Raw genomic sequence first — 134,177 nt, forward strand, 5'->3', positions numbered from 1 at the left:
TAGCTGCATTGCCGCAAAAACGCCACCAAGGCACTCATTAAATTGGTGGCGGTTAATTTCTAACGGCTCAATGTATTTTGAAAGGTAGCTGCATTCCCCCAAAAATGCAACCGGTGTGCATCATTAAATTGGTAGACGTTCATTTCGAACGGCAGGATGTATTTCCAATGGTAGCTGCATTGCCGCAAGAACGCCACCGGAGGGCACTCATTGAATTGGCGGCCGTTCATTTCCAACGGCTCATTGTATTTCGAATGGTAGTTGCATTGCTGCAAAAACGCCACCAGAGACACTCATTAAATCGAATGCCGTTCATTTACAACGGCTCGATGTATTTCCAATGGTAGCTGCATTGCCGCAAAAACGCCATCGGAGGGCACTCATTAAATCGGCGGCTGTTCATTTTCAACGGCTCATTGTATTTCCAATGGTAGCTGCGTTGCCACAAAAAACGCCACCGGAGACACTCATTAAATCGAATGCCGTTCATTTACAACGGCTCATTGTATTTCCAATGGTAGCTGCATTGCCCCGAAAACGCCACCGGAGGGCACTCATCAAATCGGCGGCTGTTCATTTCGAACGGCTTGACGTATTTCCAATGGTAGCTTCATTGCCCCAAAAACGCTACCGGAGGGCAATCATTAAATCGGCGGCGGTTCATTTCGAACGGCTGGATGTATTTCCAATGGTTGCTGCATTTCCGCAAAAAACGCCACCGGAGGGCACTTATTAAATCAGTGGCTGTTCATTTCAAACGGCTGGATGTAATTCCAATGGTAGCTGCATTGCCGCAAATACGCCACCGAGGACACTCAAATAATCGGCAGCCGTTCATTTCCAACGGCACAAAGTATTTCCAATGGTAGTTGCATTGCCCGAAAAACGCCACCGGAGAGCACTTATTAAATCGGCAGCCGTTCATTTCAAACGGCTGGATGTATTTCCGATGGTAGCTCCATTGCCGCAAAAACTTCACCGGAGACACTCATTAAATCGGCTGCCGTTCATTTCCAACGGCTGGATGTATTTCCAATGGTAGCTGCATTTCCGCAAAAAACCCACAGGAGGGTACTTATTAAATCGGTGGCTGTTCATTTCAAACGGCTCGATGTATTTCCGATGGTACCTGCATTGCCGCAAATACGCCACCCAGGGCACTCATTTAATCGGCGGCCGTTCATTTCCAACGGCACGAAGTATTTCCAATGGTAGCTCCATTGCCGCAAAAACGCCACGGAGGGCACTCATTTAAATTGGCGGCCGTTCATTTCGAATGTTTGGATGTATTTCCAATGGTAGCTGCATTGCCCTAAAAACGCCACCGGAGGGTTCTTAATAAATCAGTGGCTGTTCATTTCAAAGGGCTCAATGTATTTCCGATGGTAGCTGCATTGCCGCAAATACGCCACCCAGGGCACTCATTAAATCAGCTGCCGTTCATTTACAACGGCTCGATGTATTTCCAATGGTAGCTGCATTGCCGCAAAAACGCCATCGGAGGGCACTCATTAAATCAAATGCCGTTCATTTCCAACGGCTCGATGTATTTCCATTGGTAGCAGCATTGCCGCAATAACGCCACCGGAGGGCACTCATTAAATCGGCGGCCGTTCATTTCCAACGGCTGGATGTATTTCCAATGGTAGCTGCATTGCCGCAAGAACGCCACCGGAGGGCACTCATTAAATCGGCGGCTGTTCATTTCGAACAGCTTGACGTATTTCCAATGGGAGCTTCATTGCCCCAAAAACGCCACCGGAGGGCACTCATTAAATCGGCGGCGGTTAATTTCGAACGGCTCGATGTATTTCCAATGGCAGCTGCATTGCAGCAAAAACGCCACCGGAGGGAACTGATTAAATCGACGGCCGTTCATTTCCAACGGCTCATTGTATTTCCAATGGTAGCTGCATTGCCGCAAAAACGCCACTGGAGACACTCATTAAATCGGCTGCCGTTCGTTTCCAACGGCTGGATGTATTTCCAATGGTAGCTGCATTGCCGTAAAAACGCCACCGAGGGCACTCATTTAATCGGCGGTCATTCATTTCCAACTTCACGAAGTTTTTCAAATGGTGGTTGCATTGCCCCAAAAACGCCACCGGAGGGCACTCATTAAATTGGCGGCCATTCATTTCCAACGGCTCATTGTATTTCCAATGGTAGCTGCATTAACACAAAAACGCCACCGGAGACACTCATTCAATCGGCTGCCGTTCATTTCCAACGGCTGGATGTATTTCCAATGGTAGCTGCATTGCCGCTAAAACGCCACCGGAGGGCACTCATTTAATTGGCGGCCGTTCATTTCTAACGGCTCGATGTATTTCCATTGGTAGCTGCATTGCCGCAATAACGCCACCGGAGGGCACTCATTAAATCGGCGGCTGTTCATTTCGAACGGCTGGATGTATTTCCAATGGTAGCTGCATTGCCGCAAGAACGCCACCGGAGGGCACTCATTAAATCGGCAGCCGTTCATTTCCAACGGCTCATTGTATTTCCAATGGTAGCTGCATTGCTGCAAAAACGCCACCGGAGACACTCATTAAATCGGCTGCCATTCATTTCCAACGGCACGATGTATTTCCAATGGTAGCTGCATTGCCGCAAAAAGCGACCGGAGGGCACTCATTAAATCGGCGGCTGTTAATTTCCAACAGCTCGATGTATTTCCAATGGTAGCTGCATTGCCCAAAAAGGCCACCGGAGGGCATTCATTAAATCGGCGGCCGTTCATTTCGAATGATTGGATGCATGTCCAACGGTAGCTGCATTGCCGCAAAAACGCCACCAAGGCACTCATTAAATTGGTGGCGGTTCATTTCTAACGGCTCAATGTATTTTGAAAGTTAGCTGCATTCCCCCAAAAATGCAACCGGTGTGCATCATTAAATTGGTAGACGTTCATTTCGAACGGCAGGATGTATTTCCAATGGTAGCTGCATTGCCGCAAGAACGCCACCGGAGGGCACTCATTGAATTGGCGGCCGTTCATTTCCAACGGCTCATTGTATTTCGAATGGTAGTTGCATTGCTGCAAAAACGCCACCGGAGACACTCATTAAATCGGCTGCCGTTCATTTACAACGGCTCGATGTATTTCCAATGGTAGCTGCATTGCCGCAAAAACGCCATCGGATGGCACTCATTAAATCGAATGCCGTTCATTTACAACGGCTCGATGTATTTTCATTGGTAGCTGCATTGCCGCAAGAACGCCACCGGAGGGCACTCATTAAATCGGCGGCTGTTCATTTTCAACGGCTCATTGTATTTCCAATGGTAGCTGCATTGCCACAAAAAACGCCACCGGAGACACTCATTTAATCGTTTGCCGTTCATTTCCAACGGCTGGATGTATTTCCAATGGTAGCTGCATTGCCCCGAAAACGCCACCGGAGGGCACTCATCAAATCGGCGGCTGTTCATTTCGAACAGCTTGACGTATTTCCAATGGGAGCTTCATTGCCCCAAAAACGCCACCGGAGGGCACTCATTAAATCAGCGGCGGTTAATTTCGAACGGCTCGATGTATTTCCAATGGTAGCTGCATTGCCCCAAAACGCCACTGGAGGGAACTCATTAAAATCGGCGGGCGTTCATTTCTAACGGCTCGATGTATTTCCAATGGCAGCTGCATTGCCCCAAAACGCCACTGGAGGGAACTCATTAAAATCGGCGGGCGTTCATTTCCAACGGCTGGATGTATTTCCAATGGTAGCTGCATTGCCCCGAAAACGCCACCGGAGGGCACTCATCAAATCGGCGGCTGTTCATTTCGAACAGCTTGACGTATTTCCAATGGGAGCTTCATTGCCCCAAAAACGCCACCGGAGGGCACTCATTAAATCAGCGGCGGTTAATTTCGAACGGCTCGATGTATTTCCAATGGTAGCTGCATTGCCCCAAAACGCCACTGGAGGGAACTCATTAAAATCGGCGGGCGTTCATTTCTAACGGCTCGATGTATTTCCAATGGCAGCTGCATTGCAGCAAAAACGCCACCGGAGGGAACTGATTAAATCGACGGCCGTTCATTTCCAACGGCTCATTGTATTTCCAATGGTAGCTGCATTGCCGCAAAAACGCCACTGGAGACACTCATTAAATCGGCTGCCGTTCGTTTCCAACGGCTGGATGTATTTCCAATGGTAGCTGCATTGCCGTAAAAACGCCACCGAGGGCACTCATTTAATCGGCGGTCATTCATTTCCAACTTCACGAAGTTTTTCAAATGGTGGTTGCATTGCCCCAAAAACGCCACCGGAGGGCACTCATTAAATTGGCGGCCATTCATTTCCAACAGCTCATTGTATTTCCAATGGTAGCTGCATTAACACAAAAACGCCACCGGAAACACTCATTCAATCGGCTGCCGTTCATTTCCAACGGCTGGATGTATTTCCAATGGTAGCTGCATTGCCGCTAAAACGCCACCGGAGGGCACTCATTTAATTGGCGGCCGTTCATTTCTAACGGCTCGATGTATTTCCAATGGTAGCTGCATTGCCGTAAAAACGCCACCGAGGGCACTCATTTAATCGGCGGTCATTCATTTCCAACTTCACGAAGTTTTTCAAATGGTGGTTGCATTGCCCCAAAAACGCCACCGGAGGGCACTCATTAAATTGGCGGCCATTCATTTCCAACGGCTCATTGTATTTCCAATGGTAGCTGCATTGCCGCAAGAACGCCACCGGAGGGCACTCATTAAATCGGCGGCTGTTCATTTCGAACAGCTTGACGTATTTCCAATGGGAGCTTCATTGCCCCAAAAACGCCACCGGAGGGCACTCATTAAATCGGCGGCGGTTAATTTCGAACGGCTCGATGTATTTCCAATGGTAGCTGCATTGCCCCAAAACGCCACTGGAGAGAACTCATTAAATTGGCGGGCGTTCATTTCTAACGGCTCGATGTATTTCCAATGGCAGCTGCATTGCAGCAAAAACGCCACCGGAGGGAACTGATTAAATCGACGGCCGTTCATTTCCAACGGCTCATTGTATTTCCAATGGTAGCTGCATTGCCGCAAAAAGCGACCGGAGGGCACTCATTAAATCGGCGGCTGTTAATTTCCAACAGCTCGATGTATTTCCAATGGTAGCTGCATTGCCCAAAAAGGCCACCGGAGGGCATTCATTAAATCGGCGGCCGTTCATTTCGAATGATTGGATGCATGTCCAACGGTAGCTGCATTGCCGCAAAAACGCCACCAAGGCACTCATTAAATTGGTGGCGGTTCATTTCTAACGGCTCAATGTATTTTGAAAGTTAGCTGCATTCCCCCAAAAATGCAACCGGTGTGCATCATTAAATTGGTAGACGTTCATTTCGAACGGCAGGATGTATTTCCAATGGTAGCTGCATTGCCGCAAGAACGCCACCGGAGGGCACTCATTGAATTGGCGGCCGTTCATTTCCAACGGCTCATTGTATTTCGAATGGTAGTTGCATTGCTGCAAAAACGCCACCGGAGACACTCATTAAATCGGCTGCCGTTCATTTACAACGGCTCGATGTATTTCCAATGGTAGCTGCATTGCCGCAAAAACGCCATCGGATGGCACTCATTAAATCGAATGCCGTTCATTTACAACGGCTCGATGTATTTTCATTGGTAGCTGCATTGCCGCAAGAACGCCACCGGAGGGCACTCATTAAATCGGCGGCTGTTCATTTTCAACGGCTCATTGTATTTCCAATGGTAGCTGCATTGCCACAAAAAACGCCACCGGAGACACTCATTTAATCGTTTGCCGTTCATTTCCAACGGCTGGATGTATTTCCAATGGTAGCTGCATTGCCCCGAAAACGCCACCGGAGGGCACTCATCAAATCGGCGGCTGTTCATTTCGAACAGCTTGACGTATTTCCAATGGGAGCTTCATTGCCCCAAAAACGCCACCGGAGGGCACTCATTAAATCAGCGGCGGTTAATTTCGAACGGCTCGATGTATTTCCAATGGTAGCTGCATTGCCCCAAAACGCCACTGGAGGGAACTCATTAAAATCGGCGGGCGTTCATTTCTAACGGCTCGATGTATTTCCAATGGCAGCTGCATTGCCCCAAAACGCCACTGGAGGGAACTCATTAAAATCGGCGGGCGTTCATTTCCAACGGCTGGATGTATTTCCAATGGTAGCTGCATTGCCCCGAAAACGCCACCGGAGGGCACTCATCAAATCGGCGGCTGTTCATTTCGAACAGCTTGACGTATTTCCAATGGGAGCTTCATTGCCCCAAAAACGCCACCGGAGGGCACTCATTAAATCAGCGGCGGTTAATTTCGAACGGCTCGATGTATTTCCAATGGTAGCTGCATTGCCCCAAAACGCCACTGGAGGGAACTCATTAAAATCGGCGGGCGTTCATTTCTAACGGCTCGATGTATTTCCAATGGCAGCTGCATTGCAGCAAAAACGCCACCGGAGGGAACTGATTAAATCGACGGCCGTTCATTTCCAACGGCTCATTGTATTTCCAATGGTAGCTGCATTGCCGCAAAAACGCCACTGGAGACACTCATTAAATCGGCTGCCGTTCGTTTCCAACGGCTGGATGTATTTCCAATGGTAGCTGCATTGCCGTAAAAACGCCACCGAGGGCACTCATTTAATCGGCGGTCATTCATTTCCAACTTCACGAAGTTTTTCAAATGGTGGTTGCATTGCCCCAAAAACGCCACCGGAGGGCACTCATTAAATTGGCGGCCATTCATTTCCAACGGCTCATTGTATTTCCAATGGTAGCTGCATTAACACAAAAACGCCACCGGAAACACTCATTCAATCGGCTGCCGTTCATTTCCAACGGCTGGATGTATTTCCAATGGTAGCTGCATTGCCGCTAAAACGCCACCGGAGGGCACTCATTTAATTGGCGGCCGTTCATTTCTAACGGCTCGATGTATTTCCAATGGTAGCTGCATTGCCGTAAAAACGCCACCGAGGGCACTCATTTAATCGGCGGTCATTCATTTCCAACTTCACGAAGTTTTTCAAATGGTGGTTGCATTGCCCCAAAAACGCCACCGGAGGGCACTCATTAAATTGGCGGCCATTCATTTCCAACGGCTCATTGTATTTCCAATGGTAGCTGCATTGCCGCAAGAACGCCACCGGAGGGCACTCATTAAATCGGCGGCTGTTCATTTCGAACAGCTTGACGTATTTCCAATGGGAGCTTCATTGCCCCAAAAACGCCACCGGAGGGCACTCATTAAATCGGCGGCGGTTAATTTCGAACGGCTCGATGTATTTCCAATGGTAGCTGCATTGCCCCAAAACGCCACTGGAGAGAACTCATTAAATTGGCGGGCGTTCATTTCTAACGGCTCGATGTATTTCCAATGGCAGCTGCATTGCAGCAAAAACGCCACCGGAGGGAACTGATTAAATCGACGGCCGTTCATTTCCAACGGCTCATTGTATTTCCAATGGTAGCTGCATTGCCGCAAAAACGCCACTGGAGACACTCATTAAATCGGCTGCCGTTGGTTTCCAACGGCTGGATGTATTTCCAATGGTAGCTGCATTGCCATGAAAACGCCACCGAGGGCACTCATTTAATCGGCGGTCATTCATTTCCAACTTCACGAAGTTTTTCAAATGGTGGTTGCATTGCCGCAAAAACGCCACCGGAGGGCACTCATTAAATTGGCGGCCATTCATTTCCAACGACTCATTGTATTTCCAATGGTAGCTGCATTAACACAAAAACGACACCGGAGACACTCATTCAATCGGCTGCCGTTCATTTCCAACGGCTGGATGTATTTCCAATGGTAGCTGCATTGCCGCTAAAACGCCACCGGAGGGCACTCATTTAATTGGCGGCCGTTCATTTCTAACGGCTCAATGTATTTTTAAAGGTACATGCATTGCCCCAAAAACGCAACCGGAGTGCACTCATTAAATCGGTGGGTGTTCATTTCGAACGGCTGGATGTATTCCAATGGAAGCTGCATTGCCGCAAGAACACCACCGGAGGGCACTCAGTAAATTGGCGGCCGTTCATTTCCAAAGGCTAAATGTATTTTTAAAGGTAGCTAGATTGCCCCAAAAACGCAACCGAAGTGCACTCATTAAATCGGTGAGCGTTAATTTCGAACGGCTGCATGTATTTCCAATGGTAGATGCATTGCCGCAAGAACGCCACCGGAGGGCACTCATTGAATCGGCGGCCGTTCATTTCCAACGGCTGGATGTATTTCCAATAGTCGCTGCATTGTCGCAAGAACGCCACCGGAGGGCACTCATTAAATCGGCGACTGTTAATTTCCAACGGCTCGATGTATTTCCAATAGTAGCTGCATTGCCGCAAAAACGCCACCGGAGGGTACTCATTAAATCGGCGGCCGTTCATTTCGAATGGTTGGATGTATGTCCAATGGTAGCTGCATTGCCGCAAGAACGCCACTGAAGGGCACTCATTAAATTGGCGGCCGTTCATTTCTAACGGCTCAATGTATTTTTAAAGGTAGCTGCATTCCCCCGAAAATGCAACCGGTGTGCACTCATTAAATTGGCAGGCGATCATTTCGAATGGCTGGATGTATTTCCAATGGTAGCTGCATTGCTGCAAAAATGCCACTGGAGTGCACAACTTTAAATCGGCAGCCGTTCATTTCCAACGGCTGGATGTATTTCCACTGGTAGTTGCATTGCCGCAAAAACGCCACCGGAGGGCACTCATTTAATCGGCGGCCGTTAATTTCTAACTGCTCGATGTATTTCCAATAGTAGCTGCATTGCCGCAAAAACGCCACCGGAGGGAACTCATTAAATCGGCGGCCGTTCATTTCGAATGGTTGGATGTATGTCCAATGGTAGCTGCATTGCCGCAAGAACGCCACTGAAGGGCACTCATTAAATCGGCGGCAGTTCATTTCGAACGGCTTGACGTATTTCCAATGGTAGCTACATTGCCTCAAAAATGCGCCTGGAGGGCACTAATTAAATCGGCGGGCCTTCAATTTGAACGGCTGTATGTATGGCCAATGGTAGATGCAATGGCGCAAAAAGCGACCGGAGGGCATTCATTAAATCGGCGGCCGTTCATTTCCAACGGCTGGACTTATTTCCAATGGTAGCTGCATTGGCGCAAGAACGCCACCGGAGGGCACCCATTAAATCGGCGGCTGTTCATTTCGAACAGCTTGACGTATTTCCAATAGTAGCTTCATTGCCCCAAAAACGCTACCGGAGGGCACTCAAACGGCGGAATGTATTTCCAATGGTAGCTGCATTGCCGCAAAAACGCCACGGGAGACACTCATTAAATCGGCTGCCGTTCATTTCCAACGGCTCGATGTATTTCCAATGGTAGCTGCATTGCCGCAAAAACGCCATCGGAGGGCACTCATTAAATCGAATGCCGTTCATTTCCAACGGCTCCATGTATTTCCATTGGTAGCTGCATTGCCGCAAGAACGCCACCGGAGGGCACTCATTAAATCGGCGTCTGTTCATTTCGAACTGCTTGATGTATTTCCAATGGTAGCTTCAGTGCCCCAAAAACGCTACCAGAGGACACTCATTAAATCGGCGGCGGTTCATTTCGAACGGCTGGATGTATTTCCAATGGTAGCTGCATTGCCGCAAAAACGCCACTGGAGAAACTCATTAAATCGGCTGCCGTTCATTTCCAACGGCTTATTGTATTTCCAATGGCAGCTGCATTGCCGCAAAAACGCCACCGGAGGCACTCATTAAATCGGCTGCCGTTCATTTCCAACAGCTGGATGTATTTCCAATGGTAGCTGCATTGCCCCAAAAACGCCACCGGAGGGCACTCATCAAATCGGCGGCTGTTCATTTCGAACAGCTTGACGTATTTCCAATGGTAGCTTCATTGCCCCAAAAACGCTACCGGAGGGCACTCATTTAATTGGCGGCCGTTCATTTCCAACGGCTGGACTTATTTCCAATGGTAGCTGCATTGGCGCAAGAACGCCACCGGAGGGCACCCATTAAATCGGCGGCTGTTCATTTCGAACAGCTTGACGTATTTCCAATAGTAGCTTCATTGCCCCAAAAACGCTACCGGAGGGCACTCAAACGGCGGAATGTATTTCCATTGGTAGCTGCATTGCCGCAAAAACGCCACGGGAGACACTCATTAAATCGGCTGCCGTTCATTTCCAACGGCTCGATGTATTTCCAATGGTAGCTGCATTGCCGCAAAAACGCCATCGGAGGGCACTCATTAAATCGAATGCCGTTCATTTCCAACGGCTCCATGTATTTCCATTGGTAGCTGCATTGCCGCAAGAACGCCACCGGAGGGCACTCATTAAATCGGCGTCTGTTCATTTCGAACTGCTTGATGTATTTCCAATGGTAGCTTCAGTGCCCCAAAAACGCTACCAGAGGACACTCATTAAATCGGCGGCGGTTCATTTCGAACGGCTGGATGTATTTCCAATGGTAGCTGCATTGCCGCAAAAACGCCACTGGAGAAACTCATTAAATCGGCTGCCGTTCATTTCCAACGGCTTATTGTATTTCCAATGGCAGCTGCATTGCCGCAAAAACGCCACCGGAGGCACTCATTAAATCGGCTGCCGTTCATTTCCAACAGCTGGATGTATTTCCAATGGTAGCTGCATTGCCCCAAAAACGCCACCGGAGGGCACTCATCAAATCGGCGGCTGTTCATTTCGAACAGCTTGACGTATTTCCAATGGTAGCTTCATTGCCCCAAAAACGCTACCGGAGGGCACTCATTTAATTGGCGGCCGTTCATTTCTAACGGCTCAATGTATTTTTAAAGGTAGCTGCATTGCCCCAAAAACACAACCGGAGTGCACTCATTAAATCGGTGGGTGTTCATTTCGAACGGCTGTATGTATGGCCAATGGTAGATGCAATGGCGCAAAAAGCGACCGGAGGGCATTCATTAAATCGGCGGCCGTTCATTTCCAACGGCTGGACTTATTTCCAATGGTAGCTGCATTGGCGCAAGAACGCCACCGGAGGGCACCCATTAAATCGGCGGCTGTTCATTTCGAACAGCTTGACGTATTTCCAATAGTAGCTTCATTGCCCCAAAAACGCTACCGGAGGGCACTCAAACGGCGGATTGTATTTCCAATGGTAGCTGCATTGCCGCAAAAACGCCACGGGAGACACTCATTAAATCGGCTGCCGTTCATTTCCAACGGCTCGATGTATTTCCAATGGTAGCTGCATTGCCGCAAAAACGCCATCGGAGGGCACTCATTAAATCGAATGCCGTTCATTTCCAACGGCTCCATGTATTTCCATTGGTAGCTGCATTGCCGCAAGAACGCCACCGGAGGGCACTCATTAAATCGGCGTCTGTTCATTTCGAACTGCTTGATGTATTTCCAATGGTAGCTTCAGTGCCCCAAAAACGCTACCAGAGGACACTCATTAAATCGGCGGCGGTTCATTTCGAACGGCTGGATGTATTTCCAATGGTAGCTGCATTGCCGCAAAAACGCCACTGGAGAAACTCATTAAATCGGCTGCCGTTCATTTCCAACGGCTTATTGTATTTCCAATGGCAGCTGCATTGCCGCAAAAACGCCACCGGAGGCACTCATTAAATCGGCTGCCGTTCATTTCCAACGGCTGGACGTATTTCCAATGGTAGCTTCATTGCCCCAAAAACGCTACCGGAGGGAACTCATTAAATCGGCGGTGGTTCATTTCGAACGGCTGGATGTATTTCCAATGGTAGCTGCATTTCTGCAAAAACGCCACCGGAGGGCATTTATTAAATCAGTGGCTGTTCATTTCCTACGGCACAAACTATTTCCAATGGTAGTTGCATTTGCCCCAAAAATGCCACCAGAGGGCACTTATTAAATCAGCAGCCGTTCATTTCCAACGGCTGGATGTATTTCCAATGGTAGCTGCATTGCCGCAAAAACGCCAGCGGACACACTCATTAAATTGGCTGCCGTTCATTTCCAACGGCTGGATGTATTTCCAATGGTAGCTGCATTGCCCCAAAAACGCCACCGGAGGGCACTCATTAAATCGGCGGCCGTTCATTTCCAACGGCTTGATGTATTCCCAATGGTAGCTGCATTGCCGCAAAAAACCCACAGGAGGGTACTTATTAAATTGGTGGCTGTTCATTTCAGACGGCTCGATGTTTTTCCGATGGTAGCTGCATTGCCGCAAATATGCCAACCAGGGCTTTCATTTAATCGGCAGCCGTTCATTTCCAACGGCACGAAGTATTTCCAATGGTAGCTCAATTGCCGCAAAAACGCCACGGAGGGCACTCATTTAAATTGGCGGCCATTCATTTCGAATGTTTGGATGTATTTCCAATGGTAGCTGCATTGCCGCCAAAAGCGACCGGAGGGCACTTATTAAATCGGCAGCTGTAAATTTCCAAAAGCTCGATGTATTTCCAATGGTAGCTGCATTGCCGCAAGAAGGCCACCAAAGGGCACTCATTAAATTGGCAGGCGTTCATTTCGAATGGCTGGATGTATTTCCAATGGTAGTTGCATTTCCGCAAAAATGCCACTGGAGGGCACAACTTTAAATCGGCAGCCGTTCATTTCCAACGGCTGGATGTATTTCAGATGGTAGTTGCATTGCCACAAAAACGCCACCGGAGGGCACTCATTAAATCGGCGGCCGTTAATTTCCAACGGCTCGATGTATTTCCAATGGTAGCTGCATTGCCGCACTAACACCATCGGAGGGCACTCATTAAATCAGCGGCAGTTCATTTCGAACGGCTTTTCGTATTTCCAATGGTAACTGCATTGCCTCAAAAACGCGCCTGGAGGGCACTAATTAAATCGGCGGGCCTTCATTTTGAACGGCTGGATGTATGGCCAATGGTAGCTGCATTGCCGCAAAAACGCCACCGGAGGGCAGTCATTCAATCGGCGGCCGTTCATTTTCAACGGCTCGATGTATTTCCAAGAATAGCTGCATCGCCCCAAAAATGCCACTGGAGGGCTCTTATTAAGTCGGGAGCCGTTCATTTCCAACGGCTGGATGTATTTCCAATGGTAGCTGCAATGCCGCAAAAAGCGACCGGAGGGCACTCATTAAATCGGCGGCCGTTCATTTCCAACGGCTGGACTTATTTCCAATGGTAGCTGCATTGCCTCAAGAACGCCACCGGAGGGCACCCATTAAATCGGCGGCTGTTATTTCCAAACGGCGGGATGTATTTCCAATGGTAGCTGCATTGCCGCAAAAACGCCACCGGTGACACTCATTTAATCGGCTGCCGTTCATTTCCAACGGCTCGATGTATTTCCAATGGTAACTGCATTGCCGCAAAAACGCCACTGGAGGGCACTTATTATATCGATGGCTGTTCATTTCAAGCGGCTGGGTTTATTTCCAATGGTAGCTGCATTGCCGCAAATAAGCCACCGTAGACACTCATTAAATCGGCTGCCATTCATTTCCAAACGGCTCATTTTATTTCCAATGGTAGCTGCATTGCTGCAAAAACGCCACCGGAGACACTCATTAAATCGGCAGCCGTTAATTTCCAACGGCTCGATGTATTTCCAATGGTAGCTGCATTGCCGCACTAACACCATCGGAGGGCACTCATTAAATCAGCGGCAGTTCATTTCGAACGGCTTTTCGTATTTCCAATGGTAACTGCATTGCCTCAAAAACGCGCCTGGAGGGCACTAATTAAATCGGCGGGCCTTCATTTTGAACGGCTGGATGTATGGCCAATGGTAGCTGCATTGCCGCAAAAACGCCACCGGAGGGCAGTCATTAAATCGGCGGCCGTTCATTTTCAACGGCTCGATGTATTTCCAAGAATAGCTGCATCGCCCCAAAAACGCCACTGGAGGGCTCTTATTAAGTCGGGAGCCGTTCATTTCCAACGGCTGGATGTATTTCCAATGGTAGCTGCAATGCCGCAAAAAGCGACCGGAGGGCACTCATTAAATCGGCGGCCGTTCATTTCCAACGGCTGGACTTATTTCCAATGGTAGCTGCATTGCCTCAAGAACGCCACCGGAGGGCACCCATTAAATCGGCGGCTGTTAATTTCAAACGGCGGGATGTATTTCCAATGGTAGCTGCATTGCCGCAAAAACGCCACCGGTGACACTCATTTAATCGGCTGCCGTTCATTTCCAACGGCTCGATGTATTTCCAATGGTAGCTGCATTGCCGCAAAAACGCCAATGGAGGGCACTTATTATATCGATGGCTGTTCATTTCAAGCGGCTGGGTTTATTTCCAATGGTAGCTGCATTGCCGCAAATAAGCCACCGTAGACACTCATTAAATCGGCTGCCATTCATTTCCAAACGGCTCATTTTATTTCCAATAGTAGCTGCATTGCTGCAAAAACGCCACCGGAGACACTCATTAAATCGGCAGCCGTTCATTTCTAACGGCTGGATGTATTTCCAATGGTAGCTGCATTGCCCCAAAAACGCCACCGGAGGGCACTCATTAAATTGGCAGCCATTCATTTCCAACGGCTTATTACATTTCCAATGGTAGCTGCTTTGCTGCAAAAACGCCACCAGAGACACTCATTAAAACGGCTGCCATTCATTTCCAACGGCTCGATGTAGTTCCAATGGTAGCTGCATTGCCGCAAAAAGTGACCGGAGGGCACTCATTAAATCGGCGACTGTTAATTTCCAACGGCTCAATGTATTTTTAAAGGTAGCTGCATTCCCCCGAAAATGCAACCGGTGTGCACTCATTAAATTGGCAGGCGATCATTTCGAATGGCTGGATGTATTTCCAATGGTAGCTGCATTGCTGCAAAAATGCCACTGGAGTGCACAACTTTAAATCGGCAGCCGTTCATTTCCAAAGGCTGGATGTATTTCCACTGGTAGTTGCATTGCCGCAAAAACGCCACCGGAGGGCACTCATTTAATCGGCGGCCGTTAATTTCTAACAGCTCGATGTATTTCCAATAGTAGCTGCATTGCCGCAAAAACGCCACCGGAGGGAACTCATTAAATCGGCGGCCGTTCATTTCGAATGGTTGGATGTATGTCCAATGGTAGCTGCATTGCCGCAAGAACGCCACTGAAGGGCACTCATTAAATCGGCGGCAGTTCATTTCGAACGGCTTGACGTATTTCCAATGGTAGCTACATTGCCTCAAGAACGCGCCTGGAGGGCACTAATTAAATCGGCGGGCCTTCAATTTGAACGGCTGTATGTATGGCCAATGGTAGATGCAATGGCGCAAAAAGCGACCGGACGACATTCATTAAATCGGCGGCCGTTCATTTCCAACGGCTGGACTTATTTCCAATGGTAGCTGCATTGGCGCAAGAACGCCACCGGAGGGCACCCATTAAATCGGCGGCTGTTCATTTCGAACAGCTTGACGTATTTCCAATAGTAGCTTCATTGCCCCAAAAACGCTACCGGAGGGCACTCAAACGGCGGAATGTATTTCCAATGGTAGCTGCATTGCCGCAAAAACTCCACGGGAGACACTCATTAAATCGGCTGCCGTTCATTTCCAACGGCTCGATGTATTTCCAATGGTAGCTGCATTGCCAAAAAAACGCCACCGGAGACACTCATTAAATCGGCTGTCGTTCATTTCCAACGGCTCGATGTATTTCCAATGGTAGCTGCATTGCCGCAAAAACGCCATCGGAGGGTACTCATTAAATCGAATGCCGTTCATTTCCAACGGCTCCATGTATTTCCATTGGTAGCTGCATTGCCGCAAGAACGCCACCGGAGGGCACTCATTAAATCGGCGTCTGTTCATTTCGAACTGCTTGATGTATTTCCAATGGTAGCTTCAGTGCCCCAAAAACGCTACCAGAGGACACTCATTAAATCGGCGGCGGTTCATTTCGAACGGCTGGATGTATTTCCAATGGTAGCTGCATTGCCGCAAAAACGCCACTGGAGAAACTCATTAAATCGGCTGCCGTTCATTTCCAACGGCTTATTGTATTTCCAATGGCAGCTGCATTGCCGCAAAAACGCCACCGGAGGCACTCATTAAATCGGCTGCCGTTCATTTCCAACGGCTGGATGTATTTCCAATGGTAGCTGCATTGCCCCAAAAACGCCACCGGAGGGCACTCATCAAATCGGCGGCTGTTCATTTCGAACAGCTTGACGTATTTCCAATGGTAGCTTCATTGCCCCAAAAACGCTACCGGAGGGCACTCATTAAATCGGCGGCGGTTCATTTCGAATGGCTGGATGTATTTCCAATGGTAGCTGCGTTTCCGCAAAAACCTCACCGGAAGGCATTTATTAAATCTGGCTGTTCATTTCAAACGGCTGGATGTATTTCCAATGGTAGCTGCATTGCCGCAAATACGCCACGGAGGACACTCATTTAATCGGCGGCCGTTCATTTCCAACGGCACAAACTATTTGAGACTGGGAGGTCGCTGGTTCGCGCCTCGGCCGAGACATACCTAATTGGTATAATGGCGGCGCCATCTGTTGGCTGCGGCTGCATCGACTCGCTACAACGGGTCAGGTGTATCGACATTTCGTTCTGTGTACATTGTTACAAAGAATGACAATACGAAGGAAATTATTATTATTATTATTATTTCCAATGGTAGTTGCATTGCCCCTAAAACGCCACTGGAGGGCACTCATTAAATCGGCAGCCGTTCATTTCCAACGGCTGGATGTATTTCCAATGGTAGCTGCATTGCCGCAAGAATGCCACCGGAGTGCACTCATTAAATCGGCGGCTGTTCATTTTGAACAGCTTGACGTATTTCCAATGGTAGTTTCATTGCCCCAAAATCGCCACCGGAGACACTCATTAAATCGGCTGTCGTTCGTTTCCAACAGCTCTATGTATTTCCAATGGCAGCTGCATTGCAGCAAAAACGCCACCGGAGGGAACTGATTAAATCGGCGGCCGTTCATTTCCAACGGCTCATTGTATTTCCAATGGTAGCTGCATTGCCGCAAAATTGCCACCGGAGACACTCATTAAATTGGCAGCCATCCATTTCCAACGGCTTATTGTATTTCCATTGGTAGCTGCATTGCTGCAAAAACGCCACCAGAGACACTAATTAAAACGGCTGCCATTCATTTCCAATGGCTCAATGTATTTCCAATGGTAGCTGCATTGCTGCAAAAAGCGACCAGAGAGCACTCATTAAATCGGCGGCTGTTAACTTCCAACGGCTCGATGTATTTCCAATAGTAGCTGCATTGCCGCAAGAAGGCCACTGAAGGGCACTCATTAAATTGGCGGCCGTTCATTTCTAACGGCTCAATGTATTTTTAAAGGTAGCTGCATTCCCCCAAAAATGCAACCATTGTGCACTCATTAAATTGGCAGGCGTTCATTTCGAATGGCTGGATGTATTTCCAATGGTAGCTGCATTGCCGCACAAACACCATCGGAGGGCACTCATTAAATCGGCGGCAGTTCATTTCGAACGGCTTGACGTATTTCCAATGGTAGCTGCATTGCCTCAAAAACGTGCCTGGAGGGCACCAATTAAATGGGCGGGCATTCATTTTGAACGGCTGGATGTATGGCCAATGGTAGCTGCAATGGCGAAAAAAGCGACCAGAGGGCACTCATTAAATCGGCGGCCGTTGATTTACAACGGCTGGACTTATTTCCAATGCTAGCTGCATTGCCGCAAGAACGCCACCGGAGGGCACCCATCAAATCAGAGGCTGTTCATTTCGAACAGCTTGACGTATTTCCAATGGTAGCTTCATTGCCCCAAAAACGCTACCGGAGGGCACTCATTAAATCGTCTGTCGTTCATTTCCAACGGCTCGATGTATTTCCAATGGTAGCTGCATTGCCGCAAAAACGTCATCGGAGGGCACTCAATAAATCGAATGCTGTTCATATCCAACGGCTGGATGTATTTCCATTGGTGGCTGCATTGCCGCAAGAACGCCACCGGAGGGCCCTCATTAAATAGGCGGCTGTTCATTTCGAACTGCTTGTTGTATTTCCAATGGTAGCTTCAGTGCCCCAAAAACGCTACCGGAGGACACTCATTAAATCGGCTGCCGTTCAATTCCAACGGCTGGATGTATTTCCAATGGTAGCTGCATTGCCCCTAAAACGCCACCGGAGGGCACTCATCAAATCGGCGGCTGATTATTTCGAACAGCCTGACGTATTTCCAATGGTAGCTTCATTGCCCCAAAAACGCTACCGGAGGGCACTCATTAAATCGGCGGCGGTTCATTTCAAACGGCTGGATGTATTTCCAATGGTAGCTGCATTTCTGCAAAAACGCCACCGGAGGGCATTTATTAAATCAGTGGCTGTTCATTTCAAACGGCTGGATGTATTTCCAATGGTAGCTGCATTGCCGCAAATACGCCACCGAGGACACTCATTTAATCGGCGGCCGTTCATTTCCAACGGCACAAACTATTTCCAATGGTAGTTGCATTGCCCCAAAAATGCCACCGGAGGGCACTCATTAAATCGGCGGCCGTTCATTTCCAACGGCTGGATGTATTTCCAATGGTAGCTGCATTGCCGCAAGAATGCCACCGGAGGGCACTCATTAAATCAACGACTGTTCATTTTGAACAGCTTGACGTATTTCCAATGGTAGCTTCATTGCCCCAAAAACGCCACCGGACGGCACTCATTAATTCGGCGGCGGTTAATTTCGAACGGCTCGATGTATATCTAATGGTAGCTGCATTGCCCCAAAACGCCACTGGAGGAAACTCATTAAATCGGCGGGCGTTCATTTCCAACAGCTCGATGTATTTCCAATGGCAGCTGCATTGCAGCAAAAACGCCACCGGAGACACTCATTAAATCGGCTGCCGTTCGTTTCCAACGGCTGGATGTATTTCCAATGGTAGCTGCATTGCCGTAAAAACGCCACAGAGGGCACTCATTTAATCGGTGGCCATTCATTTCCAACGGCACGAAGTTATTTAAATAGTGGTTGCATTGCCCCAAAAACGCCACCGGAGGGCACTCATTAAATTGGCGGCCGTTCATTTCCAACGGCTCATTGTATTTCCAATGGTAGCTGCATTGCCACAAAAACGCCACCGGAGACACTCATTCAATCGGCTGCCGTTCATTTCCAACGGCTGGATGTATTTCCAATGGAAGATGAATTGCCGCTAAAACGCCACCGGAGGGCACTCATTTAATTGGTGGCCGTTCATTTCTAACGGCTCAATGTATTTCCAATGGTAGCTGCATTGCCGTAAAAACGCCACCGAGGGCACTCATTTAATCGGTGGCCATTCATTTCCAACGGCACGAAGTTTTTCAAATGGTGGTTGCATTGCCCCAAAAACGCCACCGGAGAGCACTAATTAAATCGGCGGCCGTTCCTTTTGAATGGCTGGATGTATTTCCAATGGTAGCTGCTTTGCCGCAAAATTGCCACCGGAGACACTCATTAAATCGGCTGCCGTTCGTTTCCAACGGCTGGATGTATTTCCAATGGTAGCTGCATTGCCGTAAAAACGCCACCGAGGGCACTCATTAAATTGGCGGCCATTCATTTGCAACTTCTCATTGTATTTCCAATGGTAGCTGCATTGCCACAAAAACGCCACCGGAGACATTCATTCAATCGGCTGCCGTTCATTTCCAACGGCTGGATGTATTTCAAATGGAAGCTGAATTGCAGCTACAACGCCACCGGAGGGCACTCATTTAATTGGAGGCCGTTCATTTCTAACGGCTCAATGTATTTTTAAAGGTAGCTGCATTGCCCCAAAAACGCAACCGGAGTGCACTCATTAAATCGGTGGGTGTTCATTTCGAACGGCTGGATGTATTTCCAATGGAAGCTGCATTGCCGCAAGAACACCACCGGAGGGCACTCATTAAATGGGCGGCCGTTCATTTCCAACAGCTAAATGTATTTTTAAAGGTAGCTGGATTGCCCCAAAAACGCAACCGGAGTGCACTCATTAAATCGGTGGGTGTTAATTTCGAACAGCTGCATGTATTTCCAATGGTACATGCATTGCCGCAAGAACGCCACCGGAGGGCACTCATTAAATTGGCGGCCGTTCATTTCCAATGGCTCCTCATTGTATTTCCAATAGTAGCTGCATTGCTGCAAAAACGCCACCAGAGACACTCATTTAATCGGCTGCCGTTCAATTCCAGCGGCTGGATGTATTTCCAATGGTAGCTGCATTGGGCACTCATCAAATCGGCGGCTGTTCATTTCGAACAGCTTGACGTATTTCCAATGGTAGCTTCATTGCCCCAAAAACGCTACCGGAGGGAACTCATTAAATCGGCGGTGGTTCATTTCGAACGGCTGGATGTATTTCCAATGGTAGCTGCATTTCCGCAAAAACGCCACCGGAGGGCATTTATTAAATCAGTGGCTGTTCATTTCCAACGGCACAAACTATTTCCAATGGTATTTGCATTGCCCCAAAAATGCCACCAGAGGGCACTTATTAAATCAGCAGCCGTTCATTTCCAACGGCTGGATGTATTTCCAATGGTAGCTGCATTGCCGCAAAAACGCCAGCGGACACACTCATTAAATTGGCTGCCGTTCATTTCCAACGGCTGGATGTATTTCCAATGGTAGCTGCATTGCCCTAAAAACGCCAGCGGAGGGCACTCATTAAATCGGCGGCCGTTCATTTCCAACGGCTTGATGTATTCCCAATGGTAGCTGCATTGCCGCAAAAAACCCACAGGAGGGTATTTATTAAATTGGTGGCTGTTCATTTCAAACGGCTCGATGTTTTTCCGATGGTAGCTGCATTGCCGCAAATATGCCACCCAGGGCTTTCATTTAATCGGCAGCCGTTCATTTCCAACGGCACGAAGTATTTCCAATGGTAGCTCAATTGCCGCAAAAACGCCACGGAGGGCACCCATTAAATCGGCGGCTGTTAATTTCAAACGGCGGGATATATTTCCAATGGTAGCTGCATTGCCGCAAAAACGCCACCGGTGACACTCATTTAATCGGCTGCCGTTCATTTCCAACGGCTCGATGTATTTCCAATGGTAGCTGCATTGCTCCAAAAACGCCACTGGAGGGAACTCATTAAATCTGCGGCCGCTCATTTCCAACGGCTTGATGTATTTCCAATGGTAGCTGCATTGCCGCAAAAACGCCACTGGAGGGCACTTATTATATCGATGGCTGTTCATTTCAAGCGGCTGGGTTTATTTCCAATGGTAGCTGCATTGCCGCAAATACGCCACCGTAGACACTCATTAAATCGGCTGCCATTCATTTCCAAACGGCTCATTTTATTTCCAATGGTAGCTGCATTGCTGCAAAAACGCCACCGGAGACACTCATTAAATCGGCAGCCGTTCATTTCTAACGGCTGGATGTATTTCCAATGGTAGCTGCATTGCCCCAAAAACGCCACCGGAGGGCACTCATTAAATTGGTGGCCATTCATTTCCAACGGCTCGATGTATTTCTAATGGTAGCTGCATTGCCGCACAAACGCCACCGGAGTGCACTCATTCAATCGGCAGCAGTTCATTTCGAACGGCTTGACATATTTCCAATGGTAGTTACATTGCCTCAAAAACGCGTCCGGAGAGCACTAATTAAAACGGCGGGCCTTCATTTTGAACGGCTGGATGTATAGCCAATGGTAGCTGTATTGCCGCAAAAATTGCCACGGGAGGGTAGTTATTAAATCGGCGGCCTTTCATTTCCAACGGCTCGATGTATTTCCAATGCTAGCTGCATTGGCCCAAAATTGCCACAGGAGGGCTCTCATTAAGTCGGCAGCCGTTTATTTCCAACGGCTGGATGTATTTCCAATGGTAGCTGCATTGCTGCAAAAAACGCCACCGGAGGGCATTTATTAAATCAGCGACCGTTCATTTCGAATGGCTGGATATATTCCGAACAGTAGCTGCATTGCCGCAAAAATGCCACTGGAGGGCACACCTTTAGATCGGCGGCCGTTCATTTCCAACGGCTGGATGAATTTCCAATGGTAGTTGCATACCCACAAGAACGCCATCGGAGAGCACTCATTAAATCGGCGATTGTTCATTTCGAAGGGCGAGATGTATTTCCAATTGTAGCTGCATTGCCGTAAAAACGCCACCGGAGGACACTTATTAAATTGGCGGCCGTTCATTTAGAATGGTTGGATGTATTTCCAATGGTAGTTGCATTGCCGCAAAAACGCCACTGGAGCAAACACCTTTAAATCGGTCACCGTTCATTTCGAATGGCTGGATGAATTTCCAATGGTAGCAACATTGTTCTACATTACTCCCCAAGCCTGCCTGCAAATGAAATGAGTCACAACACCTGGTAATATTTCTTACCTGGCGTTAATGTTTTAACTCCGGGAAAACTAACATCAAATTCGACAAACAAAATGAAATTAGGTCCAAACAGGTTTCTCCCATTACATGTGGTCCGTTACTTCCCAAGCCTGCCTGAGAATGAAATGAGTCGCCACTCCTGGTAATCTTTCTTACCTGGCGTTAATGTCTTTTAACTCCGGCAATACTAACATCAAATTTGACAGAAACAAAATGAAAATAAGTCCAAACCAGTTTTTACCTTTACATGTATTACGTTACTCGCCAAGCCTGCCTGCAAATTAAATGAGTCACAACACCTGGTAAACTTTCTCACCTGGCGTTGATGTCTTTCAACTACGGCAAAACTAACATAAAATTTGACAGAAACAAAATGAAAATAAGTCCAAACAGGTATTTACCATTACATCTATTACGTTACTCCCCAAACCTTCCTTGCAAATAAAATGAGTCACAACACCTGGTAATATTTCTCACCTTGCATTAATCAACTCCGGCAAAACTAACATAAAATTCGACAGAAACAAAATGAAAATAAGTCCAAACAGGTTTTTACCGTTACATGTAGTCCGTTACTCCCCAAGCCCTCCTGCAAATTAAATGAGTCACCACACCTGGTAATCTTTCTTTCCTGGCGTTAATGTCTTTTAACTCTGGCAAAACTAACATCAAATATGACAGAAACAAAATGAAAATGAGTCCAAACCGGGATTTGCCGTTACATGTATTACATTACTCCCCAAGCCTGCCTGGTAATAGAATGAGTCACAAGACCTTGTAATCTTTCTTACCTGGCGTTAATGTCTTTCAACTCCGGCAAAACTAACATAAAATTTGACAGAAACAAAATGAAAATGAGTCCAAACAGGTTTTTACCGTGACATGTATTACGTTACTCCCCAAGCCCTTCAGCAAATGGAATGAGTCACAACACCTGGTAATCTTTCTCACCTGGCGTTGATGTCTTTCAACTCCGGCAAAACTAACATAAAATTCAACAGAAACAAAATGAAAATAGGTCCAAACAGGTTTTTACCGTTACATGTATTACGTTACTCCCCAAGCCTGCCTGCAAATGAAATGAGTCACCACACCTGGTAATCTTTCTTACCTGGCGTTAACGTCTTTTAAATCCGGCAAAACTAACATCAAATTTGACAGGAACAAAATGAAAATAAGCCCAAACCAGTATTTTCTGTTACATGTATTACAGTACTCCCCAAGCCTGCCTGCGAATGAAATGAGTCACAACACCTTGTAATCTTTCTTACCTGGCGTTAATGTCTTTCAACTCCGGCATAACTAACATAAAATTTGACAGAAACAAAATGAAAATGAGTCCAAACAGGTTTTTACCATGACATGTATTACGTTACTCCCCAAGCCCTTCAGCAAATGGAATGAGTCACAACACCTGGTAATCTTTCTCACCTGGCGTTGATGTCTTACAACTCCGGCAAAACTAACATAAAATTCAACAGAAACAAAATGAAAATAAGTCCAAACAGGTTTTTACCGTTACATGTATTACGTTACTCCCCAAGCCTGCCTGCAAATGAAATGAGCCACCACACCTGGTAATCTTTCTTACCTGGCGTTAACGTCTTTTGAATCCGGCAAAACTAACATCAAATTTGACAGGAACAAAATGAAAATAAGCCCAAACCAGTATTTTCCGTTACATGTATTACAGTACTCCCCAAGCCTGCCTGCGAATGAAATGAGTCACAACACCTTGTAATCTTTCTTACCTGGCGTTAATGTCTTTCAACTCCGGCAAAACTAACATAAAATTTGACAGAAACAAAATGAAAATGAGTCCAAACAGGTTTTTACTGTGACATGTATTACGTTACTCCCCAAGCCCTTCAGCAAATGGAATGAGTCACAACACCTGGTAATCTTTCTTACCTGGCATTAATGTCTTTTAACTCCGGCAAAACTAACATAAAATTTGACAGAAACAAAATGAAAATAAGTCCAAACCGGTATTTACCGTTACATGTATTTCGTTACTTCCCAAGCCTGCCTGCTAATGAAATGAGTCACAACACCTGGTAATCTTTCTCACCTGGCGTTGATGTCTTTCAACTCCGGCAAAACTAACATAAAATTTGACAGAAACAAAATGAAAATGAGTCCTAACAGGTTTTTACCGTTACATGTATTATGTTACTCCCCAAGCCTGCCTGCAAATGAAATGAGTCACAACACCTGGTAATCTTTCTCACCTGGCGTTGAGGTCTTTCAACTCCGGCAAAACTAACATAAAATTCGACAGAAACAAAATGAAAATAAGTCCAAACCAGTATTTTCCGTTACATGTATTACGTTACTCCCCAAGCCTGCCTGCAAATGAAATGAGTCACAACACCTGGTAATCTTTCTTACCTGGCGTTAATGTCTTTTAACTCCGGCAAAACTAACATCAAATTTGACAGAAACAAAATGAAAATAAGTCCAAACCGGTATTTACCGTTACATGTATTACGTTACACCCCAAGCCTGCCTGCAGATGAAATTAGTCACAACACCTGGTAATCTTTCTTACCTGGCATTAATGTCTTTTAACTCCAGCAAAACTAACATCACATTTTACAGAAACAAAATGAAAATATGTCCAAACCAGTATTTACCATTCCATGTATTACGTTACTCCCCAAGCCTGCCTGCAAATGAAATGAGTCACAACACCTGGTAATCTTTCTCACCTGGCGTTGAGGTCTTTCAACTCCGGCAAAACTAACATAAAATTCGACAGAAACAAAATGAAAATAAGTCCAAACAGGTATTTACCGTTACATGTATTACCTTACTTCCCAAGCCTTCCTTGCAAATGAAATGAGTCACAACACCTGGTAATATTTCTTACCTGGCGTTAATGTCTTTTGAATCTGGCAAAACTAACATCAAATTTTACAGGAACAAAATGAAAATAAGTCCAAACCAGTATTTTCCGTTACATGTATTACAGTACTCCCCAAGCCTGCCTGCGAATGAAATGAGTCACAACACCTTGTAATCTTTCTTACCTGGCGTTAATGTCTTTCAACTCCGGCAAAACTAACATAAAATTTGACAGAAACAAAATGAAAATGAGTCCTAACAGGGTTTTACCGTTACATGTATTATGTTACTCCCCAAGCCTGCCTGCAAATGAAATGAGTCATCACACCTGGTAATCTTTCTTACCTGGCGTTAATGTCTTTTAACTCCGGCAAAACTAACATCAAATTTGACAGAAACAAAATGAAAATAAGTCCAAACCGGTATTTACTGTTACATGTATTTCGTTACTTCCCAAGCCTGCCTGCTAATGAAATGAGTCACAACACCTGGTAATCTTTCTCACCTGGCGTTGATGTCTTTCAACTCTGGCAAAACTAACATAACATTTGACAGAAACAAAATTAAAATAATTTCAAACAGGTATTTATCGTTACATGTATTACGTTACTCCCCAAGCCTTCCTTGCAAATGAAATGAGTCACAACACCTGGTAATATTTCTCACATGGCGTTAATCAACTACTGCAAAACTAACATAAAATTTGACAGAAACAAAATGAAAATAAGTCCAAACAGGTATTTACCGTTACATGTAGTCCGTTACTCCCCAAGCCCTCCTGCAAATTAAATGAGTCACCACACCTGGTAATCTTTCTTTCCTCCCGTTAATGTCTTTTAACTCCGGCAAAACTAACATTAAATTTGACAGAAACAAAATGAAAATGAGTCCAAACCGGTATTTACCGTTACATGTATTACGTTACTCCCCAAGCCTGCCTGCAAACGAAATGAATTACAACACCTTGTAATCTTTCTTACCTGGCGTTAATGTATTTCAACTCCGGCAAAACTATCATAAAATTTGACAGAAACAAAATGAAAATGAGTCTCAACAGGTTTTTACCGTTACATGTATTACGTTACTCCCCAAGCCTTCCTTGCAAATGAAATGAGTCACAACACCTGGTAATCTTTCTTACCTGGAGTTAATGTCTTTTAACTAACATCAAATTTGATAAAAACAAAATGAAAATAAGTCCAAACCGGTATTTACCGTTACAAGGAATTACGTTACTCCCCAAGCCTGCCTGCAAATGAAATGAGTCACAACACCTGGTAATCTTTCTCACATGGCGTTAATCAACTCCGGCAAAACTAACATAAAATTCGACAGAAACAAAATGAAAATAAGTCCAAACAGGTTTTTACCGTTACATGTAGTCCGGTACTCCCCAAGCCTGCCTGCAAATTAAATGAGTCACCACACCTGGTAATCTTTCCTACCTGGCGTTAATGTCTTTTAACTCTGGTAAAACTAACATCACATTTGACAGAAACAAAATGAAAATAAGTCCAAACCGGTATTTATCGTTACATGTATTACGTTACTCCCCAATCCTGCCTGCAAATGAAATGAGTCACAACACCTTGTAATCTTTCTTACCTGGCGTTAATGTCTTTTAACTCCGGCAAAACTAACATAAAATTTGACAGAAACAAAATGAAAATGAGTCCAAACCGGTTTTTACCGTTACATGTATTACGTTACTCCCCAAGCCTATCTGCAAATGAAATGAGTCACAACACCTGGTAATCTTTCTTACCTGGCGTTAATGTCTTTTAACTCCGGCAAAACTAACATAAAATTTGACAGAAATAAAATGAAAATAAGTCCCAACAGGTATTTACCGTTACATGTATTATGTTACTCCCCAAGCCTGTTTATATATATATATATATATATATATATATATATATATATATATATATATATATAAATATACCGTAAATTCCTGACTATAGAGCGCACCTGATTATAAGTCGCACCCACCACATTTTAAGAGGAAAACCGATTTTGTACTTACACAAGCCGCACCTGTATACAAGCCGCATGCGAACCCAAACCCGACTTTAAGTCCCGCGATTGAGACTAAATGTCCTTCATTAAAGTACACAGTCCAAAAATCACAGCCAGCAAAATGAACGGAAAATGATACCCGTACTTAAGGTTTGATGCAGACCTGCAGAGTCCGGGTCCTGTCTAAAGTAATCCAAGGAAAAACATGTATATTTCCAAATTTAATTTAATCTTCCTCCTTAGAACTGAAGCCATCATGGGGCGGCAGTGGCTCAGGGGGTAGAGAGCTCACCTTGGGATCAAGAGATCGCAGTTCGAATCCCGGCTCCTCAGTGTTACATGTCGAAGTGTCCTTGGGTAAGACACTGAACCCCTAAAGCCCGCAATAAGCAGGTTAGCGCCTTATATGGCTGCACGGCCACTATTGGGAAAATGTGAAGCACACTGTAAAGTGCTTTTGACTTGAAAAGCGCTGTATAAATGCAGATCATTTCATCAAAGTCGTCTTCCTCGGTGTCGGAAAGAAACTTTGTCATTTAGACGTCGTCCCACGCTCCCTTATTCCAAAACACGCTAGCAACACGCTCGCAACACAGGAAACGGGTCTGGTAAAGTTTACGTGCAGTAGCTCTGTTTCCTTCTTTATCGGACTGCTCGATTGCTTTTAGCTTGAAAGCTGCGTCATGTGCCTTTCTTTTTGCATTTTGCATGATGAGGGTATGTTTACGCTAATTTAATTTGTGCAAAAGCCAAGAAGTTGCAGTCTTCCTCGGGGCATATATTATAACGGTCTAAATCTTTCCTTTTGTACTCGAGCGTCGCTGGCAGCCGTTAGAAAAATTTCATAAATTGGCCGCATCACTGAATAAGCTGCAGGGTTGAAAGTTTGGGAAAAGAGTAGCAGCTTATATTCCGGAATTTACGGTATATATATATATATATATATATATATATATATATATATATATATATATATATTTGGGGACTCCAGCAACTGTTGATATTAGGCTTCATTATTTAAAATAATTGAATAAATGTTATCAATACACAAAAGAGATGTAACACCAGAAGCATCTCTCAAAGAGAATAAAGCACCGCAGTGGATGCGCTTTATAACAGTCAACAGAGTTATGTGCATGACACAAGAACAGGAGCTTTACCAAGGGCGAAGGAGGTGCAAAGGCCGTGTCCCACCCACGGACTTGCTCTGACAACCCAAAAAAATATTTATGTAGTGGTGAGAGCAATTTGAAAAAAAGAAGAAAAAAAATCAATCAAAATAATAACAAAATTAAAAAGAAAGAAAAAGCTGGAAAAAAAACTAAGCAATAGAATAATTAAAAAAGAAGGCAAAAGAAAGGAGCTGAATAAAAACGTGAGAAGAATAGGAAAAAGCAAGAAAAGGTAAAATCTTGGGGAAAAAACATAAGACGGTCAGTTGGATGCTGACTCAATTAATTACTACGATGAGCACTTGAAAGCAGTGACCACCGACTATCCAGCGGAAGCTGTAAGCACTACATTTGGTCAGACCTGCCTTTACCTTGATTGGATTTTTTGATGTTGTCCTTTCTCCATTGGAGCACTTTATGTTCACCCCCCCATTAAAAAGAACTCAGGTTGTGTCCGCACCTGTGTCCTTTTGATGGCCACTCAGAGGTCGAGGGGCTACATAATACTCCTGGATATTTGAATGCATGGAGGGCGGGGTATGGTTGCAATGACTTTAAAGACACCCATCAATTCATGCTTCACAACAAGTTAGCTGGAGGGTCATTGTGTCGACCAGTCTGTTTACTCACCCTACAAGGGCATTGACTTTAATCCATGCAATTGTAAGTGCTACTTGTTGGGGTAATAGCACAGGAAGGTTATCAAGCTGAACAACATCAAACAGCACTACTCTCTTAATGCAACTGCATAACTTGGATAATGTTTTTAGCAAACTGTGATGTCCTCAAAAGTTGCACTGATGTTTTTTATTCTCATAAGTGCTTCATTTTGGGGTTGTCTCAGCTTTGCATGATCCTACGGGTGGGTTTTTTCGATTAAAGACAATCTTAAACCTTGTGTTGATGGCTTCTGCAGTTATTGCTATTGTTTATGTCATGTTGACGCACCAGTGCCTTGCCTAAGTGATGAAATCTCGGCTAAGCTTTCTTTTAATGAAGAATTACTCGCTATATGGAGCTGCATAACTTTTTTTTAGCAAACTTTGATGTTCTCAAAAGTTTCACTGATGTTTTGTAATCTCATAAGTGCTTCCTTTTGGGTTTCTCTCAGCTGCAAATGATCCAATGGGTGGGTTTCTCTGATTGACAACGATCAGAAAGAATCGTGTGGATGGCCACTCAATGTTTGAGGTGCTGCATAATACTCCTGGATATTTGTATGCATGGAGGGCGGGGCACGTTTCCCAGATTGATAATAATCTCACATGTTATTTTTGATGCCTTTTTATTTTTGAGGGACTTCAGATTACTCCTGGACATTTGTATACATGAAGGGCGGGGTAAGGTTGCAATGACTTTAAAGACAACCATCAGTTGCTACACAACAAGTTAGCTGGAGGGTCATTGTGTCGACCAGTCTGTTTACTCACCCTTCAAGGGCACTGACTTTAATCCATGCAAGTAACAAGTAAGTGCTACTTGTTGGGGTAATAGCACAGGCATGGAAGGTTATCGAGCCGAACAACATCAAACGGCACTACTGTCTAAATATAACTGCATCACTTGGATAATGTTTTTAGCAAACTGTGATGTCCTCAAAAGTTGCACTGATGTTTTTTTATTCTCATAAATGCTTCATTTTGGGGTTGTCTCAGCTTTGCATGATCCAACGGGTGGGTTTTTCCGATTAAAGACATTCTCAAACCTTGTGTTGATGGCCTCTGCAGTTATTTCTATTGTTTGTGTCATGTTGACGCACCAGTACCTTGCCTAAGTCATGAAATATCGGCTAAGCTGTATTTTAAGGAAGAATTACTCGCTAGATGGTGCTGCATAACTTGTTTTTAGCAAACTGATGTCCTCAAAAGTTGCACTGATGTTTGTAGTAACATAAGTGCAGTTGTCTCAGCTGTGCATGATCCAACGGGTGGTTTTTTTTTCAATTAATAACAATTTCAAAGCTTCGTGTTGATGGCCACTCAACGGTCGAGGGGCTGCATAATACTCCTGGATATTTGAATGCATGGAGGGCAACAGTGCCTTGTCTAAATCATTAAATCTCGGCTAAGCTTTCTTTTAACGACAAATTACTCGCTAGATGGAGCTGCATATCTTGTTTTTAGCAAATTCTGATGTTCTCAAAAGTTGCACTGATGTTTTGTATTCTCATAAGTGCTTTCTTTTGGGCATCAAACAGCAGTTGTAGAGGTTATTTAGCATGGAAATGCTTTAAATGTGTCCTTTTTGTTTTGTTTTATTTCAATTCCATTGGTTCATTTGTCACCAAAATTGCTCTGACAAAAGCACTTGTTTGTATTTTGAGAATAATAAGTGCTTCTTCTAGGGGTAGTTTTGTTGTCTTTGTACAAGGACTGGTCAGAAATGAAAATGTCTTCTTCTGTGACGGGTTTCAATTGACCACTAGTGAAGGTGTTCATCTCACAAGCTTTCCACACACTGCAGGGATTTCCTATGTGTAAGAGCTGATCTCATTTTTGATTACCACAACCCGACTGGAAACACTGACTTAAACTATTGCTGTGGTAATTGCTTTGGTTTAGGTCATATCTACGCACGAGTTCCTTCCGCCATTCATGAGAACTCGGGTAACCTGTCTTTTAAGGAAGAATTACTCGCTAGATGGAGCTGAATAACTTGTTTTTAGCAAACTCTGATGTTCTCAAAAACTGCATTGATGTTTTGTATTCTCATAAGTGCTTCCTTTTTGTTTTTTCTCAGCTGCAAATGATCCAAGGGGTGGGTTTCTCTGATTGACAACAATCACATTGCAATGACTTCAAAGACACCCATCAATTTATGCTACAAAACAAGTTAGCTGGAGGGTCATTGTGTCGACCAGTCTATTTACTCACCCTACAAGGGCACTGATTTTAATACATCAATTGTAAGTGCTACTTGTTGGGGTAATAACACAGGCTTGAGCTATGAACTGAACAACATCAAAAGGCAATACTTTCTAAATGCAACTGCATGACTTGGATAATGTTTTTAGCAAACTGTGATGTCATCAAAAGTTGCACTGATGTTTTGTTTTCTCAATAGTGCTTCTTTTTTAGGGTTATCTCAGCTGTGCATGATCCGACTGGCGGGTTTCTCAAATTGATAACAGTTTCACATTTTCGAGGGACTGCAGAATACTCTTGGACATTTTTGTGCATGGAAGGGGGGGGGGGTAAGGTATCAATGCCTTTAAAGACACCCATCACTTCATGCTAAACAACGAGTAAGCTGGAGGAACATTGTGCAAACCAGTCTTTTTTTTCACCCAACATGAGCACTGAATTGAAATTATGCAATACTAAGTGCTACTTGTTGGGGCAATAGCACAGACATGAGCTATGAGCTGAACAGCATCAAACAGCACTTGTAGAGGTCATTTAGCATGGAAATGCCTTAAATGTGTGCTTTCGGTTTTGTTTTTTTTCAATACCATTGGTTTATTTGTAACCAAAATTGCTCTGACAAAAGCACTCGTTTGTATTTTGAGAATAATAAGTTCTTCTTGTTGGGGTAGTTTTGTTGTCTTTGTACAAGGACTGGTCGGAAATGAAAATGTCTTCTTCTGTGACAGGTTTCAATTGACCACAAGTGAAGGTGTTCATCTCACAAGCTTTCCACACACTGCAGGGATTTCCTATGTGTAAGAGCTGATCTCATTTTTGATTACCACAACCCGACTGGAAGCACTGACTTAAACTATTGCTGTGGTAAGTGCTTTGGTTTAAGTCACTTTTACACACGACTTCCTTCCCCCATTCATGAAAACTCTGCTTTACTGTCTTTTAAGGAAGAACTACTCGCTAGATGCAGTTGCATATTTTGGATGTTTTAAGCAAACTGTGATGTCCTCAAAATATGCACTGATGTTTTGTAGTCTCATAAGTGCTTCTTTTTGGGGCTGTCTCAGCTGTGCATGGTCCAATGGGTTGTTTTTTTTTCAATTAATAACAATCTCAAAGCTTCGTGTTGATGGCCACTCAATGGTCGAGGGGCTGCATAATACTCCTGGATATTTGATTGCATGGAGGGCGAGTAAGGTTGCAATGACTTTAAAGACACTCATCAATTCATGCTACACACTAAGTTAGCTGGAAGGTCATTGTGTCGACCAGTCTGTTTACTCACCCTACAAGGGCACTGACTTTAATCCGTGCAATTGTAAGTGCTACCTGTTGGGGTCATAGCACAGGCATGGAAGGTTATCGAGCCCAACAACATCAAACGGCACTACTCTCTAAATGCAACTGCATAACTTGGATAATGTTTTTAGCAAACTGTGATGTCCTGAAAAGTTGCACTGATGTTTTTTATTCTCATAAGTGCTTCATTTTGGGGTTGTCTCAGCTTTGAATGATCCAACGGGTGGCTGTTTCCGATTAAAGACAATCTCACACCTTGTGTTGATGGCCTCTGCAGTTATTGCTATTGTTTATGTCATGTTGACGCACCAGTGCCTTGTTTTGGGTTTGTCTCAGCTGCAAATGATCCAATGGGTGGGTTTCTCTGATTGACAACAATCAGAAAGAATCGTGTGGATGGCCACTCAATGTTTGAGGGGCTGCATAATACTCCTGGACATTTGTATGCATGGAGGGCGGGGCACGTTTCTCAGATTGATAATAATCTCACATGTTATTGTTGATGGCCTCTTTATTTTTGAGGGACTTCAGATTACTCCTGGACATTTGTATACATGGAGGGCGGGGTAAGGTTGCAATGACTTTAAAGACACCCATCAATTCATTATACACAAAAAGTTAGCTGGAGGGTCATTGTGTCGACCAGTCTGTTTACTCACCCTACAAGGGCACTGACTTTAATACATGCAATTGTAAGTGCTACTTGTTGGGGTAATAACACAGGCTTGAGCTATGAACTGAACAACATCAAACCGCACTACTTTCTAAATGCAACTGCACAACTTGCACAATGTTTTTAGCAAACTGTGATGTCCTCAAAAGTTGCACTGATGTTTTGTTTTCTCAATAGTGCTTCTTTTTAGGGTTGTCTCAGCTGTGCATGATCCGACTGGCAGTTTCTCAAATTGATAACATTCTCACATGTTATTGTTGATGGCCTCTTTATTTTCGAGGGACTGCAGAATACTCCTGGACATTTGTATGCATGGAGGGCGGGGTAAGGTATCAATGCCTTTAAAGACACCCATCACTTTGTGCTAGTCAAGTCAAGTCAAATTTATTTAAATAGCCCTTAATGAAAAAAATGTCTCAAAGGACTGCACAGGATTACAGTTACAAAATTACACAATTACCTGATCTTAAACCAGCATGCGGGCAAGGAAAAACTCAAAAACCTCAGTGTGAGGAGAAAAGAGAAACCTTGAGAAAGGACCTCACATGTGGTAATCCCCCTTCCAGGATTGACCAGGGTGAATTACAATTAGTATTACTGTACACATAATAGTAAACATTAGGTAAGATGTTTAAAATGTCCGGAAAGTGCATGAAATCAACAACGCCCCCAGCCTGCAAACCAGTCCAGAAAGTCTATGACGGCCATGACGCTGCCTCCCGTCTCTGCCAGCTGGTAAATGCAGGGGTTGACATGCTGCATGTCAGACGCCGGTCCGCTGACCCATCCCCAATCATCCTTCTCCTTCGTATCAGCCAGGCAGGCGTCGGAAAAAGACAGGCCAATACAGAATATGAGGTGGGCATCAATCAAATGCTTTGGAATAGAAGTGTGTCTTAAGCCTCGATTTAAAAACTTCCGTTGAGGTTGCAGATCTTATCTCCAGAGGCAGGGCGTTCCATAACACCGGGGCCCGGATGGAGAACGCTCTCGAGCCCGCAGACTTCTTGGCTCTCGGAGTCACAATTAGACCGGCATTTTCCGAGCGCAGACTCCGTGCAGGAACATAGGGGGAAATCAAATCTGAGAGATAAGAGGGTGCAAGCCCATGCAAACATGTATATGTTAATAAGAGAACCTTAAAGTCACATCTTAAGTGGACTGGGAGCCAGTGAGAGTTGGCCAATACAGGAGTAATATGCTCAAACTTTTTGGTCTTAGTCAAAAGTCTACCTGCCGCATTCTGAACAACAAGTTAGGTGGAGGAACATTGTGCAAACCAGTCTGTTTATTCACCCAGCATAGTCACTGACATCTTTCCCAACACATTTCCAATGGTAGCTGCATTGCTGCAAAAACGCCACCGGAGACACTCAGTAAATCGGCTGCCGTTCATTTCCAACGGCTGGATGTATTTCCAATGGTAGCCGCATTGCCCCAAAAACGCCACCGGAGGGCACTCATTAAATCGGCGGCCGTTCATTTCCATCGGCTCGATGTATTTGCAATGGTAGCTGCATTGCCGCCAAAACGCCACCGGAGGGCACTCATTTAATTGGCGGCCGTTCATTTCTAACGGCTCAATGTATTTTTGAAGGTAGCTGCATTGCCCCAAAAACGCAACCGGAGTGCACTCATTAAATCGGTGGGCGTTCATTTCGAACGGCTGGATGTATTTCCAATGGTAGCTGCATTGCCCCAAAAACGCCACCGGAGAACACTCATTAAATTGGCGGCCGTTCATTTCCAACGGCTCGATGTATTTCCAATAGTAGCTGCATTGCCGCAAAAACGCCACCAGAGGGCACTCATTAAATCGGCGGACGTTTATTTCGAATGGCTGGATGTATTTCCAATGGTAGCTGCATTGCCGCGAAAAGCAACGGGAGGGCACTCAATAAATTGGTGGCATTTCATTTCCAACGGCTCGATGTATTTCCAATGGTAGCTGCATTGCCGCAAGAACGCCACCGAAGGGCACTCATTAAATTGGCAGCCGTTCATTTCCAACGGCTTATTGTATTTCCAATGGTAGCTGCATTGCTGCAAAAACGCCACCGGAGACACTCATTAAATCGGCTGCCATTCATTTCCAACGTCTCGATGTATTTCCAATGGTAGCTGCATTGCCGCAAAAAGCGACCGGAGGGCACTCATTAAATCGGCGGCTGTTAATTTCCAACGGCTCGATGTATTTCCAATCGTAGCTGCATTGCCGCAAAAACGCCACCGGAGGGCACTCATTAAATCGGCAGCCGTTCATTTCGAATGGTTGGATGTATGTCCAATGGTAGCTGCATTGCTGCAAAAACGCCACCGGAGACACTCATTAAATCGGCTCCCATTCATTTCCAACGTCTCGATGTATTTCCAATGGTAGCTGCATTGCCGCAAAAAGCGACCGGAGGGCACTCATTAAATCGGCGGCTGTTAATTTCCAACGGCTCGATGTATTTCCAATCGTAGCTGCATTGCCGCAAAAACGCCACCGGAGGGCACTCATTAAATCGGCGGCCGTTCATTTCGAATGGTTGGATGTATGTCCAATGGTAGCTGCATTGCCGCAAAAACGCCACCGAAGGGCACTCATTAAATTGGCGGCAGTTCATTTCTAACGGCTCAATGTATTTTTAAAGGTAGTTGCATTCCCCCAAAAATGCCACCGGTGTGCATCATTAAATTGGCAGGCGTTCATTTCGAACGGCTGGATGTATTTCCAATGGTAGCTGCATTGCCGTAAGAATGCCACCGGAGGGCACTCATCAAATCGGCTGCCGTTCATTTCCAACGGCTCATTGTATTTCCGATGGTAGCTGCATTGCCGCAAATACGCCACCCAGGGCACTCATTAAATCGGCTGCCGTTCATTTAAAACGGCTCGATGTATTTCCGATGCTAGCTGCATTTCCGCAAATACGCCACCCAGGGCACTCATTAAATCGGCTGCCGTTCATTTACAACGGCTCGATGTATTTCCAATGGTAGCTGCATTGCTGCAAAAACGCCATCGGAGGGCACTCATTAAATCAAATGCCGTTCATTTCCAACGGCTCGATGTATTTCCATTGGTAGCTGCATTGCCGCAATAATGCAACCGAAGTGCACTCATTAAATCGGTGGGCGTTAATTTCGAACGGCTGGATGTATTTCCAATGGAAGCTGCATTGCCGCAAGAACACCACTGGAGGGCACTCAGTAAATTGGCGGCAGTTCATTTCCAAAGGCTAAATGTATTTTTAAAGCTAGCTAGATTGCCCCAAAAACGCAACCGAAGTGCACTCATTAAATCGGTGGGCGTTAATTTCGAACGGCTGCATGTATTTCCAGTGGTAGATGCATTGCCGCAAGAACGCCACCGGAGGGCACTCATTAAATTGGCGGCCGTTCTTTTCCAACGGCTGGATGTATTTCCAATGGTAGCTGCATTGCCGCAAGAACGCCACCGGAGGGCACTCATTAAATCGGCGGCTGTTCTTTTCGAACAGCTTGACGAATTTCCAATGGTAGTTTCATTGCCCCAAAAACGCCACCGGAGGGCACTCATTAAATCGGCGGCGGTTAATTTCAAACGGCTCGATGTATTTCCAATGGTAGCTGCATTGCCGCAAGAACGCCACCGGAGGGCACTCATTAAATCGGCGGTCGTTCATTTCCAACGGCTCGATGTAATTCCAACAGTAGCTGCATTGCCGCAAAAACGCCACCGGAGGGCACTCATTAAGTCGGCGGCCGTTCATTTTGAATGGCTGGATGTATTTCAAATGGTAGCTGCATTGCCGCAAGAACGCCACCGGAGGGCACTCATTCAATTGGCGGCCATTCATTTCCAACGGCTTATTACATTTCCAATGGTAGCTGCATTGCTGCAAAAACGCCACCAGAGACACTCATTAAAATGGCTGCCATTCATTTTCAACGGCTCGATGTAGTTCCAATGGTAGCTGCATTGCCGCAAAAAGCGACCGGAGGGCAGTCATTAAATCGGCAGATGTTCATTTCCAACAGCTCGATGTATTTCCAATGGTAGCTGCATTGCCGCAAAAACGCCACCGGAGGGCACTCACTAAATCGGCGGGCGTTCATTTCGAATGGCTGGATGTATATCCAATTGTACCTGCATTGCCGCAAAAACGCCACCGGAGGGCACTCATTAAATCGGCGGCCGTTCATTTCCAACGGCTCGATGTATTTCCAATAGTAGCTGCATTGCCGCAAAAACGCCACCGGAGGGCACTCATTAAATCGGCGGCCGTTCATTTCCAACGGCTCGATGTAATTCCAATAGTAGCTGCATTGCCGCAAAAACGCCAGGGGAGGGCACTCATTAAATCGGCGGCCGTTAGTTTTGAATGGCTGGATGTATTTCAAATGGTAGCTGCATTGCCGCAAAAAACAACCGGAGGGAACTCATTAAATTGGAGGCCGTTTATTTCCAACGGCTCGATGTATTTCCAATGGTAGCTGCATTGCCGCAAGAACGCCACCGGAGGGCACTCTTTAAATTGGCGGGCATATTTTTCGAACGGCTGGATGTATTTCCAATAGTCGCTGCATTGTCGCAAGAACGCCACCGAAGGGCACTCATTAAATTGGCAGACATTCATTTCCAACGGCTTATTACATTTCCAATGGTAGCTGCATTGCTGCAAAAACGCCACCAGAGACATTCATTAAAACGGCTGCCATTCATTTCCAACGGCTCGATGTAGTTCCAATGGTAGCTGCATTGCCGCAAAAAGCCACCGGAGGGCAGTCATTAAATCGGCAGATGTTCATTTCCAACAGCTCGATGTATTTCCAATGGAAGCTGCATTGCCGCAAAAACGCCACCGGAGGGCACTCACTAAATCGGCGGGAGTTCATTTCGAATGGCTGGATGTATATCCAATTGTACCTGCATTGCCGCAAAAACGCCACCGGAGAGCACTCATTAAATCGGCGGCTGTCCATTTCGGATGACTGGATGTATTTCCAATGGTAGCTGCATAGCTGCAAAAACGCCACCGGAGGGCACTCATTAAATCGGCGGGCGTTCATTTCCAACTGCTCGATGTATTTCCAATGGTAGCTGCATTGCTAGAAAAACGCCACCGGAGGGCACTCATTTAATCGGCGGCTGTTCATTTCGAACGGCTGGATGTATTTCCAATGGTAGCTGCATTGCCGCAAAAACAAAACCGGAGGGCACTCATTAAATCGGCGGCCGTTCATTTCGAACGGCTGGATGTATTTCCAATGGTAGCTGCATTGCCGCAAAATACCACTATAGGGAACACATTGAATGGGCAGGTGTTCATTTCGAAAGGTTGGATGTATTTCCAATGGTAGCTGCATTGCCACAAAAACGCCACCGGAGGGCACTCATTAATTCGGCGGCCGTTCATTTCAAATGGCTAGATGTATTTCCAATGGTAGCTGCATATCCGCAAAAACGCCACCGCAGGGAGCTTATTAAATCGGCGGCCGTTCATTTCCAACGGCTCAATGTATTTTTAACGGTGGCTGCATTGCCCCAACAACGCCACCGGAAGGCAATCTTTTAGTCAGCAGCCATTCATTTCGAACGGCTGGATGTATTACCAATGGTAGCTGCATTGCCCCAAAAACGCCACCGGAGGGCACTCATTAAATCGGCAGACGTTCATTTCCAACAGCTCGATGTATTACCAATGGTAGTTGCATTGCCCCAAAAACGCCACCGGAGGGCACTCATTAAATCAGCAGCGATTCATTTCCAACTCCTCGATGTATTTCCAATGGTAGCTGCATTGCCGCAAAAACAAAACCGGAGGGCACTCATTAAATCGGCGGCCGTTCATTTCGAATGGCTGGATGTATTTCCAATGGTAGCTGCATTGCCGCAAAAACGCCACCGGAGGGAACTCACTAAATCGGTGGGCGTTGATTTCGAATGGCTGGATGTATTTCCAATGGTAGCTGCATTGCCGCAAAAACGCCACCGGATGGAACTCACTAAATCGGCGGGCGTTCATTTCCAACGTCTCAATGTATTTTCAATGGTAGCTGCATTGCAGGAAAAAGGCAACCGGGGGGCTCTCATTAAATTGGCGGCCGTTCATTTCCAACGGCTGGATGTATTTCCATTGGTAGCTGCATTGCCGCATAAACGCCACCCGAGGGCACTCATTTAATCGGCGGGCGTTCATTTCGAACGGCTGCATGTATTTCCAATGGTAGCTGCATTGCCGCAAAAACGCCACCGGATGGAACTCACTAAATCGGCGGGCGTTCATTTCCAACGTCTCAATGTATTTTCAATGGTAGCTGCATTGCAGGAAAAAGGCAACCGGGGGGCTCTCATTAAATTGGCGGCCGTTCATTTCCAACGGCTGGATGTATTTCCATTGGTAGCTGCATTGCCGCATAAACGCCACCCGAGGGCACTCATTTAATCGGCGGGCGTTCATTTCGAACGGCTGGATGTATTTCCGATGATAGCTGCATTGACGCAAAAACTCCACCGGGGGGCAGTCATTAAATCGGCGGCCGTTATTTTCCAACTGAGGGGACTCATTAAACTGATGGCTGTTCATTTTGAATTGCTGGATGTATTTCAAACGGTAGCTGCAATGACGCAAAAACGCCACCTGAGGGCACTCATTAAATCGGCTGGCATTCATTTCCAACGGCTGGATGTATATCCAATGGTAGCTGCATTGCCACAAAAACGCCACCGGAGGGCAGTCATTAAATTGGCGGCCATTAATTTCCAACGGCTGGATGAATTTCCAATAGTAGCTGCATTGCCGCAAGAACGCCACCGGGGGGCACTCATTAAATCGGCGGCCGTTCATTTTGAACGGCTTGATGTATTTCCATATGTAGCTGCAATGCCGCAAAAACGCCACCGGAAGGCACTCTTTAAATCGGCGGCTGTTCATTTCCGACGGCTGGATGTATTTCCAATGGTAGCTGTTTTTGGGCAAAAATGCCAACGGATGGCACTCATTAAATGGCGGCCGTTCATTTCCATCGGCTCAATGTATTTTTAATGGTAGTTGCATTGCCCCAACAAAGCTACCGGAGGGCACTCATTAAATCGGCGGCTGTTCATTTCCGACGGCTGGATGTTTTCCAGTGGTAGCTGATTTGGGGCAAAAATGCCAACGGAGGGCAAACATTAAATGGGCGGTTGTTCATTTCCAAAGGCTGGTTGTTATTCCAATGGTAGCTGCATTGCCGCAAAACGCCACCGGAGGACACTCATTGAATTGGCGGTTGTTCATTTCGAACGGCGGGATGTACTTCCAATGGTAACTGCATTGCTGCAAAAACGCCACCTGAGGGAACTCATTAAATGGGCAGGCGTTCATTTCGAAAGATTGGATGTATTTCCAATGGTAGCTGCATTTCCCTAACAATGCCACAGAGGGCACTCATTATATAGGCGGCCATTTATTTCGAATGGCTGGATGTATTTCCAATGGTAGCTGCATTGCCGCAAAAACACCACGAAAAGGTCACTCATTAAATCAGCGGCCGTTCATTTCGAATGGCTAAGTGTATTTCCAATGGTAGCTGCATTGCCGCAAAAACGCCACCGGAGGGAGCTCATTAAATCGGCGGCCGTTCATTTCCAACAGCTCAATGTATTTTCAATGGTAGCTGCATTGCCCCAACAACACCACCGGAAGGCACTCTTTTAGTCGGCAGCCATCCATTTCGAACGGCTGGATGTATTTCCAATGGTAGCTGCATTGCCACAAAAACGCCAACTGAGGGGACTCATTAAATCGGTGGCCGTTCATTTTGAATGGCTGGATGTATTTCCAATGGTAGCTGCATTGCTGCGAAAACGCCACCGGAGGGAGTTCATTAAATCGGCGGCCGTTCATTTCCAACGGCTCTATGTATTTTCAATGGTAGCTGCATTGCCCAAACAACGCCACCAGAGGGCACTCTTTAAGTCAGCTGCCATTCATTTCGAACGGCTGGATGTATTTGCAATGGTTGCTGCATTGCCGCAAAAACGCCACCGGAGGGCACTCATTAAATTGGCGGCCGTTCAATTCCAACGGCTGGATGTATTTCAAATGGTTGCTGCATTTCCGCAAAAACGCCACCGGAGGATCCTCATTAAATCGGCGGCCGTTCATTTCGAACGGCTGGATGTTATTTCAATGGTAGCTGCATTGCCGCAAAACGCCATCGGAGGACACTCATTGAATTGGTGGTTGTTCATTTCGAACGGCGGGATGTACTTCCAATGGTAACTGCATTGCCGCAAAAATGCCACCTGAGGGAACTCATTAAATTGGCAGGCATTCATTTCCAACGGCTGGATGTATTTCCAATGGTAGTTCTATTAGGGCAAAAATGCCAACGGATGGCACTCATTAAATCGGAGCCGTTCATTTCCAACGGCTCAATGTATTTCCAATGGTAGCTGCATTGCCACAACAACGCCAACTAAGGGGACCCATTAAATCGGTGGCCGTTCATTTTGAATGACTGGATGTATTTCCAATGGTAGCTGCATTGCCGCAAAAAAGCCACTGGAGGGAGCTCATTAAATGGCGGCCATTCATTTCCAACGGCTCAATGTATTTTTAATGGTAGCTGCATCGCCCCAACAACGCCACCGGAGGGCACTCATTAATTCGGCTGCTGTTCATTTCCGACGGCTGGATGTATTTCCAATGGTAGCTGCATTGCCCTAACAACGCCACAGAGGTCAATCATGATATAGGCGGCCATTCATTTCGAATGGCTGGATGTATTCCCAATGGTAGCCACATTGCCGCAGAAACGCAACCGGAGGGCACTTATTAAATAAGCAGCCGTTCATTTCCAACGGCTGGATGTATTTTCAATGGTAGCTGCATTGCCCCAAAATACCACTGGAGGGAACACATTAAAAGGGCAGGCGTTCATTTCGAAAGGCTGGATGTTTTTCCAATGGTAGCTGCATTGCCGCAAAAACGCCACCGGAGGGCACTCATTAATTCGGCGGCTGTTCATTTCGAATGGCTAGATGTATTTCTAATGTTAGCTGCATTGCCGCAAAAACGCCACCGGAGGGAGCTCATTAAATCGGTGGCCATTCATTTCCAACGGCTCAATGTATTTTTAATGGTGGCTGCATTGCCCCAACAACGCCACCAGAGGGCACTCTTTAAGTCAGCTGCCATTCATTTCGAACGGCACGATGTAATTGCAATGGTTGCTGCATTGCCGCAAAACGCCACCGGAGGACACTCATTGAATTGGCGGTTGTTCATTTCGAACGGCGGGATGTACTTCCAATGGTAACTGCATTGCTGCAAAAACGCCACCTGAGGGAACTCATTAAATGGGCAGGCGTTCATTTCGAAAGATTGGATGTATTTCCAATGGTAGCTGCATTTCCCTAACAATGCCACAGAGGGCACTCATTATATAGGCGGCCATTTATTTCGAATGGCTGGATGTATTTCCAATGGTAGCTGCATTGCCGCAAAAACACCACGAAAAGGTCACTCATTAAATCAGCGGCCGTTCATTTCGAATGGCTAAGTGTATTTCCAATGGTAGCTGCATTGCCGCAAAAACGCCACCGGAGGGAGCTCATTAAATCGGCGGCCGTTCATTTCCAACAGCTCAATGTATTTTCAATGGTAGCTGCATTGCCCCAACAACACCACCGGAAGGCACTCTTTTAGTCGGCAGCCATCCATTTCGAACGGCTGGATGTATTTCCAATGGTAGCTGCATTGCCACAAAAACGCCAACTGAGGGGACTCATTAAATCGGTGGCCGTTCATTTTGAATGGCTGGATGTATTTCCAATGGTAGCTGCATTGCTGCGAAAACGCCACCGGAGGGAGTTCATTAAATCGGCGGCCGTTCATTTCCAACGGCTCTATGTATTTTCAATGGTAGCTGCATTGCCCAAACAACGCCACCAGAGGGCACTCTTTAAGTCAGCTGCCATTCATTTCGAACGGCTGGATGTATTTGCAATGGTTGCTGCATTGCCGCAAAAACGCCACCGGAGGGCACTCATTAAATTGGCGGCCGTTCAATTCCAACGGCTGGATGTATTTCAAATGGTTGCTGCATTTCCGCAAAAACGCCACCGGAGGATCCTCATTAAATCGGCGGCCGTTCATTTCGAACGGCTGGATGTTATTTCAATGGTAGCTGCATTGCCGCAAAACGCCATCGGAGGACACTCATTGAATTGGTGGTTGTTCATTTCGAACGGCGGGATGTACTTCCAATGGTAACTGCATTGCCGCAAAAATGCCACCTGAGGGAACTCATTAAATTGGCAGGCATTCATTTCCAACGGCTGGATGTATTTCCAATGGTAGTTCTATTTGGGCAAAAATGCCAACGGATGGCACTCATTAAATCGGAGCCGTTCATTTCCAACGGCTCAATGTATTTCCAATGGTAGCTGCATTGCCACAACAACGCCAACTAAGGGGACCCATTAAATCGGTGGCCGTTCATTTTGAATGACTGGATGTATTTCCAATGGTAGCTGCATTGCCGCAAAAAAGCCACTGGAGGGAGCTCATTAAATGGCGGCCATTCATTTCCAACGGCTCAATGTATTTTTAATGGTAGCTGCATCGCCCCAACAACGCCACCGGAGGGCACTCATTAATTCGGCTGCTGTTCATTTCCGACGGCTGGATGTATTTCCAATGGTAGCTGCATTGCCCTAACAACGCCACAGAGGTCAATCATGATATAGGCGGCCATTCATTTCGAATGGCTGGATGTATTCCCAATGGTAGCCACATTGCCGCAGAAACGCAACCGGAGGGCACTTATTAAATAAGCAGCCGTTCATTTCCAACGGCTGGATGTATTTTCAATGGTAGCTGCATTGCCCCAAAATACCACTGGAGGGAACACATTAAAAGGGCAGGCGTTCATTTCGAAAGGCTGGATGTTTTTCCAATGGTAGCTGCATTGCCGCAAAAACGCCACCGGAGGGCACTCATTAATTCGGCGGCTGTTCATTTCGAATGGCTAGATGTATTTCTAATGTTAGCTGCATTGCCGCAAAAACGCCACCGGAGGGAGCTCATTAAATCGGTGGCCATTCATTTCCAACGGCTCAATGTATTTTTAATGGTGGCTGCATTGCCCCAACAACGCCACCAGAGGGCACTCTTTAAGTCAGCTGCCATTCATTTCGAACGGCACGATGTAATTGCAATGGTTGCTGCATTGCCGCAAAAACGCCACCGGAGGGCACTCATTAAATTGGCGGCCGTTTAATTCCAACGGCTGGATGTATTTCAAATGGTTGCTGCATTTCCGCAAAAACGCCACCCGAGGGTACTCATTAAATTGGCGGCCGTTCATTTCGAACGGCTTGATATATTACCAATGGTAGCTGCATTGCCGAAAAACGCCACCGTAGGACACTCAAAAAATTGGCGGTGTTTCATTTCGAACGGCGGGATGTACTTCCAATGGACGCTGCATTGCTGCAAAAACGCCACCTGAGGGCGCTCATTAAATTGGCAGGCATTCATTTCCAACGGCTGGATGTATTTCCGATGATAGCTGCATTGCCGCAAAAACTCCACCGGAGGACAGTCATTAAATTGGCGGCCGTTAATTTCGAATGGCTAGATGTATTTCCAATGGTAGCTGCATTGCCGCAAAAACGCCACCGGAGGGAGCTCATTAAATCGGCGGCCGTTCATTTCCAATGGCTCATTGTATTTTCAATGGTAGCTGCATTGCCCCAACAACACCACCGGAAGGCACTCTTTTAGTCGGCAGCCATCCATTTCGAACGGCTGGATGTATTTCCAATGGTAGCTGCATTGCCACGAAAACGCCAACTGAGGGGACTCATTAAATCGGTGGCCGTTAATTTTGAATGGCTGGATATATTTCCAATGGTAGCTGCATTGCTGCGAAAACGCCACCGGAGGGAGCTCATTAAATCGACGGCCGTTCATTTCCAACGGCTCTATGTATTTTCAATGGTAGCTGCATTGCCCAAACAACACCTCCAGAGGGCACTCTAAGTCAGCTGCCATTCATTGTGAACGGCTGGATGTATTTGCAATGGTTGCTGCATTGCCGCAAAAACGCCACTGGAGGGCACTCATTGAATTGGCGGCCGTTCAATTCCAACGGCTGGATGTATTTCAAATGGTTGCTGCATTTCCACAGAAACGCCACCGGAGGGTACTCATTAAATTGGCGGCCGTTCATTTTGAACGGCTAAAGGTATTACCAATGGTAACTGCATTGCCGCAAAACGCCACCGTAGGACACTCAAAAAATTGGCGGTTGTTCATTTCGAACGGCGGGATGTACTTCCAATGGACGCTGCATTGCCGCAAAAACACCACCTGAGGGCACTCATTAAATTGGCAGGCATTCATATCCAACGGTTGGATGTATTTCCCATGATAGCTGCATTGCCGCAAAAACTCCACCGGAGGACAGTCATTAAATCGGCGGCCGTTAATTTCCAAAGGCTGGATGAATTTCCATAGGTAGCTACATTGCCGCAAAAACGCCACCGGAGGGCACTCATTAAATCGTCGGCCGTTCATCTTGAACGGCTGGATGTTTTTCCAATGGTAGCTGCATTTCCTCAAACACGCCACCGAAGTGAACTCATTAAATCGGCAGCTGTTCATTTCCGACGGCTGGATGTATTTCCAATGGTACCTGCATTGGGGCAAATATGCCAACAGAGGGCACTCATTAAATCGATGGCCGTTAATTTCCAACGGCTCAATGTATTTCCAATGGTAGCTGCATTGCCACAAAAACGCCAACTGAGGGGACTCATTAAACTGGTGGCCGTTCATTTTGAATGGCTGGATGTATTTCCGATGGTAGCTGCATTGCTGCAAAAACGCCACCTGAGGGCACTCATTAAATTGGCGAGCATTCATTTCCAACGGCTGGATGTATATAATAATAATAATAATAATAATAATTTCCTTGTATTGTCATTCTGTGTAACAATGTACACAGAACGAAATGTCGATTGCACCTGACCCGTTGTAGCGAGCCGATGCAGCCGCAGCCAACAGAGGGCGCCGCCGACCACGTTATCCAATGGTAGCTGCATTGCCACAAAAACGCCACCGGAGGAGACTCTTTAAATCGGCGGCTGTTCATTTCCGACGGTTGGATGTATTTCCAATGGTAGCTGTATTGGGGCAAAAATGCCAACGGATGGCACTCAATAAATCGGAACCGTTGATTTTCAACGGCTAAATGTAATTCCAATTGTAGCTGCATTGCCACAAAAACGCCAACTGAGGGGACTCATTAAATCGGTGGCCGTTCAATTCGAATGGCTGGATGTATTTGCAATGGTTGCTGCATTGCCGCAAAAACGCCACCGGAGGGCACTCATAAAAATGGCGGCCGTTTAATTCCAACGGCGGGATTATTTCAAATGGTTGCTGCATTTCCGCAAAAACGCCACCGAAGGGTACTCATTAAATCGGCGGCCGTTCATTTCGAACGGTTTGATATATTACCAATGGTAGCTGCATTGCCGCAAAACGCCACCGTAGGACACTCAAAAAGTTGGCGGTTGTTCATTTCGAACGGCGGGATGTACTTCCAATGGACGCTGCATTGCCGCAAAAACGCCACCTGAGGGCACTCATTAAATTCGCAGGCATTCATTTCCAACGGCTGGATGTATTTACGATGATAGCTGCATTGCCGCAAAAACTCCACCGGAGGACAGTCATTAAATCGGCGGCCGTTAATTTTCAAAGGCTGGATGAATTTCCAAAGGTAGCTACATTGCCGCAAAAACGCCACCAAAAGGTCACTAATTAAATCAGCGGCCGTTCATTTCGAATGGCTAGATGTATTTTCAATGGTAGCTGCATTGCCCCAACAACACCACCGGAAGCCACTCTTTTAGTCGGCAGCCATCCATTTCGAACGGCTGGATGTATTTCCAATGGTAGCTGTATTGGGGCAAAAATGCCAACGGATGGCACTCATTAAATCGGAACCGTTGATTTTCAACGGCTCAATGTAATTCCAATGGTAACTGCATTGCCGCAAAACGCCACCGTAGGACACTCAAAAAATTGGCGGTTGTTCATTTCGAACGGCGGGATGTACTTCCAATGGACGCTGCATTGCCGCAAAAACGCCACCTGAGGGCACTCATTAAATTGGCAGGCATTCATTTCCAACGGCTGGAAGTATTTCCGATGATAGCTGCATTGCCGCAAAAACTCCACCGGAGGACAGTCATTAATTTGGCGGCCGTTAATTTCCAAAGGCTGGATGAATTTCCAAAGGTAGCTACATTGCCGCAAAAACGCCACCGGAGGGCATTCATTAAATCGGCGGCCGTTCATTTTGAACGGCTGGATGTATTTCCAATTGTAGCTGCATTTCCGCAAACACGCCACCAAAGTGCACTCATTAAATCGGCAGCTGTTCATTTCCGACGGCTGGATGTAATTCCAATGGTACCTGTATTGGGGCAAAAATGCCAACAGAGGGCACTCATTAAATCGGTTGCCGTTAATTTCCAACGGCTCAATGTATTTCCAATGGTAGCTGCATTGCCACAAAAACGCAACCGAAGGGCACTCATTAAATCGGCGGCCGTTCATTTTGAACTAATTAAATAAGCAGCCGTTTATTTACAACGGCTGACTGTATTTCCAATGGTAGCTGCATTGCCCCAAAATACCACTGGAGGGAACACATTGAATGGGCAGGCGTTCATTTCCAACGGCTGGATGTATTTCCAATGGTAGCTGCATTGCTGCAAAAACTCCACCGGAGGGCACTCATTGAATTGGGCGCTGTTCATCTCCAAAGGATCGATTTATTTCCAATGGTAGCAGTGTGGCCGCAAAAACGCCACCAGAGGGCACTCATTAAATAGGCGGTTGTTCATTTCAAACGGCGGGATGTACTTCCAAGGGTAGCTGCACTGCCGCAAAAACGCCACCTGAGGGCACTCATTAAATTGGCGGGCGTTCATTTCCAACGGCTGGATGTATTTCCAATGGTAGCTGCATTGCCGCAAAAACGCCACCGGAGGGAGCTCATTAAATCGGCAGCCGTTCATTTCCAACGGTTCAATATATTTCCAATGGTAGCTGCATTGCCCCATCAACGCCAACAGAGGGAACTCTTTAAGTCAGCTGCCATTCATTTCGAAACGGCTGGATGTATTTGCAATGGTAGCTGCATTGCCACAAAAATGCCACCGGAGGGCACTCATTAAATTGGCGGTCGTTCAATTCCAACGGCTGGATGTTTTTCCAATGGTTGCTGCATTTCCGCAAAAACGCCATCAGAGGGCACACATTAAATGGGCGGGCGTTCATTTCGAAAGATTGGATGTATTTCCAATGGTAGCTGCATTGCCCCAACAACACCACAGAGGGCACTGATTATATGGGCGGCCATTCATTTCGAATGGCTGGATGTATTTCCAATGGTAGCTGCATTGCCCCAAAAACGTCACCGGAGGGCACTCATTAAATAAGCAGCCGTTCATTTCCAATGGATGGATGTATTTCCAATGGTAGCCTCATTGCCCCAAAATACCACTGGAGGGAACACATTAAATGGGTAGGCGTTCATTTCGAAAGGCTGGATGTATTTCCAATGGTAGCTGCATTGCCGCAAAAACGCCACCGAAAGGCACTCTTTTAGTCGGCAGCCATTCATTTCGAACGGCTGGATGTATTTCCAATGGTAGCTGCATTGCCACAAAAATGCCAACTGAGGGGACTCTTTAAATCGGCGGCTGTTCATTTCCGACGGTTGGATGTATTTCCAATGGTAGCTGTATTGGGGCAAAAATGCCAACGGATGGCACTCATTAAATCGGAACCGTTGATTTTCAACGGCTCAATGTAATTCCAAATGTAGCTGCATTGCCACAAAAACGCCAACTGAGGGGACTCATTAAATCGGTGGCCGTTCATTTCGAATGGCTGGATGTATTTGCAATGGTTGCTGCATTGCCGCAAAAACGCCACCGGAGGGCACTCATTAAAATGGCGGCCGATTAATTCCAACGGCTGGATGTATTTCAAATGGTTGCTGCATTTCCGCAAAAACGCCACCGGAGGGCACTCATTAAAATGGCGGCCGATTAATTCCAACGGCTGGATGTATTTCAAATGGTAGCTGCATTGCCGCAAAAACACCTCCGGAGGGCACACATTAAATGGGCGGGCGTTCATTTCCGAAGGCTGGATGTATTTCCAATGGTAGCTGCATTGCCGCAAAACGCCACCGTAGGACACTCAAAAAATTGGCGGTTGTTCATTTCGAACGGCGGGATGTACTTCCAATGGACGCTGCATTGCCGCAAAAATGCCACCTGAGGGCACTCATTAAATTCGCAGGCATTCATTTCCAACGGCTGGATGTATTTACGATGATAGCTGCATTGCCGCAAAAACTCCACCGGAGGACAGTCATTAAATCGGCGGCTGTTAATTTTCAAAGGCTGGATGAATTTCCAAAGGTAGCTACATTGCCGCAAAAACGCCACCAAAAGGTCACTCATTAAATCAGCGGCCGTTCATTTCGAATGGCTAGATGTATTTTCAATGGTAGCTGCATTGCCCCAACAACACCACCGGAAGGCACTCTTTTAGTCGGCAGCCATCCATTTCGAACGGCTGGATGTATTTCCAATGGTAGCTGTATTGGGGCAAAAATGCCAACGGATGGCACTCATTAAATCGGAACCGTTGATTTTCAACGGCTCAATGTAATTCCAATGGTAACTGCATTTCCGCAAAACGCCACCGTAGGACACTCAAAAAATTGGCGGTTGTTCATTTCGAACGGCGGGATGTACTTCCAATGGACGCTGCATTGCCGCAAAAACGCCACCTGAGGGCACTCATTAAATTGGCAGGCATTCATTTCCAACGGCTGGATGTATTTCCGATGATAGCTGCATTGCCGCAAAAACTCCACCGGAGGACAGTCATTAAATCGGCGGCCGTTAATTTCCAAAGGCTGGATGAATTTCCAAAGGTAGCTACATTGCCGCAAAAACGCCACCGGAGGGCATTCATTAAATCGGTGGCCGTTCATTTTGAACGGCTGGATGTATTTCCAATGGTAGCTGCATTTCCGCAAACACGCCGCCGAAGTGCACTCATTAAATCGGCAGCTGTTCATTTCCGACGGCTGGATATATTTCCAATGGTACCTGTATTGGGGCAAAAATGCCAACAGAGGGCACTCATTAAATCGGTTGCCGTTAATTTCAAACGGCTCAATGTATTTCCAATGGTAGCTGCATTGCCACAAAAACGCAACCGAAGGGCACTCATTAAATCGGCGGCCGTTCATTTTGAACGGCTTGATGTATTTCCAATGATAGCTGCATTGCCGCAAAAATGCCACTGGAGGAGACTCTTTAAATCGGCGGCTGTTCATTTCCGACGGCTGGATGTATTTCCAATGGTAGCTATATTGGGGCAAAAATGCCAACGGATGGCACTCATTAAATCGAAACCGTTGATTTTCAACGGCTCAATGTAATTCCAATTGTAGCTGCATTGCCACAAAAACGCCAACTGACTGGACTCATTAAATCGGTGGCCGTTCATTTCGAATGGCTGGATGTAATTCCAATGGTAGCTGCATTGCCGCAAACAGGCCACCGGAGGGAGCTCATTAAATGGCGGCCGTTCATTTCCATCGGCTCAATGTATTTTTAATGGTAGCTGCATTGCCCAAACAAAGCCACCGGAGGGCACTCATTTAATCGGCGGCTGTTCATTTCCGATGGCTGGATGTATTTCCAATGGTAGCTGTATTGGGGCAAAAATGCCAACGGAGGGCACTCATTAAATCGGTGGCCGTTACTTTCCAACGGCTCAATGTATTTCCAATGGTAGCTGCATTGCCACAAAAACGCCAACTGAGGGGATTCATTAAATCGGTGGCCGTTCATTTCGAATGGCTGGATGTATTTCCAATGGTAGCTGCATTGACCCAAAAACGCCACCTGAGAGCACTCATTAAATGGGCGGCTGTTCATTTCGAATGGCTGGATGTATTTCCAATGGTAGCTGCATTGCCGCAAAAACGCCACCGGGGGGGTATCATTCAATCGGCTGCCGTTCATTTCCAACGGCTGGATGTATTTCCAATGGTAGCTGCATTGCCCCAAAATACCACTGGAGGGAACACATTGAATGGGCAGGCGTTCATTTCCAACGGCTGGATGTATTTCCAATGGTAGCTGCATTGCCGCAAAAACTGCACCGGAGGGCACTCATTGAATTGGGCGCTGTTCATCTCCAAAGGCTCGATTTATTTCCAATGGTAGCAGTGCGGCCGCAAAAACGCCACCAGAGGGCACTCATTAAATAGGCGGTTGTTCATTTCAAACGGCGGGATGTACTTCCAAGGGTAGCTGCACTGCCGCAAAAACGCCACCTGAGGGCACTCATTAAATTGGCGGGCGTTCATTTCCAACGGCTGGATGTATTTCCAATGGTAGCTGCATTGCCGCAAAAACGCCACCGGAGGGAGCTCATTAAATCGGCGGCCGTTCATTTCGAATGGCTGGATGTATTTCCAATGGTAGCTGCATTGACCCAAAAACGCCACCTGAGAGCACTCATTAAATGGGCAGCTGTTCATTTCGAATGGCTGGATGTATTTCCAATGGTAGCTGCATTGCCGCAAAAACGCCACCGGGGGGGTATCATTCAATCGGCTGCCGTTCATTTCCAACGGCTGGATGTATTTCCAATGGTAGCTGCATTGCCCCAAAATACCACTGGAGGGAACACATTGAATGGGCAGGCGTTCATTTCCAACGGCTGGATGTATTTCCAATGGTAGCTGCATTGCCGCAAAAACTGCACCGGAGGGCACTCATTGAATTGGGCGCTGTTCATCTCCAAAGGCTCGATTTATTTCCAATGGTAGCAGTGTGGCCGCAAAAACGCCACCAGAGGGCACTCATTAAATAGGCGGTTGTTCATTTCAAACGGCGGGATGTACTTCCAAGGGTAGCTGCACTGCCGCAAAAACGCCACCTGAGGGCACTCATTAAATTGGCGGGCGTTCATTTCCAACGGCTGGATGTATTTCCAATGGTAGCTGCATTGCCGCAAAAACGCCACCGGAGGGAGCTCATTAAATCGGCGGCCGTTCATTTCCAACGGCTCAATATATTTCCAATGGTAGCTGCATTGCCCCATCAACGCCAACAGAGGGCACTCTTTAAGTCAGCTGCCATTCATTTCGAAACGGCTGGATGTATTTGCAATGGTAGCTGTATTGCCCCATCAACGCCAACAGAGGGCACTCTTTAAGTCAGCTGCCATTCATTTCGAAACGGCTGGATGTATTTGCAATGGTAGCTGCATTGCCGCAAAAACGCCACCGGAGGGCACTCATTAAATAAGCAGCCGTTCATTTCCAACGGATGGATGTATTTCCAATGGTAGCTGCATTGCCCCAAAATACCACTGGAGGGAACACATTAAATGGGCAGGCGTTCATTTCGAAAGGCTGGATGTATTTCCAATGGTAGCTGCATTGCCGCAAAAACGCCACCGAAAGGCACTCTTTTAGTCGGCAGCCATTCATTTCGAACGGCTGGATGTATTTCCAATGGTAGCTGCATTGCCACAAAAATGCCAACTGAGGGGACTCATTAAATCGGTGGCCGTTCATTTTGAATGGCTGGATGATTTCCAATGGTAGCTGCATTGCTGCGAAAACGCCACCGAAGGGAGTTCATTAAATCGGCGGCCGTTCATTTCCACCGGCTCAATGTATTTTGAATGGTAGCTGCATTGCCCCAACAACGCCACCAGAGGGCACTCTTTAAGTAGCTGCCATTCATTTCGAACGGCTGGATGTATTTGCAATGGTTGCTGCATTGCCGCAAAAACGCCACCGGAGGGCACTCATTAAATTGGCAGCCATTCAATTCTAACGGCTGGATGTATTTAAAATGGTTTCTGCATTTCCGCGAAAACGCCACCGGTGGGTCCTCATTAAATCGGCGGCCGTTAATTTCGAACGGCTGGATGTATTACCAATGGTAGCTGCATTGCCGCAAAAACGCCTCCGGAGGACACACATTAAATGGGCGGGCGTGTATTTCCAATGGCTGGATGCATTTCCAATTGTAGCTGCATTGCCGCAAAATGCCACCGGAGGGCACTCATTAAATTGGGGGTTGTTCATTTCGAACGGCGGGATGTACTTCCAATGTTAGCTGCATTGCCGCAAAAACGCCACCGGAGGACAGTCATTAAATCGGCGGCCGTTAATTTTCAAAGGCTGGATGAATTTCCAAAGGTAGCTACATTGCCGCAAAAACGCCACCAAAAGGTCACTAATTAAATCAGCGGCCGTTCATTTCGAATGGCTAGATGTATTTTCAATGGTAGCTGCATTGCCCCAACAACACCACCGGAAGCCACTCTTTTAGTCGGCAGCCATCCATTTCGAACGGCTGGATGTATTTCCAATGGTAGCTGTATTGGGGCAAAAATGCCAACGGATGGCACTCATTAAATCGGAACCGTTGATTTTCAACGGCTCAATGTAATTCCAATGGTAACTGCATTGCCGCAAAACGCCACCGTAGGACACTCAAAAAATTGGCGGTTGTTCATTTCGAACGGCGGGATGTACTTCCAATGGACGCTGCATTGCCGCAAAAACGCCACCTGAGGGCACTCATTAAATTGGCAGGCATTCATTTCCAACGGCTGGAAGTATTTCCGATGATAGCTGCATTGCCGCAAAAACTCCACCGGAGGACAGTCATTAATTTGGCGGCCGTTAATTTCCAAAGGCTGGATGAATTTCCAAAGGTAGCTACATTGCCGCAAAAACGCCACCGGAGGGCATTCATTAAATCGGCGGCCGTTCATTTTGAACGGCTGGATGTATTTCCAATTGTAGCTGCATTTCCGCAAACACGCCACCAAAGTGCACTCATTAAATCGGCAGCTGTTCATTTCCGACGGCTGGATGTAATTCCAATGGTACCTGTATTGGGGCAAAAATGCCAACAGAGGGCACTCATTAAATCGGTTGCCGTTAATTTCCAACGGCTCAATGTATTTCCAATGGTAGCTGCATTGCCACAAAAACGCAACCGAAGGGCACTCATTAAATCGGCGGCCGTTCATTTTGAACTAATTAAATAAGCAGCCGTTTATTTACAACGGCTGACTGTATTTCCAATGGTAGCTGCATTGCCCCAAAATACCACTGGAAGGAACACATTGAATGGGCAGGCGTTCATTTCCAACGGCTGGATGTATTTCCAATGGTAGCTGCATTGCTGCAAAAACTCCACCGGAGGGCACTCATTGAATTGGGCGCTGTTCATCTCCAAAGGATCGATTTATTTCCAATGGTAGCAGTGTGGCCGCAAAAACGCCACCAGAGGGCACTCATTAAATAGGCGGTTGTTCATTTCAAACGGCGGGATGTACTTCCAACGGTAGCTGCACTGCCGCAAAAACGCCACCTGAGGGCACTCATTAAATTGGCGGGCGTTCATTTCCAACGGCTGGATGTATTTCCAATGGTAGCTGCATTGCCGCAAAAACGCCACCGGAGGGAGCTCATTAAATCGGCAGCCGTTCATTTCCAACGGTTCAATATATTTCCAATGGTAGCTGCATTGCCCCATCAACGCCAACAGAGGGAACTCTTTAAGTCAGCTGCCATTCATTTCGAAACGGCTGGATGTATTTGCAATGGTAGCTGCATTGCCACAAAAATGCCACCGGAGGGCACTCATTAAATTGGCGGTCGTTCAATTCCAACGGCTGGATGTTTTTCCAATGGTTGCTGCATTTCCGCAAAAACGCCATCAGAGGGCACACATTAAATGGGCGGGCGTTCATTTCGAAAGATTGGATGTATTTCCAATGGTAGCTGCATTGCCCCAACAACACCACAGAGGGCACTGATTATATGGGCGGCCATTCATTTCGAATGGCTGGATGTATTTCCAATGGTAGCTGCATTGCCCCAAAAACGTCACCGGAGGGCACTCATTAAATAAGCAGCCGTTCATTTCCAATGGATGGATGTATTTCCAATGGTAGCCTCATTGCCCCAAAATACCACTGGAGGGAACACATTAAATGGGTAGGCGTTCATTTCGAAAGGCTGGATGTATTTCCAATGGTAGCTGCATTGCCGCAAAAACGCCACCGAAAGGCACTCTTTTAGTCGGCAGCCATTCATTTCGAACGGCTGGATGTATTTCCAATGGTAGCTGCATTGCCACAAAAATGCCAACTGAGGGGACTCTTTAAATCGGCGGCTGTTCATTTCCGACGGTTGGATGTATTTCCAATGGTAGCTGTATTGGGGCAAAAATGCCAACGGATGGCACTCATTAAATCGGAACCGTTGATTTTCAACGGCTCAATGTAATTCCAAATGTAGCTGCATTGCCACAAAAACGCCAACTGAGGGGACTCATTAAATCGGTGGCCGTTCATTTCGAATGGCTGGATGTATTTGCAATGGTTGCTGCATTGCCGCAAAAACGCCACCGGAGGGCACTCATTAAAATGGCGGCCGATTAATTCCAACGGCTGGATGTATTTCAAATGGTTGCTGCATTTCCGCAAAAACGCCACCGGAGGGCACTCATTAAAATGGCGGCCGATTAATTCCAACGGCTGGATGTATTTCAAATGGTAGCTGCATTGCCGCAAAAACACCTCCGGAGGGCACACATTAAATGGGCGGGCGTTCATTTCCGAAGGCTGGATGTATTTCCAATGGTAGCTGCATTGCCGCAAAACGCCACCGTAGGACACTCAAAAAATTGGCGGTTGTTCATTTCGAACGGCGGGATGTACTTCCAATGGACGCTGCATTGCCGCAAAAATGCCACCTGAGGGCACTCATTAAATTCGCAGGCATTCATTTCCAACGGCTGGATGTATTTACGATGATAGCTGCATTGCCGCAAAAACTCCACCGGAGGACAGTCATTAAATCGGCGGCTGTTAATTTTCAAAGGCTGGATGAATTTCCAAAGGTAGCTACATTGCCGCAAAAACGCCACCAAAAGGTCACTCATTAAATCAGCGGCCGTTCATTTCGAATGGCTAGATGTATTTTCAATGGTAGCTGCATTGCCCCAACAACACCACCGGAAGGCACTCTTTTAGTCGGCAGCCATCCATTTCGAACGGCTGGATGTATTTCCAATGGTAGCTGTATTGGGGCAAAAATGCCAACGGATGGCACTCATTAAATCGGAACCGTTGATTTTCAACGGCTCAATGTAATTCCAATGGTAACTGCATTTCCGCAAAACGCCACCGTAGGACACTCAAAAAATTGGCGGTTGTTCATTTCGAACGGCGGGATGTACTTCCAATGGACGCTGCATTGCCGCAAAAACGCCACCTGAGGGCACTCATTAAATTGGCAGGCATTCATTTCCAACGGCTGGATGTATTTCCGATGATAGCTGCATTGCCGCAAAAACTCCACCGGAGGACAGTCATTAAATCGGCGGCCGTTAATTTCCAAAGGCTGGATGAATTTCCAAAGGAAGCTACATTGCCGCAAAAACGCCACCGGAGGGCATTCATTAAATCGGTGGCCGTTCATTTTGAACGGCTGGATGTATTTCCAATGGTAGCTGCATTTCCGCAAACACGCCGCCGAAGTGCACTCATTAAATCGGCAGCTGTTCATTTCCGACGGCTGGATATATTTCCAATGGTACCTGTATTGGGGCAAAAATGCCAACAGAGGGCACTCATTAAATCGGTTGCCGTTAATTTCAAACGGCTCAATGTATTTCCAATGGTAGCTGCATTGCCACAAAAACGCAACCGAAGGGCACTCATTAAATCGGCGGCCGTTCATTTTGAACGGCTTGATGTATTTCCAATGATAGCTGCATTGCCGCAAAAATGCCACTGGAGGAGACTCTTTAAATCGGCGGCTGTTCATTTCCGACGGCTGGATGTATTTCCAATGGTAGCTATATTGGGGCAAAAATGCCAACGGATGGCACTCATTAAATCGAAACCGTTGATTTTCAACGGCTCAATGTAATTCCAATTGTAGCTGCATTGCCACAAAAACGCCAACTGACTGGACTCATTAAATCGGTGGCCGTTCATTTCGAATGGCTGGATGTAATTCCAATGGTAGCTGCATTGCCGCAAACAGGCCACCGGAGGGAGCTCATTAAATGGCGGCCGTTCATTTCCATCGGCTCAATGTATTTTTAATGGTAGCTGCATTGCCCAAACAAAGCCACCGGAGGGCACTCATTTAATCGGCGGCTGTTCATTTCCGATGGCTGGATGTATTTCCAATGGTAGCTGTATTGGGGCAAAAATGCCAACGGAGGGCACTCATTAAATCGGTGGCCGTTACTTTCCAACGGCTCAATGTATTTCCAATGGTAGCTGCATTGCCACAAAAACGCCAACTGAGGGGATTCATTAAATCGGTGGCCGTTCATTTCGAATGGCTGGATGTATTTCCAATGGTAGCTGCATTGACCCAAAAACGCCACCTGAGAGCACTCATTAAATGGGCGGCTGTTCATTTCGAATGGCTGGATGTATTTCCAATGGTAGCTGCATTGCCGCAAAAACGCCACCGGGGGGGTATCATTCAATCGGCTGCCGTTCATTTCCAACGGCTGGATGTATTTCCAATGGTAGCTGCATTGCCCCAAAATACCACTGGAGGGAACACATTGAATGGGCAGGCGTTCATTTCCAACGGCTGGATGTATTTCCAATGGTAGCTGCATTGCCGCAAAAACTGCACCGGAGGGCACTCATTGAATTGGGCGCTGTTCATCTCCAAAGGCTCGATTTATTTCCAATGGTAGCAGTGCGGCCGCAAAAACGCCACCAGAGGGCACTCATTAAATAGGCGGTTGTTCATTTCAAACGGCGGGATGTACTTCCAAGGGTAGCTGCACTGCCGCAAAAACGCCACCTGAGGGCACTCATTAAATTGGCGGGCGTTCATTTCCAACGGCTGGATGTATTTCCAATGGTAGCTGCATTGCCGCAAAAACGCCACCGGAGGGAGCTCATTAAATCGGCGGCCGTTCATTTCGAATGGCTGGATGTATTTACAATGGTAGCTGCATTGACCCAAAAACGCCACCTGAGAGCACTCATTAAATGGGCAGCTGTTCATTTCGAATGGCTGGATGTATTTCCAATGGTAGCTGCATTGCCGCAAAAACGCCACCGGGGGGGTATCATTCAATCGGCTGCCGTTCATTTCCAACGGCTGGATGTATTTCCAATGGTAGCTGCATTGCCCCAAAATACCACTGGAGGGAACACATTGAATGGGCAGGCGTTCATTTCCAACGGCTGGATGTATTTCCAATGGTAGCTGCATTGCCGCAAAAACTGCACCGGAGGGCACTCATTGAATTGGGCGCTGTTCATCTCCAAAGGCTCGATTTATTTCCAATGGTAGCAGTGTGGCCGCAAAAACGCCACCAGAGGGCACTCATTAAATAGGCGGTTGTTCATTTCAAACGGCGGGATGTACTTCCAAGGGTAGCTGCACTGCCGCAAAAACGCCACCTGAGGGCACTCATTAAATTGGCGGGCGTTCATTTCCAACGGCTGGATGTATTTCCAATGGTAGCTGCATTGCCGCAAAAACGCCACCGGAGGGAGCTCATTAAATCGGCGGCCGTTCATTTCCAACGGCTCAATATATTTCCAATGGTAGCTGCATTGCCCCATCAACGCCAACAGAGGGCACTCTTTAAGTCAGCTGCCATTCATTTCGAAACGGCTGGATGTATTTGCAATGGTAGCTGTATTGCCCCATCAACGCCAACAGAGGGCACTCTTTAAGTCAGCTGCCATTCATTTCGAAACGGCTGGATGTATTTGCAATGGTAGCTGCATTGCCGCAAAAACGCCACCGGAGGGCACTCATTAAATAAGCAGCCGTTCATTTCCAACGGATGGATGTATTTCCAATGGTAGCTGCATTGCCCCAAAATACCACTGGAGGGAACACATTAAATGGGCAGGCGTTCATTTCGAAAGGCTGGATGTATTTCCAATGGTAGCTGCATTGCCGCAAAAACGCCACCGAAAGGCACTCTTTTAGTCGGCAGCCATTCATTTCGAACGGCTGGATGTATTTCCAATGGTAGCTGCATTGCCACAAAAATGCCAACTGAGGGGACTCATTAAATCGGTGGCCGTTCATTTTGAATGGCTGGATGATTTCCAATGGTAGCTGCATTGCTGCGAAAACGCCACCGAAGGGAGTTCATTAAATCGGCGGCCGTTCATTTCCACCGGCTCAATGTATTTTGAATGGTAGCTGCATTGCCCCAACAACGCCACCAGAGGGCACTCTTTAAGTAGCTGCCATTCATTTCGAACGGCTGGATGTATTTGCAATGGTTGCTGCATTGCCGCAAAAACGCCACCGGAGGGCACTCATTAAATTGGCAGCCATTCAATTCTAACGGCTGGATGTATTTAAAATGGTTTCTGCATTTCCGCGAAAACGCCACCGGTGGGTCCTCATTAAATCGGCGGCCGTTAATTTCGAACGGCTGGATGTATTACCAATGGTAGCTGCATTGCCGCAAAAACGCCTCCGGAGGACACACATTAAATGGGCGGGCGTGTATTTCCAATGGCTGGATGCATTTCCAATTGTAGCTGCATTGCCGCAAAATGCCACCGGAGGGCACTCATTAAATTGGGGGTTGTTCATTTCGAACGGCGGGATGTACTTCCAATGTTAGCTGCATTGCCGCAAAAACGCCACCTGAGGGCACTCATTAAATTGGCGCGCAATAATTTCCAACGGCTGGATGTATTTCCAATGGTAGCTGCATTGCTAAAAACGCCACCGGAGGGCAGTCATTAAATCGGCGGCCGTTAAATTCCAACGGCTGGATATATTTCCAATGGTAGCTACATTACCAGAAAATACGCCACCGGAGGGCACTCATTAAATCGGCGGCTGTTCATTTCCGACGGCTGGATGTATTTCCAATGAAGCTGTATTGGGGCAAAAATGCTAACGGAGGGCACTCATTAAATCGGTGGCTTATAATTTCCAACGGCTCAATGTATTTCCAATGGTAGCTGCATTGCCACAAAAACGCCAACTGAGGGCACTGATTAAATCGGTGGCCGTTCATTTCGAACGGCTGGATGTATGCTAATGGTAGCTGCATTGCCGCAAAAACGCCACCGGAGGGCACTCATTAAATCGGCGGCCGTTCATTTTGAATGGCTGGATGTCTTTCCAATGGTAGCTGCATTGCCGCAAAAACGCCACCGGAGGGAACTCATTGGTGGCCGTTGTTTGCCCAATTCCGACTCCCGTACAGAATCCCACCTCTCGCGTGAACGCACATTCTGCTCCGCTTCCAACAAAAGCGATCGTATTCTATATAAAACGCTTATTAAAACAATAAAGCGAGCTATTCATAACAATGGGGGTTGTCTAGATAACGCGTTTATTTAAACATTAAAGCGTGATCGTATTCTACAAAATGCGTTTGTTCATGCGGATGAAAAAGTCACCAACGTCAATGGACGCTTCCGACAAATGCAATCGTATTCTATATAATACGCTTTTTAAAAAAATAAAGCGAGCTAATTGTAATAATTGGGAGATCCTAGTCTATATAACGCGTGTATTCAAATAATAAAGTGCGATCGTATTCTACAAAATGCGATTGTTATCGTGGATGAAAAATTCACCAACGTCAATGTACGCTATGATTTCCGCAATCACAACTAATTGTACACAAATAGCATTTATTTGATGTACTATAATAGCCTTATGTAATGTCTTTTTTATTGTGAATGAAACCGTGGTTGCATTGGATCCCGCGGTGTAAACAAATGGTTGTTGTTTTTTTCATTTAAAATTGGACTTCCCTGCCTATACTGTTTGCAAAATAAGACACGCTTTAAACCTTATGTTTTGGGGTTTTGGGATCCAACTACAGAGGAATACCTCCACTTTGCGATGTGTTACTGAATAGGTGTTCGACAGATCTAGTTCGTTTTTATTACTACTATTAATAATAATAATAGTAGTATTATGAGAAACGTCTGAAAGTTTTCAAATTCACTGTGCTGACATATTGATGCCACAGAAGGTTACTCTACAAGTTACAAGTCTGTATCTCCAACAGAGTCTATTTTAGCAAGGTAGTCAGATTTTTGCCTGCCCAAATTCCCCCCGCTAACTCCTGAATAAAAACTCCAAATGACCACAAATTCACTGTGATGACTTATTGATGCCACAGGAGGTTGCTCTTGAAAGTACAAGTCTGTATCTCCAACAGAGTCTATTTTAGCAGGGGAGTCAGATTTTGGTGGGTATGATGCCTGCCCATCCCCCCCCCCTGCTAACTCCTGAATTAAAACTCCAAATGACCCCAAATTCACTGTGCTGACTTATTGATGCCACAGAAGGTTACTCTAGAAATTACAAGTCTGTATCTCCAACAGAGTCTATTTTAGCAGGGGAGTCAGATTTTGGTAGGTAAGATGCCTGCCCATCCCCCCCCCTGCTAACTCCTGAATTAAAACTCAAAATGACCCCAAATTCACTGTGCTGACTTATTGATGCCACAGAAGGTTACTCTAGAACAGGGGTCGGGAACCTATGGCTGGCGAGCCATATATGGCTCTTTCTATGAGTATCTGTGGCTCAGAGACCAATTTGATTGCATGCAAAATTTCTCCATCTTGTTCAAAACCGGAGTTGTCTATCCTATTCAGGTACACGTAGACCAAATCAAAACTAAATCCGAAGGTAACACTTCACAGTATATATAGGGCACGTTTTTCACTACAATTTACAGTCAAAGTGTCACACAAAAAAAGGGGGAAAAAAAACTCGTTTTGGCTGTACAACGCTAAAGAATCCTTTATTTAAAAGTTCACAATACAATCTGTGTTCAGTGTTCAGATACTTTATGATGAATCCACAGAACTGTAAATACGCCAAAACACCGGAAGAGAACTTAGTCATTTGATTGGGTGAGTGGGAGGGATGGGTGGAGCTATGCAAAAAGTACAAGCATTCCCTCCCATCTCTCGCCAAAGGTAAGCACATAAGGCTCCCTATTCTCAGAATGTTGTGACGTTTTTACAAAATAAATGCTTGCATCTGGTTTTGAAACCAATATGTATGAAAAAAAAAGGTCAAAAGGAGTTGAACCGATCTTGAGTAATTGCAAGAAAGAGACAAGTTTAAAGTGGTCTGTTTGTTGAATTTGGGACAGGGGCTCTGGCATTATTCTCTTTTCATAATTTTTATCAAATCATCAAAAATAAATGTGCTGAAGACTAAGCTTTTGTCTGGGGCGCCGGTTTAGCAATTTAGTAAATTTGTCTTATAATATATGGTGTGGCTCTTTCCCAAAATAAAATTAATATTTTTTGCTTTTATTGCTCTTTGAGTCAAAAAGGTTCCCGACCCCTGCTCTAGAAGTTACAAGTTTGTATCTCCAACAGAGTCTATTTTAGCAGGGGAGTCAGATTTTTTTGCCTGCCCAAATCCTACCACCAATGCTAACTCCTGACTAAAAACTCCAAATGACCCCAAATTCACTGTGCTTACTTATTTATGCCACAGAAGGTTACTCTTCAAGTCACAAGTCTGTATCTCAAACAGGATCTATTTTAGCAGGGGAGTCAGATTTTGGCAGGTAAAATGCCTGCCCAATTTCCCCCCCCCCATGCTAACTCCTGAATTAAACCTCGGAATGACCCCAAGTGTGGTGTCGTGTAATACACTTCCTTTCCTGCGGTGTCGCTGTATACTAATGTGCAGCCTTGTACTTGTGCTTGAGAACTACCGAGGAAGAAGTTAAGTAGACACTCTATGAATGTACCGTCCGTGCCTGTCCTGAATCTATTACTACAATCCTACTACATAAACAACATATCGGCGACGAAGATGACTTGGATCAGAATCTCACAACCACTTGCTTTGCTTGAAACCCCAGGTGAGCGTACAATGTTGTACATCACGTGGATTTAGATGTTTGAAAATTAGCTGCTAGCATTGACTGCAAACAACATACCGGACAAACGAAAACGTGAACTACTGCTGCACTGTTCAGGCACAGAAGGTCAGAGAATTTTTCTTTCCCTTCCCGACACTGGCACTTCTTACAAATCCGCCTGTGATGCGCCAGAAAACTTTCTTTGTACCGAAGATGAATGTCGTGGCTGAGAGTAGCAAGTTCCGTCAGCGTGCTCAGAGACCGGTGTTGTGCCCTTTTCCGACTCCTATGCAAATTCCTCCCCCCCTCCGATTTTAAATGAAATAAAACAACAACAATTTGTTTACACCACGGGATCCAATGCAACCAGGGTTTCATTCACAATAAAAAAGACAATACATACGGATATTATAGTAAATCAAATAAATATTATTTGTGTACAATTAGTTGTGATTGCAGAAATCATAGCGTACAGTGACGTTGGTGACTTTTCCATCCGCGTTAACAAACGCATTTTGTAAAATACGATCGCGCTTTATTGTTTAAATAAACGCGTTAGGATCTCCCAATTATTATAATTAGCTCTCTTTATTTTTTTAAAGCGTATTATATAGAATACGATCGCTTTTGTCGGAAGCGTACATTGACGTTGGTGACATTTTCATCCGCGTTAAAAAACGCAATTTGTAGAATAAGATCACGCTTTAATGTTTAAATAAACGCGTTATATAGACTAGGATCTCCCAATTATTATAATTAGCTCGCTTTATTGTTTTAATAAGCGTTTTATATAGAATACGATCAGGGGGGGAGGAATTTGCATAGGAGTCGGAAAAGGGCACAACACCGGGCGAGACGACTGGTCAGTTCATTGCTGCATTGAGGGAATTAATTACAAACTGTGACTTGGCACGTTTGCTGATGATATGATTAGGGATCAATTCATTGATCGAGGATCAGAGAACGCTTGCATTGCAGCAAAAACGCCACCGGAGGGCACTCATTAAATCGGCAGCCATTCATTTCCAACGGCTGGATCTATTTCCAATGGTAGCTGGCATGCCGCAAAAACGCCACCAGAAGGCACTCATCAAATTGGGCGCCGTTGATTTCAAGAGGCTCGATGTATTTCGAATGGTAGCTGCATTGCCGCAAAACGCCACCGAAGGGCACTCATTAAATCCGCGGTTGTTCATTTCGAACGGCGGGATGTACTTTCAATGGTAGCTGCATTGTAGCAAAAACGCCACCTGAGGGCACTCATTAAATCAGCGGTTGTTCATTTCCAGCGGCTGGATCTATTTCCAATGGTAGCTGGCATGCCGCAAAAACGCCACCAGAAGGCACTCATCAAATTGGGCGCCGTTGATTTCCAGAGGCTCGATGTATTTCGAATGGTAGCTGCATTGCCGCAAAACGCCACCGAAGGGCACTCATTAAATCCGCGGTTGTTCATTTCGAACGGCGGGATGTACTTTCAATGGTAGCTGCATTGTAGCAAAAACGCCACCTGAGGGCACTCATTAAATCAGCGGTTGTTCATTTCCAGCGGCTGGATGTAATTCCAATGGTAGCTGCATTGCCGCAAAAACGCCACCGGAGGGCACTCATTAAATCGGCGGTTGTTCATTTCGAACGGCGGGATGTACTTCCAATGGTAGCTGCATTGCCGCAAAAACGCCACCTGAGGGCACTCATTAAATTGGCGGGCATTTATTTCCAACGGCTGGATGTATTTCCAATGGTAGCTGCATTGCCGCAAAAACGCCACCGGAGGGCAGTCATTAAATCGGAGGCCGTTAATTTCCAACGGCTGGTTGAATTTCCAATTGTAGCTGCATTGCCGCAAAAACACCACCGGAGGGTACTCATTAAATTGGTGGCCATTCATTTCCAACGGCTGGATCTATTTCCAATGGTAGCTGCATAGCAGCATAAACGCCACCGGAGGGATCTCATTAAATCGGTGGCCATTCATTTCGAATGGCTGGATCTATTTCCAATGGCAGCTGCATTGCCGCAAAAACGTTACCGGAGGGCATTCATTAAATCGGCGGCCGTTCATTTCGAACGGCTGGATCTATTTCCAATGGTAGTTGCATTACCGCAAAGACGCCACCGGAGGGCATACATTACATGGGCGGGCGTTCATTTCGAAAGATTGGATGTATTTCCAATGGTAGCTGCATTGCCCCAAAAATGCCACCGGAGGTACCTCATTATAGAGGCGGCCGTTCATTTCGAATCGCTGGATGTATTTCCAATGGTAGCTGTATTGCCAAAAAACGCCACCGGAGGGCACTCATTAAATAGGCGGCCGTTCATTTCGAAAGCCTGGATGTATTTCCAATGGTAGCTGCATTGCCTCAAAAACGTCACCGGAGGGCACTCATTAAATTGGTGGGTGTTCATTTCCAACAGCTCAATGTAGTTCCAAAGGTAGCTGCATTGCTGCAAAAACGCCACCGGGGGGTCTCATTCAATCGGTTGCTGTTAGTTTCCAACGGCTTGATGTATTTCCAATTGTAGCTGCATTGCAACAAAAACGCCACCGGAGGGAACTCATTAAAACGGCAGCTGTTCATTTCCAACGGCTGGATGTATTTCCAATGGTTGCACAGCATTGCCGCAAAAACTCCACCGGAGGGAACACATTAAATAGGCGGGCGTTCATTTCGAATCGCTGCATGCATTTCCAATGGTAGCTGCATTATCGCAAAAACGCCCCCGAAGGGCACTCATTAAATCGGCGGCCGTTCATTTCGAATGGCTGGATGTATTTCCAATGGTAGCTGCATTGCTGCAAAAATGCCACCGGAGGGCACTCATTAAATCGGCTGCCGTTCATTTCCAACGGATGGATGTATTTCCAATGGTAGCTGCATTGCCGCAAAAATGCCACCGGAGGAAACTGATTAAATTGACGTCCGTTCATTTCGAACGGCTGGATGTATTTCCAATGGTATCTGCATTGCTTCAAAAACGCCAACAGAGGGCACTCATAAAATCGACGGCTGTTTATTTCCAACGGCTGGATGTATTTCCAATGGTCGCTGTATTGCCACAAAACGCCACCGGAGGGCACTCATTAAATCGGCGGTTGTTCATTTCGAACGGCGGGATGTACTTCCAATGGTAGCTGCATTGCCGCAAAAACGCCACCTGAGGGCACTCATTAAATTGGCGGTTGTTCATTTCCAACGGCTGGATGTATTTCCAATGGTAGCTGCATTGCCGCAAAAACACCACCGGGGGCACTAATTAAATCGGCGGCAGTTCATTTTGAATGGCTGGATGTATTTCCAATGGTGGCTGAATTGACGCAAAAACGCCACCTGAGGGCACTCATTAAATCGACGGTTGTTCATTTCCAACGGCTCAATGTGTTTCCAATGGTAGCTGCATTGCCGCAAAAACGCCACCGGAGGGTTATCATTAAATCGGTGGGCATTCATTTCCAAATTCTGAATGTATTTCCAATGTTAACTGCATTGCCGCAAAAACGCCACTGAGGGCATTCATTAAATTGGCTGCCGTTCATTTCCAACGGCTCAATGTATTTCCAATGGTAGCTGCATTGGCGCAAAAATGCCACCGGAGGGGACTCATTAAATCGGCAGCCTTTCATTTCCAAAGGTTAGATATATTTTCAATGGTAGCCTCATTGCAACAAAAACGCCACCGGAGGCACTATTAAATCGGCAGCCGTTCATTTCGAACGGCTGGATGTATTTCCAATGGTAGCTGCATTGCCGCAACAACGCCACCGGGGGCACTCATTAAATCGGCGGCAGTTCATTTTGAATAGCTGGATGTATTTCCAATGGTGGCTAAATTGCCACGAAAACGTCACCGGAGGGCACTCGTTAAATCGGCAGCCGTTCATTTCGAACGGCTGAATGTATTTCCAATGGTAGCTGCATTGCCGCAAAAACACCACCAGAGAGCACTCATTAAATCGGTGGGCGTTCATTTCCAACGGCTCAATGAATTTCCAATGGTAACTGCATTGCCACAAAAATGCCACCAGGGGGCACTCATTCAATTGGCTGCCGTTCATTCCGAACGGCTGGAGGTATTTCAGTTGGTAGCTGCATTGCCGCATAATGCCACCGGAGGGCACTCATTAAATCGGCGGTTGTTCATTTCGAACGGCGGGATGTACTTCCAATAATAATAATAATAATAATAATTTCCTTGTATTGTCATTCTGTGTAACAATGTACACAGAACGAAATGTCGATTGCACCTGACCCGTTGTAGCGAGCCGATGCAGCCGCAGCCAACAGAGGGCGCCGCCGACCACTTTTTAAGTCTTAGGAATGACTTGGCCGGGGCGCGAACCACCGACCTCCCAGTCTCAAAGCGGGCGCCTTACCATCTAGGCTACTGAGCTGGTATAGCTGCATTGCCGCAAAAACGCCACGGGAGGGCACTCATTAAATCGGCGGGCGTTCATTTCAAGCGGCGGGATGTACTTCCAATGGTAGCTGCATTGCCGGAAAAACGCCACCGGAGGGCACTCAATAAATCGGTGGCCGTTAATTTCCAACGGCTCAATGTATTTCCAATGGTAGCTGCATTGCCGCAAAAACGCAAATTGAGGGCACTCATTAAATTGGTGGCCGTTCATTTCGAATGGCTGGATGTATTTCCATGGTAGCTGCATTGCCGCAAAGACACCACCGAGGGCACTCATTAAATAGGCAGGCGTTCATTTCCAACAATTCAATGTATTTCCAATGGTATCTGCATTGCCGCAAAAACGCCACCGGAGGGAACTCATTAAATCGGCGGCCGGTCATTTCCAACGACTCAATGTATTTCCAACGGTAGCTGCATTGCCGCAAAGACGCCACCTGAGGGCACTCATTAAATCGGTCGCCGTTCTTTTCGAACGGCTCAATGTGTTTCCAAACGTAGCTGCATTGCCGCAAAACGCCACCTAAGGGCACTCATTAAATCGGCGGTTGTTCATTTCCAACGGCAGGATGTATTTCCAATGGTAGCTGCATTGCCGCAAAAACGCCAATGGAGGGCAGTCATTAAATCGGCAGCCGTTCATTTCCAACGGCTCAATGTATTTCCAATGGTTGCTGCATTGCCCCAAAAACGCCAACTGAGGGAACTCATTAAATCGGCAGACGTTCATTTCGAATGGCTGGATGTATTTCAGATGGTAGCTACATTGCCGCAAAAACGCCACCTGAGGGAGCTCATAAGTCGGCAGATGTTCATTTCCTACGGCTCAATGTATTTTCAATGGTAGCTGCATTGCCTCAAAAACGCCATCGGAGGGCACTCATTAAATAGGCGGCTGTTCGGTTTCAAACGGCTGGATGTATTTCCAATGGTAGCTGCATTGCTGCAAAAATGCCACCGGAGAGCACTCATTAAATCAGTGGGCGTTCATTTCCAACAGTTCAATGTATTTCCAATGGTAGCTGCATTGCCACAAAAACTTCACCGGGGGGCACTCATTCAATTGGCTGCCGTTCATTTCGAACGGCTGGAGGTATATCAGTTGGTAGCTTCATTGCCGCAAAATGCCACCGGAGGGCACTCATTAAATCGGCGGTTGTTCATTTCGAACGGCGGGATGTACTTCCAATGGTAGCTGCATTGCCGCAAAAACGCCACCTGAGGGCACTCATTAAATTGTCAGTTGTTCATTTCCAGCGGCTGGATGTATTTCCAATGGTAGCTGCATTGCCGCAAAAACGCAACGGAGGGCATTTATTTAATTGGCTGTCATTGATTTCCAACGGCTCAATGTGTTTCCAATGATAGCTGCATTGCCGCAACAAGGCCACCGGGGGGCACTCATTAAATCGGCGGCCGTTCATTTCCAACGGCTCAATGTATTTCCAATGGTAGCTGCATTGCCACAAAAACGCCACCGGAGGGCACTTATTAAATCGGCCGCCCTTCATTTCCAAAGGCTCGATATATTTCCAATGGTAGCTGCATTGCAACAAAAACACCACCGGAGGCACTATTAAATCGGCAGCCGTTCATTTCAAACGGCTGGATGTATTTCCAATGGTAGCTGCATTGCCGCAAAAACGCCAATGGAGGGCAGTCATTAAATCGGCAGCCGTTCATTTCCAACGGCTCAATGTATTTCCAATGGTAGCTGCATTGCCCCAAAAACGCCAACTGAGGGAACTCATTAAATCGGCAGACGTTCATTTCGAATGGCTGGATGTATTTCAGATGGTAGCTACATTGCCGCAAAAACGCCACCTGAGGGAGCTCATAAGTCGGCAGACGTTCATTTCCTACGGGTCAATGTATTTTCAATGGTAGCTGCATTGCCTCAAAAACGCCATCGGAGGGCACTCATTAAATAGGCGGCTGTTCGGTTTCAAACGGCTAGATGCATTTCCAATGGTAGCTGCATTGCTGCAAAAATGCCACCGAGAGCACTCATTAAATCAGTGGGCGTTCATTTCCAACGGTTCAATGTATTTCCAACGGTAGCTGCATTGCCACAAAAACTTCACCGGGGGGCACTCATTCAATTGGCTGCCGTTCATTTCGAACGGCTGGAGGTATATCAGTTGGTAGCTGCATTGCCGCAAAATGTCACCGGAGGGCATTTATTTAATTGGCTGTCATTGATTTCCAACGGCTCAATGTGTTTCCAATGATAGCTGCATTGCCGCAACAAGGCCACCGGGGGGCACTCATTAAATCGGCGGCCGTTCATTTCCAACGGCTCAATGTATTTCCAATGGTAGCTGCATTGCCACAAAAACGCCACCGGAGGGCACTTATTAAATCGGCCGCCTTTGATTTCCAAAGGCTCGATATATATCCAATGGTAGCTGCATTGCAACAAAAACACCACCGGAGGCACTATTAAATCGGCAGCCGTTCATTTCAAACGGCTGGATGTATTTCCAATGGTAGCTGCATTGCTGCAAAAACGCCACCGGGGGCTCTCATTAAATCGGCGGCAGTTCATTTTCAATGGCTGGATGTGTTTCCAATGGTAGCTGCATTGCCTCAAAAACGCCACCGGAGGGTTCTCATTAAATCGGTGGGCATTCATTTCCAAAAGCTGAATGTATTTCCGATGTTAGCTGCATTGCCGCAAAAACGCCACCGAGGGCATCTATTAAATTGGCGGCCGTTCATTTCCAACGGCTCAATGTATTTCCAATGGTAGCTGCATTGCCGCAAAAATGCCACCGGAGGGCACTGATTAAATCGGCCGCCTTTCATTTCCAAAGGTTAGATATATTTCCAATGGTAGCAGCATTGCCCCAACAACGCCACCGGAGGGCACTCTTTAGGTCAGCGGCTATTCATTTCGAGCGGCTGGATGTATTTCCAATGGTAGCTGCATTGCCGCAAAAACACCACCGGAGATTAATCATTAAATCGGCAGCCGTTCATTTCGAACGGCTGAATGTATTTCAAATGGTAGCTGCATTAGCGCAAAAACGCCACCAGAGAGCACTCATTAAATCGGTGGGCGTTCATTTCCAACGGCTCAATGTATTTCCAATGGTAGCTGCATTGCCACAAAAATGCCACCAGGGGGCTCTCATTCAATTGGCTGCCGTTCATTTCGAACGGCTGGAGGTATTTCAGTTGGTAGCTGCATTGCCGCTTAATGCCACCGGAGGGCACTCATTAAATCGGCGGTTGTTCATTTCGAACGGCGGGATGTACTTCCAATGGTAGCTGCATTGCCGCAAAAACGCCACCGGAGGGCACTCATTAAATCGGCGGGCGTTCATTTCAAGCGGCGGGATGTACTTCCAATGGTAGCTGCATTGCCGCAAAAACTTCACCGGAGGGCACTCATTAAATCGGTGGCCGTTAATTTCCAACGGCTCAATGTATTTCCAATGGTAGCTGCATTGCCGCAAAAACGCAAACTGAGGGCACTCATTAAATTGGCGGCCGTTCATTTCGAATGGCTGGATGTATTTCCAATGGTAGCTGCATTGCCGCAAAGACGCCACCTGAGGGCACTCATTAAATCGGTCGCCATTCTTTTCGAACGGCTCAATGTGTTTCCAATGGTAGCTGCATTGCCGCAACAACGCCACCGGGGGGCACTCATTAAATCGGCGGCCGTTTATTTTGAATGGCTGGATGTATTTCCAATGGTGGCTGAATTGCCGCAAAAACGCCACCAGGGGCACTCATTAAATAGGCAGGCGTTCATTTCCAACAATTCAATGTATTTCCAATGGTATCTGCATTGCCGCAAAAACGCCACCGGAGGGAACTCATTAAATCGGCGGCCGGTCATTTTGAATGGCTGGATGTATTTCAGATGGTAGCTACATTGCCGCAAAAACGCCACCTGAGGGAGCTAATAAGTCGGCAGACGTTCATTTCCTACGGCTCAATGTATTTTCAATGGTAGCTGCATCGCCGCAAAAACGCCATCGGAGGGCACTCATTAAATAGGCGGCTGTTCGGTTTCAAACGGCTGGATGTATTTCCAATGGTAGCTGCATTGCTGCAAAAATGCCACCGGAGAGCACTCATTAAATCAGTGGGCGTTCATTTCCAACGGTTCAATGTATTTCCAATGGTAGCTGCATTGCCACAAAAACTTCACCGGGGGGCACTCATTCAATTGGCTGCCGTTCATTTCGAACGGCTGGAGGTATATCAGTTGTTAGCTGCATTGCCGCAAAATGCCACCGGAGGGCACTCTTAAATCGGCGGTTGTTCATTTCGAACGGCGGGATGTACTTCCAATGGTAGCTGCATTGCCGCAAAAACGCCACCTGAGGGCACTCATTAAATTGGCGGTTGTTCATTTCCAACGGCTGGATGTATTTCCAATGGTAGCTGCATTGCCGCAAAAACGCCACCTGAGGGTACTCATTAAATCGACGGTTGTTCATTTCCGACGGCTGGATGTATTTCCAATGGTAGCTGAATTGCCGCAAAAACGCAACCGGAGGGCACTCATTAAATTGGCGGCCGTTCATTTCGAAAGGCTGGATGTATTTCCAATGGTAGCTGCATTGCAGCAAAAACGCAACGGAGGGCATTTATTTAATTGGCTGTCATTGATTTCCAACGGCTCAATGTGTTTCCAATGATAGCTGCATTGCCGCAACAAGGCCACCGGGGGGCACTCATTAAATCGGCGGCCGTTCATTTCCAACGGCTCAATGTATTTCCAATGGTAGCTGCATTGCCGCAAAAACGCCACCTGAGGGCACTCATTAAATTGGCGGTTGTTCATTTCCAACGGCTGGATGTATTTCCAATGGTAGCTGCATTGCCGCAAAAACGCCACCTGAGGGTACTCATTAAATCGACGGTTGTTCATTTCCGACGGCTGGATGTATTTCCAATGGTAGCTGAATTGCCGCAAAAACGCAACCGGAGGGCACTCATTAAATTGGCGGCCGTTCATTCCGAACGGCTGGAGGTATTTCAGTTGGTAGCTGCATTGCCGCATAATGCCACCGGAGGGCACTCATTAAATCGGCGGTTGTTCATTTCGAACGGCGGGATGTACTTCCAACAATAATAATAATAATAATAATTTCCTTGTATTGTCATTCTGTGTAACAATGTACACAGAACGAAATGTCGATTGCACCTGACCCGTTGTAGCGAGCCGATGCAGCCGCAGCCAACAGAGGGCCCCGCCGACCACTTTTTAAGTCTTAGGAATGACTCGGCCGGGGCGCGAACCACCGACCTCCCAGTCTCAAAGCGGGCGCCTTACCATCTAGGCTACTGAGCTGCTATAGCTGCATTGCCGCAAAAACGCCACGGGAGGGCACTCATTAAATCGGCGGGCGTTCATTTCAAGCGGCGGGATGTACTTACAATGGTAGCTGCATTGCCGCAAAAACGCCACCGGAGGGCACTCATTAAATCGGTGGCCGTTAATTTCCAACGGCTCAATGTATTTCCAATGGTAGCTGCATTGCCGCAAAAACGCAAATTGAGGGCACTCATTAAATTGGTGGCCGTTCATTTCGAATGGCTGGATGTATTTCCATGGTAGCTGCATTGCCGCAAAGACACCACCGAGGGCACTCATTAAATAGGCAGGCGTTCATTTCCAACAATTCAATGTATTTCCAATGGTATCTGCATTGCCGCAAAAACGCCACCGGAGGGAACTCATTAAATCGGCGGCCGGTCATTTCCAACGACTCAATGTATTTCCAACGGTAGCTGCATTGCCGCAAAGACGCCACCTGAGGGCACTCATTAAATCGGTCGCCGTTCTTTTCGAACGGCTCAATGTGTTTCCAAACGTAGCTGCATTGCCGCAAAAACGCCACCTAAGGGCACTCATTAAATCGGCGGTTGTTCATTTCCAACGGCAGGATGTATTTCCAATGGTAGCTGCATTGCCGCAAAAACGCCAATGGAGGGCAGTCATTAAATCGGCAGCCGTTCATTTCCAACGGCTCAATGTATTTCCAATGGTTGCTGCATTGCCCCAAAAACGCCAACTGAGGGAACTCATTAAATCGGCAGACGTTCATTTCGAATGGCTGGATGTATTTCAGATGGTAGCTACATTGCCGCAAAAACGCCACCTGAGGGAGCTCATAAGTCGGCAGACGTTCATTTCCTACGGCTCAATGTATTTTCAATGGTAGCTGCATTGCCTCAAAAACGCCATCGGAGGGCACTCATTAAATAGGCGGCTGTTCGGTTTCAAACGGCTGGATGTATTTCCAATGGTAGCTGCATTGCTGCAAAAATGCCACCGGAGAGCACTCATTAAATCAGTGGGCGTTCATTTCCAACAGTTCAATGTATTTCCAATGGTAGCTGCATTGCCACAAAAACTTCACCGGGGGGCACTCATTCAATTGGCTGCCGTTCATTTCGAACGGCTGGAGGTATATCAGTTGGTAGCTTCATTGCCGCAAAATGCCACCGGAGGGCACTCATTAAATCGGCGGTTGTTCATTTCGAACGGCGGGATGTACTTCCAATGGTAGCTGCATTGCCGCAAAAACGCCACCTGAGGGCACTCATTAAATTGTCGGTTGTTCATTTCCAGCGGCTGGATGTATTTCCAATGGTAGCTGCATTGCCGCAAAAACGCAACGGAGGGCATTTATTTAATTGGCTGTCATTGATTTCCAACGGCTCAATGTGTTTCCAATGATAGCTGCATTGCCGCAACAAGGCCACCGGGGGGCACTCATTAAATCGGCGGCCGTTCATTTCCAACGGCTCAATGTATTTCCAATGGTAGCTGCATTGCCACAAAAACGCCACCGGAGGGCACTTATTAAATCGGCCGCCCTTCATTTCCAAAGGCTCGATATATTTCCAATGGTAGCTGCATTGCAACAAAAACACCACCGGAGGCACTATTAAATCGGCAGCCGTTCATTTCAAACGGCGGGATGTACTTCCAATGGTAGCTGCATTGCCGCAAAAACGCCACCGGAGGGCACTCATTAAATCGGCGGGCGTTCATTTCAAGCGGCGGGATGTACTTCCAATGGTAGCTGCATTGCCGCAAAAACTTCACCGGAGGGCACTCATTAAATCGGTGGCCGTTAATTTCCAACGGCTCAATGTATTTCCAATGGTAGCTGCATTGCCGCAAAAACGCAAACTGAGGGCACTCATTAAATTGGCGGCCGTTCATTTCGAATGGCTGGATGTATTTCCAATGGTAGCTGCATTGCCGCAAAGACGCCACCTGAGGGCACTCATTAAATCGGTCGCCATTCTTTTCGAACGGCTCAATGTGTTTCCAATGGTAGCTGCATTGCCGCAACAACGCCACCGGGGGGCACTCATTAAATCGGCGGCCGTTTATTTTGAATGGCTGGATGTATTTCCAATGGTGGCTGAATTGCCGCAAAAACGCCACCAGGGGCACTCATTAAATAGGCAGGCGTTCATTTCCAACAATTCAATGTATTTCCAATGGTATCTGCATTGCCGCAAAAACGCCACCGGAGGGAACTCATTAAATCGGCGGCCGGTCATTTTGAATGGCTGGATGTATTTCAGATGGTAGCTACATTGCCGCAAAAACGCCACCTGAGGGAGCTAATAAGTCGGCAGACGTTCATTTCCTACGGCTCAATGTATTTTCAATGGTAGCTGCATCGCCGCAAAAACGCCATCGGAGGGCACTCATTAAATAGGCGGCTGTTCGGTTTCAAACGGCTGGATGTATTTCCAATGGTAGCTGCATTGCTGCAAAAATGCCACCGGAGAGAACTCATTAAATCAGTGGGCGTTCATTTCCAACGGTTCAATGTATTTCCAATGGTAGCTGCATTGCCACAAAAACTTCACCGGGGGGCACTCATTCAATTGGCTGCCGTTCATTTCGAACGGCTGGAGGTATATCAGTTGTTAGCTGCATTGCCGCAAAATGCCACCGGAGGGCACTCTTAAATCGGCGGTTGTTCATTTCGAACGGCGGGATGTACTTCCAATGGTAGCTGCATTGCCGCAAAAACGCCACCTGAGGGCACTCATTAAATTGGCGGTTGTTCATTTCCAACGGCTGGATGTATTTCCAATGGTAGCTGCATTGCCGCAAAAACGCCACCTGAGGGTACTCATTAAATCGACGGTTGTTCATTTCCGACGGCTGGATGTATTTCCAACGGTAGCTGAATTGCCGCAAAAACGCAACCGGAGGGCACTCATTAAATTGGCGGCCGTTCATTTCGAAAGGCTGGATGTATTTCCAATGGTAGCTGCATTGCAGCAAAAACGCAACGGAGGGCATTTATTTAATTGGCTGTCATTGATTTCCAACGGCTCAATGTGTTTCCAATGATAGCTGCATTGCCGCAACAAGGCCACCGGGGGGCACTCATTAAATCGGCGGCCGTTCATTTCCAACGGCTCAATGTATTTCCAATGGTAGCTGCATTGCCGCAAAAACGCCACCTGAGGGCACTCATTAAATTGGCGGTTGTTCATTTCCAACGGCTGGATGTATTTCCAATGGTAGCTGCATTGCCGCAAAAACGCCACCTGAGGGTACTCATTAAATCGACGGTTGTTCATTTCCGACGGCTGGATGTATTTCCAATGGTAGCTGAATTGCCGCAAAAACGCAACCGGAGGGCACTCATTAAATTGGCGGCCGTTCATTCCGAACGGCTGGAGGTATTTCAGTTGGTAGCTGCATTGCCGCATAATGCCACCGGAGGGCACTCATTAAATCGGCGGTTGTTCATTTCGAACGGCGGGATGTACTTCCAACAATAATAATAATAATAATAATTTCCTTGTATTGTCATTCTGTGTAACAATGTACACAGAACGAAATGTCGATTGCACCTGACCCGTTGTAGCGAGCCGATGCAGCCGCAGCCAACAGAGGGCGCCGCCGACCACTTTTTAAGTCTTAGGAATGACTCGGCCGGGGCGCGAACCACCGACCTCCCAGTCTCAAAGCGGGCGCCTTACCATCTAGGCTACTGAGCTGGTATAGCTGCATTGCCGCAAAAATGCCACGGGAGGGCACTCATTAAATCGGCGGGCGTTCATTTCAAGCGGCGGGATGTACTTCCAATGGTAGCTGCATTGCCGCAAAAACGCCACCGGAGGGCACTCATTAAATCGGTGGCCGTTAATTTCCAACGGCTCAATGTATTTCCAATGGTAGCTGCATTGCCGCAAAAACGCAAATTGAGGGCACTCATTAAATTGGTGGCCGTTCATTTCGAATGGCTGGATGTATTTCCATGGTAGCTGCATTGCCGCAAAGACACCACCGAGGGCACTCATTAAATAGGCAGGCGTTCATTTCCAACAATTCAATGTATTTCCAATGGTAGCTGCATTGCCGCAAAAACGCCACCGGAGGGAACTCATTAAATCGGCGGCCGGTCATTTCCAACGACTCAATGTATTTCCAACGGTAGCTGCATTGCCGCAAAGACGCCACCTGAGGGCACTCATTAAATCGGTCGCCGTTCTTTTCGAACGGCTCAATGTGTTTCCAAACGTAGCTGCATTGCCGCAAAAACGCCACCTAAGGGCACTCATTAAATCGGCGGTTGTTCATTTCCAACGGCAGGATGTATTTCCAATGGTAGCTGCATTGCCGCAAAAACGCCAATGGAGGGCAGTCATTAAATCGGCAGCCGTTCATTTCCAACGGCTCAATGTATTTCCAATGGTTGCTGCATTGCCCCAAAAACGCCAACTGAGGGAACTCATTAAATTGGCGGCCGTTCATTTCGAATGGCTGGATGTATTTCCAATGGTAGCTGCATTGCCGCAAAGACGCCACCTGAGGGCACTCATTAAATCGGTCGCCATTCTTTTCGAACGGCTCAATGTGTTTCCAATGGTAGCTGCATTGCCGCAACAACGCCACCGGGGGGCACTCATTAAATCGGCGGCCGTTTATTTTGAATGGCTGGATGTATTTCCAATGGTGGCTGAATTGCCGCAAAAACGCCACCAGGGGCACTCATTAAATAGGCAGGCGTTCATTTCCAACAATTCAATGTATTTCCAATGGTATCTGCATTGCCGCAAAAACGCCACCGGAGGGAACTCATTAAATCGGCGGCCGGTCATTTTGAATGGCTGGATGTATTTCAGATGGTAGCTACATTGCCGCAAAAACGCCACCTGAGGGAGCTAATAAGTCGGCAGACGTTCATTTCCTACGGCTCAATGTATTTTCAATGGTAGCTGCATCGCCGCAAAAACGCCATCGGAGGGCACTCATTAAATAGGCGGCTGTTCGGTTTCAAACGGCTGGATGTATTTCCAATGGTAGCTGCATTGCTGCAAAAATGCCACCGGAGAGCACTCATTAAATCAGTGGGCGTTCATTTCCAACGGTTCAATGTATTTCCAATGGTAGCTGCATTGCCACAAAAACTTCACCGGGGGGCACTCATTCAATTGGCTGCCGTTCATTTCGAACGGCTGGAGGTATATCAGTTGTTAGCTGCATTGCCGCAAAATGCCACCGGAGGGCACTCTTAAATCGGCGGTTGTTCATTTCGAACGGCGGGATGTACTTCCAATGGTAGCTGCATTGCCGCAAAAACGCCACCTGAGGGCACTCATTAAATTGGCGGTTGTTCATTTCCAACGGCTGGATGTATTTCCAATGGTAGCTGCATTGCCGCAAAAACGCCACCTGAGGGTACTCATTAAATCGACGGTTGTTCATTTCCGACGGCTGGATGTATTTCCAATGGTAGCTGAATTGCCGCAAAAACGCAACCGGAGGGCACTCATTAAATTGGCGGCCGTTCATTTCGAAAGGCTGGATGTATTTCCAATGGTAGCTGCATTGCAGCAAAAACGCAACGGAGGGCATTTATTTAATTGGCTGTCATTGATTTCCAACGGCTCAATGTGTTTCCAATGATAGCTGCATTGCCGCAACAAGGCCACCGGGGGGCACTCATTAAATCGGCGGCCGTTCATTTCCAACGGCTCAATGTATTTCCAATGGTAGCTGCATTGCCGCAAAAACGCCACCTGAGGGCACTCATTAAATTGGCGGTTGTTCATTTCCAACGGCTGGATGTATTTCCAATGGTAGCTGCATTGCCGCAAAAACGCCACCTGAGGGTACTCATTAAATCGACGGTTGTTCATTTCCGACGGCTGGATGTATTTCCAATGGTAGCTGAATTGCCGCAAAAACGCAACCGGAGGGCACTCATTAAATTGGCGGCCGTTCATTCCGAACGGCTGGAGGTATTTCAGTTGGTAGCTGCATTGCCGCATAATGCCACCGGAGGGCACTCATTAAATCGGCGGTTGTTCATTTCGAACGGCGGGATGTACTTCCAACAATAATAATAATAATAATAATTTCCTTGTATTGTCATTCTGTGTAACAATGTACACAGAACGAAATGTCGATTGCACCTGACCCGTTGTAGCGAGCCGATGCAGCCGCAGCCAACAGAGGGCCCCGCCGACCACTTTTTAAGTCTTAGGAATGACTCGGCCGGGGCGCGAACCACCGACCTCCCAGTCTCAAAGCGGGCGCCTTACCATCTAGGCTACTGAGCTGCTATAGCTGCATTGCCGCAAAAACGCCACGGGAGGGCACTCATTAAATCGGCGGGCGTTCATTTCAAGCGGCGGGATGTACTTACAATGGTAGCTGCATTGCCGCAAAAACGCCACCGGAGGGCACTCATTAAATCGGTGGCCGTTAATTTCCAACGGCTCAATGTATTTCCAATGGTAGCTGCATTGCCGCAAAAACGCAAATTGAGGGCACTCATTAAATTGGTGGCCGTTCATTTCGAATGGCTGGATGTATTTCCATGGTAGCTGCATTGCCGCAAAGACACCACCGAGGGCACTCATTAAATAGGCAGGCGTTCATTTCCAACAATTCAATGTATTTCCAATGGTATCTGCAATGCCGCAAAAACGCCACCGGAGGGAACTCATTAAATCGGCGGCCGGTCATTTCCAACGACTCAATGTATTTCCAACGGTAGCTGCATTGCCGCAAAGACGCCACCTGAGGGCACTCATTAAATCGGTCGCCGTTCTTTTCGAACGGCTCAATGTGTTTCCAAACGTAGCTGCATTGCCGCAAAAACGCCACCTAAGGGCACTCATTAAATCGGCGGTTGTTCATTTCCAACGGCAGGATGTATTTCCAATGGTAGCTGCATTGCCGCAAAAACGCCAATGGAGGGCAGTCATTAAATCGGCAGCCGTTCATTTCCAACGGCTCAATGTATTTCCAATGGTTGCTGCATTGCCCCAAAAACGCCAACTGAGGGAACTCATTAAATCGGCAGACGTTCATTTCGAATGGCTGGATGTATTTCAGATGGTAGCTACATTGCCGCAAAAACGCCACCTGAGGGAGCTCATAAGTCGGCAGACGTTCATTTCCTACGGCTCAATGTATTTTCAATGGTAGCTGCATTGCCTCAAAAACGCCATCGGAGGGCACTCATTAAATAGGCGGCTGTTCAGTTTCAAACGGCTGGATGTATTTCCAATGGTAGCTGCATTGCTGCAAAAATGCCACCGGAGAGCACTCATTAAATCAGTGGGCGTTCATTTCCAACAGTTCAATGTATTTCCAATGGTAGCTGCATTGCCACAAAAACTTCACCGGGGGGCACTCATTCAATTGGCTGCCGTTCATTTCGAACGGCTGGAGGTATATCAGTTGGTAGCTTCATTGCCGCAAAATGCCACCGGAGGGCACTCATTAAATCGGCGGTTGTTCATTTCGAACGGCGGGATGTACTTCCAATGGTAGCTGCATTGCCGCAAAAACGCCACCTGAGGGCACTCATTAAATTGTCGGTTGTTCATTTCCAGCGGCTGGATGTATTTCCAATGGTAGCTGCATTGCCGCAAAAACGCAACGGAGGGCATTTATTTAATTGGCTGTCATTGATTTCCAACGGCTCAATGTGTTTCCAATGATAGCTGCATTGCCGCAACAAGGCCACCGGGGGGCACTCATTAAATCGGCGGCCGTTCATTTCCAACGGCTCAATGTATTTCCAATGGTAGCTGCATTGCCACAAAAACGCCACCGGAGGGCACTTATTAAATCGGCCGCCCTTCATTTCCAAAGGCTCGATATATTTCCAATGGTAGCTGCATTGCAACAAAAACACCACCGGAGGCACTATTAAATCGGCAGCCGTTCATTTCAAACGGCTGGATGTATTTCCAAAGGTAGCTGCATTGCCGCAAAAACGCCAATGGAGGGCAGTCATTAAATCGGCAGCCGTTCATTTCCAACGGCTCAATGTATTTCCAATGGTAGCTGCATTGCCCCAAAAACGCCAACTGAGGGAACTCATTAAATCGGCAGACGTTCATTTCGAATGGCTGGATGTATTTCAGATGGTAGCTACATTGCCGCAAAAACGCCACCTGAGGGAGCTCATAAGTCGGCAGACGTTCATTTCCTACGGGTCAATGTATTTTCAATGGTAGCTGCATTCCCTCAAAAACGCCATCGGAGGGCACTCATTAAATAGGCGGCTGTTCGGTTTCAAACGGCTAGATGTATTTCCAATGGTAGCTGCATTGCTGCAAAAATGCCACCGAGAGCACTCATTAAATCAGTGGGCGTTCATTTCCAACGGTTCAATGTATTTCCAATGGTAGCTGCATTGCCACAAAAACTTCACCGGGGGGCACTCATTCAATTGGCTGCCGTTCATTTCGAACGGCTGGAGGTATATCAGTTGGTAGCTGCATTGCCGCAAAATGCCACCGGAGGGCATTTATTTAATTGGCTGTCATTGATTTCCAACGGCTCAATGTGTTTCCAATGATAGCTGCATTGCCGCAACACGGCCACCGGGGGGCACTCATTAATTCGGCGGCCGTTCATTTCCAACGGCTCAATGTATTTCCAATGGTAGCTGCATTGCCACAAAAACGCCACCGGAGGGCACTTATTAAATCGGCCGCCTTTCATTTCCAAAGGCTCGATATATATCCAATGGTAGCTGCATTGCAACAAAAACACCACCGGAGGCACTATTAAATCGGCAGCCGTTCATTTCAAACGGCTGGATGTATTTCCAATGGTAGCTGCATTGCCGCAAAAACGCCACCGGGGGCTCTCATTAAATCGGCGGCAGTTCATTTTCAATGGCTGGATGTGTTTCCAATGGTAGCTGCATTGCCTCAAAAACGCCACCGGAGGGTTCTCATTAAATCGGTGGGCATTCATTTCCAAAAGCTGAATGTATTTCCGATGTTAGCTGCATTGCCGCAAAAACGCCACCGAGGGCATCTATTAAATTGGCGGCCGTTCATTTCCAACGGCTCAATGTATTTCCAATGGTAGCTGCATTGCCGCAAAAATGCCACCGGAGGGCACTGATTAAATCGGCCGCCTTTCATTTCCAAAGGTTAGATATATTTCCAATGGTAGCAGCATTGCCCCAACAACGCCACCGGAGGGCACTCTTTAGGTCAGCGGCTATTCATTTCGAGCGGCTGGATGTATTTCCAATGGTAGCTGCATTGCCGCAAAAACACCACCGGAGATTAATCATTAAATCGGCAGCCGTTCATTTCGAACGGCTGAATGTATTTCAAATGGTAGCTGCATTAGCGCAAAAACGCCACCAGAGAGCACTCATTAAATCGGTGGGCGTTCATTTCCAACGGCTCAATGTATTTCCAATGGTAGCTGCATTGCCACAAAAATGCCACCAGGGGGCTCTCATTCAATTGGCTGCCGTTCATTTCGAACGGCTGGAGGTATTTCAGTTGGTAGCTGCATTGCCGCTTAATGCCACCGGAGGGCATTCATTAAATCGGCGGTTGTTCATTTCGAACGGCGGGATGTACTTCCAATGGTAGCTGCATTGCCGCAAAAACGCCACCGGAGGGCACTCATTAAATCGGCGGGCGTTCATTTCAAGCGGCGGGATGTACTTCCAATGGTAGCTGCATTGCCGCAAAAACTTCACCGGAGGGCACTCATTAAATCGGTGGCCGTTAATTTCCAACGGCTCAATGTATTTCCAATGGTAGCTGCATTGCCGCAAAAACGCAAACTGAGGGCACTCATTAAATTGGCGGCCGTTCATTTCGAATGGCTGGATGTATTTCCAATGGTAGCTGCATTGCCGCAAAGACGCCACCTGAGGGCACTCATTAAATCGGTCGCCATTCTTTTCGAACGGCTCAATGTGTTTCCAATGGTAGCTGCATTGCCGCAACAACGCCACCGGGGGGCACTCATTAAATCGGCGGCCGTTTATTTTGAATGGCTGGATGTATTTCCAATGGTGGCTGAATTGCCGCAAAAACGCCACCAGGGGCACTCATTAAATAGGCAGGCGTTCATTTCCAACAATTCAATGTATTTCCAATGGTATCTGCATTGCCGCAAAAACGCCACCGGAGGGAACTCATTAAATCGGCGGCCGGTCATTTTGAATGGCTGGATGTATTTCAGATGGTAGCTACATTGCCGCAAAAACGCCACCTGAGGGAGCTAATAAGTCGGCAGACGTTCATTTCCTACGGCTCAATGTATTTTCAATGGTAGCTGCATCGCCGCAAAAACGCCATCGGAGGGCACTCATTAAATAGGCGGCTGTTCGGTTTCAAACGGCTGGATGTATTTCCAATGGTAGCTGCATTGCTGCAAAAATGCCACCGGAGAGAACTCATTAAATCAGTGGGCGTTCATTTCCAACGGTTCAATGTATTTCCAATGGTAGCTGCATTGCCACAAAAACTTCACCGGGGGGCACTCATTCAATTGGCTGCCGTTCATTTCGAACGGCTGGAGGTATATCAGTTGTTAGCTGCATTGCCGCAAAATGCCACCGGAGGGCACTCTTAAATCGGCGGTTGTTCATTTCGAACGGCGGGATGTACTTCCAATGGTAGCTGCATTGCCGCAAAAACGCCACCTGAGGGCACTCATTAAATTGGCGGTTGTTCATTTCCAACGGCTGGATGTATTTCCAATGGTAGCTGCATTGCCGCAAAAACGCCACCTGAGGGTACTCATTAAATCGACGGTTGTTCATTTCCGACGGCTGGATGTATTTCCAACGGTAGCTGAATTGCCGCAAAAACGCAACCGGAGGGCACTCATTAAATTGGCGGCCGTTCATTTCGAAAGGCTGGATGTATTTCCAATGGTAGCTGCATTGCAGCAAAAACGCAACGGAGGGCATTTATTTAATTGGCTGTCATTGATTTCCAACGGCTCAATGTGTTTCCAATGATAGCTGCATTGCCGCAACAAGGCCACCGGGGGGCACTCATTAAATCGGCGGCCGTTCATTTCCAACGGCTCAATGTATTTCCAATGGTAGCTGCATTGCCGCAAAAACGCCACCTGAGGGCACTCATTAAATTGGCGGTTGTTCATTTCCAACGGCTGGATGTATTTCCAATGGTAGCTGCATTGCCGCAAAAACGCCACCTGAGGGTACTCATTAAATCGACGGTTGTTCATTTCCGACGGCTGGATGTATTTCCAATGGTAGCTGAATTGCCGCAAAAACGCAACCGGAGGGCACTCATTAAATTGGCGGCCGTTCATTCCGAACGGCTGGAGGTATTTCAGTTGGTAGCTGCATTGCCGCATAATGCCACCGGAGGGCACTCATTAAATCGGCGGTTGTTCATTTCGAACGGCGGGATGTACTTCCAACAATAATAATAATAATAATAATTTCCTTGTATTGTCATTCTGTGTAACAATGTACACAGAACGAAATGTCGATTGCACCTGACCCGTTGTAGCGAGCAGATGCAGCCGCAGCCAACAGAGGGCGCCGCCGACCACTTTTTAAGTCTTAGGAATGACTCGGCCGGGGCGCGAACCACCGACCTCCCAGTCTCAAAGCGGGCGCCTTACCATCTAGGCTACTGAGCTGGTATAGCTGCATTGCCGCAAAAATGCCACGGGAGGGCACTCATTAAATCGGCGGGCGTTCATTTCAAGCGGCGGGATGTACTTCCAATGGTAGCTGCATTGCCACAAAAACGCCACCGGAGGGCACTCATTAAATCGGTGGCCGTTAATTTCCAACGGCTCAATGTATTTCCAATGGTAGCTGCATTGCCGCAAAAACGCAAATTGAGGGCACTCATTAAATTGGTGGCCGTTCATTTCGAATGGCTGGATGTATTTCCATGGTAGCTGCATTGCCGCAAAGACACCACCGAGGGCACTCATTAAATAGGCAGGCGTTCATTTCCAACAATTCAATGTATTTCCAATGGTATCTGCATTGCCGCAAAAACGCCACCGGAGGGAACTCATTAAATCGGCGGCCGGTCATTTCCAACGACTCAATGTATTTCCAACGGTAGCTGCATTGCCGCAAAGACGCCACCTGAGGGCACTCATTAAATCGGTCGCCGTTCTTTTCGAACGGCTCAATGTGTTTCCAAACGTAGCTGCATTGCCGCAAAAACGCCACCTAAGGGCACTCATTAAATCGGCGGTTGTTCATTTCCAACGGCAGGATGTATTTCCAATGGTAGCTGCATTGCCGCAAAAACGCCAATGGAGGGCAGTCATTAAATCGGCAGCCGTTCATTTCCAACGGCTCAATGTATTTCCAATGGTTGCTGCATTGCCCCAAAAACGCCAACTGAGGGAACTCATTAAATCGGCAGACGTTCATTTCGAATGGCTGGATGTATTTCAGATGGTAGCTACATTGCCGCAAAAACGCCACCTGAGGGAGCTCATAAGTCGGCAGACGTTCATTTCCTACGGCTCAATGTATTTTCAATGGTAGCTGCATTGCCTCAAAAACGCCATCGGAGGGCACTCATTAAATAGGCGGCTGTTCGGTTTCAAACGGCTGGATGTATTTCCAATGGTAGCTGCATTGCTGCAAAAATGCCACCGGAGAGCACTCATTAAATCAGTGGGCGTTCATTTCCAACAGTTCAATGTATTTCCAATGGTAGCTGCATTGCCACAAAAACTTCACCGGGGGGCACTCATTCAATTGGCTGCCGTTCATTTCGAACGGCTGGAGGTATATCAGTTGGTAGCTTCATTGCCGCAAAATGCCACCGGAGGGCACTCATTAAATCGGCGGTTGTTCATTTCGAACGGCGGGATGTACTTCCAATGGTAGCTGCATTGCCGCAAAAACGCCACCTGAGGGCACTCATTAAATTGTCGGTTGTTCATTTCCAGCGGCTGGATGTATTTCCAATGGTAGCTGCATTGCCGCAAAAACGCAATGGAGGGCATTTATTTAATTGGCTGTCATTGATTTCCAACGGCTCAATGTGTTTCCAATGATAGCTGCATTGCCGCAACAAGGCCACCGGGGGGCACTCATTAAATCGGCGGCCGTTCATTTCCAACGGCTCAATGTATTTCCAATGGTAGCTGCATTGCCACAAAAACGCCACCGCAGGGCACTTATTAAATCGGCCGCCCTTCATTTCCAAAGGCTCGATATATTTCCAATGGTAGCTGCATTGCAACAAAAACACCACCGGAGGCACTATTAAATCGGCAGCCGTTCATTTCAAACGGCTGGATGTATTTCCAATGGTAGCTGCATTGCCGCAAAAACGCCAATGGAGGGCAGTCATTAAATCGGCAGCCGTTCATTTCCAACGGCTCAATGTATTTCCAATGGTAGCTGCATTGCCCCAAAAACGCCAACTGAGGGAACTCATTAAATCGGCAGACGTTCATTTCGAATGGCTGGATGTATTTCAGATGGTAGCTACATTGCCGCAAAAACGCCACCTGAGGGAGCTCATAAGTCGGCAGACGTTCATATCCTACGGGTCAATGTATTTTCAATGGTAGCTGCATTGCCTCAAAAACGCCATCGGAGGGCACTCATTAAATAGGCGGCTGTTCGGTTTCAAACGGCTAGATGTATTTCCAATGGTAGCTGCATTGCTGCAAAAATGCCACCGAGAGCACTCATTAAATCAGTGGGCGTTCATTTCCAACGGTTCAATGTATTTCCAATGGTAGCTGCATTGCCACAAAAACTTCACCGGGGGGCACTCATTCAATTGGCTGCCGTTCATTTCGAACGGCTGGAGGTATATCAGTTGGTAGCTGCATTGCCGCAAAATGCCACCGGAGGGCATTTATTTAATTGGCTGTCATTGATTTCCAACGGCTCAATGTGTTTCCAATGATAGCTGCATTGCCGCAACAAGGCCACCGGGGGGCACTCATTAAATCGGCGGCCGTTCATTTCCAACGGCTCAATGTATTTCCAATGGTAGCTGCATTGCCACAAAAATGCCACCGGAGGGCACTTATTAAATCGGCCGCCTTTCATTTCCAAAGGCTCGATATATATCCAATGGTAGCTGCATTGCAACAAAAACACCACCGGAGGCACTATTAAATCGGCAGCCGTTCATTTCAAACGGCTGGATGTATTTCCAATGGTAGCTGCATTGCCGCAAAAACGCCACCGGGGGCTCTCATTAAATCGGCGGCAGTTCATTTTCAATGGCTGGATGTGTTTCCAATGGTAGCTGCATTGCCTCAAAAACGCCACCGGAGGGTTCTCATTAAATCGGTGGGCATTCATTTCCAAAAGCTGAATGTATTTCCGATGTTAGCTGCATTGCCGCAAAAACGCCACCGAGGGCATCTATTAAATTGGCGGCCGTTCATTTCCAACAGCTCAATGTATTTCCAATGGTAGCTGCATTGCCGCAAAAATGCCACCGGAGGGCACTGATTAAATCGGCCGCCTTTCATTTCCAAAGGTTAGATATATTTCCAATGGTAGCAGCATTGCCCCAACAACGCCACCGGAGGGCACTCTTTAGGTCAGCGGCTATTCATTTCGAGCGGCTGGATGTATTTCCAATGGTAGCTGCATTGCCGCAAAAACACCACCGGAGATTAATCATTGAATCGGCAGCCGTTCATTTCGAACGGCTGAATGTATTTCAAATGGTAGCTGCATTAGCGCAAAAACGCCACCAGAGAGCACTCATTAAATCGGTGGGCGTTCATTTCCAACGGCTCAATGTATTTCCAATGGTAGCTGCATTGCCACAAAAATGCCACCAGGGGGCTCTCATTCAATTGGCTGCCGTTCATTTCGAACGGCTGGAGGTATTTCAGTTGGTAGCTGCATTGCCGCTTAATGCCACCGGAGGGCACTCATTAAATCGGCGGTTGTTCATTTCGAACGGCGGGATGTACTTCCAATGGTAGCTGCATTGCCGCAAAAACGCCACCGGAGGGCACTCATTAAATCGGTGGCCGTTAATTTCCAACGGCTCATTGTATTTCCAATGGTAGCTGCATTGCCGCAAAAACGCAAACTGAGGGCACTCATTAAATTGGCGGCCGTTCATTTCGAATGGCTGGATGTATTTCCAATGGTAGCTGCATTGCCGCAAAGACGCCACCTGAGGGCACTCATTAAATCGGTCGCCATTCTTTTCGAACGGCTCAATGTGTTTCCAATGGTAGCTGCATTGCCGCAACAACGCCACCGGGGGGCACTCATTAAATCGGCGGCCGTTTATTTTGAATGGCTGGATGTATTTCCAATGGTGGCTGAATTGCCGCAAAAACGCCACCAGGGGCACTCATTAAATAGGCAGGCGTTCATTTCCAACAATTCAATGTATTTCCAATGGTATCTGCATTGCCGCAAAAACGCCACCGGAGGGAACTCATTAAATCGGCGGCCGGTCATTTTGAATGGCTGGATGTATTTCAGATGGTAGCTACATTGCCGCAAAAACGCCACCTGAGGGAGCTAATAAGTCGGCAGACGTTCATTTCCTACGGCTCAATGTATTTTCAATGGTAGCTGCATCGCCGCAAAAACGCCATCGGAGGGCACTCATTAAATAGGCGGCTGTTCGGTTTCAAACGGCTGGATGTATTTCCAATGGTAGCTGCATTGCTGCAAAAATGCCACCGGAGAGCACTCATTAAATCAGTGGGTGTTCATTTCCAACGGTTCAATGTATTTCCAATGGTAGCTGCATTGCCACAAAAACTTCACCGGGGGGCACTCATTCAATTGGCTGCCGTTCATTTCGAACGGCTGGAGGTATATCAGTTGTTAGCTGCATTGCCGCAAAATGCCACCGGATGGCACTCTTAAATCGGCGGTTGTTCATTTCGAACGGCGGGATGTACTTCCAATGGTAGCTGCATTGCCGCAAAAACGCCACCTGAGGGCACTCATTAAATTGGCGGTTGTTCATTTCCAACGGCTGGATGTATTTCCAATGGTAGCTGCATTGCCGCAAAAACGCCACCTGAGGGTACTCATTAAATCGACGGTTGTTCATTTCCGACGGCTGGATGTATTTCCAATGGTAGCTGAATTGCCGCAAAAACGCAACCGGAGGGCACTCATTAAATTGGCGGCCGTTCATTTCGAAAGGCTGGATGTATTTCCAATGGTAGCTGCATTGCAGCAAAAACGCAACGGAGGGCATTTATTTAATTGGCTGTCATTGATTTCCAACGGCTCAATGTGTTTCCAATGATAGCTGCATTGCCGCAACAAGGCCACCGGGGGGCACTCATTAAATCGGCGGCCGTTCATTTCCAACGGCTCAATGTATTTCCAATGGTAGCTGCATTGCCGCAAAAACGCCACCTGAGGGCACTCATTAAATCGGCCGCCTTTCATTTCCAAAGGCTCGATATATTTTCAATGGTAGCTGCATTGCAACAAAAACACCACCGGAAGCACTATTAAATCGGCAGTCGTTCATTTTAAACGGCTGGATGTATTTCCAATGGTAGCTGCATTGCCGCAAAAACGCCACCGGGGGCACTCATTAAATCGGCGGCAGTTCATTTTGAATGGCTGGATGTGTTTCCAATGGTAGCTGCATTGCCTCAAAAACGCCACCGGAGGGTTCTCATTAAATCGGTGGGCATTCATTTCCAAAAGCTGAATGTATTTCCAATGTTAGCTGCATTGCCGCAAAAACGCCAACGAGGGCATCTATTAAATTGGCGGCCGTTCATTTCCAACGGCTCAATGTATTTCCAATGGTAGCTGCATTGCCGCAAAAATGCCACCGGAGGGCACTGATTAAATCGGCCGCCTTTCATTTCCAAAGGTTAGATATATTTCCAATGGTAGCAGCATTGCCCCAACAACGCCACCGGAGGGCACTCTTTAGGTCAGCGGCTATTCATTTCGAGCGGCTGGATGTATTTCCAATGGTAGCTGCATTGCCGCAAAAACACCACCGGAGATTAATCATTAAATCGGCAGCCGTTCCTTTCGAACGGCTGAATGTATTTCCAATAGTAGCTGCATTAGCGCAAAAACGCCACCAGAGAGCACTCATTAAATCGGTGGGCGTTCATTTCCAACGGCTCAATGTATTTCCAATGGTAGCTGCATTGCCACAAAAATGCCACCAGGGGGCTCTCATTCAATTGGCTGCCGTTCATTTCGAACGGCTGGAGGTATTTCAGTTGGTAGCTGCATTGCCGCTTAATGCCACCGGAGGGCACTCATTAAATCGGCGGTTGTTCATTTCGAACGGCGGGAATTACTTCCAAAGGTAGCTGCATTGCCGCAAAAACGCCACCAGAGAGCACTCATTAAATCGGTGGGCGTTCATTTCCAACGGTTCAATGTATTTCCAATGGTAGCTGCATTGCCCCAAAAACGCCAACTAAGGGGACCCATTAAATCGGTAGACGTTCATTTCGAATGGCTGGATGTATTTCAGATGGTAGCTACATTGCCGCAAAAACGCTACCTGAGGGAGCTCATAAGTCGGCAGACGTTCATTTCCTACGGCTCAATGTATTTTCAATGGCAGCTGCATTGCCGCAAAAACGCCATCGGAGGGCACTCATTAAATAGGCGGCTGTTCGGTTTCAAACGGCTGGATGTATTTCCAATGGTAGCTGCATTGCTGCAAAAATGCCACCGGAGAGCACTCATTAAATGAGTGGGCGTTCATTTCCAACGGTTCAATGTATTTCCAATGGTAGCTGCATTGCCACAAAAACTTCACTGGGGGCACTCATTCAATTGGCTGCCGTTCATTTCGAACGGCTGGAGGTATATCAGTTGGTAGCTGCATTGCCGCAAAATGCCACCGGAGGGCACTCATTAAATCGGCGGTTGTTCATTTCGAACGGCGGGATGTACTTCCAATGGTAGCTGCATTGCCGCAAAAACGCCACCTGAGGGCACTCATTAAATCGGCGGTTGTTCATTTCCAACGGCTGGATGTATTTCCAATGGTAGCTGCATTGCCGCAAAAACGCCACCTGAGGGTACTCATTAAATCGACGGTTGTTCATTTCCGACGGCTGGATGTATTTCCAATGGTAGCTGAATTGCCGCAAAAACGCAACGGAGGGCATTTATTTAATTGGCTGTCATTGATTTCCAACGGCTCAATGTGTTTCCAATGATAGCTGCATTGCCGCAACAAGGCCACCGGGGGGCACTCATTAAATCGGCGGCCGTTCATTTCCAACGGCTCAATGTATTTCCAATGGTAGCTGCATTGCCGCAAAAACGCCACCGGAGGGCACTCATTAAATCGGCCGCCTTTCATTTCCAAAGGCTCGATATATTTCCAATGGTAGCTGCATTGCAACAAAAACACCACCGGAGGCACTATTAAATCGGCAGCCGTTCATTTCAAACGGCTGGATGTATTTCCAATGGTAGCTGCATTGCCGCAAAAACGCCACCGGGGGCACTCATTAAATCGGCGGCAGTTCATTTTGAATGGCTGGATGTGTTTCCAATGGTAGCTGCATTGCCGCAAAAACGCCACCGGAGGGTTCTCATTAAATCGGTGGGCATTCATTTCCAAAAGCTGAATGTATTTCCAATGTTAGCTGCATTGCCGCAAAAACGCCACTGAGGGCATCTATTAAATTGGCGGCCGTTCATTTCCAACGGCTCAATGTATTTCCAATGTTAGCTGCATTGCCGCAAAAACGCCACCGAGGGCATCTATTAAATTCTCGGCCGTTCATTTCCAACGGCTCAATGTATTTCCAATGGTAGCAGCATTGCCCCAACAACGCCACCGGAGGGCACTCTTTAGGTCAGCGGCTATATTCATTTCGAGCGGCTGGATGTATTTCCAATGGTAGCTGCATTAGCGCAAAAACGCCACCAGAGAGCACTCATTAAATCGGTGGGCGTTCATTTCCAACGGCTCAATGTATTTCCAATGGTAGCTGCTTTGCCACAAAAATGCCACCAGGGGGCTCTCATTCAATTGGCTGCCGTTCATTTCGAACGGCTCGAGGTATTTCAGTTGGTAGCTGCATTGCCGCTTAATGCCACCGGAGGGCACTCATTAAATCGGCGGTTGTTCATTTCGAACGGCGTGATGTACTTCCAGTGCTAGCTGCATTGCCGCAAAAACGCCACCGGAGGGCACTCATTAAATCGGCGGGCGTTCATTTCAAGCGGCGGGATGTATTTCCAATGGTAGCTGCATTGCCGCAAAAACTTCACCGGAGGGCACTCATTAAATCGGTCGCCTTTCTTTTCGAACGGCTCAATGTGTTTCCAATGGTAGCTGCATTGCCACAAAAATGCCACCAGGGGGCTCTCATTCAATTGGCTGCCGTTCATTTAAACGGCTGGAGGTATTTCAGTTGGTAGCTGCATTGCCGCTTAATGCCACCGGAGGGCACTCATTAAATCGGCGGTTGTTCATTTCGAACGGCGGGATGTACTTCCAATGGTAGCTGCATTGCCGCAAAAACGCCACCGGAGGGCACTCATTAAATCGGTGGCCGGTAATTTCCAACGGCTCAATGTATTTCCAATGGTAGCTGCATTGCTGCAAAAAACGCAAACTGAGGGCACTCATTAAATTGGCGGCCGTTCATTTCGAATGGCTGGATGTATTTCCAATGGTAGCTGCATTGCCGCAAAGACGCCACCGGGGGACACTCATTAAATCGGCGGCCGTTTATTTTGAATGGCTGGATGTATTTCCAATGGTGGCTGAATTGCCGCAAAAACGCCACTGAGGGCACTCATTAAATAGGCAGGCGTTCATTTCCAACAATTCAATGTATTTCCAATGGTATCTGCATTGCCGCAAAAACGCCACCGGAGGGAACTCATTAAATCGGCGGCCGGTCATTTCCAACGACTCAATGTATTTCCAATGGTAGCTGCATTGCCACAAAAACGCCACCGGGGGGCACTCATTCAATTGGCTGCCGTTCATTTCGAACGGCTGGATGTATTTCAGTTGGTAGCTGCATTGCCGCAAAATGCCACCGGAGGGCACTCATTAAATTGGAGGTTGTTCATTTCCAATGGCTGGATGTATTTCCAATGGTAGCTGCATTGCCGCAAAAACGCCACCAGAGAGCAGTCATTAAATCGGTGGGCGTTCATTTCCAACGGCTCAATGTATTTCCAATGGTAACTGCATTGCCACAAAAATGCCACCAGGGGGCACTCATTCAATTGGCTGCCGTTCATTCCGAACGGCTGGAGGTATTTCAGTTGGTAGCTGCATTGCCGCATAATGCCACCGGAGGGCACTCATTAAATCGGCGGTTGTTCATTTCGAACGGCTGGATGTACTTCCAATCGTAGCTGCATTGCCGCAAAAACGCCACCGGAGGGCACTCATTAAATCGGCGGGCGTTCATTTCAAGCGGCGGGATGTACTTCCAATGGTAGCTGCATTGCCGCAAAAACGCCACCGGAGGGCACTCATTAAATCGGTGGCCGTTGATTTCCGATGGCTCAATGTATTTCCAAGGGTAGCTGCATTGCCGCAAAAACGCAAACTGAGGGCACTCATTAAATTGGTGGCCGTTCATTTCGAATGGCTGGATGTATTTCCATGGTAGCTGCATTGCCGCAAAGACGCCACCTGAGGGCACTCATTAAATCGGTCGCCTTTCTCTTCGAACGGCTCAATGTGTTTCCAATGGTAGCTGCATTGCCACAAAAATGCCACCAGGGGGCTCTCATTCAATTGGCTGCCGTTCATTTAAACGGCTGGAGGTATTTCAGTTGGTAGCTGCATTGCCGCTTAATGCCACCGGAGGGCACTCATTAAATCGGCGGTTGTTCATTTCGAACGGCGGGATGTACTTCCAATGGTAGCTGCATTGCCGCAAAAACGCCACCGGAGGGCACTCATTAAATCGGCGGGCGTTCATTTCAAGCAGCGGGATGTACTTCCAATGGTAGCTGCATTGCCGCAAAAACTTCACCGGAGGGCACTCATTAAATCGGTGGCCGGTAATTTCCAACGGCTCAATGTATTTCCAATGGTAGCTGCATTGCTGCAAAAACGCAAACTGAGGGCACTCATTAAATTGGCGGCCGTTCATTTCGAATGGCTGGATGTATTTCCAATGGTAGCTGCATTGCCGCAAAGACGCCACCGGGGGACACTCATTAAATCGGCGGCCGTTTATTTTGAATGGCTGGATGTATTTCCAATGGTGGCTGAATTGCCGCAAAAACGCCACTGAGGGCACTCATTAAATAGGCAGGCGTTCATTTCCAACAATTCAATGTATTTCCAATGGTATCTGCATTGCCGCAAAAACGCCACCGGAGGGAACTCATTAAATCGGCGGCCGGTCATTTCCAACGACTCAATGTATTTCCAATGGTAGCTGCATTGCCACAAAAACGCCACCGGGGGGCACTCATTCAATTGGCTGCCGTTCATTTCGAACGGCTGGATGTATTTCAGTTGGTAGCTGCATTGCCGCAAAATGCCACCGGAGGGCACTCATTAAATTGGAGGTTGTTCATTTCCAATGGCTGGATGTATTTCCAATGGTAGCTGCATTGCCGCAAAAACGCCACCAGAGAGCAGTCATTAAATCGGTGGGCGTTCATTTCCAACGGCTCAATGTATTTCCAATGGTAACTGCATTGCCACAAAAATGCCACCAGGGGGCACTCATTCAATTGGCTGCCGTTCATTCCGAACGGCTGGAGGTATTTCAGTTGGTAGCTGCATTGCCGCATAATGCCACCGGAGGGCACTCATTAAATCGGCGGTTGTTCATTTCGAACGGCGGGATGTACTTCCAATGGTAGCTGCATTGCCGCAAAAACGCCACCGGAGGGCACTCATTAAATCGGCGGGCGTTCATTTCAAGCGGCGGGATGTACTTCCAATGGTAGCTGCATTGCCGCAAAAACGCCACCGGAGGGCACTCATTAAATCGGTGGCCGTTGATTTCCAACGGCTCAATGTATTTCCAAGGGTAGCTGCATTGCCGCAAAAACGCAAACTGAGGGCACTCATTAAATTGGTGGCCGTTCATTTCGAATGGCTGGATGTATTTCCATGGTAGCTGCATTGCCGCAAAGACGCCACCTGAGGGCACTCATTAAATCGGTCGCCTTTCTTTTCGAACGGCTCAATGTGTTTCCAATGGTAGCTGCATTGCCACAAAAATGCCACCAGGGGGCTCTCATTCAATTGGCTGCCGTTCATTTAAACGGCTGGAGGTATTTCAGTTGGTAGCTGCATTGCCGCTTAATGCCACCGGAGGGCACTCATTAAATCGGCGGTTGTTCATTTCGAACGGCGGGATGTACTTCCAATGGTAGCTGCATTGCCGCCAAAACGCCACCGGAGGGAGCTCATTAAATCGGCGGGCGTTCATTTCAAGCGGCGGGATGTACTTCCAATGGTAGCTGCATTGCCGCAAAAACTTCACCGGAGGGCACTCATTAAATCGGTGGCCGGTAATTTCCAACGGCTCAATGTATTTCCAATGGTAGCTGCATTGCTGCAAAAACGCAAACTGAGGGCACTCATTAAATTGGCGGCCGTTCATTTCGAATGGCTGGATGTATTTCCAATGGTAGCTGCATTGCCGCAAAGACGCCACCTCAGGGCACTCATTAAATCGGTCGCCGTTCTTTTCGAACGGCTCAATGTGTTTCCAATGGTAGCTGCATTGCAGCAGCAACGCCACCGGGGGGCACTCATTAAATCGGCGGCCGTTTATTTTGAATGGCTGGATGTATTTCCAATGGTGGCATAATTGCCGCAAAAACGCCACCGGGGGGCACTCATTCAATTGGCTGCCGTTCATTTCGAACGGCTGGATGTATTTCAGTTGGTAGCTGCATTGCCGCAAAATGCCACCGGAGGGCACTCATTAAATTTGAGGTTGTTCATTTCCAATGGCTGGATGCAATTCCAATGGTAGCTGCAATGCCGCAAAACGCCACCGGATTGCACTCATTAAATCGGCGGTTGTTCATTTCGAACGGCGGGATGTACTTCCAGTCGTAGCTGCATTGCCGCAAAAACACCACCTAAGGGCACTCATTAAATCAGCGGTTGTTCACTTCCAACGGCAGGATGTATTTCCAATTCAGATTCAGATTCAGATTCATATCTACTTTATTGTCATTCTAGTACACGTGTATACAGAACGAAATGTCGATGCATCTGACCCCCACAGTTTCCTTGAATGTACAGATATAAATAATGTTGTATTGTATTTTGGCTACGTGTAGTATTTTACCATAGTGCCGATAGTGCAAGAAGAGTAGCTAACCCGATGTGCAAAATGGGCAGTCAGGTTAACAAGTCAGGTACACAGTAACATTAACACTGTAACAATAACGCTGTAATTACAATAGTGCAGAGAGCAATGTGCAAGGAGTGGCAAGCTATAAAAATAACTGCCAGTAGTGCAAAAGTCAGATTAGCCGCCGTTTAGATTTAAGTTAACTATATGTTAGATTGACCATTTAACAGTCTAATGGCCAGGGGGACTAGACTATTGCGGAGCCTGGTGGTCCTGCACCGCACACTGCAGTACCTCTTCCCAGAGGCTAGCAGAGTGAACAGTCCATGATGGGGGTGAGAGGGGTCCCCGGTAATGTTTTTTGCATGGGATAGGCAGTGCTTCTGGCCAATGTCCTGAATGGAGGGAAGTGTAGTCCCGATTATTTTCTCTGCTGTCCTCGTTACCCTCCTCACACTACCCCAGTCGGTAGCGCTGCAGCCTCCACACCACACAGAGATACAGTTAGTCAGGATACTCTCTATGGTGCCCCTGTAGAATGTAATGAGGGAGGGTGGGGGCAGGTGGGCTCTCCTCATCCTCCGCAGGAAGTACAGGCGCTGCTGTGCCCTCTTAACCAGTGATGCAGTGTTTACGGACCAGGTGAGTTTGTTTGTAATGTGCACCCCTAGGAACTTGATACTGCTGACAACCTCCACAGCCTTGTTGTTGATGCAAAGTGGGGCATGGTTGGGCTGGTTTTTCCTAAAGTCGACAATGATCTCTTTAGTTTTGTCGACATTCAGGACCAGGCTGTTGTCCCTGCACCAGCCCACCAACTGCTCCACCTCCTCTCTGTAGGCCAGATCGTTGTCATCCCTGATGAGGCCCACCACTGTTGTGTCGTCAGCATACTTCACGATGTGGTTTGTGGCGGACCTAGGGACGCAGTCGTGTGTCATCAAGGTGAACAGCAAGGGGCTTAGGACGCAGCCTTGGGGGGAGCCCGTGCTGAGGTAGATGACATCTGAACTGTTCTGACCTATCCGCACTGATTGGGGTCTGTCACAGAAGTCCAGCAGCCAGTTCCGCAGGGGGGTGTTGAAACCCAGGAGTCTCATTTTGTCAACCAGATGTTGTGGGATGATGGTGTTGAATGCTGAACTGAAGTCCAGGAACAGCATCCGCACATGGGTGTTCTTCTCCTCTAGATGTGTCAGGCTCAGGTGAAGCGCAGAGGAGATGGCATCCCTGGTGGAGCGGTTTGTCCTGTAGGCAAACTGAAAGGGGTCGAATGAGGAGGGGAGACTGGAGGTGATGTGCTCTTTAACCAGTCTCTCAAAGCACTTCATTATGATAGGAGTCAGTGCAACGGGCCGGTAATCGTTGAGTGATAAGATCTGGGGTTTCTTTGGCACTGGGATGATGTTGGCAAATTTGAAGCATGATGGTACTTTGGCTTGGTCTAGCGAGGTGTTGAAAATGTCTGTTAGTACACAAGCCAGCTGATCGGCGCACTCCCTAAGTACCCGCCCCGGAATGTTGTCCGGGCCTGGAGCCTTCCTTGTGTTGACCCTTCTCAGGGTCTTCCTCACGTCAGATGAGTCCAGGTGGAGTGCTCTTTCGTCCTGATTTGGAACCGCTTTCGCTGCAGGGGTGCCGTTTTGTGCCTCGAACCTTCCAAAGAATTTGTTGAGGTCATTCAGAAAGTCCATGCTAGTGTTCTGCACTGGGGCGGTGGTTGACTTGTAACTGGTGATGGCCTGAATGCCTTTCCACATATCCCTGGTGTTGGTTGTGCTGAGGAAACGTTCCTGGATTGCCGCAAAACGCCACCGGAGGGCACTCATTAAATCGGCGGGCGATCATTTTGAGCGGCGGGATGTACTTCCAATGGTAGCTGCATTGCCGCAAAAACGCCACCGGAGGGAACTCATTAAATCGGTGGCCGTTAATTTCCAACGGCTGAATGTATTTCCAATGGTAGCTGCATTGCCGCAAAAACGCCAACTGAGGGAACTCATTAAATCGGTGGCCCTTCATTTCGAATGGCTGGATGTTTTTCCAATGGTAGCTGCATTGCCGCTAAAACGCCACCTGAGGGAGCTCATAAGTCGGCGGCCGTTCATTTCCAACGGCTCAATGTATTTTTTAATGGTAGCTTCATTGCCGCAAAAACGCCACCGGAGGGCACTCATTAAATCGTCGGCCGTTAATTTCCAACAGCTGGATGTATTTCCAATGGTAGCTGTATTGCCGCAAAAACGCCATCGGAGGGCACTCATTAAATAGGCGGCTGTTCGGTTTCAAACGGCTGGATGTATTTCCAATGGTAGCTGCATTGCTGCAAAAATGCCACCGGAGGGCATTCATTAAATCGGTGGCCGTTAATTTCCAACGGCTCAATGTATTTCCAATGGCAGTTGCAGTGCCGAAAATCCCCAACTGAGTGCACTCATTAAATCGGCGGCTGTTCATTACCAACGGCTCAATGTATTTTCAATGGTAGCTGCATTGCCCCAACAATGCCACCGGAGGGCACTCTTTAAGTCAGATGCCATTCATTTAGAACGGCTGGATGTATTTTCAATGGTAGCTGCATTGCCGCAAAAACGCCACCGGAGGGTTCTCATTAAATCGGCGGCCGTTCATTTCGAACGGCTGGATGGATTTCCAATGCTAGCTGCATTGCCGCAAAAACGCCACCGGAGGGCACTCATAAATCGGTGGCCGTTCATTTCCAACGGCTGAATGTATTTCCAATGTTAGCTGCATTGCCGCAAAAACGCCACCAAGGGCATTTCTAAATTGGCAGCCGTTCATTTCCAACGGCTCAATGTGTTTCCAACGGTAGCTGCATTGCTGCAAAAAACGCCACCGAGGGGCACTCATTAAATTGGCGGCCGTTCATTTTGAATGGCTGGATATATTTCCTATGGTGGCTGAATTGCTGCAAAAACGCCACCGAGGGCACTCATTGAATTGGCAGGCGTTCATTTCCAACAATTCAATGTATTCCCAATCGTAGCAGCATTGCCGCAAAAACGCCACCGGAGGGAACTCATTAAATTGGCGGCCGTTCATTTCCAACGGCTCAATGTATTTTCAATGGTAGCTGCATTTCCCCAACAACGCCACTGGAGGGCACTCTTTAAGTCAGCGGCCATTCATTTCGAACGGCTGGATGTATTTCCAATGGTAGCTGCATTGCCCCAACAACGCCACCGGAGGGCACTCTTTAAGTCAGCGGCCATTCATTTCGAACAGCTGGATGTATTTCCAATGGTAGATGCATTGCGGCAAAAACGCCACCGAAGGGCATTCATTAAATCGGCAGCCGTTCATTTCGATTGGCTGGATGTATTTTCAATGGTAGCTGCATTGCCGCAAAAACGCCACCGGAGGGTTCTCATTAAATCGGTGGGCCTTCATTTCCAACGGCTGAATGTATTTCCAATGTTAGCTGCATTCCCGCAAAAACGCCACCGAGGGCATTCATTAAATTGGCGGCCGTTCATTTCCAACGGCTCAATGTTTTTCCAATGGTAGCTGCATTGCCGCAAAAACGCCACCAGAGGGCACTCTTTAAATCGGCCGCCTTTCATTTCCAAAGGTTCGATGTATTTCCAATGGTAGCTGCATTGCCGCTAAAACGCCACCGGGGGGCAGTCATTAAATCGGCGGCCCTTCATTTTGAATGGCTCGATGTATTTCCAATGCTGGCTGAATTGCCGCAAAAACGCCACCGGAGGGCACTCATTGAATTGGCAGGCGTTCATTTCCAACAATTCAATGTATTTCCGATGGGTAGCTGCATTGCCGCAAAAACGCCACCGGAGGGAACTCATTAAATCGGTGGCCGTTCATTTCCAACGGCTCAATGTATTTTCAATGGTAGCTGCATTGCCCCAACAACGCCACTGGAGGGCACTCTTTAAGTCAGCGGCCATTCATTTCGAACGGCTGGATGTATTTCCAATGGTAGCTGCATTGCCGCAAAAACGCCACCGGAGGGCATTCGTTAAATCGGCAGCCGTTCATTTCGAACGGCTGGATGTATTACCAATGCTAGCTTCATTGCCGCTGTAGGAGAAAATGTAGGTTCGATAATCTTTTAAGTCTTCTTTCGTGATTGAATTAAGTACATCGGAAACCAGCCATGAGGGGGAGCCTTTTATTTCGTCATCCCAAAAGAACTCAGAGAACTCCAGACATAACAATGCTTTTATAGCTTCAGTTTGAGTACAACCCATAAGCGGCCCTAGTCCTCAGTAATCAACAAGGAAGATGCTGTCGTACCCTTATTAGGACATGTTGTTCGCCTCAGTTTGCTCAGAGAGTCCTTGAAGAAGGGCCTTGCAGGTCTCATGCCCTTTTAGGGAAACTCAACTGTCTTGCCAAGGATCTTCTCGAATGATGTCAACATTCCCTCACTACTGTAAGCAATGTAAGCAAGTCTTTCTACATTTCTAAATGTAAGCAACTCTATTCTACAAATGCAAGTCTATTTTCCACAACACCGCAAAAATGCCACCGGAGGGCACTCATTAAATCGGCGGCTGTTCATTTCCAACGGCTGGATGTATTTCCAATGGTAGCTGCATTGCCGCAAAAATGCCACCGGAGGGCACTCATTAAATCGGTGGCCGTTAATTTCCAACGGCTCAATGTCTTTCCAATGGTAGATGCATTGCCACAAAAACGCCAACTGAGGGGACACATTAAATCGGTTGCCGTTCATTTCCAACGGCTGGATGTATTTCCAATGGTAGTTGCATTGCCGCAAAAACGCCACCTGGGCGCTGTTCATTTCGAACGGCTTGATGTATTTCCAATGGTAGCTGCATTGCTGCAAAAACGCCACCGGAGGGTACTCATTAAATCGGCGGCTGTTCATTTCCAATGGGCGGATGTATTTCCAATGGTAGCTGCCTTGCTGCAAAAACGCCATCGAGGGCATTCATTAAATAGGCGGCCGTTCATTTCCAACTTCTCATTGTATTTCCAATGGTAGCTGCATTGCTGCAAACACGCAACCGGAGACACTCATTAAATCGGCTGCCGTTCATTTCCAACGGCTCGATGTAGTTCCAATGGGTGCTGCATTGCCCCAAAAACGCCACTGGAGGGAACTCGTTAAATTGGCGACCGTTCATTTCCAATGACTCATTGTATTTCCAATGGTAGCTGCATTGCTGCAAAAACGCAACCGGAGACACTCATTAAATCGGCTGCTGTTCATTTCCAACAGCTTGATGTATTTGTTAGCCCATTTGTAGCAATGACAATAAAGGTATGTTCTATTCTATTCTATTCTATTTCCAATGGTAGTTGCATTGCCGCAAAAAGCGACCGGAGGGATCTCATTAAATCGGCGGCCGTTCATTTCCAACGGCTCGATGTATTTCCAATGCTAAGTGCATTGCTGCAAGAATGCCACCGGAGGGCACTCATTAAATCGGCGGCTGTTCATTTCGAACAGCTGGATGTATTTTAGCTGCATTGCCGCAAAAACGCCACCGGAGGGCACTCATTAAATCAGCGGCCGTTCATTTCGAATGGCTGGATGTATTTCCAACGGTAGCTGCATTGCCGCAAAAATGCCACTGGAGGGCACACCTTTTAATCGGCGGCCGTTCATTTCCAACGGCTGGATGTAGTTCCAATGGTAGTTGCATTGCCGCAAATACGCCACCTGGGCGCTCATTAAATCTGCGGCTGTTCATTTCGAACGGCTTGATGTATTTCCAATGGTAGCTGCATTGCTGCAAAAACGCCACCGGAGGGTACTCATTAAATCGGCGGCTGTTCATTTCCAATGGGCGGATGTATTTCCAATGGTAGCTGCCTTGCTGCAAAAACGCCATCGAGGGCATTCATTAAATAGGCGGCCGTTCATTTCCAACTGCTCATTGTATTTCCAATGGTAGCTGCATTGCTGCAAAAACGCAACCGGAGACACTCATTAAATCGGCTGCCGTTCATTTCCAACGGCTCGATGTAGTTCCAATGGGTGCTGCATTGCCCCAAAAACGCTACTGGAGGGAACTCATTAAATTGGTGACCGTTCATTTCCAATGATTCATTGTATTTCCAATGGTAGCTGCATTGCTGCAAAAACGCAAGCGGAGACATTCATTAAATCGGCTGCCGTTCATTTCCAACAGCTTGATGTATTTCCAATGGTTGTTGCATTGCCGCAAAAAGCGACCGGAGGGATCTCATTAAATCGGCGGCTATTCATTTCCAACGGCTCGATGTATTTCCAATGCTAAGTGCATTGCTGCAAGAATGCCACCGGAGGGCACTCATTAAATCGGCGGCTGTTCATTTCGAACAGCTTGACGTATTTCCAATGGTGGCTTCATTGCCCCAAAAACGCCACCGGAGGGATTTCATTAAATCGGCGGACGTTCATTTCCAACAGCTCATTGTATTTCCATTGGTAGCTGCATTTCCTCAAAAACGCCACCGAGGGCACACATTTATTCGGCGGCCGTTCATTTCCAACGGCACGAAGTATTTCCAATGGTAGTTGCATTGCCCCAAAGACGCCACCGGAGGGCATTCATTAAATCGGTGGCTGTTCATATCCAACGGCTCATTGTATTTCCAATGGTAGCTGCATTGCCGCAAAAACGCCACCGGAGACAGTCATTAAATCGGCTTCCGTTCATTTTCAACGGCTGGATGTATTTCCAATGGTAGCTGCATTGCCGCAAAAACGCCACCGGAGGGAACTCATTAAATCGGCAGCTGTTCATTTCGAACAGCTTGACGTATTTCCAATGGTGACTTAATTGCCGCAAAAACGCCACCGGTGGGCACTCATTAAATCGGCGGCCGTTCATTTCCAACGGCTCGATGTATTTCCAATGGTAAGTGCATTGCCGCATGAACGCCACCGGAGGGCACTCATTAAATCGGGGGCTGTTCATTTCGAACAGCTCGATGTATTTCCAATGGTAGCTAAATTGCCGCAAGAACGCCACCGGAGGGCACTCATTAAATCGGCGGCTGTTCATTTCGAACAGCTTGACATATTTCCAATGGTGGCTTCATTGCCCCCAAAACGCCACCGGAGAGCACTCATTAAATCGGCGGCGGTTCATTTCCAACGGCACGAAGTATTTCCAATGGTAGTTGCATTCTCCCAAAAACGCCACCGGAGGGCACTCATTAAATCGGTGGCTGTTCATATCCAACGGCTCATTGTATTTCCAATGGTAGCTGCATTGCCGCAAAAACGCCACTGGAGACAGTCATTAAATCGGCTTCCGTCCATTTTCAACGGCTGGATGTATTTCCAATGGTAGCTGCATTGCCGAAAAAACGCCACCGGAGGGCACTCATTAAGTAGGCGGCAGTTGTTGTGCCCAAATCCGACTCCTGTGCAAATTCCTCCCCCCCTTCGCGTGAACGCGCATTCTGCTGCGCTTCCAACAAAAGCGATCGTATTCTATATAAAACGCTTATTAAAACAATAAAGCGAGCTAATTCTAACAATTGGGAGATCCTTGTCAATATAACGCGTTTATTTAAACAATAAAGCGCTATTGTATTCTACAAATTGCGTCCGTCAACGCGGATGCAAAAGTTACAATTGTAAATGTACACTTCCGACAAAAGCGATCGTATTCTATATAATACGCTATTTTAAAAAATAAAGTGAGCTAATCATAACAATTGGGAGATCCTAGTCTATATAACGTGTTTATTCAAACAATAAAGTGCGATCGTATTCTACAAAATGCGTTTGTTAACGCAGATGAAAAATTCACCAACGTTAATGTACGCCAGACCTGGGCACTCCGGTCCTGGAGGGCCATATGTTCTGCATGATTTTTGAGGTTTCTCTGATCCAATACAGGGGATTCCAATCACCAGTATCGTTAACGAGCACTTGCTAGCTTGCTAACGAGGTTATAATTTGTATCACCTGAGTTAAAGAAGAGCAAACTTCAAAATCTGGCAGGACGTATGCCCCTCCAGGACCGGAGTGCCCAGGTCTGATATACGCTCACATTTAGGCCAATCCCCTAAAATAGTTTAAAAAAACTGTAGGAGCTAAGAATCACACTATCACAGCAAAGACACTCCGCAATCATTTTGTCTCGGGCTTAAAATGACACAAAGATTTCCCTTTCCATTTCTGAGTTCCGTCCAAAATGTTCCCTTTTTTTTTTGTCCAAGCAATTTGTACTGAAAAAATATTTGACCAAAAAGACCAACATTTAGCACTTTTGAGGTAAAATATTTTATTTAAGTTTATAAGTGCTCCATATGTGTATGTAGATAGATGGATAGACTGGCTGGCTGGCTGGCTGGCTGGCTGGCTGGCTGCTAGACAGACAGATAGAAAGACAGACAGATAGAAAGACAGATGGACAGACGGACAGACGGACGGACGGATGGACAGGCACATAGATTGACAGACATATACAAAGATTGACGGACAGACAGACACAAAATAGCCCTTCTAGAGGGACGTGTCCCTGAGCTAGAGCAGTTTAAAAGGAAAATGTTAGGTGCCGCGGACACCACTGCTAGCGTGGGTTGTAGCGAACCTGCTAGTCCGGTTAGCATTAGCCCTAAACGGCATGCTAATCGAGGTTAGCCAATCCAGTCACATAATAAGTTCAGCCCCCTAGCTAGTCCCACTCCACCCCGGTCTACTGGAGCCCGCACCCTAGTTATAGGTGACTCCATCACCCGTAACATAAAGATTAGCACCCCAGCCACAATTATGTGTATATCTGGGGCCAGAGCCCCCGACATTGAGGCTAATTTGAGGGAGCTGACATGCAAATCTAGACACCAGGACAGGGCTAGCTACACCGATATAGTCATTCACGTCGGCTCTAATGATACTAAAATGAGGCAATCTGAGATTACAAAGGAAAATATTGCTAGGACCTGTAATCTCGCCAGAAAGATGACTCTGCATCTGTAATTGTCTCTGGCCCCTTGCCTGCGAGAGGCAATGATGAGAGGTTTAGCAGACTAGTCTCACTAAACCGGTGGCTGGCAAGTTTCTGTAGTCAGCAGGGATTTAGGTATGTGGATAACTGGCCTGCTTTCTGGGGCCGACCTGACCTGCTTAGGAGAAACGGCCTTCACCCTAACTGGGAAGGTGCTCTCACTCTTTCTAAAAATATATTACTGTTTAAGCCTTCCATGACAGGGTACACTAGTGCAGGCCAGGTCACAGGTGATGAACCTGAGTGAACCTGTGATCACGGGTGTGGAGTCTGTATTGCTAGGGCTAACTAGCGCTATGCTAGATTCACATAGTTTTTGTAGTTTAGAGCGTTCCATTGCCTGCACCACACACCCTGAACTGTACTGTGTTCAATAGCATCTTCTTCTGTGCTTCTTACCTCTGATTTTCCCTTGTTAGGTGAGGAGGGAGAAGAAATAACATTATTTTCTACCACTAGTCATCCTGCTACTCCACCTGTCAACAATATTCCTGTGGTATGGAATTCGGGCCGCATCTGCCGCCATGCAAAGCACAAGACGCAGGACTGGCAGTATAATCCTGTGGAGGTTACCACCAAGGTAACCATAAGGTTCAAAACTCGGGAAAGTGCTCAGCTCAGTCCACAGTGCTGAAGCTTGGCCTTCTGAATATTAGATCACTAGCCTCCAAAGCTTTACTTGTCAACGACCTTATTAATGAAAACAATCATAAACTTGTTGGCCCTTGTGAGACCTGGTTAAAACCAAATGAGTTTGTAGTGTTAAATGAGGCTTCTCCCTCTAACTTTGTCGGAAAGTAAGTTGAAATTTACTCCTGGTACCCCTACTGTTATTAAAACGTTTTAAGCACTTGTTATGAGGTCTTTTATGTCAACACCAATTTATGTAGTTGTTGTGTATCGCCCACCCTGACCATACTTAAATTTTTTGGATGAATTTTCGGAACTGTTAGTAACTTATGCGGACAATGTTGTAATTATTGGTGATTTTAATGTTCACATAAAATCAAATTCACTTGCAAATTCTTTTAAGTCACTGATTGATACATTTGGTTTCAATCAAATAGTTGATGTGCCCACTCATAAAGATGGGAACACTCTAGATCTTGTTCTGACCCGGGGCGTAGTAGCCTCAAATGTTACAGTGTTACCTTATCCTAATGCCATCTCTGATCACGATCTTGTTAAGTGAGAGGTGCTGTTCAATGTTTACAGTAATAAGGAAAATTTAGGTTTTAGCAGTCGCAATATCCGCCCTGCAATGGGATTAACTTTAAAAGAACTATTACCTACGGTAACTGCAGCCTTCCCTTCGTACACTGGGTCTGTTGACTCACTCACAAACAACTTTAATACTGCTTTGGTTAATGTTCTTGTTTCTGTGGCGCCCCTAAGGCATACATTTCGACCTAAGAAGCATACACCTTGGTTTACTGAAGAAACCAGGTCACTCAAACAAGGTTGCAGGAAACTTAAACGAAATTGACGCACTACAAAGCTGGAGGTCTTCCGACTGGCCTGGTGTGACAGCTTGCTGAAATATAAAGTAGCTCTTGCCTCAGCTAAAGCATCGTTTTTCTCTAAGATTATCGTTATACATAAGAGTAATCTGAAATTTTTGTTTGTCACAATTGCGAAACCTTCCAGACAACAACTTAACCCAAATAGCTCTACTTATTCTGCTGATGACTTTATGGAATGTTTTAATAGAAATATTCAACTCATTAGGAATGAAATTTTAAATGTACGCTCTACAACCTCATCCTACCTCAAAAATGTGGAGGTGTTAAGAAAGGAATGTGTCGGCGGTTGTTTAGAAACATTCTCCAGTTTCAATGATTTGTCCTTTGATAGTCTAACACAGATGGTTAGTAGGGCCAAACAAACTACTTGCCTGCTTGATCCGTTTCCAGTTTCATTGGTGAAGGATCTGTTTGGGATCTTAGGACCATCAGTTTAAAATATTATTAATATATCGCTATCCTTGGGTATTATTCCTTTAGCTTTCAAGTCTGCCGTCATTAAACCCTTGCTTAAGCAACCTAACCTTGATCCAGAAAGCCTAGGTAATTATAGGCCAGTGTCAAATCTGCCATTTTTACTTGAAAAGGTCGTTGCACAGCAGCTAAATGACTTTGTGTCAGAAAATACCCTCTTTTGAACTGGCCAGTCAGCATTTAGGGCAAATCACTCTTCTGAGACAGCCCTGGCTAAAGTAACCAATGATCTCCTTTTAGCAATATATTCCGGTGCCTCATCAATGTTACTGCTACTGGATCTCAGTGCTGCTTTTGATACTGTCGACCACAACATATTGCTTGTTCGTCTGGAATGCATTGGTATCTCAGGAACTGTACTCTGGTGTTTTAGGTCCGACCTGTCAGACAGGATGCAACGTGTTAACTAAGGCAATCTGACCTCTAAACACTCTGATGTCCCCTGTGGAACACCACTTGGTGACATTATCTGCAAGTATAATCTTAGTTTCCATTTCTATGCAGATGGCACTCAACTGTATGTGCCACTGGAGACAACTGGACAGTTAAATTTTCAAAATCTGGAGGCTTGCCTTACTGAGATTCAAAGATGGATGTCACTTATTTTTTTGCGCCTTAACCGAGAAAAAAACTGAAATGTCGATTATTGGTCCAGCTCACTGTTGTGAGTTTTTTTTTCCAAACACTGCCCTGAACCTAGACAAATGTAATATCACCCATAGTGACTCGGGTCAAAAATCTAGGTGTTATATTTGATCCTAATCCGTCGTTTCAGTCACACGTGAAAAATATTACTAGAATAGTTTTCTACCACCTCCGTAATATTGCGAAGATTCGTTTGATGCTGTCCAAATCAGATGCAGAGGTTTTAATTCATGCTTTTATTACTTCTCGGCTTGATGACTGTAATGCAGGGGTCGGGAACCTTTTTGACTCAAAGAGCCATAAAAGCAAAAAATATTAATTTTATTTTGGGAAAGAGCCACGCCATATATTATGAGACAAATGTACTAAATTGCTAAACCCGCACCCCAGACAAAAGCTTAGTCTTCAGCACATTTATTTTTGATGATTTGATAAAAATTATGAAAAGAGAATAATGCCAGAGCCCCTGTCCCAAAATCAACAAACATACCACTTGTCTCTTTCTTGCAATTACTCAAGATCGGTTAAACTCCTTTTGACCCTTTTTTTCATATATATTGGTTTCAAAACCAGATGCAAGCAGTTATTGTGTAAAAACGTCACAACATTCTGCAAATAGGGAGCCTGATGAGCTCACTTTTGGCGCAGACAGCGTAGGGCGAGAGATGGGAGGGAGTGCTTGCACTTTTTGCATAGCTCCACCCATCCCTCCCACTCACCCAATCAAATGACTAAGTTCTCTTCCGGTGTTTTAGCGTATTTACAGTTCTGTGGATTCATCATAAGGTATCTGAACACTGAACACAGATTATATAGTGAACTTTTATATAAAGGATTCTTTAGCGTTGTAAAACCAAAACGAGTTTTTTTTCCCCCTTTTTTTGTGTGTTACTTGACTGTAAATTGTAGTGAAAAACGTGCCCTATATATACTGCAAAGTAATATCCTGTTATTTAGCTTTGGTTTGGCTTTGCGTGTATCAGAATAGGATAGACAACTCAAGTTTTAAGCAAGATGGAGAAATTTTGCATGCAATCAAATTTGTCTCTGAGCCACAGATACTCATAGAAAGAGCCATATATGGCTCGTGAGCCATAGGTTCCCGACCCCTGCTGTAATGTATTGCTTTCTGGTCTCCCCATGTCTAGGTTCAGAATGCGGCAGCTAGACTTTTGACTAAGACGAAAAAGTTTGAGCATATTACTCCTGTATTGGCCAACTTACACTGGCTCCCAGTCCACTTAAGATGTGACTTTAAGGTTCTCTTATTAACATACAAATGTTTGCATGGACTTGCACCCTCTTATCTGATTTGATTTCCCCCTATGTTCCTGCACGGAGTCTCCTCTCGGAAAATGCCGGTTTACTTGTGACTCCGAGAGCCAAGAAGTCTGCAGGCTTGAGAGCGTTCTCCATCCGGGCCTCGGTGCTATTGAATGCCCTGCCTCCGGAGATAAGATCTGCAACCTCAATGGAAGTTTTTAAATCAAGGCTTAAGACACACTTCTTTTCCAAAGCTTATGATTGATGCCCACCTCATATTCTGTACTGTCCTGTCTTTTTCCGACTGCCTGGCTGGTGGTGATACGAAGGAGAAGGACGATTTGAGATGAGTCAGTGGACCAGCGTTTGACCTGAAGCATGTCAACGCCTGCATTGACCAGCTGGCAGAGATGGGAAGCTGCGTCGTGGCCGTCATAGACTTTCTGGACTAATTTACAGGCTGGGGGCGTCGTTGCTGTCATGCACTTTCCGGACAAATTTTCAACATGTTACCTAGTGTTTACTATGTTTGTGTACTGTAATGCTAAATCTAATTCACCCTGGTCATCCTGAAAGGGGGATTACCACTTGTGAGGTCCCATCTCAAGGTTTCTCTTTTTCCTCACGCTGAGGTTTTGAGTTGTTCCTTGCCCGCATGTTGGTTTAAGATCAGGTAATTAGTTTTGATTGCTTCAGCAAGGCACGATTACATTGCCAAGTGCTGTAAGCACAGGGCAATGTAGTTGTGCTTGCAACTATTATAATCCTCCGAGATATTATTATTATATCTATCTTCTTCCGCCGACTTTTAACGGGGAACTCCTCCCAGAGCTTTTAGAATACCCCATCGATTCATATATCAAAAATTTCGGCCCGACCGGGACTCTTGTTGTGTGTCTATTCACAGCGATAGGAGTCCCCATCCGGAATAATGGGTTTTGAAATTCTCCCATCCGTAATACATGGGCCCATTCATTTCTATGGGTAGTCATGGAAACGAGGGCTTTTCCAGACGGTAGTCATAGTAAGCAGGGACTGTCCAGGGTGGCCCGACCCAAATTTCCTTTAACCATGGGTAAATGGTGAATTCCAAAGAGTGGATGCTAGCGAGAGGATGCTAACTATGTGCGCCGCTAGCAAAGTGTTGGGCTGGCATAGCCAGCCACAACATTAGCGCAAGCTAGCTGTAAACACTGTTGGTGATCAGTTGCCAGCCCAAGTATTAGCGATGAGAGGTTGATGCTATGCTTACTAATGCTAGCAGTAAAAACTGTTGGTGACAAGTTGGGCTGGCTAAGCCAGCCCAAGTATTCGCTCAAGCTAGCTGTAAACACTGCCAGCAATGGGTTAGGCTGGCACAGCCAGCCCAAGTATTAGCGCAAGCTAGCTGTAAACACTGTCGGCAATGCTAACTTCTTCATAGTAAAATTTTTTGGTAATTTTGGCTACATTTTAACGACTTCATATTTACAACTTATGCTAATGGCCTCATGTTAATGAGTTATGCTAACAGGTACATTTTAAAAAGTGATGCTAACGGCTAAATGCTAACTTTTTCATGCTAAAATTTTTTGGTAAAGGCAATATTTTAATGACTTCATATTTACAAATTATGCCAATGGTCTCATGTTCACTGCAAAAATTGAAAGTATGGACTAGTGTAATTTACTTGAATTCAGTGTATTTATCTGATCACAATTTTTTGGGACTTATTTACTTATTCAGGCTGAAGATAGTTAAGATACTATCACTTGTTTCAAGAAAATTAATATTGTGCCAACTAACTTATATTATTCAAGTAATTGTAAGCAAATGTATCTTAAATTGTCGAAGAGATAGCCTAGAGGCATATTAACAACTCAGCTTAAGGATATTTTTTACTTGTTTCAAGACTCACATCAACTTGTTTTAAGAATGGAACCCAACTCATTGAGATAATGTAAGAATTGATTTTATGAATCATCATATGTATTCATTTACTCAGGTACAATTCAGTGTCGCAGTGTGAATGGTTGTTTGTTTGTGTTAGCCATGTGATGAGGTGGCGACTCAACCAGGGTGTACCCTGCCTTACGCCCGAGGTAAATGGGATAGGCTCCAGCCCTCCCACCCGTGACCCCGAAAGGGACAAAGCGGTAGAAGATGGGTGGATGGATGGACAATTTAGTGTTCAATATTAAACCTTTTACTCTTGGTACGATGTTTTAAGAATAGACATTAGCCAGTTAAGGTAGCAGGTGTAGCCTTAACTATAAAGCAATGTGGGAAACAATGTCTAGTCTGTAAATGTCACTAAACTTAAACATGATTTTATCAATTTAGTCGACCATTAACAATAACAAAGCATGAACTTTTCTCAAAACACTGTGGGGAATACCTCAACTACTTTAAGTTATAGCTATGGTTACATGTTTGGTAGACGCCTTCATCCAACATGACATACCCATCAAAACACCAATATAATGTTAAAAAAAAAATAATCAGGAGATTTGTGTAAGAGGTCCTTAAGTTTGATTGGCTTGTAGGCACAACAGCACTCATGCAGTTTCCATCTTAATCCCCAGCTCTGCATTTCACCACATGGTTTTTTCACATATTTACATTGTATCCGCTTGGCAGGGGCTAAACACACACAAATATCTTGCCAATCACATGCACAAAGTGGCAACATAGAACGAACATGTTAAAATTGCATAGAATCACATTTAATTCTGCGTCCAAAGTCCGGAGCCAGCTAGGCCTTGCTCATACAGATAGCCCCCACAAACCTCAGTCCAAATATCAAATATATTTAGTGTTTGTCAAAATGTAAACTCATGCATAAATGAGCACAATTTCTGCCGTTCATAATGTGTCATTTTAAACACTCGAATTCAAGAGCACACCAGTTAAGTCATATTTTCTAAAAACGTATATCTTTTCATTAAATGGTGCAAAGTGGTATGCAGTGTAATCAGCTAATTTCTCCAAATCTATGAACTCTGTTGCCAGGGCAGCATTTGGTACAGCGATTTCATAAGACAATAAATCTCGAATGAAATCCAATGTATCATATATTTGATATTCGCAACAAAATAAAGATGAATCTACAACAAAAATATTATTTATCAAACCTAAAAGTAAGAAGCGTGTCTTTTGAATCCGTGATGATGAAAGTATTATTATTTAGTTATTGCGGTTAATGGGGACCAAAACCACCCCCAAAAATTGAAAATCCGCGAAGTAGCGACGCCCCTTCCAAAATGCTTGAAAAAATAAAAATAAAATAATATATATATTTTTTTATTATTTTATTTTATTATTATTTTTTAGACCTGCAAAGCTCTGAACCTGCGAACGTGGAACCACGAAGTAGCGACGCCCCTTCAGAAATGCTTTAAAAAAAAAATATATATATATATACATATATATATATATATATATATATATATATATATATATATATATATATATATATAGATATATATATATATATAGATATATATATATATATATATATAGATATACACGGGGGGACAGACATCTCACTCGCTCATTCACACCTAGGGACAATTTGGACTGGCCAATTCACCTGAAATGCATGTTTTTGGAATGTGGGAGGAAACCGGAGTGCCCGGAGGAAACCCACGCAAGCAGTGGGAGAATATACAAACTCCGCACAGGAAGTCTGGAGCTGGATTTGAACCCACGCAGGAGGTTCCCATGACTTGCCGCATATATATATATATATATATATATATATATATATATATATATATGTATACCGTATTTTCCGCACTATAAGGCACGATGTGTTAAGAATAGACATTTAAGCCTTTATTTTTTTTTAAAGCTGACCATGCGCCTTATAATACAGTGCGCCTTATTTATTGATCAATATTAGTTCGCAAAGTCTTGCAACTAACTTGCAGCCGCCAACTAGTTTTCCCCCGAACATCAAGTAGTCCGCGGTGTATGCTGAGATTTATTTACCGGCGTTTCATTGGCTAACCAATGTGTCAATCGTCATTTGAATCGATCACTATTGGCCAAAGTTATTCGGAGGTCTAGGGGCGGATCCTTTTTATCATTTACAGGCTAGCATTGGCTTAAACGGAAAAACAAAGCTTGCAATTGGCCAAAAAAGATGCGTCAATCATCAGTTGAATCGATCACTATTGGCTAAAGTTATTCGGAGGTCAAGAGGCGGATCCTTTTTATCATTTACAGGCTGGCATTGGCTTTCACGGCTGAACAAAGCCTGCATTTGGCCGAAAAAGATGAATTTGTATAGCACGTGGCTGACGGCATACAGAAAGCATTTTTTACTATACTGTATTTGTAAATATTTTATTCTGGATTTACTACATTCACGGATATAAGAGGACCACGGCTGCACATTATCATGAACACAACGACTTCGGTGAGCTACTCCGGCTATATATCTTGTTTCAGACTGAACTAGATTTTTCTGTGATAAGCGGTGCAGATAATGGATGGAATAGAGTGTCTATTTTTAAATTAAACTCAATTCCAAGTGTTTATTGTCATATGCACAGTAAAGTTGCGAGTGAAAAAGAAAATATAAACTAGGGAATGGTTGGCATTTCTTGAATCCCAAGACTTTAACCTTCTGAATGATGGAACGATGCATTTGAGTGACATCGTACGGACACAGCATCCGCACGTGTTCTCGACACGTATTTGCGTCTTTGCAAGCTTTGGGAATATTAAGGGGGTAATAAGTTGGACTGAACTATCTGACTGTTTTGTCCACGTTCCCATTGTAGCGCCTTATAATCGGGTGCGTCTTATGTATCTCAAAAATAGGACCAAAAACTATTTTTTCGGGGTGCACCCTATAACCCGGTGCGCCTTATAGTGCGGAAAATACGGTATATATAAATACAGTGCATCCGGAAAGTATGCACAACGCTTCACTTTTTCCACATTTTGTTATGTTACAGCCTCATTCCAAATTGTATTAATTTAATCTCTTATCTAAAAATTCTACACAAAACTTTTTTTTAAAACTTTTTTTGAATTTTTTAAAAATAGAAATCTCAGAAATCACATTTACATAAGTATTCACAGCCTTTGCCATGAAGCTCAAAATTGAGCTCAGGTGCATCTTTTTTCGACTGATCATCCTTGAGATCTTTCTACAGCTTAATTGGAGTCCACCTGCAGTAAATTCAGTTGATTGGACATGATTTGGAAAGGCACACACCTGTCTATATAAGGTCCCACAGTTGAGTGTGCATGTCAGAGCACAAACACCAAGCATGAAGTCAAAAGAACTGTCTGTAGACCTGCGAGACAGGATTGTCCTGAGGCACAAATCTGGGGAGGGATACAAAAAAAATTCTGATGCTTTGAAGGTCCCAATGAGCACAGTGGCCTCCATTTTTTGTAAATGAAAGACATTTGGAACCACCAGGACTCTTCCTAGAGCTGGCCAGCCTTTCTAAACTGAGCGATCGGGGAAGAAGGGCCTTAGTCAGGGAGGTGACCAAGAACCCGATGGTCACTCTGTCAGAGCTCCAGCGTTCCTCTGTGGAGAGAGGAGAGCCTTCCAGATGGACAACCATCTCTGCAGCAATCCACCAATCAGGCCTGTATGGTAGAGTTGCCAGACGAAAGCCACTCTTTAGTAAAAGAAACATGGAAGCCCGTCTGGAATTTGCCAAAAAGCACCTGAATGACTCTCGGACCATGGGAAACAAAATTGTCTGGTCTGATGAGACAAAGATTGAACTCTTTGGTGTGAATGCCAGGCGCCATGTTTGGAGGAAACCAGGCACCGCTCATCACCAGGCCAATACCATCCCTACAGTGAAGCATGGTGGTGGCAGCATCATGCTGTGGGGATGTTTTTCAGCAGCAGGAACTGGCAGACTAGTCAGGGTAGAAGGAAAAATGAATGCATATAGAGATATTCTGGATGAAAACCTGCTCCAGAGCGCTCTTGACCTCAGGCTGGGGCGAAGGTTCATTTTTCAGCAGGACAACGACCCAAAGCACACAGCCAAGATCTCAAAAGATTGGCTTCAGAACCACTCCGTGAATGTCCTGGAGTGGCCCAGCCAGAGTCCAGACTTGAATCCGATCGAACATCTCTGGAGAGATCTGATAATGGCTGTGCACAAACGTCTCCCATCCAACCTGACTGAGCTTGAGACTGTATTTGCTGCCAAAGGTGGATCAACAAAGTATTAAGCAAAGGCTGTGAATGCTTATGTAAATATGATTTCTTAGTTTTTCTATTTTTAATAAATTCAAAAAAAAACTTTTTCACATTGTCATAATGGAGTATTTTGTGTAGAATTTTGAGATAAGAGATTAAATTAATACAATTTGGAATGAGGCTGTAACATAACAAAATGTGGAAAAAGTGAAGCACTGTGAATACTTTCCGGATGCACTGTACATATATGCTTTATATATATAAAGCACGGTGGGGCAGTGGTTAGCGCATGTGCGGCACAGTTCAAGTCATGGGAACCTCCTGCGTGGGTTCAAATCCAGCTCCAGACTTCCTGTGCGGAGTTTGTATGTTCTCCCCCTGCTTGCGTGGGTTTCCTCTGGGGACTCCGTTTTCCTCCCACATTCCAAAAACATGCATTTCATGTGAATTGGTCCAAATTGTCCCTAGGTGTGAAAAGAGCGAGTGAGATGTCTGTCCCCGTGTGCCCTGCGATTGGCTGGCAACCAGTTCAGGGTGACCCCTGCCCACTGCCCGGAGATGGCTGGGATGGGCTCCAGCCCCCCCGCGACCCTAATGAGGATAAGCGGTACGGCTAATGAGATGAGATGAGATATATATATATATATATATATATATATATATATATATATATATATACAAATATAATTTGTATTATTTTTTTAGACCCGCGAAGCTCTGAACCCGCGAACGTCAAACCGCGAGTAGTAGTAAGTAAGTAGCGAGGTCCCACTGTACTCTAATCAAATCGAGTTTGGTTGTGTTGATGGTGTCGTCGTCGTTAAGTCACTCAAGGCGCATAAGGTAATCCATAGTAGCGCCAGACTCGCTCGTGGGAGGCTCCGTAGTTCTCCGAAGGAGAGGGGGCTGCAACTGTCCTGTGCCGCCAGGCCTGACGGGGTGCGACCCAAGCAAACCAAGCAGACGAAGCCTCTAAAGTCCTTAGTACGTTCGGACAGGGCGGTGCATGATTTATGGAAGCCCCTTGGGCAGATAGCACAGGTGATTGGGGTGTGGTCGGAGTGAATGGTTCGAAAGCACCACTGGCATTTGGACTGGAGGCCAGGATTGCTCTCGAAGTCGCCCGCCCTAAGAAGAACAGAGAGAGGAGAGTAGAAGAGAGAGAAAGAGAGGGACAGATAGAAAGAGAGAAAGACAGACAGAGTAAAACGCAAAAAGGGGGAAAAGAGAGTGAGAGAGGTGGGGAGAGAGTAGGAAAGAGAGGGATAGAGAAAATGAGAGACAAGAGTGTAAAGGGGGAAGAGAGAAAAGGAGAGACAAAGAAGGAGAGAGGACCAAGAAAGAAAGAAAGAGCGAGTCTGAGTGGACTGAGTTGGATTCGTAAGGCTCCCCCTGGAGAGAGCCCTTCGCAGGACACCACGGGAAGGTTCCTAGTCTTTGTCCTCTGTTGATGGTGTTGCACACGTTAGGTGCTAGTTTCCGCCTTTTTCGCGCTGGAGAATTTTATATCAAAACAATAGGGATGCCATTTTCAATGCAAGTGACTGACCCGTACAGTGTTCTAACTAAAACTGGATAGTCTTTACTTCGAAACACAAATGTAATATTTATAAATGAGAACACTATATTTTTCCCCTGAGATAGTTCATAGATTTTGTTTAATAATTGTATATTGCGTTCCTTTATATGGTTCCGCCCATTTATTCAGACCTACTTGGACTCGCTTATACAACCCCAACGTTCGACGAACTCCATTCGGTATTTTGACTTCGAGAGAAGTGAAAACACTTTTACAATTAAAAGGTTTGTATTGTCTTAACATTTAACAAGAAACAATGTGATTAAAAATAAAATATTATACTTAACGGTATTTATGCAAAGTTAACGGTTTAAATCAATGATCGTTTTGTAAGGGGTTAGCTCGAGTTTTAAGCTAACCCCTTAAAAAACGGTCGTTGATTTAAACCGTTAACTAAGGAATTGAGCTAACCCCTTACAAAATGGTCGTTGATTTAAACTGTTAACTATAATATATAACGTTAAAACTAGTCCACATTACGACAAGAGCCTGTACTAATCTAAGCGACCAGGATTACATGTTACACAGTTTCTCTCTTTGTTCAGCATGAATATAAATTCATATACAGTATCCAGACATGCATATTCTGATTTTGCAAAACATCAGGACTCCATGCAAAACGCAGGGGGCTACACCAGCAAGGGGAAAAAAAGAGACGCCTTGAGTTTGGCATCACAGAGAAAGAAGATGAGGGGGATTTTGACTCCAGCACTTTCACTGTCATTGTCTCCCCAATCTGAAGTAGCACCATCAGCAGCCCAGAAAGTGAAGGGGACCCCCAAGTCATAACCAGCACTCCAGCAAAACAAGCTGATGCTTAGTTTCCGCCTTTTTCGCGCTGGATAATTCCATATCAAAAAAATAGGGATGCCATTTACAATGCAAGTGGCTGACCCGTACAGTGTCCTAACTAAAACTGGATAGTCTTTACTTCGAAACACAAATTTAATATTTATAAATGAGAACACTATATTTTTTCCCTGAGATAGTTCATAGATTTTGTTTAATAATTGTATATTGCGTTCCTTTATATGGTTCCGCCCATTTATTCGGAAATACTTGGACTCGCTCACACTACCTCAACGTTCGACGAACTCCATTCGGTATTTTGACTTGGAGAGAAGTGAAAATACTTTTACAATTAAAAGGTTTGTATTGTCTTAACATTTAACAAGAAACAATGTGATTAAAAGTAAAATATGATTCTTAACGGTATTTATGCGTAGTTAACGGTTTAAATCAATGACCATTTTGTAAGGGGTGAGCTCAAGTTTTAAGCTAACCCCTTAATAAACGGTCGTTGATTTAAACCGTTAACTATGGAATTGAGCTAACCCCTTACAAAATGGTCGTTGATTTAAACTGTTAACTATAATATATAACGTTAAAACTAGTCAACATTACGACAAGAGCCCTGTACTAATCTAAGCGACCAGGATTACATGTTACACAGTTTCTCTCTTTGTTCAGCATGAACATAAATTCATATACAGTATCCACACATGCATATCCTGCTTTTGCAAAACATCAGGACTCCACGCAAAACGCAGGGGGCTACACCGGCAAGGGGAAAAAAAGAGACGCCTTGAGTTTGGCGCCACAGAGAAAAGATGAGGGGGATTTTGACTCCAGCATTTTCACTTTCATTGTCTCCCCAAGCTGCAGTAGCACCATCAGCAGCCCAGAAAGTGAAGGGGACCCCCAAGTCATAACCAGCACTCCAGCAAAACAAGCTGATGCTCTCTGTAATTTTATAAAACAAAATGTAGCATTCACAATGGAGTAGACCCATTCATTGAAATTACACAAAATACAAGATAAATCAGCACTGCACATAGTTCTACTTCTTTTAGGAGGGCACAGACAACATCTCCAGCTTTTATTGAAATTTTCAACTGGTGGGCTGAACAGAAACAAGAAAAAGCAGAAAAGGACAAGGCCAGGCACCACAAAACTCTCATAAATACTATTGTTTTACAGGGGGGTGAAAATGTTGACCTTGTAATGTTTGCCTTTTCCTGTTTCTAATCAAGTAATATTAATGAATGTCTTCATTAGCTGTAGTGGACATTTTGTCTTTGTTCCAGTAGAAACAATAGCATGAATAACATTAGCAAGAAGCAAATAATTTTGACCTCAACTGTGTTGTGATATTTTCTTTTACCTTTTTAGAATGTAGGCAGGACAGCCGCATGGCCATATCGCAATACCAAACAGAACAGAGCTGATGTGGCACAACTTCTTGACCTTGAGTTTGAGGGGAAGAGGGCCTTCATTGATTCGGACACAATAAGGGAACAAGACAGACCGGCAAAAATATTGAAGGCATATCCATGCTTTCGAGATATTGATCATGTAAGTATGATCACAATTCACACTTTGATTCAGTTGAACAGTGAAATTGTTCTTTTGAACATTGGGTGCATACTGCTTTGATACATTAAATAGCTGTTTCAGACCCCATTTCCATGCAGGAAAACCTTTCATGTATTTTCTCTGAAAAATGAAAATGAGCAATCTGGTTTTATTTCTGCATGGAGACAGGGAAAACAGCATTTATGCATTGTGGTGTGATTTTTCCTTCTTTAGAATATCTGATAGTCCATCTGTTTCGCATGTTATTTGCAACACACCTGTCTATTAGCGTTTTATCATCAGTGTGAATAGAATTATTTTCACAAATGGAGGAGGGGAAGGGGAACATAGTTTTTCAGAATACCTCTCTACATATAATTGTTGTTTTCAAGTGATGCTTTAACTACTATGTGTTGGATATTTCCATACAACACTTCTTTGTGTCTTCCCCACCAAAGGTTCTTGATGAACTAAGACGAATAATAGACAACAACAACTCCAACTACGTGCAAGAGCTGAGGGAGCGGTGGCTCGAATTCAAATCTAGATTATGCCTCTATGGGGTTTACAAGAGGGCAATGAAACCTCCAATGTCACTTTCAGCTGGTAAGAACAGCCAACATAATACCAATAGAATCTGTATCCTTGTTTGTTTCTGTATACTGAGAGACAAATATTTGATTTGATTTTTTTTTTTTTTAGAAGAGCAAGCAATAAACCTCTTGACCATGCTGCTCATTCATGTTCTTCTGGTAAGTCACAAACTTTTACATAAGTGCATACTAAACTTTCTCAAATATGGCTGCTCCTTTTGTTGGTCCTCTATTCTGTTCATACTAAATTGTCATGTTTAGTCGGGGAATGGAGGGATGTGATTGCTGTCCTACTGATGTTGTGTTTTTCTGTTAAGCCCACAGAGGACCCCGAGACGTTCCTGAACAGAAGGCCACTCACCACACCACTCCTTTTGGTGGATGAAAATCTCGACTCCTTTCTCTGCCTTGGAACCGAAGCAATCCCATCACCCAAAAGGTACCTAGGGGATGCAGTATTCTACATAATTGCATACTATTATGTATTAAATATGACCTACCCTAAATGTGTGGCCTCTGTTCTTTCCCTTCTACAAACTGAGGTCCTGGGGGACTCAATCCATGACAAAGATGCCACACCAGCTTTCAAACGAGCAAGAAGTGATTGGATGGCCTTTTTTGCATAACTTTGTATAATGCTGCCTCCCCTCGGGAACACACCCACACACCCATCCATGGACGTACTTTGAGAACTTTTTCTGTTATAAACATTTGTGACCCCTTACGCTTTGGCCTCTCAGTCTCCCTGTAAGTGTGTGTTTTAATTGCCTTGTTTTGAGTTTAAGCATTGATTTAAAAAAAACAACCCAACTGATGTTCTTAAAATTAGACAAAAAAGAATGTTTGCAGTTCTCTTTTAGAAATTGGTAACTTGCACTCTATATTCTGTAGGCAAAAAAATGTGTTGTCTGTTTGACAGTTCACTGATACATGTGTAAGTGATAACTTTGATTTAGATTCAGATTCAGATCTACTTTATTGTCATTCTAGTACACGTGTATACAGAACGAAATGTCGATGCATCTGACCCCCACAGATTTACAGTTCGCCAACAAACGTTTCAAGATCTTGTCAAGAAAATGAGTATTTTTGTTACTGGTATGTCAATTGTGTTTTGTGATAATGACAAAGGTTTGTGGTTTGCCAATAAAATGGTAATTTTCACATTAAAACTATTTTTGCATTTGTATAGTATATCGAAACGTAGAGAATTTCTTGAAACAAGACTTCCTCGCCTAAGATTTTTATTACTTATTACAAGCAAATGTATCTTGTTTTTGACCCATTTTCTAATTTATTTTCAACTTAATACAAGAATATTGATCTTGTTGTAACCTTCATGCTAACTACTTTTGAGCAATCCTGGCTTAAACCCAGTTTGTTTCTAAACAATAATTCTCCAAAACAAGCACAAATATCTTAAAATGAGACAAAAAAAAAACTTGACAAGTACACTTAATAGTATTACTGCATATAATAACATTTTTAGGTATCTTATTTTCTTTTCTTTTTTTTCTTGTTTCAAGAAAACTTTATGAGTCGGATTTTCTTGCTGCACTGGCAGATAATTTTGCTTGAAACAAGTAAATTTCCTGCAATAGTGGCTAGATTTTCTTGTTTTTTTAGAGGCAGTTTTTGCAGTGTTGACGAGTTATGTTAATGGGTAACTGCTAAAGAGTGATTCTAACGGCTAAATGCTAACTTCATGCAAAAAGATTTTGGTAATGGCAATATTGTAACGAATTAATATTTAAAAATTATGCTAATGGCCTCATTTGATGAGTTATGTTAACGGATACATGCTAAAAAGTGATGCTAAAGGCTAAATGCTAACTTCTTCATGCTGCAAAATTATTCTAATGCTAACATGCTAACGACTCAGCAAATTGAATGGGCTCAATGCATTCCGGATGGGCCAATTAAAATCGAACGGCCCATTCTATTTGAACATGTATATTTCAAAAGTTTTTAAAGTGTAATAACAGTGTTATTACTATGGTTTTTACCATGAATGTGTTTTTTAGACCTCCACAAGGCATATCCTTGTTGCTAACGGTTGTGGGCCCATCTCAAATGAACTTGCCAGTACCGGTGTGGGGGGGCAGAGTCCCCCCACATAACCAAGTAAAAAATAACAGAAACATCTCTCTGAGCTAAAAACTTTATGCTAACTCATAATGCTAACAACCGGGGTTATATATACATACCGGGATCATCTTCCAGATCAATCACAACTCTTACAATTGCCGCGGGAATTGTCTAGTTGTGTAATTGTAATCCTGTGCAGTCCTTGTCATGATTGCCGAAGTGAAGACACCTGTGGCAATCGTTTGGCACGCCGGAGCGCGCTCTCTAATTTGCCGACGTTCACTTCTTAACCAGTCAGCGTCCAGACAAGGACGTCCGATTGTACTCCTGTGTTCCTGTGTGTTTCGCCAGATTAGCAAGTACCAAAGACTACTCTCCTGTTTTGATTCCTGCCTTCGGTTCCGACCTGTTTCTGCCCCATGTTTACGAGCTACTCTCCTGCCCTGGCCATCGACCTCCCCGCTAAGATGTATTGATTCTGCCTACCTGTCACGGGACTGCCGTCCGTCCAATCGCTGCGAGCCTTCAGCTCCCGCTAAGAGAAGTGCGACTTCCGCATCACGAAGCGACCTGTTCCCCACAATCAACGATCACTGGATCGTGGGTGCCAGCTTACATCTCTTTTCAAATAAAACTTAGAAACTAACGCAATTGGGTTCCCGTCTCCGTTCCTGGTTCCTGACAGTCCTTTGAGACATTTTTGTGATTAAGGGCTTTATAAATGAATCTGACTTGACTCGACAAGGCTTAAAACACACTTATATTATAAATTATAAGAATGACCTATATACCATTTTGACAGTATCTGTGTACTGTTTGTTAATGCTACATCCATTGCAACCCGGTCAACCTTTTTATTTTAAATTTTTATTCTTCATTATATATTGTACTTTTCTTTTTTTAAATAAAAAAAAATTAACGTGACAATTTGTTAATGCAACATCCATTACAGCCTCGTCATTCTGGAAGGGGGATTACCTCATTTGCGGTACCTTCTCAAGGTTTCTTCATTTTCCTCATGCTGAGATATTTGAGTTTTTCCTTGCCCTAATGGATGTTTAAATCAGATGGTGCAATGATAGTCTGTATTTTGCAATAGTCTGATCTCTGCAGCCCTTTGAGACTACTTATGATTAAGGGATATACAAAAAACATTACTTGGCCAGCCATCTCCGGGCAGTGGGCAGGAGACACCCTGAACTGGTTGCCAGCCAATCACAGGGCACACAGGGACAGACAACTCATTCGCTCATTCACACCTAGGGACAATTTGGACCGGCCAATTCACCTGAAATGCATGTTTGGGTGTAAATTACTGTTCGATTACATTCCCAACAAATACAAAGACTGAATGGTTTAAGTTGTATTACATTCCCAAAAAATGAAGACGAAGTGGTTTTGGTAAATCGAAATGACGGTTAAACCCGGAGCAGTCGAGGCGACGTAGGTACACCCCCATTTCATGTTTTCCCTTTATTTTTTAGATTTGTTGGGTTGGTGATCGTTTATATGTGATTTATTGATCGAATCATATGACAGATGTATCGCAAAATAGTCAGTAGAACAACGCAGACACATCTGGGTCATGCTCAGACCTGAGTCTCATAGGAGCAGTGTCATTTGGGTGCCCTAAGCACAAATGCTTTATGGTGCCCCCCATCACCACCACACAAAAAAATTGAAATTGAAGTTCTCAGTGCAATTTTTTTATTCACAAAACACCGCAACAAACACGAGAATTAAATGAGAAATGTTCCTTGTGTTTCTTTTGGATTAATAGGGTGAGGACGTTTTCATTTGTTATTTTTAAAATATTGTTTTAACATGCTTTGTATGTGATTTGTGTTAGTAATTTAGTGCTGTTAAAATAACGCCCAACTATCTGAGTTTGAGAGCTTTGTTTAGAAAAATGTGATTACCAAACTGTTTAATCTTTTTTAAATTTCTGTTTTGTTTTTACAATTCGGTTGTATTCTTGCTTTAAAAAAAAAATCTAATACGCAGAATAGTTTTCATATTATAGGGCGGTCACGTGAGACCCGCATCTAAGAGGCCAGTGCGCCGGAGCGGTCACATCTAATAGGCCATATGAGCCAGTGTTATGCCGAGAAATGCATCCCTGCCGAGATTTGCATCCTCTCGCTACCATATCCATTTTTACCTCGTTTTATCTCACTTTTATATCACTTTTCGGGAATGTAGTGGCGAATATATAACCAAAACCTCTTTGTCTTGCATTTGTTGGGAATGTAATACAACTTAAAGCATTCCGTCTTTGTGTTTGTTGTGAATGTAATCGAACGGTAATGCACACCGTATACAATACACTTTTGAGCAGGTAACATGTTTATTTTGCCTTTTTCTATTCAAATCGCTTGTATTTAAACTGTTATGCCCTCTATTATGAAGCTTATTTCAGCATAATAAGCTTTACTGTAGAGTGCATAACAGTTCTCAAAAGTGACTCAAAAGTACCAGGGTTGCTGGGGTGCTCGAACCCCCCCCAACTATCTTTTAGTAGTGGGCAGAGAAAACTATGAACTGATGGCTAGCCAAATTGCATGTCACAGAATCAAGAAACTCACTCACTCATTTACATCTAGGGACAATTTGGACCGGCGAACTAACTATGCATGCATGTCTTTGGAATATGGGAAACCAGAGTGCCTAGGGAGAATATGCAAACCCCGCGGCACCTGGACTTGAACCCTAAATCTCCGCACTGTGGGTTGTACGCTAACCGCCCACTTGCTGTGCCGCCTCTAAAAAAAAAAAACTGCGCTGATTAAACATTCCACTTGTCATGGTCGCCTTGGCGACCGGTCTGCCCCGCCCCCTGGGCCCAGCTGAAGCAGTTCAACTAATCGAGTGTCTGCTATTTAAGGCTGGATTGTGGGCTTTGCGGGTGCGGGCTCATTACATATACACACTCCCGGTCTGTTATGCCTTGTCCTGTTTTAGTTTAAAACATTGTCCGTTCTGTTATGCCTTGTCCTGTTTAGTTGGGTTGGAAGAATCAACTGTTTTTTTCGTCATGTCCCAGAGTTTTGGACAACTTTTATTTTGTTAAATAAAACTTTTGGTTCGTTACGCAATTGAGTTCTCCCTTCCTGCCTCCTGCCTCCGTTCTGGTCCGATCATTCCTTCCACTCCACTCCGTCTCGTGACAGAATGAGCCCGCCAACATTTGAACTCAGCGAACGATCCCTGCGCGATTTGGGGAGAGCTGGAGGACGCCGTTTGGCAAGCAGAGGTAACCTTCCCTGCCCGTTCGAACCACGGCCCGCCCGTCGTGGCCATTGCTGTGCCTCGAATGGGGTCCCGGGAAGAATTGACGCCTGCCTGTTCGACTCTCATGCCTGCCTGCCCGACTCCCGTGCCGATTGCCTGCTATTCCGTCTCCCCTGCGTGCCAGTACGACTCCGACTCCGCGGCCTGCCAGTCCGACTCCGACTCCGTGGCCTGCCAGTCCGACTCCGACTCCGCGGCCTGCCAGTCCAACTCCGACTCCGCGGCCTGCCAGTCCGACTCCGACTCCGCGGCCTGCCAGTCCGACTCCGACGCCTGCCAGTCCGACTCCGACTCTGCCGCCTGCCAGTCCGACTCCGACTCTGCCGCCTGCCAGTCCGACTCCGACTCTGCCGCCTGCCAGTCCGACTCCGACTCTGCTGCCTGCCAGTCCGACTCCGACTCTGCTGCCTGCCAGTCCGACTCCGTCTCTGCTGCCTGCCAGTCCGACTCCGACTCCGCGGCCTGCCTGCCTGTTCGACTCTCCGGTCTGCCTGCCTGTTCGACTCTCCGGCCTGCCTGCCTGTTCGACTCCCTTGTTTGTCTGTCTGTTTTCGCCTGTCCAGTTTGCCCGCCGGACCCCCCCTGCCGAGCGCCGATTCCGATCCGCCCGACGCAGATGGCGCCTGCCTCTCCCCGTTCCTGCGTGTTCGGAGGAGGGAGCGGGGTTGCCCCAATCGTGAGCGTCGAACCATTCCGGGGCGCGAGGTAGTAATTTTTTTTTTCTTTTTGGGACCTCGGGAGCTGTCCCTTAAAGGGGGGGCTCTGTCATGGTCGCCTTGGCGACCGGTCTGCCCCGCCCCCTGGGCCCAGCTGAAGCAGTTCAACTAATCGAGTGTCTGCTATTTAAGGCTTGATTGTGGGCTTTGCGGGTGCGGGCTCATTACATATACACACTCCCGGTCTGTTATGCCTTGTCCTGTTTTAGTTTAAAACATTGTCCGTTCTGTTATGCCTTGTCCTGTTTAGTTGAGTTGGAAGAATCAACTGTTTTTTTCGTCATGTCCCAGAGTTTTGCACAACTTTTATTTTGTTAAATAAAACTTTTGGATCGTTACGCAATTGAGTTCTCCCTTCCTGCCTCCTGCCTCCGTTCTGGTCCGATCATTCCTTCCACTCCACTCCGTCTCGTGACACCACTGGTCCTGTCCCCTAGATGTTGCTGTCATGTGTAGTGCAGACAGAAATGAGTCCCAGGAAGACTACAAACTACGTAGAAGGAATGGGAGCAAAAAAACACCTATTTTCTTTCAGCATTTCTCAAGGAAAGTCAAAAAGTAGGGAATATATATATTAGACATATTTTTTGTACCACTCGTTTGGTGAGTGAGTCCCTTAAGCACACCATTGCATCATTTCCTGAGATTCGGCCTGCAACCTCAGTGGAACTGTTTAAATCTAGTTTTAAACACACAATTCTATTCTCTAGTTTATGAATGACCTTTTTATCCTGTTGACAACTTCAGTGTATTATTTGTTATTGCAACATCCATTGCGGCCTGGTCATCCTGGAAGGGGGATTACCTCATGTGCAGTATCTTCTCAAGGTTTCTTTATTTTTGAGTTTTTCCTTGCCCTCATGTAGGTTTTAGATCAGGGGATGGTGTCGTAATAGTCTGGTTTGCAATAATCGGTGGTCTGTGCAGCTCTTTGAGACTCCTTATCATCATAGATCAAGGGTTATACAAACAAACATGACTTGAGTTGACTATGTTCTGTCTTGGGTAAGTGCAGCCTGAGCGCGCCCGTCCATCTCTCTCCAGACCAACAGGTGTTTCCACCAAGCAGTAAATATTACACACTGTCCCTTTAAAATATTTCAAAAAGGTAATCACCTTTTGGCTGACAAAGCATTGACTTTTCTGTACTTTCGGGTTGAGTGCCATCTTGTGGGATTTTTCCCGTACTGCAGGTCTGATTGTAAATACATTGAGCCTTTGAAATGGATGGGCGTCTTAACGAGTGCCCTCCGGTGGCGTTTTTGCGGTACTGCCGCTCACAGAAACACTTTAAGACAATGGAGTTGAATGTGTCTCAAGTTTTTTCACACTGTCCCTTTAAGTTCTGACTAAACGTGACTGTTTTCAACGGTTCCGAGGGCTGCAATTAAAAATGCTTAGAGTCAATTTACGTAAAATTACTTCTTTTTATTTACAGATTGTCCCTTTATGTCCGAGGCAAGCAGGGGCATTTCTGAGGCACTGCAACCTGAAATTTGAAAAAACGCTTTGAGCCAAAGTCATTAAATGGGTTTCACGTTTTTCCACTCACTGTGCCTTTAATTTTTGACAAAACTTGGCTGTTTCAACTGTTCTGCAGGCAGTAATAAAAACAAAACCCTATGAGTCAATTTAAATAAAAATACTTTTTTCAATTTAAACATTGTCTCTTTATGGCTGACAAAGCATTGACTTTTCTGATACAAATTCTCCCATACAAATGAATTGGCACCTATTTAACAGTGTTGCACTTTTGGGTTGAGTGCCATCTTGTGGGATTTTTGCCGTACTGCAGCTCCCGTTGTAAATACATTGAGCCGTTGGAAAAGAATGGGCGCCTATTTAACGAGGGCCTTCCGGTGGCGATATTGCGGTGCTGCAGCTCACATTAGAAAAATGCTTTGAGACAATGGAGTTGAATGTGTCTCAAGTTTTTTCACACACTGTCCCTTTAAATTCTGACAAAACTTGGCTGCTTTTAAGGGTTCTGTGGGCACAAATTAAATACAATTTGAGTCAATATAATTTCATGGGACTCAGGTTTGTTCACACGGTGTCCCTTTATGGATAACACCCTTGTGCCCGCCAATAGTGGATGTTCCCGGCTTGTGTTTGGGAACTTGTCGGCCGAACTCCGGAGCTTGTGTTTGCGGACTTGTGCCCGCCACTAGTGAATGTAGACCTGGCTTGTGTTTGGGGACGAGTGGGCCGAGCACCGGGTCTTGAGTTTGGGGACTGGTGCCCGCCACCAGTGGATGTTTTCCCGGCTTGTGTTTGGGGACTAGTGGGCCGAACCCCGGGCTGGTGTTTGAGGACTTGTGCCTGCCACCAGTGGATGTTTTATTATGCAATTCTCAGCCTGAAACGCTCACAGAAACAATCATTTAATAATGACAATAACTTTGTGACCATACATACTAGAATCATAAATCTTGCTTTCCCGGGTTAGAAAACTTGTGAATTGTATATATTTAGTGCAGGAATGGTGGAAAATTTCTACTCTTTTAGTTATGCAAACTTTTAAAAAAGTGTGTCTGGCATCCTAAATACCGCTTTATTATGCGTTTCTCAGCTTGAAACTTCGAAAATAACATTATTTAATAATGACAACAACTTTGTAACCATACATGCCACAATCATAAAACTTGCTTTCCTGGGTAGGAAAACCTGAAAATGGTATATATTTAGTGCAGGAATGGTGGAAAATTTTAACTTTTTTAGTTATGCAAACTTTTAAAAAAGTGTTACTGGCATCCGAAATACCTCTTTATAATGCGTTTTTCAGCTTGAAACTCCAAAAATAACATCATTTAACAATGACGATAACTTTGTAACCGTACAAGCTAGAATCATTGAACTTGCTTTCCCGGGTTGGAAAACTTGTGAATTTTATATATTCTGTGCAGGAATGGTGTAAAAAGTTCAACTTTTTAATTATGCAAATTTAAAAAAATGTGACTGGCAAACTAAATACTGCTTTATTATGCGTTTCTCAGCCTAAAATGTTTTAAAATATCATCATTTAATAATGACGATAACTTTGTAAACGTTGTGACTTTTTTTCAAAATCCCCTGATAGAAATGAATTGGCACGCTAACGGTGTTGTACTTTCGGGTTGAGTGCCATCTTGTGGGATTTTTCCCGTACTGCAGGTCCTATTGAAAACACATTGTGCCTTTGGAAATGAATGGGTGTCTATTTAACGAGTTTCCTCCGGTGGCGTTTTTGCGGTACTGCAGCTCACAGAAACACTTTAAGAAAATTGAGTTGAATGTTTCTCAAGTTTTTTCGGACTGTCCCTTTAAGTTCCGACTAAACTTGACTGTTTTCAACGGATCTGAGGGCTGCAATTAAAAATGCTCAGAGTCAATTTACGTAAAATTACTTCTTTTTATATACACATTGTCCCTTTATGTTGAGGCAAGCAGGGGCATTTCTGAGGCACTGCAACCTGAAATTTGAAAAAACGCTTTGAGCCAAAGTCATTAAATGGGTTTCACGTTTTTTCACTCACTGTGCCTTTAATTTTTGACAAAACGTGGCTGTTTCAACTGTTCTTCATGCAATAGTAAAAACAAAACCTTATGATTCAATGTAAATAAAAAGCCTTTTTTTCAATTTAAACACTGTCTCTTTATGGCTGACAAAGCATTGACTTTTCTGATACAAATGCTCCCATACATATGAATTGGCACCTATTTGACGGTGTTGCACTTTTGAGTTGAGTGCCATCTTGTGGGATTTTTGCCGTACTGCAGCTCCCGTTGTAAATACATTGAGCCATTGGAAATGAATGGGCGCCTATTTAACGAGGGCCCTCCGGGTGCGATATTGTGGTACTGCAGCTCACATTAGAAAAATGCTTTGAGACAATGGAGTTGAATGTGTCTCAAGTTTTTTCACACACTGTCCCTTTACATTCTGTCAAAACTTGGCTGCTTTTAAGGGTTCTGTGGGCACAAATTAAATACAATTTGAGTCATTATAATTAATATAACTTTTTGAGTTATGCAAGTTTTCATACAAGTGTGACTTGCAAGCTGAAAAGCTCTCTTTTAAGCTTATCTGCGCCTGAAACGTCCGAAAAAGCAATCATTTAATAATGACAATAACTTTTGAACCATGCATGCTAGAATCATAATTCTTGCTTTCCTGGGTTGGAAATCTTCTGAATTTTCTATATTTAGTGCAGAGTTGGTGAAAAAGCTCAACTTTTTGAGTTATGCAAGTTTTCATACAAGTGTGACTTGCAGGCTGAAAAGCTTTCTTTTAAGCTTATCTGCGCCTGAAACGTCCGAAAAAGCAATCATTTAATAATGACAATAACTTTTGAACCATGCATGCTAGAATCATAATTCTTGCTTTCCTGGGTTGGAAATCTTCTGAATTTTCTATATTTAGTGCAGATTTGGTGAAAAAAAGCTCAACTTTTTGAGTTATGCAAGTTTTCATACAAGTGTGACTTGCAGGCTGAAAAGCTCTCTTTTAAGCTTATCTGCGTCTGAAATGTCCGAAAAAGCAATCATTTAATAATGACAATAACTTTTGAACCATGCATGCTAGAAGCATAATTCTTGCTTTCCTGGGTTGGAAATCTTCTGAATTTTCTATATTTAGTGCAGATTCGGTGATAAAAGCTCAACTTTTTTAGTTATGCAAGTTTTCATACAAGTGTGACTTGCAGGCTGAAAAGCTCTCTTTTAAGATTATCTGCGCCTGAAACGTCCGAAAAAGCAATCATTTAATAATGACAATAACTTTTGAACCATGCATGCTAGAATCATGATTCTTGCTTTCCTGGGTTGGAAATCTTCTGAATTTTCTATATTTAGTGCAGATTTGGTGAAAAAAGCTCAACTCTTTGAGTTATGCAAGTTTTCATACAAGTGTGACTTGCAGGCTGAAAAGCTCTCTTTTAAGCTTATCAGCGCCTGAAACGTCCGATAAAGCAATCATTTAATAACGACAATACCTTTTGAACCATGCATGCTAAAATCATAATTCTTGCTTTCCTGGGTTGGAAATCTTCTGAATTTTCTATATTTAGTGCAGATTTGGTGAAAAAAGCTCAACTTTTTGAGTTATGCAAGTTTTCATACAAGTGTGACTTGCAGGCTGAAAAGTTCTCTTTTACGCCTATCTGCACCTGTAACGTCCAAAAAAGCAATCATTTAATAATGACAATAACTTTTGAACCATGCATGCTAGAATCATAATTCTTGCTTTCCTGGGTTGGAAATCTTCTGAATTTTCTATATTTAGTGCAGATTTGGTGAAAAAAGCTCAACTTTTTGAGTTATGTAAGTTTTCATACAAGTGTGACTTGCAGGCTGAAAAGCTCTTTTTTACGCGTATCTGCGCCTGAAACGTCCGAAAAAGCAATCATTTAATAATGACAATAACTTTTGAACCATGCATGCTAGAATCATAATTCTTGCTTTCCTGGGTTGGAAATCTTCTGAATTTTCTATATTTAGTGCAGATTTGGTGAAAAAGCTCAACTTTTTGAGTTATGCAAGTTTTCATACAAGTGTGACTTGCAGGCTGAAAAGCTCTCTTTTAAGCTTATCTGCGCCTGAAACGTCCGAAAAAGCAATCATTTAATAATGACAATAACTTTTGAACCATGCATGCTAGAATCATAATTCCTGCTTTCCAGGGTTGGAAATCTTCTGAATTTTCTATATTTAGTGCAGATTTGGTGAAAAAAGCTCAACTTTTTGAGTTATGCAAGTTTTCATACAAGTGTGACTTGCAGGCTGAAAAGCTCTCTTTTAAGCTTATCTGCGTCTGAAACGTCCGAAAAAGCAATCATTTAATAATGACAATAACTTTTGAACCATGCATGCTAGAAGCATAATTCTTGCTTTCCTGGGTTGGAAATCTTCTGAATTTTCTATATTTAGTGCAGATTCGGTGATAAAAGCTCAACTTTTTTAGTTATGCAAGTTTTTATACAAGTGTGACTTGCAGGCTGAAAAGCTCTCTTTTAAGCTTATCTGCGCCTGAAACATCCGAAAAAGCAATCATTTAATAATGACAATAACTTTTGAACCATGCATGCTAGAATCATAATTCTTGCTTTCCTGGGTTGGAAATCTTCTGAATTTTCTATATTTAGTGCAGATTTGGTGAAAAAAGCTCAACTTTTTGAGTTATGCAAGTTTTCATACATGTGTGACTTGCAGGCTGAAAAGCTCTCTTTTAAGCTTATCTGCGCCTGAAACGTCCAAAAAAGCAATCATTTAATAATGACAATAACTTTTGAACCATGCATGCTAGAATCATGATTCTTGCTTTCCTGGGTTGGAAATCTTCTGAATTTTCTATATTTAGTGCAGATTTGGTGAAAAAAGCTCAACTTTTTGAGTTATGCAAGTTTTCATACAAGTGTGACTTGCAGGCTGAAAAGCTCTCTTTTAAGCTTATCAGCGCCTGAAACGTCCGATAAAGCAATCATTTAATAACGACAATACCTTTTGAACCATGCATGCTAAAATCATAATTCTTGCTTTCCTGGGTTGGAAATCTTCAGAATTTTCTATATTTAGTGCAGATTTGGTGAAAAAAGCTCAACTTTTTGAGTTATGCAAGTTTTCATACAAGTGTGACTTGCAGGCTGAAAAGTTCTCTTTTACGCCTATCTGCACCTGTAACGTCCAAAAAAGCAATCATTTAATAATGACAATAACTTTTGAACCATGCATGCTAGAATCATAATTCTTGCTTTCCTGGGTTGGAAATCTTCTGAATTTTCTATATTTAGTGCAGATTTGGTGAAAAAAGCTCAACTTTTTGAGTTATGTAAGTTTTCATACAAGTGTGACTTGCAGGCTGAAAAGCTCTTTTTTACGCGTATCTGCGTCTGAAACGTCCGAAAATGAAATCATTTAATAATGAAAATAACTTTTGAACCATGCATGCTAGAATCATGATTCTTGCTTTCCTGGGTTGGAAATCTTCTGAATTTTCTATATTTAGTGCAGATTTGGTGAAAAAAGCTCAACTTTTTGAGTTATGCAAATTTTCATACAAGTGTGACTTGCAGGCTGAAAAGCTGTCTTTTAAGATTATCTGCGCCTGAAACGTCCGAAAAAGCAATCATTTAATAATGACAATAACTTTTGAACCATGCATGCTAGAATCATGATTCTTGCTTTCCTGGGTTGGAAATCTTCTGAATTTTCTATATTTAGTGCAGATTTGGTGAAAAAAGCTCAACTTTTTGAGTTATGCAAGTTTTCATACAAGTGTGACTTGCAGGCTCAAAAGCTCTCTTTTACGCGTATCTGCGCCTGAAACGTCCGAAAAAGCAATCATTTAATAATGACAATAACTTTTGAACCATGCATGCTAGAATCATGATTCTTGCTTTCCTGGGTTGTAAATCTTCTGAATTTTCCATATTTAGTGCAGATTTTGTGAAAAAAGCTCAACTTTTTGAGTTATGCAAGTTTTCATACAAGTGTGACTTGCAGGCTGAAAAGCTCTCTTTTAAGCTTATCTGCGCCTGAAACGTCCGATAAAGCAATCATTTAATAACGACAATAACTTTTGAACCATGCATGCTAAAATCATAATTCCTGCTTTCCTGGGTTGGAAATCTTCTGAATTTTCTATATTTAGTGCAGATTTGGTGAAAAAAGCTCAACTTTTTGAGTTATGCAAGTTTTCATACAAGTGTGACTCGCAGGCTGAAAAGTTCTCTTTTACGCGTATCTGCACCTGAAACGTCCAAAAAAAGCAATCATTTAATAATGACAATAACTTTTGAACCATGCATGCTAGAATCATAATTCTTGCTTTCCTGGGTTGGAAATCATCTGAATTTTCTATATTTAGTGCAGATTTGGTGAAAAAAGCTCAACTTTTTGAGTTATGTAAGTTTTCATACAAGTGTGACTTGCAGGCTGAAAAGCTCTCTTTTACGCGTATCTGCGCCTGAAACGTCCGAAAAAGCAATCATTTAATAATGACAATAATTTTTGAACCATGCATGCTAGAATCATAATTCTTGCTTTCCTGGGTTGGAAATCTTCTGAATTTTCTATATTTAGTGCAGATTTGGTGAAAAAAGCTCAACTTTTTGAGTTATGCAAGTTTTCATACAAGTGTGACTTGCAGGCTCAAAAGCTCTCTTTTACGCGTATCTGCGCCTGAAACGTCCGAAAAAGCAATCATTTAATAATGACAATAACTTTTGAACCATGCATGCTAGAATCATGATTCTTGCTTTCCTGGGTTGGAAATCTTCTGAATTTTCTATATTTAGTGCAGATTTGGTGAAAAAAGCTCAACTTTTTGAGTTATGCAAGTTTTCATACAAGTGTGACTTGCAGGGTCAAAAGCTCTCTTTTACGCGTATCTGCGCCTGAAACGTCCGAAAAAGCAATCATTTAATAATGACAATAACTTTTGAACCATGCATGCTAGAATCATGATTCTTGCTTTCCTGGGTTGGAAATCTTCT

The 134,177-nt window shown here is 45.6% G+C and overlaps 1 protein-coding gene and 1 pseudogene across 2 annotated transcripts; both read left to right on the plus strand.

The window, feature by feature from the left end:
* Positions 1 to 62,954: 62,954 nt before the first annotated feature.
* On the plus strand, positions 62,955 to 120,783 carry LOC148345727 (uncharacterized). 2 transcript variants are annotated; one of them, XM_088325823.1, is made up of 7 exons: positions 62,955 to 63,112; positions 105,433 to 105,593; positions 118,836 to 119,018; positions 119,477 to 119,624; positions 119,721 to 119,770; positions 119,929 to 120,050; positions 120,154 to 120,783. In XM_088325823.1, the coding sequence occupies exons 1-7, from the start codon at positions 62,989 to 62,991 to the stop codon at positions 120,245 to 120,247; spliced, it is 882 nt and encodes a 293-aa protein (XP_088181949.1). In that variant the 5' UTR covers positions 62,955 to 62,988; the 3' UTR covers positions 120,248 to 120,783. The 2 variants fall into 2 exon arrangements, with proteins under 2 accessions (XP_088181949.1, XP_088181950.1); XM_088325824.1 differs by having other exon boundaries at positions 119,724 to 119,770.
* On the plus strand, positions 105,606 to 108,797 carry LOC148345728 (uncharacterized; annotated as a pseudogene).
* Positions 120,784 to 134,177: the final 13,394 nt, after the last annotated feature.

This window comes from Urocampus carinirostris, unplaced genomic scaffold (genome assembly GCF_059441175.1).
Source record: "Urocampus carinirostris isolate Australia breed hairy pipefish unplaced genomic scaffold, RoL_Ucar_1.0 HiC_scaffold_28, whole genome shotgun sequence".
Classification (NCBI taxonomy): domain Eukaryota; kingdom Metazoa; phylum Chordata; class Actinopteri; order Syngnathiformes; family Syngnathidae; genus Urocampus; species Urocampus carinirostris.

Excerpts from the sequence above, each read along its gene's own strand:
- LOC148345727 (XM_088325823.1), top strand. The coding sequence starts at position 62,989 with ATGAATGTACCGTCCGTGCCTGTCCTGAATCTATTACTACAATCCTAC. Across the intron at positions 119,625-119,720 it reads TCCAATGTCACTTTCAGCTG|AAGAGCAAGCAATAAACCTC; the intron begins GTAAGAACAGCC and ends TTTTTTTTTTAG. Across the intron at positions 119,771-119,928 it reads TGCTCATTCATGTTCTTCTG|CCCACAGAGGACCCCGAGAC; the intron begins GTAAGTCACAAA and ends TTTTCTGTTAAG.